Genomic DNA, 114,413 nt, shown 5'->3' on the forward strand with positions numbered 1-114,413 from the left:
TAGAGGCTTATGGCATTTCTAGGATATAAAATGTATATATATAAAAACAAGGTCACAGAGGCATGGCCAAAGCCTGGTTTTCTTCCCATCCTCCTGCACTGAAAGATTCTGTGGATGGTTAAACTTTGCAGTTTTACAAATATAGAACCGAAAGAAATTGAAAAGTGTCTTACTTTGGTTTAGAAGGGGTCCACAAAAGACAATAACATTATTGCTAAAACAAAATGAGCATTTATATACGTATAAATAAATGCAAAGTTCAGAGCATTGGACTAGGATCTGGAAGATCCCCACTCAGCCATGAACAACACTATTTTATTTATTTATTTATTACATTTATACCCTGCCTTTTTTTTTCATGAAACCCAAGGTGGCTTACATATGGTTCCCAGGCAGTCTCCCATCCAGGCACTGAACAGACCTGACCCTGTTCAGCAGGGAGCTGGCCTTATGTGCCTTCAGACCATAACCAGGGACCACTAGAAACTCCTTTAATAATTCTCTCACACACCACACCATGGCCACTCTTCTATTTCAAGCTACATCTGATTAGATGCAAAACATCAATCACCCCCCCTGAGTGATCCATTTGGATCCTGCTTTTCCCACCTTCTCCTCCCCCTCCCCCTCCAAGTCAGCAAAAGGCCCATCAGGACCAGGACCAAGGCCTCCCCGCCACTGCCATCCTAATCTCCCTCCCTCTCCATCAGTCAGCAAAAGGCCCATCATGCCCAAAGCATACTCCTGCACCACTCTGCAATTTTTTCCCCTTGCTCCAGCAACGTACCCCCTCACATTTACTCTGCACAATCAAACACTAAACTGAACTCACACAGAAAGTCTGCTGCTGCTTTCAAAGGCTGGCTGCAGAAAGAAGCACACTTCCTGCTACTTGAGCCTCCTGCTTGCAAAAGCAGGGGAATAGCAACGCAAAGAGGAGCCAGTGCAGATTGCAAATGTATGCATCTGATTGGCTCAGATTGACATGCTTTGGGGAGGCTCTTCAAAGTCCTGATCTAATGCTATGGGACTTCCAATGCATTTCTGAGGGACTCCTGATTGGTTAGAGTTTATTCTATAGGAAATAAAATAAAAATGGAAGTCCTGGAGGTACTGAGGAAACCCCTGCCCACCCTAAGCCACTCCTGCTAGAATTTTAGCCCTGGAGACAGGGGTGAGGCCATAGCAATGATTGTGATTAGCTATGCTATCCAGAGATGATTGGCCAGAACAGAAGATGGACAGAAACAAGCCCAGAGTGTCTCTAATTGTGAGGTACTACATTGAATATGAATGTAAAGAATAGAGAAAGGACTGGGCTATAGGTTTGGAGGTTTAGGTTGGGCAGTGCCCCTCCGTCCTTAATAAGGGGCCTCCACTGGTCAGGCCTCTGTTTCTTTCCATCTCAGTTTCCAGACTGCCTGCCTTTTTTGTTCTCTTTCACATGGAGACCTTGATGGCATCATTTCCAGCCAGAGGAGAAGGAGGAGAAGAAAGACAGGCCCCCTTCAGGTGACCTTCGGAAGTGCCCTCCGCTATTTAGCTTCTATGGCAACACTTTGCCCCAAGATTACATAATGAAGCACATATTTAAGAGAACTGGTGTGGCTGTATTAACAAAGAAACTGTTTTGACTATTTTTATTTTTATATTTTTTTTGCAATCCTCTTTTAAAATATCTTCTCTTATAATTATAAAACCAGAGCTTGGAAAAGTTACTTTTTTGAACTACAGCTCACATCAGCCTAATCCAGTGGCCATGTTGCCTAGGGGTGATGGGAGTTGTAGTTCAAAAAAGTAACTTTTCCAAGCTCTGTAAAAAACACAAGATGGGAAGGGACCCTAAGAGGATATCCAGCACAACTCCAATCCTAGAACAATACTTTAATTTCCCAAATCTTAAATAATCAAAGCAAAAATGTGTCAGTAATGACAAGAACCTAAGTACCATCTTCAGTGGCTGTATGTGTAGTTGAAGCCACATTTGCAGAACATTTATCTACTTTAATACATCCTCTATTCAGTAAAGCTTCCGAGGTGGTTAACCAAAACCAGATAAAATACCAAAAAAATACAATAAATTACAGCATATTAACACCTGATATTCCACCAAGTGTCTTCCCAGAAACAATAGCTTACTAGAGAGATGAGCATGTTTATACATAAAACTTTGACATGATTCATCAAAGGGCATAGAGTCTTTTAAAATCCTGATTACCAAATTAGGAAATTATCGGTACTTTTAAAATAATGTTGTCTTCAAAGGCCTTCTAAAGGTTATTTTAGAGTGTTTGGATAATATAAGACCTGTTTATTACAATGAGATGTGTGGTGTCCCAATAATATATCTTCGTAGGATGTATTCCAAGTTTCTAATGTTACAATCCCAAGATCTATGTATGAATGACAGTTAAACCTCTCTTTTTTTCAGGGTGATATCCAATGTTAGTCATACTCAGAGTAGACCCAATGAAATAAATAGATTTAAGTTATTTAACTATTAGTTTCAATGGGTTGAATCCAACAGAAATCATTGTGCTCCTGGAATGACTTCCTCTCATGAAACAGACCTTCCCTTCCTTCTCCTTTCCCTGCCCCCCAATTCATTCCAGAGGATTGGGGAAACCCCAGAGCAAATTTGGGAAAACTGTGGAGGATGCACAGAGGGAGGAGAGGTGTGACCAGAAGTCATTCCGCAAATGCAACAACATTGTTGGATTCAGGCCAGTGGGCAGAGCCGGATTAAACTGAGGAGGGCCCCTAGGCTGATTCTGAGCCGCCCGCCGTCCCATCCCATCCCCTCCGCTTCACCTACCTTTCCGCTTTTTTTGTGGCTGCACACACTGCGCACGCAGGTTTGCCATCAGTCAAGATGGTGGCCAAGGTTTCCCTAAGGGGCTGAAGCCTCTGCCACCATCTTGGTTGATGGCAGCAATGCGCACGTGTAGCACACATGCATTCCATCAACCAAGATGGCGGCAGAGGCTTCAGCCCTTTAGGGAAACCTTGGTCGCCATCTTGATTGATGGCAAACCGCAAAAAACAGCAGAGAAAACGGTAAGTGAAGCGGGGGGATGGTGGGCGGTTCAGAAGCTCTTGTCCCGCAACCCGCTGCTCCAGTCCTGCTTCCGCGGATCACAGGCCCCCAAGAGCTCCGGGCCCCTAGGCTTCAGCCTACTAAGCCTAATGGATAATCCAGCCCTGCTAGTGGGTCTAAATACGGCTAACCTGCTGGATATCATCCTCAAAATCATGTGGCTCCAGTGATTGCTTTTTAAGATCACTTCTGCATATGACACCCTCATTGGTAATGTTTTGTTCTGGTATTTTGTAATACTGTATTTGTGATGTTTTAAGATATGCTATAAAGTGAACCATGTAGACATTTGAAAAAACAACCATAAAGTGGCACTGAAATTATCTAATTAATTAAATAAATGAATATTAACACTTCCTATTTTGAGCCCTGGCATTTTAAAACAGGTTAGGAGGCTGCATCCTGGCTCACATTATTCCAAATATGAGGAGTTTGACACCCACCATCAGGCACTTACAATTAGGTAGATCTATGTTGGTAATGTGTCCCACTTTACAGAGGACAGTCCCCTATTTTGAAGGGCTGTCACAGGACAGCCTTCTCTTTGAACGGTCCCTCTATCTGAGGGCTAACCAGTCCAAGTTTGGCCAAAAGATAAGGGCCCATAAAAAGGGGGAGCAGGAGTCTTGACGTTGCCCATCAACAACTAGCAGGCCCTGCTCAGCAGACTGAGCAGGCAGGCACACAAGTCCCCTCGTAGCTTCCCTACTATGGTGAGATGCATTGTACTTGTATTTAAATTACAGTAATTATTTCTAAGTTTGCACCTGTACATATAAATTACCACCTGCAAATTGATTCCCTCTGTTTTGGTGATGGAAACCCTCTGTTTTTCTGGCCATGCATAACTGGCTACCCTATACAGATCTGCTAGACCCCCCTTCAGAGAAGTCCTCTTTTCAGGACTAATTACTCTACGCCCCTTCCAGTGTCTGTGGACTCAGATAGCTAGGATTGTTTAACAGTTTAAAGTTGGGAGTGGGGAGGAGGGGAGGAGACAGCTCTCCTCTTGCAATCTCTCATGACTCACAAATACATGAGCCAGTCTGAATTACTCTCGTTTTATCAATTCTGTCATGGCTGACAGACTAGGCTTCTACGCCACCTGCCTCATAAAATAATCCTTAGCGTGTGTCACTGTCATCATTTCATCTGGCAGAGGCATTTTACAGCAAAGTCTCCTATTGCGTTCCCCTCTGCTCGTCAACAGCAATCAGCAGTCACTGAAGCAGAAGGGTAGCATCTCTAGAAGCCAGACTCTGAGCTTCAGCAATAAAATGAGGCATGGATAGAAAAGCATTCATAGTTTGACGTACTTCTGGAGGCAGTAAGTTCTGGCTGGCTGCTGTTGGAAACAGACTACTGGCCTACGTGGATGGATAATGGGCGGACACAGCAAGACAATACTTCTCTTTGTCGATGGGGCTGGAGATCCACCAGGTTTGCCTCTCAGATGATATTCAAAAGATATTGGTTAAATGACAGCACAGTGAGGAAGTATAAAGCCAGTGAACACATGATTGGGGTTGGACCATAGCTCAGGGCTGGAGCATTTGTTTAGCATGAAGAAAGTCCCAGGCTCATTTCCCAATATTTCCAGACAGGGCTGGTAATATTCCCTGTCTGAAACTCTAGAGAGCTGCTGCCAGTCAGTGTAGACAATACTGAGCGAGATGGACTCAGAATAAGGCAGTAAACCAGCATAGACAGACACAGATTCCTACAGCAAGGCTTGATGTCCGCATTTTTTGTTCCTTTTTTTGTTTTGTCTCAATTTTTATTGTTTGGAAGCTATGTGCTTCCTTCCCTCTCCCACACACAGAAGTAAAATGTAGCCAGATTTTTTAAAGGAGCAAAAGTGGCCTTCCTTTTAATTCGAAGTATGGGGGTGGGGAGACAACTATAGCTGCTAGTGAGGTAAACTATTGCAAACTCTCAGAGATGCTCTCTTATTACTTGGCTTATTTCTGATTTAAATTTATCTATTAGAGATTCACTTATTGAACTTGGGCTAGCCAATTATTGTTGTGCCTCAGTCTCTCTCAATTTAAGATGGCCCCTAGATAGTATTGTTTGTGCTTCTAATTTGCTATGTGGTCTGTAACTTGCCATGCTACTTTTGCCATTTTGAGCCATTTGCTCGCATGCATGCTTGGCTTCCACTTTAAGTATTTGGCACATTTGAGTGTGTGGATTGTGATGGCTTCTCCATTTTTCACCAGACCATACTGTTGGCCTTCCATACACCACCCTAGCCCCCACTCCCTATCCATGAGCAGGAATCTCCTTATTTTCATCCAATAACTGTGGAGAGTATGTCACCCCTCCCTCTTTACTATGTGTATTCAGGGTTTAATATGACAAGTTATTTGATATATATTGTTGAGTTCATAGCTGAGATGAGATGGAAACAATGAGTTCCTGAGTCAGAAGTCAGACTCTTGGCCATGAACCATTCCAGCTTTTAACAGTGTGCTTTGGCATTAAAAGGGGATTGTAGGAGTATTACACAATAGCTATAATCCTATAAAGACATGGGGGCTACTTTGGTCAACTGCACAAAGTCCCAATTCTCTCTATATATATGTGTAGGGGTACTTCATCTAATTATATTCTGTATTTATTTTCAGAGCCTTAAAGGATTAGATCAGGATGTGGGATGAGTAACATCATCCCACTCTGCTCATGCTCCATTTCTAGTTGCAAGCTGAGCTATTTAAAAGTAAAAACTATTATTTTCTTCTTATACCAACACTTTACCTGTTTTGTATCACCAAAACAAAACAGGAAACACATAACCAAAAGAAAGGACAAAAAAAGGACACATATTTGCATAAAGGTGGTGGTGGTGGGATCCCCTTCGCTGAATGTCTTCAAGCAGAGGCTGGACATCTATCTGCGGGAGATGCTCTAGCTGTGGATTTCCTGCTGTGAGCAGGGGGTTGGACTCGATGGCCTACAAGGCCCTTTCCAACTCTATGATTCAATGATTCTATAAAATGTGCATGTGCAGAAATACCAATGCAATGCATTAAATTACTATATAAATACTATACTATATAAATTACTATAATTTAAATAGAAATACAGTACAGTGGCTTGTGAGCCAGCTCAGTCTGCTGTCCAGGTGCTTAACTGTTGATGGGAAACTGCAAGGCCCCTGCTCACTCTCCTTTCATAGGGTTCTTAAACTTAAAACCAGACCTCGAATGGGCAGAGGCTGCTTTCAAAGAGAGGACTGTTCTCTGTAAAGTAGGACACATGGCTACCCTAATGTTGTATGTAACTTGTAACTAATTATATGGCCCAACAGATCTATGATTCTGTAATATGTATTCTGCTTTATTGTTTTAAAATGAGTATGTGGAGAGTGAAAGCTGCTCTTTCTAAAGGGTGACAACTAATCTCTAGTCCTTGTTAGGCTGTCAGCTAAGCTATTTCTATGCTCTGACTCACAAAAGAGTAAAAGAAGCAGCGCTTTGCGAACAATCCCAACGCTGTAGGGGGGAAACATAACCAATCATATTCCCTGCACTTAAGGACAGTTCTTTGTCCGGAAATGTGGTAAATCGGGAACATTTGTCATTAGGGTCCCTTCCAGTCAATATGTTTATTGAGCATCATCCTAATTTGTTTGCAAACATTCGGGAGGATGTTAGAGTATGTTGGCTATGTATTGAGCATTCATTCTGATTTGTTTCCGGAGGGAGGGGATTATACAATATTGTATCAACAAGTATTATCCCACACTTTTCAGCATATCTTCCTGTCACTTTCCTTATTGCAAAAAGTCCAATTTTTTTGGGGGGGGGGATGGTTTGTTACACAAGACAGCCCAATAACATGTGAAGGATATTGTTCACACATATACATACCTGGATCTTTCTGATCTACCTTGAAATTGAGGAAATACTTTTGGACTCATACAGTTTGATTGCTGCTTGAAAATTAAATCATATGAGTGCTGCCCGGTATGGGAAGCTGTGCAGACAGGTAAAGAAATGAACTTTACATATGAAAATTGTGGTTTTTATTTATTTTTTTCATCTGAGAAGGATAGCAATAGCACACCGTCCCAATAGGAGAAGATATATAGCCTGTATTGGCTATATCTAATCTACCATAGCTTGTATAGATTTTTATCAGGTGAATTCAGGGTGAGGTTTCTGTCAGATGTTGGGTCACCTGATTCAGCTCATTTCATTTCTGAAAGGCATACAATGCTGATCCCATTTGTGCAAATGGCATGTGACTGAAGTGGCATAGCCAGCGTATATGGTATAGTCAATGCAGAGGAAAGTTGTGCAAACCCCCATTTAATACTGCACCTCTTTCTTTTCACAGATACTATTGCTTTCACAATTTATGTTTATATATGTCTGATATAACTGTAATTTATGCCCTGTTTCTTTTAATAAGAAAAACAGAAGTAGTTAACATCCAACATTTCATGCCAAGTCAATTGACTGTTTATGGTCACTACATAAAACCAAGGCAGAGGGACTATCTCCCCCCACTTCTGCCATCTGCTCTCTGTCCTTCCAAATGATTTACTATGTTTCAGGAGAACAGGTGAAATGTCAAGAGACTGGAGGTGGGAAATGTCATCCCTAACTTCAAATGGGGGGCAAAGAAAATCAAGTCAACTTACCCACTGGTCAGTTTGAAAACAATACTAGGAAAGATTCTGGATCATGTCATTCAACAGTCAGCCTGTGAGCATTTGGAAAAGAACATTTTGATTACAAGAAGCCAGCATGGCTTTCTCAGGAACAAGTCACACCAGACTAACTTTACCTCTCTTTTTTGACTGAGTTACTTTGTAGATCAGGAGAATTCTGCAAATATTATATATAGTATAGTATATCTCAGCAAGGCTTTTGAAAAGGTCCCTCGTGATATTTTTGTTGACAAGCTAATAAAATGTGGGGTAGATGATACTACTGCTTAGCGAAGAGCAAGTTTACCCTGTGGAGACATTCTAGAGCAGCCATTACAACAAAGATCCCCTTTGAATATATTACAGCCCTTCAGGCCTCCAACCCACACTCCCACTATGCCCCTAGTCCTGAGAAAACTACCCAGATTTCTCTTGCTCTCGTTTCCTGCATTGAACAGGGGGATGGACTCGATGGCCTTATAGCCCTTTCCAACTCTACTATTCTCTAATTCTGTTATTCTTCTTATTGCATTCCCTCTGTCCAAGCCTTTTCCTTCGCTGAGGGGAGAGGCTCAATACTGCTGCCAGCATCTGCTGCCACCCTCTCTTGCCCCCACCAGCTGTACCTCCTCAGAGGTTTAAAGGTCAGCATGAGGGTGTATACAAAGGGCTTTCAAATAACCCCACACTGATATTGATCCTCTGAAAACAGAGGTTCAAGAGCAGTGTGGGGCAGTTTGAAAGCCATTTCCAAGCAGCCCCATGCTGCTCCTTAAACTTCTGAAAATCAGAGGTTTAAAGAACAGCATGGGGCTGTTTGGAAAATGGCTTTCGAACAGACTCATGCTGCTCTTTGAACCCCTGGTTTTTGGAGGTTCAAAGAGCAGTGTGGGAGAGAATGGAAATGCCTTCCCCATCCTTTTGCACTGCGTGCTCCCACTACCCATCAGCTGACGGGAAGATGGGTGCATGCTTTGCTATAGCAAAGGGACAATTGGGAGCTCACTTTAAGCTCCTGATTGTTCCTTTGAAGCCCCACTCTTACCTGCCCCACACCTGAAGTTATGTTGAAGGCCAAATGGGCAGTTCTGGCGGGCCAATTTTCCACCCTCCATGCTATACCTATGTGGATATATATCTGCCATCGGAATGTAACGTTTCATGCAACTGATAAAGTGGACTGAAAACATGGCATAATACATTTGTCAGTCTTTGAGGTGTCACGTGAGTCTTTGTGATTTCCACAGACCTTTAGGCACAGTTAGCTATGCATCCGTTTGCAACCTACATTCACAGTGCAATACTATACATGTCTACTCAGAAGGAAGCCTCACTGAGTTCAATGGGGTTTATTCCAGGTAAGATTGGGACTGCACCCTCAGTTGATTTTTTATAGACTGGCAGTTGGATGATTTTCCTATGGTTTCCTATGATTTCCCTGGGTTCTCGCTCCTGAAAAATGAGGAATGCTTGCCCAAAGCTCTTTGAACAGCATGTCTATATTTTAAGAAACCACATCATCACACAGTGGCTGACGTGGGGAAGAGGTTTGTGCCTTAGGCAGTGTACTGGGTCAGACCATTGTTCCATCTGGTTATACTTACTGACAGCAGTTCTCCAGGGTTTCAGATGGGAGTCTTCCTCCCCAGCCCTAACAGATGAGATGCCAGAAATTGACCTTGGGACCTTCCGCATGCAAAAAATGTGCCCTGCCATTGAATTACAATTCTTGCCCTTGCATCGTTCTTCCAGAGTAGGCTCTATATCTCAGTGCTAGAACATATGCTTGTTGACCATTGAACTGTACTGTCACTGAGTTTATTTTTCCATCAAGTCTGCAAGTCTGGAAATCTGTAGCTAGAAGGAGTTATGTCTTTGCCCAGTCTGGGAACGGACAGCCAAGGCCGTTGCCATGGTAGCATCAAGATAGACTGGGAGAGTTCTAGCAGCTATCTGTGTTGAGCTGAGTCTTTTGTGTCATGTCTTTGAACTGAGAACTTCTCTCCTGGGGGGGAGGGAGCAACTCTACATGTAATCTTAAAGCCTTAAGCCATAATGTCTTGTAGTAAAGACTCTTAACCTGATCTAATGCCTCTGTGATGTTTCTTGCTCAACTTAACTCCAATGTAACGTATGCTGTTTCACGCAACAACGCACACACATCAACAGGGTTATGGGCCCAGATCCACAGCGCGTTACACAGGAGTAAATGGCTGGTCTGAACGGCAGACAGAGTTCCAGAGGGCAGCTTGATCGATTGTACCAGACAGAGGTGAGCAACATGGCTGTAAACCTGTCTGGGGAAGGCTTGCCAATGGAAAGATTGACGGAAAAGAATTATGCCAGCTGGAAGCCGAGGATGCGGGCTTTGCTGATAAAAGAGGATTTATGGGACATTATAGATGGACCCCCTCCGGCGGTACTGACCGTGGCCTGGATGCGTAGAGATCAGAAGGCGCAAGCTTTTATACTTCTGGCTCTATCAGACTCTCAACTGTTACACGTGAGAGATGTTACAAACGCCAAACAGATGTGGGACGTGTTTAGGGTTGCCAGGTTCTTGGCCTGAGACTGATCCTGTATCTTTAAGAGAAGAGAAAGTCAGCCAAGTGCAGGTGTTCTTGCAACCCTGTAATGAGAAAAACCACAAGGTGGAATTCTTTCTTCCCCCTACACAACTTTTAAAGATACAGAAGACCTCTTGGTTGTCTTGCCCAGCCTCCAAGAGGTCTTCTGTATCTTTACAAGTTGTGCAGGGGAAAGGGAGAATTGTGGTTTTTCTCATTACAGCGTTGCAAGAACACCTGCACTTGGCTGACTTTCTCTTCTCCTAAAGATACAGGATCAGTCTCAGGCCAAGAACCTGGCAACCCTAGACGTGTTGGAGGCCCTACATGTGTAACAGACTGCGGGATCTAAATTGTGTTTGGCAAGGAAGCTGTACCAGATGCGCTTCACGGGTGAGTGCGAAATGAGTGAGCATCTCACGGAATTCAGGCGCCTATTTGCTGAGTTGCAGGATCGAGGCATGGAACACTCTGACCTTCAGAAGACCTATCTGATCCTGGCTTCACTCGATGGGACTTGGAATAATATGGTCATGGCTTTCGAAGCCATGCCTGACGGAGGTCTGAACATTGCGTTTATTGAGGAAAAACTGTCCCAGGAATGGCAGCGGAGACAAGAGGCGAAAAGTGCTGAGGAAAAGCAAAGAGCCAAGCTGAAAGAAGAAAGCAGCTGCAGATAGGAAAACGAGTGGGAGCAGCAGCGGCTGAAATCTTGTTATGCCTGTGGGGCTCGTGGGCATCTTCAAAGAGACTGTGCAGTCAAGCGCAACTCCAGGGAAGGAGGCTTGAAGCAGGGAAGTGTGAACTTTGTTTGTAAACAGAAGCCACAAACTTTAGCACCTGTTGACTGGCTTCTTGACAGCGGTGCAAGCCATATATTAATTAAAGACAGGAGTTTGTTTTACACATCTACAGATGAGCAGGACTTTGTTTTACTTGCGGATGGATCGCAGAAGAACGTGGAAGCTCGAGGACTGGTGAGATTTGATAAACTTGGAATACTGTCAGATTGTTTATTTGTACCAGAATTGGCTCATAACATATTGTCAGTAAGAAAACTGGTGAATTCTGGGTATTGTGTGACGTTTGACAGAGGGAAATGTTTTGTGCAAAGAAGAGACAAAGTTGTCTGTCAGGGTTTCATGACACAAGGGCAGTTTAAAATGATCATGGGTGTGAAGTGTGCTGATGCCTTGAGTTTAATGGGGCGGAAAGAGAATGACGGTCAGAGCTGTAAAAAGACAGCTGTAAAAGGCACACAGTCAGTGTTTACTGCTCACATTAAATCTTCTTGTAATGCAGTCAGGCTGATGCCTGAAAGAATGCATCGCAGCCGAGTTTACAAGCCACAGGGTAAGAGACGTGGCAAACGTGCACCTAGAGCACAAGAGAATGCATATTTCAGAGTTTGGTGTCCAGAAACACAGCAATTAATCCTGAGCAGAAGCATTAAAGTTGCAGAAAAGCCTTGGGATCAAAGGTAAACAGTCATTCTTACAGGGTCAGATGACACACAAGCACAAACATTTAAGCCAAATCTAGACATAAAGGTGGAGGGCACACATATTCCACTCAGAGATGCGTTAAATGAGCTCATTTGTGGGAAACGAAGATCGAAGAAATGTAAGGCTGAGGAAATGGAGGATCCTGGGCAAGCTGTGCCAAGCACAAGCACAAATGGGGGGGGCAGAGAGAGCAGAAGCCCTAGTGCCTTTAAGACGTTCTACAAGATCAAACATAGGGAAACCGCCTGAAAGATTCACAGTGGGGGTGGTGACCAGTCCTGGAATGCACAAACAGGTTGAAATGGATCCTGAAACGTTATATCTGACTTGTGTTCAGCCAAAGTTTGATTGAATAAAGTGTTAGCTAAATGTACAGAGATGTTCTGAACTGTACTGAAATGTAAACTGTATTGCAAGATGTATTATAGAAATGTATTATTGTTATTGTTGTCATGAATTACAGACATGATGGGAAAAAGGGGAGATTGTTGACCATTGAACTGTACTGTCACTGAGTTTATTTTTCCATCAAGTCTGCAAGTCTGGAAATCTGTAGCTAGAAGGAGTTATGTCTTTGCCCAGTCTGGGAACGGACAGCCAAGGCCGTTGCCATGGTAGCATCAAGATAGACTGGGAGAGTTCTAGCAGCTATCTGTGTTGAGCTGAGTCTTCTGTGTCATGTCTTTGAACTGAGAACTTCTCTCCTGGGGGGGGAGCAACTCTACATGTAATCTTAAAGCCTTAAGCCATAATGTCTTGTAGTAAAGACTCTTAACCTGATCTAATGCCTCTGTGATGTTTCTTGCTCAACTTAACTCCAATGTAACGTATGCTGTTTCACGCAACAACGCACACACATCAACAATGCTTGGCAAATGTAAGGTCACAGGCTCCCTGAATGGTGGGAAAGACCTCTGTTTGAGGCGATGTTGAAGAGCTGCTGTCAGTCAAGTAAGAACATAAGAAGAATTCTGCTGGATCATGCCAGTGGCCCATCTAGTCCACCGTCCTGTTCTCACAGTGGGCAACCAGATGCCTCTGGGAACCTTCCCAAAGGAGGACTGAGTGCAACAGCATGCTCTCCACTGGTGATTTCAAGCAACAAGCAAGGGATGGGGGAGAAATTTGATTGAATTAGCATTTAAAGGTGAACTCACCTAATTTCTGAAATAACATGTGAACTGAAACATAGCCATCCTATGAAATTCTCACTTGACTGAATTTTGCAATGCAATTCTCCAGTCAAGTAATGTGTATAAAAATGAATACACTAGGTTCAAGTGTGCATAAAAATGAACATATTTGTGAAAATAACATGCAACACTACATTAAGATAGGGTAAACTGCTTTGCAAATATTTGTACATTAGGCAAAACTGCATACAAAAATGTGTACATTAGGAGATGTTTGAACTAAAATGCCAATGCATTTTCATGAGGACTTTTTACAAAATCACTAACTGATATGGAAATGTGGAGACCTGAAGATTGGAAAAATGTCAATTTTGGTTTCTCAGATTCACCCATGCCTACCACCAGCTGGTGTTCAGAGGCATAGCGCCTCTGAGAGTGGATGTAGAACACAATGTAAAACATTGTGGCTAGTAGCCATTGACAGCCTTATCCTCCATGAATTTGAATAATTCCCCTTTTAAAGCCATGCAAGCTGGTGGCCATCATGACATCTTCTGGAAGCAAATTCCAGAGTTTAACTATGTGCTGCGTGAAGCACTAATTTCTTTTGTCTGTCCTGAATGTTACAACATTACACTTTAATGGATGCCCCCAGTTCCTGAATGCAGCATGGCTGGTGCCTACTCGACTTGGCTGGTGGGGATGCTAAGAGGTCAGGGTGGGATGGACAGAGAGAGGTCACAGGGGTGTGGCCTAGTTCTGGTTTTCTCCCTATCCTCCCTTGCAAAGATACTGTAGACACTTCACCATTGCTGTTTTACATGCTTTAGTTCGAAAGGAGTCCCTGCTGAAACAGTTGTTTCTCTGCTGGCAGAAAAGTTGTGTGGCCTCCACCAATTTTGGTTCTCTCCCTGTCATCCTCCTCTGCAAAGAAACAGTGGATACTTAAAACATTGCAGTTTTATTAATATTTAGCATCTAAGTGTTGGTTCAGAAGGAGTCCCCGCTAGGTGAATTATGCCAGAATAACCGTACATTACTCAGGTTAGACCCTGCTGAATTTGATGGGGATTGTTCCCTGTTAAAGTACGTACGGGACTGCAGCCCAAATTGGCTAATTTTAAAGATGTCACACAGGACTGTTAACAAGGGACCCCCAGACATTTCCAGACCCATAGGGAAGTATTATTTCCCCCTCCCCCAACTTATTTATTTCCACGTCTTTTTTTCCAGAATTTATAATAAAATGCAGGGAAATTAAGTGGAGTAGGATCTTGGAGACTACAGTTAAAATCACCACTCAGCCACACAACTCACTGTGTGACCTTGAGCCAGGCATCGTCTCTCAGCTTAACCTACCTCACAGGGTTGTTGTGAAGATAACATGGAGAAAAGGAGACCCATGAATGCTATCTTGAGCTACTTTGAGGAAAGATGGAATGGATATAAACATGATACTGGTGAATAAGGAATGAACAAAATAAAAAGTTTCTCTGTAGCCTGTCTGCTCCCAATTTTGAATTGGAGGAGGGGATCCAGGTTTGGACTCATGAAAAAATCTTAACCTTTGATGTTTTAAAGTATTTTGTATGATGTGTAAATTAAAAGCTTGAAAATAAGGTTCTTAATTAGTGGATCCAATCAGGGTCCATGTGTAACATGCCAGGTTTGGCCTATGCATCAACCTCCATTAGCTACATCACCCTGGTTCTGTTTGCTCAGCAGCCACTTGGTGAAACAACGAGGAAAACGCAATCTATTACTGAAAACCATAAACTCCAAATTATAACTGAAACAAATACACCAGTTTATCAAAGGTGTGGAAGGTCATAAGAATTAGATTTTGTAATGAAAAACCATGCTACCATCATAAAAAAATGGGACAGAATAAAACAATAACTGAAAGTTACATTGGCAATGTTGCATAAAGTTAATGGTGTTACAGGATGACAGAAAACAAAACAAAGATAATACCTGGACATTACAGCAACTTAGAAAATAGCTTAAAATATCTTAAAGGGATGCTATGTTTTGCATAAGCTAATTAATTAAAACAATGAAAATATGAACGAATAGAATAAATCATATATTTTCCTCCCTCCAGCCGACTACTTGCATATTTTTATTCTAAGTTGCTAGAAGCTGCCATTGAGCTTAGTAAAAAAGGCCTTGATGTTAAAAGTGCATGTCAGCAATTTTTTTGAGATGGGATAACAATCGCTTTCAGGTGCGAGAAGAGAGACTTTCAAAGGGTGAAACTCAGGTGGAGCCGCTGCTTACACACAAAAACCTTCCCTACTTAAGCCAGTGTTTTCCAAGGCACAAGTGCTGAGTCAACTCTCCCCAAAAGCTGCAGAGACGGCTTAGTTAGGATAGTTAGGGAAAGCAGTGAGTCAGAGTAGACAGGTATATGAAACGCACCGCAGAGCTTGGAAAAGTTACTTTTTTGAACTGCAGCTCCTATCAGCCCCAGCCAGCATGGCCACTGGCTGGGGCTGATGGGAGTTGTAGTTCAAAAAAGTAACTTTTCCAAGCTCTGCGCTTTGGATGTAACCATAACTCTAATAAAAAGAGAAAAATACATCACCTCACCGCAGTCTGAATCCTTTGTCTCTGGGCAGAACTGTTAAACCACTCTGGGAAGTGGAGCTCTGAGGAGAATAGGAGTCTACTGACCACTCTCAGCATCCTTCACAAATGACACTTTCCAGGATTCTCTGGAGGAAGCCATGACTCTTTAAAGTGGAATAATAGTGGAATAAATATGTAGTGTGAATGTGGCCGCAAAAAGGCCCAAGTGTCATAACCCTTCCTCATAGAGGCTCCATCCCCTTGATCATTTTGGTTGCCCTTTTCTGAACCTTTTCTTATTCTACAATACCATTTTTGAACTGTGTCCACCAGAACTGTTCACAGTATGTGTACATTGCTTGTCTAAGTATATAATACAGGGCTAGATGACTCTGAATAAGGCAGGTTTATAATCCCAAAAGAAACAATAGGGTAAACACTTTAATCAGAGCAATTTAAACTTTTTGTGACTTCAGTTTACACCACTGGTTTTTCCCTATTGTTTTTCTAATAGATCAATATGGCTATCTGCTATTTTTGCCTGCAAAGAATAGCATATCTCTAAACAAAGTTATCAAGCAGCTAATCTGAGCTTTCTGTAATGTGGGGAAAAAGTAATTGCAGTATCCGAGTAGCTTTTTTAGATTAAATGGCTCTAGTGACACAGTAAAATACTGTTTCCATTAATTCTTTAATTTTAATGGTCTGCCCCATAAATATGATTTAGCCAATTGTCATTCCCCTTTGCAGTTCTTTCATTGTTGATTCTACAAAGTTAAGCTCCTGGATCGAAGAGGTTTTCACAGTAAAATTATTGTGAGAATACAAAAGAAGTACTAAATCATGGCTTCCTCAAGTGAGGGACTGGAGAAGAAAAATGGTGTAGGCTTGTTACAAAGGCAACTTGTCATGTCACATGCATATCTTGGCAATCAGCAATGATGGAAAATGAAATTTAGAGACAGCAGATAGGTGACCTTTTGAAGTATAACATTTATCACATCCAGATTATGTTGCTGGAAAGCAGACAGCTGTGCCTCTTCTTATGAGGAAGATGATGGGTTCATGCCCTCTTGACCTGTCTCTGTAGTCACTGCCTGTTGAAATGGGACAAAACAGGGAATTCTGACTAGAGCGCAGAAGAAGATGGTGAGCAGGGAAATGTGGAATGGGGGGTATTGATGGTTGGTTAAGGGCAGAGATTAATGAGCTGGAGGAGACAGTGTGGGATAAAAAAGGAGAATGTTTGGACTAATTTTGGTTTTCAAACTTGTAAAGGAAGAGCCAGTAGGGAGTAGTGGTTAGAGTGTCAGACTAGGACCTAGGAGACTTCAAATTCCAACTTGGCTGTGAATCTCACCGGATGACTTTGGGCCAGTCACAAACTCTCGGCCTAATCTACCTCACAGGTAGGGTTGTTGTGAGGTTAATGTGGAGGGAGGAGAGCTATGTACGCCACCTTGAACTTCTTGAGGAAAGGTGGGAGATAAGTGCAAACATGCACACACAAACACACAAAATTGGAACAAATGTATTCTTAAAAATTCAGAAGATGAATGGAAATTCAAATATACATTTTTAAAATGTGACTTTGTTCTTATGTAGTTCATTACCATTTCCCCAGCATCCTGTCTCAGACAGTGATCGGCACAGTTAGAATGATTTATTCCCTGTCAAACAATTGACCCAGGAGAAATGACCAGCATGGGCCACCCCTATCACTTTAGTTGATTTATTGTTTGAGGAATGGGCAAAGAAAGGAAGGGGTTAATGACTGGGAGTAGCCGCTAAGTGTTCATGGGCATAACATTGATCTCCTTCCTTCTTGAGGCCTGGCAAAAATGTTTGGTGAAAATATCACGTCTAGGAAAAATGGGGGTAGAACATTTAATAATACAATATACTTTCCCTTAAGATGAGCCTTCAAACAAGCCTGGCATTAATGTTTTTCTGTGAGTTACCTGTGGAGCAGGGGTCACCAGTCTGTTGCCAACAGGTGCCATGGCACCTGCAAAGGCTTTTAGTGGCACCTCAGGCGGCAGCCCAGAATTTTAGCTTTTATTTTTTTAAAAAGTAAGGCTGCAATCCAATACATGTCTACTCAGATGTAAGCTCCATTAGGTTCAAGGTCAGTGTTTATTGGATTGCAGTCTCAGTCCCTAGCCCTCCTAGAAAGAAAGTTATGGAGCAAAATGTGCAGGTACTCTTCTAAGCAATTTCTGTGAAATGATGCAGCCTGCCTGCTCCCGCCTATCAATGTTATTAGCTAATGAGTAAAGCTAGAGTTATGATTGATAAGTGAGTTGTTGGACACCAGACAATAGGAATCCCTGGGGTCCTAAAGAACTGCTGTTCCCCCCTCCCTTTTAGTGCACTTTTCTTTTTTCTATTCCTTGGAAATTCCATAGTTTGCCCTTCCTTTTACCCAAGCAACCAGGATGCTGGATTCACCTGAGATCAGGTAGTGCCTAGATACTATTTTCTGCAAATACTACTACTCAGTGTATGTAGGTGAAGAATCCCCTTCTCCCCAAAAGGCAAATGTGAAAAATTTGCAAAGAGGCTTAGGGATGCCTACTGCTTTGCAGGAGCTAAAGCCCAGGGACTCATTAAGAATTTACTGTATAGTTAACTTACAGCACAATGGTATACATTTCTACTCTGAAGTAAGTCTCCTTGTGTTTAATGGGGCTTACTTCCAGGTAAGTGGGTTCAGAATGGCATCCTAGACTTTGGTTTAGGGTTGGCATTGGGGAAAACCAGGGGTTTGTGCCTTTAACAACCATATGATATGGCAGGGAGAAATTCAATACTTCAGCCCAGGTCCACTGACAGACAGATAGAAAGGGTCAGTTTCTAGTGGGTCCAAAGTCGTCAGGGGGCTGAGACTCTTAGCTTTCATTAAAAAAAAGGCAGTTTGTACTTGGTCTCGAAAAAATATATAAACCAAACTGTGAGGCACCACATCCTTGCAATTTCTGATAAAGGAGTTGGCCTGCTGCTCCAACAACCAGCCTTTCCAGGTTTTTAGCTAATGCGTAAAGTCAGTCCAGACAGACAGAGCAGACTGGGCTGGATTTTTTGGGGGCGGGCATACTGCTAAATAACTGCTACCGCTGCTCCACTTGCTCATGAGTTGCAGGAGGCAAGCAAGCAAGCTGATCCAGCAGCAGTGCCAGGCATCTCATGCCTTGCGCTGTGAGGCCAAGCAAAGGAATGAGGAACCTGCTTTGCAGCTTTGTCTTCACTCTACTGCTCCTGGTGTTTGCCGGACCCTCCAAGGGATTCTGCTGCTGCTGCTGCTGCCGCCTACTAGATCAGCTTGCTTGTGTCGCACAGTTCTTCAGTCAGTGGGGCAACAGCAGCAGCAGGAATCTCTTGGGGCACCCATACCACCGGAGCAAGGTGCAAGGTAGGCCAGACACTTGCAGGAGGCACCCAGAAGGGCCCCTCTCACCCCAAGCCTGACCTTACTATCTCAGCTGCTAGCCCAACACTCCAGCGTGATAGTAAGTAGGTAAGTAAATCACTCTCAATTGTTTATGGCTTCTACCACCTCATGAAGAGTAATGCACTCCTGGTAAAAGGGGGAATCCTGGCAATTCCAGCACTTTGTTGTGTACTTAGCTGCCAGTTTGTTTCTTTAATGGTTGCATTTACCTGGCACGCCAAGGGATTCTTGCTGCTGCACTTACTCGAGAGTTCTGCAAGGCAAGCAAGTTGCAAGGCAGGTCAGTCATTTGAAGGAGGAGCTCAGAAGGGCCCCTCACACCCCAAGCCTGACCTTGCCATCTCAGCTGCTAGCCTAAGCCCTCTACTTCAGAGAGACTGAGAGTGGTTCTGGCAGAGTGGCTCACATATGGGCTGCTGCATGCAGGCAGCCCAGAAACTACATATTAGATAAAAGGGATGGGGTTCACTGCCTAGTTCTAATCCACCCCGATCCACCCTTTTTTTTGTTCCAGCTTGCTTTTGCACTTGCCAATTCGAACCACTGTTATTTTTGTTGGTGAAAAAAATGCGGAATTTTTTAAACATAAATGATTATGTAAATGATCACAGTGTTCCACTTGTTTTTTTCCTATTTACATATTAATGAGGCAGATAATGACAGATGCTCTTGGAGGTCACTGATTCATAGGGTCGCCATAAGTCGTAATTGACTTGAAGGCACATAACAACAACAACAACAACTTGCCTGGGGTTAATGGATGTTAATGGCGATTGTTATCACACCTACACAGCTGTTACAAATGCATCAACTTAGATAAAATACAATTACGAAGATAATTACGTAAAACCAGGGGGGGAATTGGGGGGAAATCCATGCCGATTGTAGCCATGGCCTGCCACAAGAAATCAGTGCTGGTCCAAAAAGGCAGTGGACTGTCAAGATTCAGTCAAAATCCTGTACTAAGTCTGATTTAGTGGATATTCTCCCCCATCTCCATTAGGTAATGGTGTGTGTGTGCACATCACATGGGTGAATGAGCTTATGACTTTCAGCATTATTGCAGCATGCCTGCCTAGCCTCCCTACCGTTCATTCTCTGTGCACTTACACCATGAGATCTAGAACAAGGGTTCCGAAATGGTGGTCATTGACCACCAGTGGTCTGCGAGCTTCATTCAAATGGTCCATTGTATGTTCATATTAAATATTCATATTGAGTTTTGAATGCATTTTTATTGCTTTTTTCTTAATTCTTATACTGTATTTTGTGTTTACAAAGTGAATTCTATGGAATACAAATTGTAATACTGTAAAATACAATATAAGAAATAAAAGAAGCAATAGAAATAAAATTAAAAACCATTCAGCACCTCACACAGCTCACTACAATTGCTACAACAGGCAGAAAAAACTGTTAAGTGGTCTGCCAGAACCGGCAGCAATTTTCAAGTGGTCCAGGGGGGGAAAGGTTTGAGAGCCCCCGACAGAGAAGATCAACGAAGCGCACACAGCACTGCTGCAGTAGGATCTTAGTAGGCATGCAGGCACATTAAACAGTTTCAGTGATGAGGATCTTTTATCCACCTTTTATCTCTGTAACAGCCCTGTGAGGTTAGGCTGAGAGTTGGTTCAGTCAAGCTGCACATACTTGGAGGGTTGCACATGCGCATGTACATGCATTAGGGTGTGTGTGTGTATTGCCATGTTTTTGTTCTGGTAATTTGCTACAAAATGTCAGTTCTGTGGAATGGTGCTGTAAAAGCAATTGGGAGGGGGTCTTTGTGCATGTTTCTTCCCCCTAACTGAGTTTCTGAATTTGTGAAATTGACATGATACAACTTGCTTCCTGGGTCTTCCTCCTTTTATCTTTGTAACAACCCTATGATGTAGGTTAGGCTGAGAACTGGTTGCACAATTTTTTTTAACTGCTCCTATCTTTTAAATGTTATTTTAATATTTAGATGTTATTACATAAGTATATAATTATGGTTTTTGAACTATTTATAATCACAAATGACTTGTGAGGGCAGGACCTCTGAAATGCAGGTTAAATTTTTTTAAACAAATACATCCTAAATCAAATTAAAGACTGTGGATTCAAAATAACTGTTCATATTGGTAATATATGTACACAAGCAGCAATCCTTGCATATACATTGCCAGGAGGTGAGAGATGGGTGGGAATGTAGGGGGCCTAGTTTACATACAGTGTACTGGGCCCAGGAAATCCTGTTGACACCTGTGGGCAAGCCTTTTTTTAGTATGGAAATACAATTATGGGAAAAGCTTCACCATGACCACTCCCTAATTTTGTGTTATGCCACACCGCCATCACAGCCATTTTGTGACTGGTGCTCCCAGCACCCTTTCAAAATTTGAAATATGCACTCTGGTCCAAAAAGGTTGGCGACCCCTGTTGTAGAATAACAGTTACACAATGCTGGTGTCACATAAACAAACTACAGTTTGCATTTAGTGGTGTCCTTTAAAAAGCTAAACCTATTGAAATGATGTCCATGTTCAGATGGGATGTTTGTAATTAAAGTTTCAGATTTCCAATTTGTCTCGAGCCACTCCTGATTATAAGAACCATGCATTCTCTACAAAATAATTGGCCATTGGAGCCTACCACTAATAAGAAGATGTCTCTTCACACAAATGCTATACAGTGGGGATTCAACGGAAAGTGGGAAGCATTAAAAGACCCTCAACATTTTGATCAGACCTACTTCTTTCCCACATGTGAAAACACTTTTGAAACATATGAACCTTGTATCTTTCAGATCTCCTACTCAAGTGTCAGGGAATTATATTCCTCCAGATATTGTTGAACTCCAACTTCCCCATGAGCTGCAGCCAGCATGGCCAATGGTCAGGGCTGATGGGAGGTGCAGCCCAACAACATCTGGAGGGACACAGGTTCCCCATTCCTGTCCTACCGCTTCTTAACTATCTTCTCCAAATGAAAGCAATAGTTTCATATTTATGTATGTCAACTTCTCTTTTTAAAAAAAGTAGTTTTCAGTAAATATGGGGAAAATAGAACAAAAACAAAGTTAAAAACAAGAAATCAGAACCAGCAATTAAAATGTTGTTTTTTTAACAACAATACCCCCCCCAACTCTAGTGGTTAGCTCTAACCATTTTTAAATGGCAGATCATACAGTAACAGCTGACTGGACCTCATGAGAAGCTGGTGGAAGCGGTGCTGGCAGAGGAGGAGCTGTCAGGAAGGTCCATGGCATCCAATTACCATTCGGAAGCCTCCAGGCCATCTGAATAGGAGTTGGATGTTGAGAAAGTCTCCCCTCTCAGTCCCTCCTCCAACATGCCTCCGAATGTCCCTTTTTTGGGCTTTCCGCCAGCTTCTGCCAGCACCCCTTCTGCTGACTTTGGCTCTATAGTTACTGCCTTGTCAATCACAACCCTGACTTCACTAATTGGCTACAAACCTGAAAGGGCGGAATTAGAGCAGGAAGCTATGAGTGAGTTAACTCAAGTTGCGGGGGGGGGGCTGACATTTTGGTGTATATCTTGGGAACCAGACCACCTAGGAACTTAATTCTTTTTAAAATGAAAGCTGAGAGTCTGGAGATCACCCAGAAAGGACCCCTGAAAGCTGGAAGTCTGGTGACCCTATTAAGGACCTAAATCACTTTAGTTCCTACACACATTATAACTGAGTAAAGGAACAATGGGGGGGGAGTGGTGCTTAACTCTTTCATATACAGCTATATTCTCTCTCCAAGCTGTTCTCCCCTGCCCAGTTTGTAAAGGTAAACATGCACCTGGAGTCCTTTGAGGTTAAAAACGCTCTCTGTGTGTGCATGTGTGTGTGTGTGCATGTTGGTGATTTGAAGTGAGAAAATGGCCAGCAGAGAAAAGGATTAAGCCCTCCTTCTCAAATTGCCCTTCTGGTCAGAATGACATTGTGCTTTGTTTTGCATGTAATGTTTGGTTAGCCCCTAATAAATGCAGAGCAGCAGAGCTAGTTTGGAAGTGCTATTACTGCTTACATTTACTTGCCAGAGTTTGCTTTGGTGGGGGGGGGGGAAGAGGAGGAAGCTTTTGTAGCAAAAGCCAGCTCTAGATGGTGTGGAGTGCCTGATGCCAGTGATATTACCAAGCCTCCTTCAATTCCTGGGGCAATTTTGTACTTTTGGGGGGAATTCCTCAGCATTTTAGTGTGAATTTCTCCTAATAAACACATTTTTGTATACAGTTTTGACTAATGTACAGTTTTGGAAGCAATTTCTTTCTTCTAATATAATTTATTTATTTATTTATTTCAGTTTTAAACCGCCCATAGCGAATAGCTCTCTGGGCGGTGTACAAAAGGATTAAAATACAAAATATCATAATAAAAACAGCCAAACAATAATAAACACAAACAAAAACCACAGAAATATAAAAGTAAACACATTAAAATGCCTGGGAGCATAGCCAGGTTTTAACCTGGCGCCGAAAAGATAGCAGCGTAGGCGCCAGGCGTATTTCTTCGGGGAGGCTATTCCATAATTCAGGGGCCACTACAGAAAAGGCCCTAGATCGTGTAACTGTCCTCCGGGCTTCCTGATGTGTTGGTACCCGGAAGAGGGCCTTAGCTGCTGAGCGAAGTGACCGGGTAGGTTCATAGTGGGAGAGGCGTTCCACAAGATATTGTGGTCCCACGCTGTGTAAGGCTTTATAGGTCATGACCAGCACCTTGATTCTGGCTCGGAAACAGATAGGTAGCCAGTGCAAATGGGCCAGAACAGGTGTTATATGTGCTGACCGGCTGGTCCTTGTCAGCAGTCTGGCTGCTGCATTTTGCACTAGCATTGTTGTGTGTTATATTTATCAATATATTCATTTTGATGCACATTTCCCACTAATGAAATGCATTTTTCTAAACATTGGTTGGAGACCTGCATCACAAAATTCAGATAAGGGCCAATTTTGAAGGATAGGTGTGTTTCAGTTCTTGGAATGTTTTGGAAAGTGCACATTTGATAGATTCAGGTTTAAATGCAAACTGAATCAAATTTCTCCCACATCCCTACTTATCACCCATTCCCCTAAGCCCGTTGCAAAAGAGGACATGGCTCCTGCTCCTTACGTAGCTGTGTAGAAGATGGAATTTCAGTAGGTGTATCTTGTCATCATCTCTTTGTTTTAAAGTGCAGGGTGTGAGAAGTAGAACTGTATTAAGGAGTTAAGTTTATTGATCCATCCTGGGTGGGTGTCCATCCCATCTTAAGGGATGCTGAATTGCTATAACGCATATCCACTGTGGCCTTGGCAATCAGTTTTGCTCGTTGGAGACTTATCTATGTTTGGAAGCCCTCTGCTGTGCAAGCAAAGCAGAGTGAGCCTGAAGGCATTTAAATAATTCTCAGCTGCGGAAGGTGATAAGGTAACTCAGCTTTGATATCCAATAGAACTGGCAGCAGTGCAAGGAGTGAATAAAAGGGAGGGCAGGTAGAGGCAAATGCTGTGTAATGGTCAGGCCATTTGGGCTTGTCACTTCCTTTTCCAAAATGAAAAAGAAAATGAACACTTCAGCATTGGGAAGCTCAGAATAAGACCCCATGAAAGGAATGAACTTTTCACAATGGAAGTGATCAAACATGAAAGATGAATTATTTCTCTCTGGCCACAGGCTGACAGCTGAGAGGTGGGGGGTATGGCACACTGCATGTGGAAGAGATCTGCGGTCAGACATATCCCTGTGTTTATCAAGAGAGGAGGCAGCACCAAAAATTATATTTATGTGCAAAACTGCCTCCCCTCCCCTCCTGAAGATATCTGATTCACTGGAAGTCAGACAGACTGTATACCTTCAGGGTTGTTTTGGATTACCAGAGATGAGATGCAGACAAGAGGTTTGCTTACAAAGAGTTAAAATTTATTGAGTAACTTACAGCATTCAGCCAAGTATTCCCAATAAAAGTGGATCAGTCCCATCGCTCTGCAGTAGCGGACGTCAGAGACTGAACACTCATGCTGGGCACAGATCATGCTTATATAGTATAAATCTTGGCACATATCATTGGCATACACATGGAGTTACATACATGATTAATGAGATTATACACTTTGAAGTAACATATGTTGCATATAATTGGCAGTTCTGACCTTTTCACAGAACACCTTCAAAGCAGACTAATTGCTAAAAAACTATAATATCTTTCTTGGAGCACCTTGACATCTTCTTTTGGCAAACTATATGGCTACCATCTTTATCTTCATCTTTACTAACAAGCAAAGTTCTCTTTGACCGTTACTTGACTCGTGTCATTGACCGTCCTTCGACCCATCCATTGAATCTATGCCTATCAGGACTCTCTGAAGTCTAACAAGGTGCTTTCCAACACCATACTAGGCAAGCCAACTATAAACTGCCTACTAATAAACATATACTTAAACATATGCCTAATTAAACTCCTTTGATATTTCTCTAACTAACAAGGTACATTCCCAGCATCATACTGGGCAAGCCATCATATCCTCATTAAAACACCTAGATTAGACTGCAGGTGGCTATGAGGTGATCTGACATACCCAAAGATGCTGGGGCCTGAAAGGGGAATACAAGCCTCCAGGCTTTGCTAACAAATACATGTTGAATATATATTGATTAACTTAAGGCTATAACAGCTTGCTTAAAATCATTAGCTGGCACAGGGTATACATTGACAAGCAAAAAAACCCCCACAAACCACTGGTATTTTATTTGCTGCACTGGGAAACTGGTTTTGTATAATAAGTTATATTCAAGTCAAAAGGCTGTTTTCCAGTTAACCCACATAGAGAAGGAGGCTGTTTTTAAATTATGTAAAGCTATTGAGGGATACTTGGCTTGTTCCAGACTCATTTAAAACTAGATTGGTACAAATGTTATGTGTGAAGGGTAAGGTGTACACACCAAACTGTACATTTAGTTCTCCAAACAGGCATGGGGAACCACCAGATGTTCTCGGACTCTAGTTCTCATCAGCCTCAGCCAGCACAGCATAGATTTAGGGTAATGGCAGGTATAGTCCAGCAACATCTGGAGGGCCACAAGTTTCCCATCCCTGCTTTGTTCAACAGACTAAAAATGAAAAAAATAATAATACCATGGCTCCATAAATTGTTATGTTGTTAAACTGGACGTCTTGCAAAGAAAAACAATGCTGTATTCTAGGTATTCCATTTTTGAGCACTCACAATTATCTATTTAATTGTAAGAATTTGAATTGTCGTTCATAGCTATTGTAAAGATAGCACTGAGGAGCAAGTCAGAATCAGAGGATGAACTGGGAGGCAGAACCAAAGAATAACGAAGAATACAAGAACACACTGAAGCTCAAGCAAGCCTCACTGAAACAGGTACCCTTTTATACTGCTGTCCAGGAAGATCCAATGGTCATTTTGAGTGGATGGGGTCAACACAGTAAAGAGGCACTGAGAAGGATGTTGCTTGCAGTTCAGTGATTCACCACAAGGGACAGCTGCATATTGTTGTTGTTGTTGTTGTTAATTAAATTTATACCCCGCCTTATGGTCAAAAGGCCCTCAAGGCAGCTTACAAAAACACGAATATAACAACACATCATAATACATCAATACAATAATGCAATTCTCAAAATTAAATAATAACATTATTAAAAGAAAAGAAAAAACATTTAAATGTGTCACGATAAGAGAACCGCATTCAGCCAGGTTTTTTATACTAGATATGCTCTGCTCCAGAGGTATGACAGTCTCAGTTTGAAAGGACACAAATTGGCTCTTCTTCAGCTTTTTCAAGACCTGATCTTCCTGACTCCCAGAAACACCGTCCTCCATGTTGTAAGTTAGATATGAGAGACCTTTCGTTTTCCTCTTCGTGCAGTATGAAGTACCTGCTTTGCCAGCCTTGGATGAGGTTGGTGTATTTGCGCAGAGAGCCCTTGAGCACCGTCTCCGTCTTCCTGCCTGCCGCCAGCCCCCCTCTAGTGCTGCCAGTGCTCCCTCCCGGACAGGCCGCGGCTGAACTGGGGCTGCTGCTGCTCCCGCCACCTCCATCAGGCCTCCCAGTTGGTGCAGCCGCCGCTCCTTGACGACCTGTGAGCCCCTGACTGGCGGAGGAGCAAGGAGAAGAGCCTGCCGAGGTGGGGTGGCTGCTACTCCAGCTGCTGCTGTTACTGCCGCCCCTGCTGTTTGCTAGAGCGGCTACGATGTCCGCACTGCTCTGCACTGTTGCCGTGGCTGCTACCTTCTCCATGGAGTTTGCAGGGAGAGTATGGATAACACAAAACTAAGGAAGGGCTGCAACACTCCAGAGGAGAATATAAAGACAGCTACACTACAGGCCAGAGGGTGGAAGGCTTTATAAAGTCTCTTTTTATACTTATGGTTCATTTCTCTGAGTGGTATCCAATGCACAAGCATTTATGCATGTGCAATGAAATGTCTCCTCTCTCCTCCCCCTGTGCACATCCTGCACCCTCCCCAAATCTGCTCCAGTCCTGCAGTTCCTGACAGCTACTATTTCTTTTGAACTGTCAAGACTTGTGCACTGAGTAAACATAAATTACTCTCTTCAGCAATTACCTAACAACTACTGGGGTGGTGAGGGTGATGTTTGACTTTTACTCTAGATATACGGTGCTACAGTGTTACAAACCATGCCTTGGGCTCTCCTAGCGTTGGCTATTAGTGTATAAATACTAATACTAACTAAAAACTGCAGAGCTAAAATTAATTTTCTTATTTTGAATTATCTGTTTTTTGGGTTTTTTTAAAGACAGGCCTTGAAGTTTAATCCATTCTGAGCAGAAAGCAATTACGGCTTTTGGGGAAATGAAGGTGCTTAATGGTGGTTACAAAGAGCAATCAAGCAACAGAGTGAGGAAATGCTTGGCTTGATTTAACATCCATGCTATAGTGTCCTGGAAAAGAAGTCAGGGACTGTACATTCCCCTGAGCCAGCAAGGTTGGAGCTGGGAAGAGAATTGTTGCTGTTGATTTGTCTGTATAGGTGGAATCTTCTCTGAGACTTCCAACTACAAGAGTCTATATGTGAAAATTAATTTTGGAGCTTATGAAGGAGCTGGCAGCTCCACTCCTTCCTGGTTCTTGGCCAGGTCCTGATCCAAGCAGATGCTTTGACATACTTTCTCCTCCTCTTGAGTACCCTCACACGCAGCTAGCTGGACACTTAGGCAGAAACTTCAGAGCTACTGCCAGATTTGCCATCTCCTCTGTTCCCATGGCATAGGGGAGAGGAGAGTGAGCAGCTTCACTTTTCCCTTAATTTCCCCAGTGCAATGAGCCAGGGACCTGTTTGATCTGAAACAAGAAACAAGTAAATATTAGAATCCTAGACCTGAGACCAGGTTTTTGTGCCCTGCTGAAAGCCTCCTCCTCCTCCTCCTCCTCCTCTTATAACTTTATCTCACATGGTAGCACAGAGATGACATGGCAGGATAAAGGTGACTATCAGATGCTTTCTTAACTCACCCATAAACAGGTCTTAAGGTCTGTGCATTATGGCAGGAACATAGGAATGGCTCACAACTTATGCTCTCCATGGGTGGTGTCCAGACATAATGTTCCCACATAAGATATAATGGGAAATATCCAACAGTGTCGGCCTCCTTGAGCAATGGACTTCCACTTGGAGGACTCTCTTGAGCAGATTTATGTGTGTTTGTCTGCAGGGGGGAAGAGAGGATGTGGAAGTCCCCATCACATCCGCTAGATGCGGTTGGACATTGTTCAGTGTCTGCACTGGGCTAGCCTTAATTAGTGCCAAGTAGGAAGGCACACCTTGAGTGAGTGGGCACTGCTAGAAATGCCCAGAGTGGTTTGTCAGTGCCTCTTCCCAGAGAACTCTAGGAATTGTAGCTCTGTGAGGGGAAGAGGGGTATTCTTACAAAAAAAATGCTGTATTCCAGGTGTATTTCCCAGGATTCTTTGGAAGAAAGTGGAATAATAGTGGAATAAATGTATGGTGTGAATGTGGCCCCTATCTCTAGACATATCCTTCCTTCCAAAGGGTACAGACCTTTGTGACAGACTTGCCATTCTGTCAAAGGGCAACCCAATTTCATAAGGCACTATTGGCCTCTATCAATTTACCAGGTCAGTGAGACCTATTTCTGTAGCTAGTGAGGTGAACATTTTTAGAAAGTGCATTATGTTGGGATAAGAAACTGCCTCTGTGGATCTTTAACTCATGAATGCATAAATTGAAGAAGGAATGTCTAGAGTCTCGGTGGTTTCTAGAGAAGTAAGAAGTGTGATACACAATTTAACAAAGCTTAAGCAAAAAAAAAAGGGGGGGGAGGTTGTTTTTGAAGTACCTTCATGAGCATTTACAAGGCTGACAACCAATATAGCGAGACTAGTGCTGCTGTCATAGAAAAAGTATGAAGTACAATATTCACAAACTTTATTCACAGACTTTTGTCCATGTGAAACCCCTGGATATCTCTTAACTTTTATATCTTCTACAATCCACAATTAATCTATATAAACTAGTATCAAATGTGTAGTATCAGATTCATGGCCATTATTACAATGCATGGAATGGACTTATGGTGGAGGTACCTGGCAGGTCAGTAATGTGGGGGCTGTACACCTGGTGGGATTCTTGTCAGTGTGGAGGCAACTTTTTCTGCCAACCCAAGTGTTATCTTAAGTGCACTGACTCTCTCTTTTTCCAATGGATTGAACGCTATTGGTCCAAGACATTTTGCTACCTGAAGTGGAGCTCAAATGCACCAGTATTTTAAGGGCAAACACCTTAAAAAGTCTTGCTGCACTATTCAGACACCAGCTCCTGCCTTCATCTACCCACTCATGCATCAGACACTGAAAGAAAAACTCAAATTCAGCCACATCCCCCAAAGTCTGGGGGAACAGAGGTGCCTTGTTGCCAAAATGTGTACAATGTAGGCACTAGGCACACTTCTAGAGGGAGTGAGTTCCAGAGCTTAGAGGCCACTACTGAAAAGCCCCTTCCACATGCCACCACCTCCCCAACCCCCAAGGGTGGTGGAATTGCTAACAAAGCCTTCCCAGCTGAACACAATTCTCAGTTTATCTGGAAAGAGTTGATTTTTCAAGTAGGTGGGACCCAAGTCACTAAGATTTTGTATGTCAGAGACAAGACCCTAAATTGAGTCCAGAAGCAACTATGCAATCAATGCAGTTCTCTCAGAAGCGATATTACAAGAGTCATCCCAGTCACCTGTAAGGGCTCTGGTAGCTGCTTTTTGCACCAGTTGCAACCTTCAAGGAAACCTCCCCACCCCCAGTGTATTGCAATAATCCAGACAAGAGGTTTTCCATGTGATTACTTCCAAACACAATAATAGGGCAGTTGTTACTGATTTGTTGTGCATGACTCATAAGTCTGTCCCTCAGGTAACACTTCTGATGTGTGTGTGTATGTGTATAATCATGCATTTTATTACTCAAACAGCAATATTTTGTCATTAGAAAGATACAATTCACACTATCCTCTCAATTAGTGAAATAAGTTTTATTAATTTATTGCAGTTCATCCCAGATGCACACATACTAGAACATGAAGTAATCTTCTCAGAATAGATCAAAATGATAGCATATTTAGCACACTAACTAAGCAGCCCAGTATAGTGCCATCTATGGGTTGGAGGTGCTACCTGCAGAGAAAAGTCGTAACCTTCGTTATTATGGACATACCTTGACATGACAGTGGGAGATCCATGGCTGAATCTTATGCAGTAAACACAAAAAATTGTATTGCAGATTTTGAAGTTGGCTTGGATTGGCACAAAAGCACTTGCAAAAGGCTTTTGTAACAGTTTCTCATGTGTTGTATTCCCAGTGAAAACCACTCCTGAAGTTTCTGTTTCTCTTGTGAGGGGAAGCTTTACAGGTAAAATTTCTTGTAACCACCTAGAAAGCCCTCCGACTGTGCACTGGATCTCAGCTGTGTCATTATTTTACATAGGTCCTTCATGTGTTCTGCAAATTGTCTGTATCTGTTTCACCGTTTTCCTCACATGAAAACCTTTTTATGACCTCACATAATTTTTCCATGCATGAAACATGATTATTCATAAGTGGCAAAAATGCAAAAGCAGAAGAGATATTCAGCATAGAGAAGAAACATTATGAAGCTGCCTCCTCATCTGAATGCATAAGGAGATTTGAACAATGCTTTACTTCCAGTACACTCCTATGCATATACACTCAGAAGGTCCACTGTGAGGCTTATTCCCAGGATTGCATCTCTAAGCAAATAATACTAGTTTATTGTGAAATATGTTCATGTCTGACTAGTGCTCACTATAATAATAATAATAAAATTTTATTTGTTAGTCGCCTATCTGTCCGAGCTAACGGACACTCTAGGCGACGTACAATAATACAAAATACAATATACAAATCAATATACAAACAACAAGCCACAATCATCAATTAATCTAAAACCATCCTTCAATAAAACTATAAAAATCATAAATAAAAATCATAAAACTAGTCCACCCAGAAATCCCATAGGCCTGCCTGAATAGCCAGGTCTTTAAGGCTCGGCGAAAACCCATCAGGGAGGAGGCATGTCGAAGGTCAAAAGGAAGCGAGTTCCGGAGGGTGGGGGCCACAATCGAAAATGCCCTCTCTCTGGTCCGCACCAGCCTAGCTGTTTTCACCGGTGGGACCGAGAGAAGGTCTTGTGACAGAGTATGCTAGGGAAAGAAATGTCAAGATAATAGCATGTTTTATTTTCAAATTTATGATATCATGGGTACGCAATGGGCAAGAAGCTATTGCTTCTACTTGATAAAATGGAAATGTTTATGATCCTCAAGATTATGAGGGAAGTCAGTGCAAGCATTTTTTAAAATGTTTTTCAAAAACATTTCCATGAGAGCCTTTGCTGTCTTAGGAAGATATGATTGTGACATTGCATCTCACATGCCTTTTTACTTGCAATTGCCCAAATTGTGCATCTATTTATAAAATATTTTAATTACACTTATATATCAAGGAATTAAATGTTTCATAATTATAAAGCCATGAGAGTGGCTGTATACTATAGCCAACATGGATTTTTCACATTCCACAATGTTAAATTGAAAATACCCCCATTTATTTATTTTATTTATTACATTTATATACCGCCCCATAGCTGAAGCTCTCCGCGCGGTTTACAGCAATTAAAAACAATAAAAACAAGTATACAAATTTTAAAACACAAAAACAATTTAAAAACACAATTTAAAAAATATTAAAAACCATGCCATTCTGCTGCTTCCCATAAGCTCATTTCAAAATAAAACCTTACAAAATGTATAGTCCTGAACTCAGAAATGCTTGCTTAACAACCTGTTAAGTTTTCATAGTGATACACAAAACAGTCTGAGGGAATCGAGAGTTTGAAGTGTAAAATGAGAAAAAAATCCAGACCCTTGCTGGATTTTTTTCTGTCAGTGGTCTCATAATTTGTTGAAATTAATTAAAATTCAGCCATGTTCACAGAGCTCTTACCCAGAACCTCCAGTAATCCTATTACTGACTTTGCCCCATACTCTGACCTTCATTTTCTGGAGTTTAAAAGTTAAAAAAAAGCCTAGCTGTTTTTTAATTAATTTAATAAATTTAAAATTAGAGTCAATGATAAGCATGCTCAGTAAGAACCAACTGTCAGTGTTCTAAAAACCAGATTCACAGCAATTTGGCTTGGCTAATCAGGGGGATACACCCACGCCAGACATTTATTTCATTTGAAACAGTCATGGCTTCCTTCAAAGAATCCTGGGAAGTGTAGTTTGTGAAGGGTGCTGAGAGTTGTTAGGGGACTCCTATTCCCTTGACAGAGCTCCAGTGGCCAGAGTGATTTAACAGTCAGCCCTTCTTCTAAGGATTGTAGCTCTGTGAGGAGAGCTTGGTGTCTCCTAGGAACTCTCAGCACCCTTCACAAACTACAATTCCCAGGGATTCTTTGGGAAGCCATGACTATCTAAAGTGAAATAAAGGTTTGTTGTGGATGTAGCCAGGTACAGCTTTGGTTTAAATTTGGATGGCAGACTACATGTGTCTGCTGTAGAATAAAAAGGTGTGGGAAATCCTGAAATACAATGATGCTGTTCACAATGTTTTCCTTTTGGAAAGGAAAGGGGCTTTCCCTCTGCCCAGTGCCCACCCACTCAATCTCCTTCCCTCCCCTGCCTTCTCCCTTCCATCCTCTTCCCTACCCTTCCTCCCCTTCTCTTCCCCTTCCCCCTCTTCCCTTCCCGTCTCCAAAGTCAGTTTCACCTAACCTAAGCATGATTGTGTAGGAGTAAATCCCATTGAACTCAATAAGCATGCAAATTATCAGACCTGTCTTTACCCTCCCTCCTCCCCCTCTCTCTTCTCTTTCTCCCTCTCTCCTTTCCCTCCCCTCCTCTTCTTCCTCCCCTCCCCTCTTCCTTCCTCCTCCTCCCCTGCCCATTCCAGCACTCACTCACTCACTCACTCTTCTCGTCCTCCCCCATGGTTAGTTTCACCTATCCTAAGCATGATTGCACAGGAGTAAATCCCATTGAACTCAGTAAGCATGCAAATGCTCAATCCATTCTTAACAAACATGCACAGGATCCTATTTCTTACCTCCCAGATTAAAAAGCAGAGAACTTCATTAATAGGCAAAAAAAAAAAACCCTTGCGATTTAGGACCGTACCTATAGCTAACAGATATTTCTATCAAACTTTTAAAAGCAGGGAAATTGGGTGGCTATAGTGAATGCACCAGGGGAACAGGAGACTGACCTCTCTGAGTTTTAGAGTGCTGTCCTTCACCCAAGTAATGTGTAGAAATATATTTGGGGTAAAGGGTCCATTAAAATAAAAAATAACACACAAAATGCATTTTGTTAGGAAAAATTGCTTTGCAAAATTGCATGTATGAGGAAAAATAGCATATAAATCTGTATATTAGGAGAAACTTCCACTTAAATGCTGATGAATTTTTCAAATGATGTGGAAATATGCAGCACTCCCCAGATGGTTTGATAAGGACTGTCTTGACACTAAGCGACATCTAAGGCAGATTTATCTCCAATATCGTCGACTTAATGCTAATACCCTTCCCTCTGAATACTTCATCATTAAAAAGAAATATAAGTCAAAGATAGCCACCAAAAAAAGGCAGATGCTGCACGAAGGCTGGAAAGCACTGATTCAAGCGTCTAGAACCAAAAATTTGAAATGTTTCTGGGAGCTTGTCTCCGGATCCATGAGACCATTAAACCTCGCCCCATGCCATATTCCCTCCCACACATGGGAAAAATTCTTTACTGATAACTATGAGACCACAAGCCTTAGCTTCCCTTCTCAAAACATAACAAATCTTCCTGATTGGCCACCAGTCACCCAAATTGAAATAATTGACCTGATTGATAGTCTGAAACCAGGCAAAGCTCCTGGTTTTGACTACATACCCCCTGAAATGCTGAAAGCTCACCAAGCTTGGTGGGCTCCCCTGCTGGCCAACCTTTTCACATTGATTAACAATTCTGGATGCATACCCGAGTCTTGGCGTGAAGCCATAGTCATCCCAATATTTAAGAAAGGGATCAGAGAGGATCCTGCGAATTATAGACCTATCAGCCTCCTCTCCATTATTGGCAAACTTTACGCTCGTTACTTGAAAGGGAGATTTTCCGCATGGCTAGAAGAGGAAAACATTATTGGGTGGGAGCAGGCAGCCTTTAGGAAAGGCAGGTCTGTGATTGACCAGTGTGTAATTCTAAATCACCTAGCCGAAAAATATAAGAACTGATGGGGAAACGGTCTATTTGTTGCCTTTGTCGACTTAAGATCTGCTTTCGACTCAATCCCTAGAGAGCTATTATGGGCAAAACTTATAAACACCACAATTGATAAGAGACTTCTCCACCTAATCATTCGACTGCACCAGCACACATCATTCCGTGTCAGATGCGGCCGTGAGGGGGGTCTCTCAAACCCTATTATTACAACAAAAGGAGTTAGACAAGGATGTATACTAGCTCCTCTTCTTTTTAACTTTTTCTTGAACGACCTGTCCTCTTCCTGCCATTCTCCAGATTTTCATCCTCCCAAACTAGCGAATCAGCGCTGTCCTCTGCTACTATATGCAGACGCCGCCGCTCTTTTATCCCTATCTAAAGTCGGTTTAAAACGTCTACTCTGAGCTTTTATGTGTTATTGCCACGAAAATCAATTGTCTATAAACTTTCCTAAAACCAAAATTTTAGTTTTTGCTAAGCATTCCTCTATTTCTGAATGGACAATTAACGGCCACAAAATTGCTCAGGTAACTCAATTTAAATATCTCGGCATATTATTTCATTCATCACTGTCCTGGATTCCCCATATCCGAGCTGCCATTTCAACCGCACGGAACTCCGCCAGGGGCATCCTCAGGTTTTTCCTTACAAAAGGAGGGCAATACATCCCGGCGGCTCTAAAAGTCTTTAGGTCCAAAATAATTTCCCAACTTCTATACGGAGCTCCGCTATGGATCGGTGCATATAACCCTTCCGTAGAGGCAGTACTTTCCATCTTCCTAAGACAAATCTATGGTGTCCCCAGGTACGTTCCATCGGTGGCCCTTAGATTAGAATCTGGCCTAGTCTCGCTCGAATCCCAAGCGTGGACCATAGCCTTAAACTACTGGCTTAAAGTGTCATATGATCATACCCCTGGATATCTCCCACTTCTGTGGGAAGATCCCTTCTCCTCGCTATGGGCCCAAACTTTTATTACTCATCTAGCGAGGATTGGCCTTTCACTTGAACACCTAGCATCCCAAGATCCTGATATTGCTAAACACTCTGTTAGGTCCCATCTCAGGGATATAGATTTCCAACGTGCAATCTCAGCAGCTACCTCAACATGCTCTCCAATCCACTTAGGCCTGACCTACGAGCCACTGATTTGCTCTACCTATTTGGCATTCCTCACAGTTCCCAAATATCGTCTAGCCTTTACTAAGGCTAGATTTAACTGTATAACCTCGGCATTACTAGAAGGGAGATTCCAGGGCATACCGTATGTAAACCGTTTATGCCCCTGTAAAGCTCGCGCCATCGAAACTCTCTCCCATGTTATGTTTGAGTGCTCACTATATGGTAACGAACGCTCTAAATTTATATCTCCCATTATAAATAAATTTCCACACAAGTGTCCTGATCGCTTACTTCTCTACCTATTGTCGGCTTCCAACAAAGATATTACCCTATCCGTGGCCAAATATATCTTTGCCACTCAATCAAGACGTGGGGAAATCCTCCCTCCAGATGGACCTGCTGTTTTATTGTAACATGTTTTATCATTTTATTGTTTTATTATGGAAAGCTGCTCTGCAACCATTCTGTGTTACAAACGCTTTCGCCCTTGCTTTGCTTTTATGAATGTACTGGTCTATGACTGCAACAATAAATTTGATTTGAATATGCAGCACTGAAATTAAGATTTAAAAAATGAGAAAATGAGAGAAACTGAAATTATTTTACTGCACCAGCGTTTTGGCCGATGGAGTTTGCAGAGGATCAGGACCTGGGGAAAGGGTCTGAACATGAGGAGGATCTCGTGTAAGTTCCCCTTACAGCTCCTCCCCCACCATGATCCCAGAGTGCCCATTTTCGGGCTTCTGCCGGCCATCCATCTGCTGAGCTGGCCATCCCTGGTGGATGCCCGGCAGCCCCTTGTTGCTCCTACTGGCCCTTTGGCTCAGCTGCCAAAGAGGCATGCTGCCTGTGGAGGCTGGCAGAGCCCGGTGTGGCTGGGAGCCTGCCAGTGCAGCCGAGGCTCCACGGCATCCAACTCACTGCAGCCTGGCAGAAAGCTGAGTTGGATGGCATCCTTAGTATGTGCATTAATTGCAATTAAAAGTACATGTACCTTTTTCCTACTGTGCAAATAGATGATGCTGGGTAAAAGGTTTTAAACCACCCTCTCTCCATCCTGAGCCAAATTTGGGTCCTAGTGACTTCTATTTGCTAAAATGGAAAAGGACAGGACATCTGAACTGCTAATGAATCTTCATAGTTTCATCAGCTTGACTGCGGCTAGAGACACACTTGCGTCTCCACCTCTCTTTTCTGAAAATGGGGGCACACAACACTAGCCAAACCCCTTTTTACTGTAAAACATGGTGGGATCAGTTTCAATGCATTTTTTAAAATTCAGCTTCAGGCCAATTTTGCACCTGTTTGTCTTCCAGGTGAGGTCAATGGAAATGCTTAGCTGTAGGCTCAGATACAGTGATTGGCTCAACTCTTTGCTATGGATGTAGCCAGCAGAGGTCAGAGTTGCTTCAAAATGCAGCCAAAACAACATTCTGGCTGCTTTTCAAGCAACTAGTGTGCCCACAGCCTATGTTACAGACTCCCAGTAACCTTACAACGGAAAGAGATTTGCATAGATTTCTGAGTCCACTAAGTAATAGCTTTGGCCATCTAAAGGGGGTCCCTTGTGAGATCATTACATCCAGGGTTTAAAATTGCCTAAATACGCCATTGTACATGGCATTGCAACAAATGGATTTACACAGTGATCTTAAGCTGACTTACATGGAAATAAGGTCATGGAAATTAATACGGTTTCTAAGTAAATGATTGGAATGTGACTATTTGAAGCTGGTCACAGGATATAACTGAATAAACGTTTTGATTAATACACATATAGTTGTAGGATTGGGGGGTTGGTCTGGATGATGTCTGTGAGTCTGCTTCCAGCGTGTGATTTTGAATCTGTAGAGATGTAGATTGTATTAGAGACTGGTCTGTACTGCTATTAACTGGTGAAACCAGTTTCTTTCATTAGTTAATAGTTCTAGCCAAGCCAGTTTTGATATTTGGTTGATGCATCTGATTTACATGTCTAAAGATTTGGTCCAGAGCAGCTCCTGTTGCTCTAGGAACTCTTGCAAGAGGGTAATCCCTGCCCTGCAAGGAGGTTGTTGTTGTATTGTTGGGTTTTAGGCTAATGGGGAGCTGGGAGCTAGAGAGAAACAGAGAGGCTTGATTGCTCTGTATGCTGAACCCCAATGCATAGCTTTGGGGAGTCCTCCAGAAACCTAATGGGAAAGCAAGATCTGTTGGGGTGTTAATACTGAGAACCCTTCCAACTTATGCTCAGGTTGTGCATATATGTAAGTAATACCATATATCCAAAAGACACCTCAGGCTCTGCTAACATTCATTTCATGGAAAGCATAAACTGGGTAAGTGCTGGAACCTCTGGAAGTCTCTCACCACGCAACAGTATAAATAACTACATGCAATTCTCATAATTTGACTGTCCATTTTGAATGAAAGAGACTTCTTAATCCTGCAGATGTAAGACTAAAAACATTTAGTTGTTTGATCCTTTGTTTAAAGGAAACGAGTCTGCTTCAGGAAAAACAATAAAAGTTATGTAACATGCTTTTCAATTAAATACTTTAAAATAAACAGGACTCTTCATACAAGATTTTATCTGACTGCTTTTTACTAAAATCTCTACTACAGTAACACAAATGTTTGTAGCTATTCTTCCTCCCCAAAATCTTATGATATATATTTAACTAAAATGTTAGCGTTCCTGAGGATTATGTTTGTCTTTGCTAATGCTTCCTAAACACAACAGAATTTGACAGATAAAAATAACTATCTCGTTTTTATCTATCAGGCCGATCTCGTTCAAGAAATAGCAAAACCTGTTATCAGTGCTATTTCATTTAGCAGATATTTCATAGAATCATAGAATATTTATAATCATACAATATTTATTTCCTGCATCATTTTCAGTGCAACTCCGATTACATTGATGAAGAAATTTTCACAGTGCTTCAAAGACAAGAGCAAAATAATCTCTGAAGACACTAGAAGAGGAAATTGCAAAACAGTATTCAAAGAAATTAGGACTTTGGAACTAATTATATTATTGCTCCCACAAGAGAAGCATAAGTCGTGATGGTCACTAGAGAGAGAGAGATGTCATTGAGCTTCATAATTCCTTGGATCAGAAGATGAACATTGGTGACCTGTAATGCTCACCTCATATTTAAGGTTGGACACTTGCAGGTGGGAAGGAAGACAAGATGAAGGGCCATAGCTCAGTGGTAGAGCATCTGCTTTACATACAGAAGGTCCAAGGTTCAGACTACTATATAAGTGAATTAGGCAACTGCCTAGGGGCCTCGGACTTCAAGGGGCCCCCTGCAAAAAAACAAAAATGTGGCTGTGGCAGGCTAGCATGTGGGCTGGCAAGCAAGGGGGGAGGGAGGCTTGATGGCAATGACAACGTTGTTTCGGCAGAGGTTAGGAGGAGGGAAGCAGAGGGACAGCAGGACAGTCGATGAGGAGCTGCCAAGGCCTGTCCTGACTGTTCCCCTGTGGCTCACTTTGGCCAGCCACCTCCTTCCTTTGCATCTGTCCCCCTTGCAAGAGAAGTTCTGAAGGGGGCGGAAAGGGGGTCGGTGGCAGGCAAGGCGAGGCAGGCCAGCAAATGGATGAGGAAGGTTGCCCAGCAGGCAGGCAAGCAAGTGGGCAAATGGAGGTTCTGGGGGAGAGCTGCTGTTGGGGAAAAAGGGGAAGGAGGATAGGTTGAAGAGTGTTGCTTTATGCAGCAGAGTTCATTGAAGATATAAAAGAATATGAAAGAGAGTCGTGTTTATCTTAAACTAAACTCATTTTATTAAGAAAGTACACGTGGATAGGAAAGCTCAGTCATCTACACTAGCTGAATTCAAAAGATAGGGAGAGAATGGTGAGAAGGAGGAGGAACTGAAAGTGATGATAGACCTGAGAATATTAGCTTAACTGATCAGAGGCATGCTTCAACTTGAGGAAAGTAACAAGGAGTGAATTCAAGAAGTGGTCCTTTCAACTGACTAACTATATCTATTGCTCCTAATGGTCAATAGATTCAGAGCACACAGCAAGACAATGCATTGTTTGAAGTGAAACTTCCAACACCCCTTCTCATTGTCTTGCACTCCAACTCACGACTCCCATCACTTCATGAAGTTCCTGAAAACGCTCTCTTGGTAACAACATCTGCCACCATTTCTTCTCTCTGACAGTACTTCAGCTCAGTGAGCCCTTTCTGTTGCGCATCTCTCACACAGTGGTACTTGGTATCAATGTGCTTTGTTTGCTGTGTCATCCTTTCTGACAAAATTCAGCTCTTGTTGTCTTTATGCATTCTAGTTGATTTGGTTCATTGATTGCAAAGTCTAAGAGTAGTCTGTGTAAACAGGTTGCTTTTTGACATGTTTGTGCTGCAGGTATGTATTCTGCTTCTGTTGAGGGCTATAACTGACTATTTCTTACTAGCAGGGCAGGCACTAAAGGGCGGCCAGGTCAGGCCCTGGCCGAGGCCCCCACAGCCCACAGGGGCCCCTGAAGGGCCCCTTGTTAGGGTGGGGAAGTAGCGTTTCCCTGCCGCAGATCTCAGGGAGGGAGTTCAGCTTTCCAGCCACCCACCTGTTTGCTTGCGCCACCTGCCTCTCTGTCTCCTGTCTTCTTAGGCTGTATGCGCTGCACGCGCAGTGTTACCATCAACCAAGATGGCAACAGAGGCTTTTTTAAGGGGCTAATGCTCCTACCACCATCTGGGTTGATGGCAGGAATGTGCGTGTGTGCATATTAACATATTTAACCAATTGACAGCTTTGGATGTAGTTAAAACTAATTTATAAATCCGATCTGGCAAGAACATAAAGGAAGACTTTTATGCATGTTTGCGCAGTAGCAAGCCCCACTAAAAAAGAAAAAGGGTTGATTTCTGAGCAAAAATGTGTAGAAAAAAATATCCCCATGTTAGGAAAGGCTCTTCTGGGAAAATAGTCCTGCCCAAGGATTAGTAGATGCCACATCCAAATCAATAGCCATTGCTCATTTGAATGTGTTACATTAAGGCAGCAATCATATGCCACACATACTAGAGAGGACATATTTTTTAAAGCTGTGGGACTTGCTACCATGTAATTGTACTATGAATTAAATAAATTGTTGTAATCCTACTGTTTTATTCTACTTTAAAAAATCTGCACTTTTCTCCTCATATCAAGGGGCCCCATGTATGTCTTTCACCTAGGGCCTCACTAATTCTAGAGCTGCCTCTGCCCAGGTTCAGTCCTCAGCGTCTTCAGGTAGAGCTGAGAGAGAGCCACTGCCAGTCAGTGTAGACAATACTGAGCTAGATGGACCAATGGTCTGACTCTGTATAAGGCCACTTCTTATGTTTTCTTTGACTTGGAATAGAATCCAAAGGGGAGGAGGGGAGGACACAGAAATGGGGAAGGAGTCTGAGCAAATGGGTGGGCTATGCCCCACTCAAAATTGGGGTGTGAAAAAGTCCAATTTCACTTTAAGTGGCTCAGAATGAGCCAAGTTATTTTTCAGTTTTGCTTATTCTGAACTTAATTGTTGACTTCTGAAATATTCCAGTCAATTGAATAAAGCACTGAATTGAAGACTAATGAACAATGCTGCATTCCCAATAGGGATCATAACTTCATTCGTGTTTCACTATATGCCTGTATGTATAAACTCCATGTGAGTGTGTATGGAAGAATGTGGGCAAGTATTTGTGCATGTTGTAATTATACCCATGCTCTCTCACTGAAAAGGAACAAAGTCTTATCGAGCTGTCCCTGGACTGCTCACTGCTTAGGGAAGTGAAGCATGTTTAGCAATATATTAATCTGCTATAACTATATTATTTCATCTCAAAAATTTCACATAGACAAGCCCAATGTACTGGTTCGCCATAATCCATTCCTTTGCATAGACTGTTATTAGTCCCGTAACAGTGAACGGAGATAGTGAGTGCTGACAAAGATTGAGCCAAAGTGTTGTCATTGAGAAATAAGGGAGAAATCAGCATGGTTGGGGAAACCTCAAGATTTGCACTAGGGATGAAAAAATCTGTCAATTTTGGTTGTCTCAGTTTCTCATTTTTCCAATCTTAAATTTAGTTCTCAACACTTCTGCAGCAATTTTTTTTTAATCCTCATGAAAATTCTCCAGCATCTTAGTGTGAATTTCAATCAATAAACACATTTTTGTAGGCGGGTTTGACTAATGTTAGTATTTTTGCATGTGATTTTCATTCATATATTCATTTCTATGCACACTTTCCCCTAATATATTTTGTTGTAGTTGTTATGTGCCTTCAAGCTGATTACAACTTATGGCGACCCTATGAATCAGCGACCTCCAATAGCATCTGTCATGAACCACCCTGTTCAGATCTTGTAAGTTCAGGTCTGTGGCTTCCTTGATGGAATCAATACATTTTTGTAAACATTGCTTTGTTGGCAAATTGCATTTCAAAATATGAATTAGGATGAATTTAGAAGGATGGCTGTGTTTCAGTTCGCATTGTTTCAGAAAGTGTGAATTTGACAGATTTGGCTTGAAATGTGAATTGAAATGTGAATTGAATTGGAATTCTTGGCCATCCTTTGTTTATACAAACACAATGATACCATTTTAAAAACCTCTAAGGCTCCCTCTTCTGCTATATCTCCCAGTGAGGACTGAGCATTTTCAGTAGTTACAGAATGTTAAGTATCAGTTAAAAAAGAGAAACAGAAAAGGGGGGGGAGGGCAATGAAATGGAGTATCATTGAGAAAGTTATGGCTGGCACCCTGAATTGAAGCACTTTTGTTAGAAGATGATACACTGCAACATTTTGTTGCAGGTCTCACTTGTTAGATTATTGCTGTGAAAAAGGTTATTACAAAATAAGTGAGGAATAATCTTTCTTGCTTTCTAGCACAACTTCTGGAGTTGTCACATTAATTCCAGAGATTAAGGGCCAATTCTATCGTAATAACAATTAGTAAACAAGTTGAAGTAAACTACAGTAGTGGGTGACCAGGAAAAGGGGGAGCACTATTGCTCTAGATCGAGAGATACCCCTTTCAGTGCTAGCTTAGAAATGAGATGGGCATGTGGAATTGCTTTTGGCTATGTTGTGGAATCAGGGGAACTCCATGGACAGAATTCAACAGCTGAATATATATCTGCAGGGAAATGATGGCATCATCATCAGCGTATCTAATTTGTTTCTCCAAAGTGGAAAGAAAATTATGACTAAACTGTTCCCAAGAGACAACACATCATGACCAGTTTACTTGCATGAGGCTGCATAATACTCAGCTTCAACCTTAAATGATGGTTTATAAAACATGTTCTTTCAAGAAAGGTTTGGCCATCTTTGCTCTTAGCTGCAGATAATGGGGATCTTTACATACTAGCATATCCCCCCCTTTGAAAAGCTGCCATTAGAGCAGAACAAAAATATATGTACTGCTGTGGCCATTGTTCCGCCATACTGTTGCATGCCTGTAGGAGATTCAAAAATGATACACAATTTAGCTGAAATGTACTGTATATCCAACTGACATTAACATTTGTTATTCTGGCTGTAAAGAGCAGGCAAGAGGGTTGCACTTTCAAGTAGATGATCAAAGTTAGTTTGATGAACTTGATGGTCACAGTTAGTTTGGTTTGTGAATCAAATTAATACAGTCTGCACCGGATCAGAAAAGAGAACTCCCCATTGGTAACGGCCAGAGCTTTGAAAAGTTACTTTTTTGAACTACAACTTCCATCAGCCCCAGCCAGCATAGCCACTGGATTGGGCTGATGGGAGTTGTAGTTCAAAAAAGTAACTTTTCCAAGCTCTGGTAACGGCATGGCTGAAAGGTGAACTGGATCATGCTTGACATAGAACCAATTACTGTACATACGGACCACTTGCTATGGGATTTTGGCAAACTAAATAACTGACTTCAGATTTAACATTGTCATTTAATTTCATATTATACCTCCTGTTGTTTAATACTGGCTGCTTTTATTCATAGTCTACTATTAGGGGAAATTATTTTTCCTGTTCCAGTTCTTGTAGATTTCAAAGACAAAATGAGACATGGGGTAGGGTGTTCAGATATTACAGTTACTATGTATAAAGGAATTAATGTGATAATTAAGCCAGAAGAAACATTGATACCAACTCCAAATAAAACTTCTGCAATCAATTGGGATTTGCCATGGATGTTGTTACACTAAGCAAAGGTGCGTGCATCACTTATGCAGGTATGGTTTCCTTTGGAAGGGTGCCATCGCAGGCTTATGGTATTTTGTAATATTTTAGTTTATTTACAAACATACAGGTTGAGCATAGGAAGAGACATAGCTTAAAATCCTGCATCAGCCTTCCAGAGAGAAGTATCCCCACAAAAGATACTGATTCACACATAATGCTATGTGGTTCTATGGCTTGGTTCATACATAATGCTAAACCATGGTTTATTGTTTTCTTAAACCATACCTTAGCAGTATGTGTAAACCCTTCTTAGTAGCTCTATATGGAAAGGTCAAAACTTTCCCTCACACTGCAGTAAAGTCTAGCAAATAATAATTCTGTTATAAATCCTCACTACTTCCTTCGTTTTCAAATGGATGTCCCTTCTGTACCTTCCTTTTCTAGAGACCATGTTGTAAATGTGTGATGTTAGAAGTTGTATTTATGCAGTTTGCTAGGGCAAATGTTATTAGAAAGGAAGTATGGAAAAGAGGAGAGGGTTGGTCATGGCCAGTGCTTTTCTTGTGATGATACTCACCGGTACAGGGTACTGTCACCTCTTTTTTTTTTTTTTGCTGCCCATGGCAGCCATTTTTCTACTGTCACCCACAGCACTTTTATCAAGATATGAGCACTGGCACATTATTATTATTATAATTATTATTTAAAAAAGCACTAGTCACAGCCAATCAGCATTTTGAGAACATAAGAATGTAAGAGCCCTGCTGGATTATAACGAAGGCCCAGTCCAGCATCCTATTCTCACAGTAGTCAAACAGATGCCTTTGGGAAGCCCTTAAGCAGGACATGAGCACAACAGGACTCTTCCCACTTCATCATAAATAAGTTTATTGTGCTAGCCAAAGGCCATGACACTCTTCCCACTTGTGATTTCCAGCAACGGGCATTCAGAGGCATACTTGAGGTTCTGAAATACCAGGATTCTGGTGGATTTAAAAAAAGAAAGATGTATGTACCCCAAAATTGATGCCCCTAAAGCAACCATCTAAACCAAGAATAGCCAATGTGATGGATTCCAGGTGTTGTTGCAGATGTTGTGTACTACAAATTCCATATTCCCCACTATTATTTATTTCTTACATTTATATGTCACCTTTCCTCTAAGGAGCTCAAGGTGGCATACATGGTTATCCCTCCCCATTTTATCCTCACAACCACCCTGTGAGGTAGGTTAGGCTGAGTGGGGATTCAAACTCTGGTCTCCTAGGTCATAGCCCTACACCTTAATTGTTACACCACTATTAACCATGTTAGCTGGAGGCTGATGGGGGTTGTACTACAAAAAATCTAGAGGGCACCACATTGGTTACTGCTGACCTAAACAGCAAATGGATTGATAATATTCGGGACAATATTCTGTACACACTTTTTCAGCAAGTGCAACAAGCAAGGAGTCCTGATTTTCCATAGGAGGTGGGCCATCACCGTGGGGATAGTTCCACCTATCGTGCGAAGGCAAGAATGTTTTTGAAGTCAAGACTAGGGACGTCATGACCCTCCCACTCTCCAGTTCATTCTTGCCTTCGTACGAACAAGATTGGAATTTCACGTAGCATTTAGCTAAGTCTATTTCTCTTTAAAACCTTTTTTCCGTTTTTTTGTGTCTAGCCTACTGAGGATCCCCTCAGAGACCGCGGCTGCGGCTCTCTTCCCCCTTTCCTCAGGGCTATTTAATTTCTTTTATTTCCTTGACTGGGGGCTCCCTCTGAGACCGCGGCTGCGGCTCTCTTTGTTTTGACAGTTTCAAGCCCCCTCCCCCCCCCGGCTCTGTCGTATCCGTAGCCAGGGGGCTCCCTCAGTGACCGCGGCTGCAGTTCTCTTTTTGATCGCTTTTGATCGCTTGTGAGGGAAGGGGAATCCCCCTCCCTCCCCCCCCTGATCGTTGCCGCGGCTGCGGCTGATCCGATCTCTTGATCGCTTGTGAGGGAAGGGGAATCCCCCCTCCCTCCCCCCCCTGATCGTTGCCGCGGCTGCGGCTGATCCGATCTCAGCGGGAGCTTGCAGCTGCGGCTCCCGCCGTTACTTCTTTACCGCAGATCGCCCTCGCTACGTGGCTTAAATCCCACTGCGAAGGGCTTTACAGACCGCGACTGCGGCTCTCTCTGCGGCGGCTGCCGTTTTTTCCTCTACCTGCTTCTTCCAGAGTTTTTCCAGAGCCGCTACTGCGGCTTTCGGCGAGTCCGTGCTGGGCAGCCCTTCCCCCAGTTCGCTTCCGACGGCCGCCATTGCTCCTTCTCCCTCAGCCCCCTTTTGATCGTTTTTTCCCGCCCGTTTTTCCGGGCGCCATTTTTTGAAATTCAAAATTCCCGCCTTTTTTGTTACCATTTATTAAGCATCGGATACCTCCCCTGCAGGCTATCTATCTGTATGTTTGTGTATATGTGCTGCTGACAAACTTACACAAGGCTGATTTACACACATTTTTACTGTGGCTGTAATCCTTGTGGCTGAATTATATTATCAAGGCTGGAGCTCCAATCCTAGTGGGCTGGATTGTATTATCAAGGCTGGAGCTTTAATCCTAGTGGCTGGATTACATTATCAAGGCTGGAGCTTTAATCCTAGTGGCTGGATTACATTATCAAGGCTGGAGCTTTAATATCAGTGGCTGACTTGTATTAAATCTGATTTATATTGTATATCCTGCCCCCTCTGGGGCCGTGAACAAGCCAAAAACACAGCCTACAGCACTAATCTGAGTGTGCCAACTCTAAAACAGCCTATATTATATTAACGTTGATACCTCAGTGCATTCTGCCCCCTCTGTGGCAGTGCATTTCGCCATCTGCCAGTGTATTCTACCCCCTCCGTGGTAGTACGCTGTGCCAGTTCGGGTCTTTACATCCTGCCCCCTCCGTGGCAGTGTACTGCACCCAGGTTTATATAAGATGGCAGAACAGCCAGGCATGTCACCATCAACACACATGGTGCCAGATCAGCCAGACATGCCACAATCAGCCAAGCCACAACATCCTAACACGTCTAAGACCAGACATGCCAAAGCACTGGCTAAGACAAAACATCTTTCCAGCCATAGTAAACCAAAGCGCCCTCGTTATGTCTCTGTGCCAACCAACGCCACAGCACAGACACACATAAGTGACATTTTCCATTCTCCTACTACTGCCTCTAACGAGGAAGAGTTTGTTGGCTTTCCCACTCACTGTTCGCCTAACGAACCTACCTCTGCTTTACCGCCTCAAACTTCTGTTCCATTAGTTCACCAGGCACATACATCTCCCACATCTGGTCTGCAGCTGTCTCCTGATTTCCTCTCCCAACTCCAAGCCATGCTGGCTTTTTTCACGTGAATGCAGTCACTACCACAAGCTCCTGCCATACCCCCACTCAACATGGACCAACGTGCGTTCCATGAAGCTCATCCTTCCTGTTCACCAGATCCCTTTGATGTAGCCAGAGGCAGATGTACGGATGAAGCCTCGTATGCGGAGGAGTCAACTTTCACTGACCATGTTGAAGGAGACGACTGGAGCGACTATTCAGATCATGAGGAGGATACTTCGTATCGCTTATTCGATACCTCAGATTATCAACCGCTAGCACGTAGGGTACTTCATACCCTTGGTCTCCAGACTGCGCCTTCAACTTCGTCCGCCCCAGCTATCAAAGGGGCCAAGGTCCTCAAATCCCCTGCACCTACTGAACACTACATCCCGGTGCCGGACCCAATTGCCAAATTAGCCTCCGAAGAATGGGCTCATCCACTCAAAGCCCGACGCTTCAAAAACCTGGCTGACAGATTGTACGCCCTAGCCCCAGACTTTGCCACCAAATTAGATGTCCCTGGCATAGATGAACCAATCGCTCGTCTCGTTTCAAGATCTCTTTTGCCCAGGGAAGGGGAATCCCACCTAAAAGATACTACTGAGCGACGAATAGACTTCGCCCTCTGCAAGAATCACGAGGCCACTGCCTTAGCCATGCGTGCCTCCGCTTCAGCCTCCATATTCTCCAGAGCCTCTATGATGTGGATGGATGACCTTCTAGAGGATGCTAATCCTGATCCTGTCGCCCTCAGAAGAGCACTATCGAAATTACGTAAGACAGCAGCTTTTGTGGCCGATGCCACTTTGGATGCCACTCAATTAGGGGCACGAGCCATGACGACTCAAATAGTCGCTCGTTGCACCCTCTGGCTTCGCCACTGGCAAGCTGATTCGGCGGCCAGACTGAACCTGTCCAAGGCTCCTTACTCCGGATCTCTACTCTTCGGCGAGGAAGCTCTAAAGGCAGTTCTGGTTGATGCAAAAGATGCCCAAAAACCGGTTCTGGCCACAGTCAAGAACATCGACCACAGGCCCTTCAGGCGATTTCCCTCCTTTCGTTCTAACCAGTCCTTTCGAGGAACGCGGCCAGGAGGACGAGGCCGCGACTTCAGACCCTATGACTCCAACGCATTCAGGGGCTCCTGGAACCGACGCCTCCAGGGCAGAGGTCAGTACCAAGGGCGCAGGGGCAACTCATCGTCCTCATATAGGGGAGGCCCTCGCCTACACAAGTAGTATTAACGCCCTTCCCATAGGTGGCAGATTACTTAATTTTGGAGATCGATGGCTGCGCCTTACTACGGTCTCCTGGATCAGGGACCTTTTCACTTACGGCTATACCATAGAGTTCTGGGCAACCCCATCAGACAGATTCCATCCGTCTCCTTGCCCAAGGGCACCAGCCAGGCACAACATCATGCAGACAGCTATACATCACCTCTTGGACATAGCGGCAATAGAGCCAGTTCCCACAACTGAGAGGTCAGAAGGGGTGTACTCCCTCCTATTTGCTGTGCCAAAACGAGATTTATCTTGGAGGGCGGTATTGGACCTCAAGTTTGTCAACCGTTTTGTAACATACCGCAGGTTCAAAATGGAATCTTTCCATTCCATTACCGAGAGTCTGCATGAAGGAGACTTCCTGGCTTCTATCGACCTTAAGGAAGCGTATCTCCATGTGCCCATTTGCATAGCCCACAGAAAGTTTCTTCGGTTTGCCTTTGGCCACCAACATTTTCAATATAGAGCGATGCCATTTGGCCTCTCCTCTGCTCCAAGAGTATTTACCAAGGTGCTACTCATCCTAGTGGCTTACCTTCGGACCCAAGGGGTTCATATCTACCCATATTTGGATGATCTGCTGATACGGTCCAAGTCTGAGGAGCTGGCTCATCATCATTTAATGATCACCCTCAATGTTTTGCAGACCTACGGCTGGCTTGTCAACTTCGACAAAAGCCATCTCCAACCAACCCAACGCCTACTACACCTTGGGGCAATGTTGGACACGCTGCAGGCAATGGTCTTCCTGGCTCCAGATCGCATCACTGCCATCAGAAGCATCGCAAGGTCCCTGATGCAACAAACATCCGCAGACGTCATGCTTCTCGCCAGAGCGCTCGGGATGTTTATCTCCACAATCCACATTGTGCCCTGGGTTCGAGCCCACACTCGGCCCCTTCAGTGGACTCTGTTGCCTTTTCAAAAAGACATTGCCAGCTCCAACCATCGCAAGTTCGTTTGAGCCCCGCTCTGCGCCTCTCCTTCCGCTGGTGGACCAAGGTTCAACATCTCTCCAAGGGCACGTCGTTCAGAGAACCCCGCAGAACCGTCGTGACCACAGACGCCAGCCTCACAGGTTGGGGAGCCCACTGCAACTCCCAGTATGTTCAGGGGGTTTGGCCCAACGCAGAGCAATCTCGAAGCATCAACTGGCTGGAACTAAAGGCTGTCCACTTGGCTCTATGTCATTTTCAGTCTCTGTTCCCTTTGCATCATGTGCTCATTCGAACAGACAACACGTGTGTAAAATCACATTTGAACAGACAGGGGGGCACCAGGTCTCGTCCTCTGCAGGACTTAGCCTCCCTAATCTTTGTCTGGGCAGAACAACATCTACAATCCCTGAAAGCAGAGCACCTCAGAGGGATTTTGAATGTGACAGCAGACTGGCTCAGCAGACAACAGGTCTTCCCGGGAGAATGGAAACTTCATCCAGCCATTTTCCATCGTCTCCAGTGTCGGTTCGGCGCCCTCTCAGTCGACCTGTTTGCTTCCAGTCACAATTGCCAGCTTCCAAGGTACTTTGCCCGATACCTGGACTCAACAGCAGAAGCAGTGGATGCTCTGACAACACCGTGGCCAGATGGTCTATTGTACGCCTTTCCTCCCATACCATTGTTAGCCAAAACCTTGAGGAAGGCGCGAACCGAAAGGGCACAGCTGGTTCTGATAGCACCATTTTGGCCACGCCGTCCGTGGTTCTCAGATCTTCTGGCAATGTCAATGATGGATCCTTGGACACTTCCAGTAACGCCAGACCTCTTATCCCAGGGTCCAGTACTGCACCAGGACCCTACTTGGCTCAATCTAACAGCGTGGCGTTTGAACGGAGACACTTGAGGTCAGCTGGACTGTCTGACGCTGTGATTGATATTATTTTGGCCTCGAGAAGACCATCTACCACTCGCATTTATCAACATACCTGGGTGGCTTTCTCCAAGTGGTGTCAGTCCCACCACCACGATCCATCCCAGGCCAATGTGCACCAGGTGCTCCAATTTCTCCATAGTGGCTTTATGATGGGACTTCGACCCAACACTCTACGTCGACATGCGTCTACTCTGTCATCCATTCTCTCAGTGTCCTCTCCTGGAGATCTTATCTCCTCACATCCGTTCATCAAACGTTTTTTGAGGGGAGTCGCCCTACGCTCTCCGGCTGTTGTCCATCGGTTCCCCTCATGGAGTTTGCCGAAAGTTCTGCAGGCTTTGCAACGCCCTCCGTTTGAACCCATCTGGACTGTGCCCCTACGTATACTGTCCTTCAAGGTCCTGTTTCTGATCGCAATCACATCTGCCAGACGCGTTTCGGAGTTGGGCGCATTGTCTTCTGCTAGACACCTCTGCGTCTTCCATAAGGACTCTGTTGTGCTGAAGACTGACCCTTCCTTTCGTCCCAAGGTCGATTCAGTTTTTCATTGCAACCAGGACATTGTTTTGCCTTCCTTTTGCCCGAATCCTACCCATCCTCTCGAGAAGGCTTGGCATTCGTTGGATGTCCGGAGGGCTCTCAAGACCTACCTGTCTAGGACCCAAGACATTCGACGAACGGAGTCTCTGTTTGTATCCTTTCATCCAAGGTCTATGGGGCATAAAGTATCCAATCCTACCTTATCCCGTTGGTTAAGGGCATGCATTACTTTAGCATATGAGTCCCTGAAGCTGTCAGTTCCAGCTAGTATAACGGCTCATTCTACCAGGTCAGCTGCCACCTCGGCTGCTTTTGCCACTAATGCTCCTGTTGCTGATATTTGTAGGGCTGCAGTCTGGTCTACCCCACACTCGTTCATAAGGCATTATAAAATTGATCGTTATGCCTCTGCTGATGCATCTTTTGGCAGACGAGTGTTGCAACAGGTTCTTAATGTGGATTAACATGTGGGTGGTCCCTCCCTATATGGGTTGCTTTGGTACATCCCACGGTGATGGCCCACCTCTTATGGAAAATGTACCATTGGTCTCACCTGAAAGGTGATTTTCATAGGAGGGGGCCATCACGACCCCCCCAGTTGGAGGATGACTAGACATTTTATCAATGGGTTACATGTTATTGTTACGCTATTATATTTAAATGTAAGAGTGAAGTCAAGACTTTTAGTTCTGTTATGTTATGTAGTTATGTTAGAGTCATGTTGTTATGCATGTGACTATTATGTTATTTTCCTGGCGGGCCTGTTGGCCTTGTTCTTGTATTTTTAGATATCTCTTTTTAGACTCGCTACGAATGAACTGGAGAGTGGGAGGGGCATGACGTCCCTAGTCTTGACTTCAAAAACATTCTTGCCTTCGCACGATAGGTGGAACTATCCCCACGGTGATGGCCCCCTCCTATGAAAATCACCTTTCAGGTGAGACCAATGGTACATTTTTTAAAAAAAAGACATGACAGCATGGTTTCTGTTTTATTTCTATGGGGAAGCCCTCCAAGCTTCTGATCAAATTTCAATCAGAAGCCTATTTTTTTCTGATAATGACATAAAAGTTGCCACATATAAGTAGAGATGGGCAAGAAATATGATTCAGTTCGCATTTCATGCTGACTATATCAAATGTGCACTTTCTGAAACAATACAAGAACTGAACGGTGTCCTTTGAAATTCACACTTATTTGAATTTTGCAATGAAGTTTACCAACCAATGTTTACAAAAATACATGTTAGCGGAAAGTGTGCATAAAAATGAATATATGAGTGAAAATAACATGCAAAAATGCATCATATGGTGAGAAAATGGTTGCAAAAATATGTACATTTAGTGAGAAATTCCTACAAAAATGTGGCTATTAGGAGAAATTTGCACTAAAATGCTGGAGAATTTGCATTATTTTTTAAAAAAACAACAAATTGCTGCAGAAATGTGGAGAACTGAATTTAAGGTTGGAAAAATGAGAAACAGAGTACTGAAACTGACATATAATAATAATAATAATAACAACAACAATAATAAAATTTTATTTCTGAGTCGCCTATCTGGCCAAAAAACGGCCACTCTAGGCGACGTACAATCCATTAATAGGGGCAATCCAACTCATATTTATGCTGGGCTGAGAGAAGTTGGATATAGCAGATCCCCGGCTGAGCTGGCAGGATCCTGGATACGCCGGCAGAGTTGGGACCCTGCCAGTCCAGCCGGGGGTCCACTGAGGAAGCCTAGCCCGACGGAAAGGGTGCTGGCGTAAGGGCAGAAAAAGGAGCAATCCAGGGCAATGTTGGAGGAGGGGCTGGGGGGGGGGCTTATGCAACATCTAACTCCTGTTTGAACTGCTCCAGCGGGTCCCAATCCGGGCCAAAATTATGCTGAGAAAAAGGCCGGTCTGAGAAAATAATTCTAATGCAAGTCAATGGGGAATGCTTACTTGATGGTAGGGGTATTTGTGAGTGCTGGCTTTTTCTTTCCGGTTCTGCTACCCCAGGAGCTCCTGAACGGGAAATGGATGCCCGCCGGCTCCTCCTCCACCAGCACCCCTTCTACTGGCTTCACGTGAGTTGAATTGCTCTGCCCATGAGCTTCTTATTTGGCTGTCTTCCTCTAGATGTGCCACAATCATAATACACTAAGGCTGCAATCTAATACATTTCTACTCAGAAGTATGCTCAATTGGGTATTGGATTGCAGCCTAAGAATTGTTAACATAAAGGTTCTTTATTCCTTTATTAGGAGTCTTGTTGCATTTTTGTGCGTTGTTGGTTCTCTTTTGTTCCCTGTATTTTTAAACTTTATTTCAAAATAAAATTCCACCAAATAAATTAATAAAGGCACACGTCCATTACCCCCCCCCACACACACACGGTCCCGCTCTGCCTAAACAGATACTTGGCTTTTTATCTGCTATCTTGAGGAAAAAATAGTTAATTGTCCCTTGCTAAAGTGGAGAGACGACTTAATTCGATGCTATTTTAATATCCTTCAAAAGTAACCCCCTTGATCTTCGGTACCATGCATCCCGCCGTCGAAGACGAACGTGCCTTCATTTGTACAAGATACCGGTTACTAGAACATCCACCTCCCTTCTACAAGCAACGCGATATGACTCTATAGTTTTCTCTCCCTTCCTAGATAAGTCTCCTGGTTCTACTTCCCAGTTATCTGAACTCTATGGTCTTAGCCTATGACTGTCATTCAGTATATCTCTCCGTATCCCACTTCGCCCAAAGGTTCGACGATCTGGTGACCTATGAACACAGGAAGAACTTGTCGAAGAACTTCCGGCACGGCACTCTGCATAAGCTACAGTCTGGATAGTCCTAGCAAGGCATAATTACTGAGACGTCCCGTGTTCTTAGTCTCTGTAGGTTCCTAGGAGGGTGTGAGCGGAGCGGCCTGGCCGTGCTCCTCGGTATGCGCGGGCGGCGGAGTTCTCTGTTGGGATACGACCCACTCGTCCCGCGCCTTCAAGTAAGTCTTGGCGCGCGCTGTCCATGGAAGCCCGTGCAGTGCAAGGCTTATCGGTCTTCTGCTTTCGCCTTTTCGTATTTTAATATAACAGCAGCACCGGCATAGGGGGCAGGGGCGGTGCCGCTGTGGAGGCTATTGGCAACAGCGCTAGGTGCCGACGCGAGGGTGTCAGGTGGGGAAGTGAGAAATGTCACTCACATACGGAACATAAAAGCCCTGCGGCGGCAGCCCAAATGTCTATCCAGCCCAGATACTTAGGAGAAGCCCAGAAGCAGGAGCTGAGCAAAATAGCGCTCTCCTGCTGGTTGCTTGCCAGCAGCTGGTGGTTAGTGATTTACTTCCTCTCATACTGGAAGTGTAGCCATTGATAGCCTTCTCATCCGTGAACTTGTCTAATCATCTTTTAAAGCCTTACCAGTTGGCGGCCTTTGCTACAACTTGTGGTAGTCAGTATCTTGTGTCCTCAAGTACTAGTTTTTATCTGGCCCTGTTTACATGGGGCCCTGGATCCACACTTTAAATGCTCCTTTTTGCAGCGGGATTGATTTCTGCCGACACTGGGGGGTGCTATTCTCCTCTTCTCTGCTCTTAGTTTAGTGTCATCCAGGCAAAAAAACCATTGCAGCATTGCAGGCTTCTCCCTCCACCCTCATTCCGTGGCTGCTTGGGTGTCCCACTTTGAAAAAACCAAGCAGCAAACAGCAAAAAAACCCAACTGCAAACACAAAGAGGGGGCCTTTAGCTGCACCCTTCCCTGCTGGTCACCTGGACATGCTTGGGGGACCCTCTGTGACTTTTGGGGGGTTGGGGTTTGCAGCCCCATGGAAGAACAAACATGCTGTTAGGGAAAAAGCTCATCAAGTAGAAAAAGGGGATTAAAAAAACCCAAATGCAAACAGAAAGAGGGGACCTTTAGCTGCACCCCTCCCTGCTGGTTGCCCAGGCATGCTTGGGGGTCCCCCTGTGACTTTTGGGGGGTTGGGGTTTGCAGCACCATGGAAGAAGAAACATGCTGTCAGGGAAAAAGCTCATCAAGTAGAAAAAGGGGATTAAAAAAACCCCAAATGCAAACAAAAAGAGGGGGCCTTTAGCTGCACCCCTCCCTGCTGGTCACTTGGTCACGCTTGGGGGACCCTCTGCGACTTATGAGGGGTTGGGGGTTTCCGTGCCATGGAAGGAGAAACATGCTGTCAGGGAAAAAGCTCATCAAGTAGAAAAAGGGGATAAAAAAAACCAACTGCAAACAAAAAGAGGGGGCCTTTAGCTGCACCCCTCCCTGCTGGTCACCTGGGCATGCTTGGGGCTCCCTCTGCGACTTATGGGGGTTTGCAGAGCCATGGAAGAAGAAACATGCTGTCAGGGAAAAAGCTCATAAAGTAGAAAAAGGGGATTAAAAAAACCCCAAACGCAAACAAAAAGGGGGCCTTTAGCTGCACCCTCCCTGCTGGTCACGCTTGGGGGACCCTCTGCGACTTATGGGGGGTTGGGGGTTTCAGCGCCATGGAAGAAGAAACATGCTGTCAGGGAAAAAGCTCATCAAGTAGAAAAAGGGGATTAAAAAAACCCCAAACGCAAACAAAAAGAGGGGGCCTTTAGCTGCACCCCTCCCTGCTGGTTGCCCGGGCATGCTTGGGGGACCCACTGTGACTTATGGGGGGTTGGGGGTTTCAGTGCCATGGAAGAAGAAACGTGGGGGTTGGGTAGGATGATTCCTGTGGGCCCCCTTTCCAACCTCTGATTTGGAGACTTGCACCTGGGGGCAAAGAAACTCTCTATGCTGGCCAGATGAATTTCTTTTGTTAACCAAATAGAGTGGCCAGGTAGTTAATGGGCCTATTTAGTTGCCCAGCAACTGGTGAAATGGGCCCAGAAGTTCCTTTTATTATTGAAACACTTAAGGAGAGCCTTCTCCCCCTTCCTGGTGGCTAGGAGAAGTTTGTTTGAGAGTGTGTCTAGAGAAAGGCTGGGGACAGGAGGCATGCAGAGAGACTGGCCCTCCGCACCATGGCTTTTTGGGTGCCGTGTGTAAATAAACCATATTTCATAAAGACACCGCAGTCTCCGCTAACTGTCTTCCGAAAGGAAACCAAACCCTGGATGAGCGCAGGGACCCTGGAAATCTCACGGCTCGGAGATTGGGGAGGAGCTGCCTGTGTTCCCCGCCCTGGACCCTGTTGAAAAGGTAAATGGACAAAATGATGCCCATTGGAGCCAAAATTTAGATCAGCACTTGCAAAGAAAAATGATCCTATCCCTTTATTAGCTCTTTGTACTGCCTTCCTCTGACTATAAGAGGCAGTCCTCCAAAGCATTTTTAACTGCACAAACATAATTTGATGGTATGTTATTGAATCCCACTTGAAAATTGCAACTGCAAGGAAGCACCCACAGTGTTGGCTTTTTTCTATCCAGGGTGATAGTGTTGGTGGGCATATACCCCTAGAATAGTGGACTTGGAAGTGGCCTATAAGACCATCAAAGTCAAACCCAAGGTGGTGGTGTTCATCTTTTTTCTCTAGGCTGCTTTATAGAGCTGCAGGCTCCATGGAGATTGCGTATCTATTTATGTGGAAGTGGAACTTGCCACCAATGCTTGTCATGGGCCCCCCTCAAACATCTACCCAAATAGTCATTGATGTCTCCATATATGGGGTTTGTGTGCATTGGATTTGTTTGTTGCCCCTCCGCCTAGAGTGGGACAACTTTATTGGCACTGTCACCAGTGACCATTTGCTTTCCCTCTGACACCACTCTGTTCCAGTGGGTCTTTCTATGAACGCTGTTACTGCGGAATATTGTCTGGTTTAATTTTGTCCTCCTGCCTCTCCATCCCCTTTCCTTTTGTACTGTATTTTCCAGACTGCAAGCTGGAGGGAAGGCATGTACTTATCACTGACATATGCAAGCTTGTCTGAGAAGGCCCCCCTTTTTTTGGCAGAAGATTAAAAAAGGAATCTGCATGGCCATTGACAGGAAGATGGCAAGACAGGTGCAGGCTCCTCCAGTGGCGTCACTAGGGTTGGTGTCACCCGGTAACTCATGGTGTCACCCCCCATGGACCTCCTCCCGTACCAGACCATACAGAATCCTTAGTAATGTTTTTGTACTAATGTTACTCGTAAATCGTAATTCCCGTATATCACTGAATGTAATGGCAATAGTAGTGACATAAACAATTAGCAAAATTAAAATTACACCTTTAAATTACAATATCATACACACAGCCTAAATGTATTTACATTATACAGCCACAAGAGGGGCTGTATACTGTAGTCAGTAGTGATTTTTCGCATTCTACCATGTTAAATGAAAATACCCCCCCCCCCCACACACACTCCTTTCTGGTGCTTTGTATAGTCCCAATTCAAAACAAAAACGTACAAGGCTTATGCTGTTGGATTCAGAATCGCTTGCTCTACAACTCTGGAAGTTTTCTTGGTGATACACAAACACCCCCCCCCCCCGGAGAATCCACAGGTTAAAATGAAAAACGGGAGGAAAAAAAACTAGAAGCCGTGTGGACTTTTTTTTCTTGAAATTGACATAATCTGTTGTCCTTGATTACAACTCAGAGATGACTCTAAGGTATCCCTAATCAATAGCCCGAGCTTGCCCCAAACACAGTACTTCATCTGTACTAGGTTTAAATTAAAAAATGGCATGGTTTATTTTTAATTAATTGATTAAAAATGCATTAGAGTGGATTATAACGTACTGCATGCGCAGAGCTTGGAAAAGTTACTTTTTTAAACTACAACTCCCATCAGCCCCAGCCAGCATGGCCACTGGAGTGGGCTGATGGGAGTTGTAGTCCAAAAAAGTAACTTTTCCAAGCTCTGTCATGCGCAGAAGAAAGACTTCTTTCGTTTCACTCCCCTTCCCCCTCCCCTTCCCCTTCCCCCTCCCCCTCCCCTTCCAGTTACTTGGAGGAAGCAGGGGAAGTCTGCTCCTGTGATTGGTGGGCAACAGACATGTGACTCACACTGGCCTTCTGCTGAGCTTGCTCTGTGTGAGGAAGCAAGAGAGAGAGAGAGAGAGAGGAAGTCTGCTCCTGTGATTGGTGGGCAACAGAGATGTGACTCACACTGGCCTTCTGCTGAGCTTGCTCTGTGTGAGGAAGAGAGAGAGAGAGAGAGAGAGAGAGAGAGAGAGAGAGAAAATGGCCAAAAATGGAGGGAGAAAGCAGCAGCAGATGGGAGGTGAGTGGGAAAGAGTTAAAAAGTGGAGGGGGGGGACTTTCTTTCTGTTCTTCTCCAGTCCTGTTTTAAAGCAATTAGGCAGGGCTTACTTAGGTATTACAGTTTTTTATTATGTAGGAAACTAATACTGATTTGTTTAAAATTAATACTGATTTTTTGCAATGACCAAGTGGTGTGACAATAAAGTATTATATGGGCTGTATGTATTTATACATCTGCAGTGTGTGTATGGAGTCTTTCCAACAACTCTGTGATTGGGTTGGTGATTGGAAACCAAGGCAACTCACAACAAGAAATAAATCCCTTTAAAATCCAATAACCATAAAGCAAGAATAAACAGTTGGAAAACAGCCTAAAGAGGCATGATTCTAAATTTTGGGTTGGGTGAATGAAGTTTATTTATTATTTGATTTATATCCTGCCCTTCCTCCCAGTAGGAGCCCAGGACGGGGAGAGTGTTCTTGCACTCGGGTCCTGCTTGCGGGCTTCCCCCAGGCACCTGGTTGGCCACTGTGAGAACAGGATGCTGGACTAGATGGGCCACTGGCCTGATCCAGCAGGCTCTTCTTATGTTCTTATGTTCTTAAAAGTACTATAAGCACTTTAAAACATCATAAGAAACAGACTTTAAAATCTATTAAAACATCTTTGAAAACATTTTTAAAAAGCTTTAAAAACATTTTTTTAAAACAACAACAATGCTTAAAACATATTAAAAAGCAATTCCAACACAGACTCAGACTGGGATAAGGTCTCAGCTTAAAAGGCTTGTTGAATTGAAAAAACAAGTTCCTTATCAATTGAGGCTGTAGTTCTCTGCACACTTCCCAGTTTAGTAAGCCCCATTGAATACATTGGGACTTGCTTCTGAGTAAACAAACATTGGATTGCACTATAAATATCTTTACAGATTGTGTAATTAATAAACATATTTGATAGTCATGTTTATATAAATATTTCTTCATACTGTGTCCCAATAAGTATTTGATTTCACACTATGGTTGTAGATGATTTTTTCTCTACATTTTAAGTGTGCCCTTCTTCCTTGGGGTGGTCATGGTACTCTGTTGTTTTCATCTTGAGGGGAGGATAGGCTGAGAGATGGTGAGTAGCACATGGTCACCCAGTATACTTTATAGCTCATTTCCATTTTGAAAAATTAATTAAAACGATTTACATGCAGACAAAGTTGATTAAGTAGATCAACACATTTAAAGCACATCCAACTCACATTTAAAGCCCATGACTTCGCCTAAAGAATCCTGAGAAGTGTAGTTTCCCCCTCACAGTTATAGTTCTCACCACCCTTAACAAATGAAAATTCCCATGATTCTGTGGTGGGATTCATGTGCTTCAAATGGGTGTTGAATGTGCTATAAATAAATGTTGTAGGTATGATGTGCATTCAAGAGTGAATTGCAAAGAAAATTTTTAAAAGATACTTTTTTAAACAGGGGGAGGGTTGTAGCTCATCGTTAGGGCATATGCTTTGCATACAAGGTCCAAAATTCAATTCCTGGAAAAGACTATTGCCTGGAATCCTGGAGAACCAATGCTAGTCCATGTCATGAGTACTGAGTTAGAAGGTACAAAGTGCCCTGAGTCAGTATAAGGCAGATTCCTTGGTTCCTAAAAGTGGGAAGAGACTCAAGGGCCACAGTGACTCCAACATTTATTGATGTATTTTTATTTACAACATTTATATACCACTTTAGTGTAAAAAATCTCAAAGGTGTTTACAGAAAGACTTAAAACAATAAAATTATTGGCAAAAGCGTTAAGGACAGATATTTTAAAAAGTTCAAAATAATAAAACCAACGAGTTAAAAACAGATTTAAAAACACAATAGCTTCTACATGCCTGGAGAGGCTTGCCTCAAGAAAACTGTTTTTAGCAGGTGCTGAAAAGAGGCGTCTGACTAATGTCAATAGGCAAGGAGTTCCAAAGCATAGGTGCTGCCACTTTACAGGACTGATTTCTTACAAGGGCAGAACAAGTACTATGTGGAACCCATAACATGGAAAGCACATCTTGAACTTGGCCTTGTAGCAAATCAGCAACCAATGCTGATTTCAGAGCAGAGGTGTAATGTGCTGATAGGATCTCACTCATGTCAACAATCGTGCTGCAGCATTCTGCGTTAACTGAAGTCCCCAGGTCAGGTTGTGCTGCATGGGGATTTCTGTGACCTTGGCTGACTGGCTGCTAGGATTTTTTTAGTTTTGGTTTTTGGTTAGGAATCCTGACTGGTTGTGGGATGCGGAGTTTTCTGCCTTATTCATAGGAATCTTTTTTGTTGGTATGGTATTGCATTTAGGAAAGTGTTACTGGCTTTTGTGTTGTTGTTTTTTCTGTTTGCATTTCACTTATCTTTAACCTCACTCTGTTACAGCCATAGAAGCAACAGCAGTGGTTCCATGTGCTCAGAACAACCCCCTTAAACCCACTGGTGATGCACCTTGTTGGTTGCATGACAGTTTGCCCAATAGTGGTAAAAGAGAATTCATATATTTGGAAGTGTGGCTGCAACTGTTGTTCCCAAGCTGCTGCTTATGAAAGTAGACCAAACCATGTGTGTTTTCTCTCTGTCCATTATTGCTTACTGGAACTGCGTTGGCTGTCAAAGTGAGTTTATAGCAGTCCACAAGGTAGACAGAAAGGGTAGAGAATCTTCTTACTCTTACTCATTTCTCAGACCTCTTTCTGAAGGGTCAAATCTGTTAAGAATTTTGGAGCAGCCATGTTAAAAGATGCGGGCAGGGCACTGCAGGCAGGGGGTTGCCAACCCTGTTTAGATATGGATGTCTTTGCAGAGGATCCCTAGTCAAGGTTTACCAACATCACAATCCATACTATATCTACTCAGAAGTAAGTCTTGTTGAGTTCTGTGGTGCTTAGTCCATTAGTAAGTGTGTTTAGAATTGCTGCCTTTGGGGACATCCATCTTTACTCCTGAGTGTTCCCATCTAACATCTCCACAACACTAGGCTCCTTTCTTCCTACAATGGCCTTCTGGTGACTGGCCTGGGGGCACTTAAACCCTTCTTGCTGAAAGCAAATGGGCTAGATTGAATGTTCCCTACCCGGGCTTCATATTTTAGCTAAGATTTCTATCTTAATTTTCAATCAGAAAAATGTTTTTTTTTCATTGTATGCTCTACACAACTGTGATTGATCTTAATGTGTCATGCTTAATGGCAGCACTAGGGCCCATCCCTGTGACATCACTCAGGCGCACCCCCTGACATCACTCAGGAGTACCTCCTCTGGCCCACCCCTGAATTTTCAGGGTTTGGGATGCTTCTGACCTGGCAACCCTAATTCCTGCCTTCCATTGTTCTTAGCCAATGAGAGACACCACAGTTGTCCTGGAAAAATGAAGAATTTTAGTCTGCTTGCCTGCTGCATCTGCAGAATCTAGCAGGTTAGAAAACTGCACATGCCCACTTGATCAACACATGCAGCTGCTCCACCCCTTACCCGTACATTTTCTGGGTGCGTCAGCAAGGAGAAGCAGCTTTCATCTCAGTTGCCTGTTTCTCAGGATATGTGTCTTAAGTGGTGAATGCAATGGGAGGGTCTGCCTGTCATCATGGAGGATGGAATAAAAGGGTTCGATTCCACTAAACACTCCCTCCCGTGAACAGATACAAGATGTAAAAGCAAACCTCTCTGTAGAAAAGGCAGTGATACTAGCATTTGCATTTTTCAGCTCTGTACCCACCTTGTTAAATGGTGCTTACTCCTAAGTAAAGTTGCATTGGAATGCAGCCTCACTCACCTTGTTGCGTGACAGAGCCTCTGTTCAGCAATTCAGAAAAGGCTAAAAAGTATTTTTTGATACATACCCTTCTTCAAAATGACTGGCAGGCATCTCTCCACCAAAGATCACCCTACTTCCATCTCCCCAGGGATGGATGTGTGTGTGTGTGTGCACGTATACCTACACGCATGTGTATATATATACATACACACAGAGGCGCTCCCTCTCTCTATGCATATATTCAATGCAGTGGGGGGTGTAACCCCCCCTTAAGGAATGGAACAGCTACCCTGTCTAATGCTACCACAGCTTGCCAGGTCTCTAGAATTCACTGCATTTTTATTTTCTTTTTAAAAAAAGGTGCCATCACCCAGGTCTCCATCATGTTCTAGCCTTTATCATAGAAGGCTCCATTTCCCCTCTCTCTGATCAGATATGTGAGAATCGGTGTACTAAAGACACTTCTTACATGCTCAGACATGCTCCCTTTAGATAAGATGAGTGACAGAGCTGATAATATTGAAATCTTGATTTCTATCTGCGTTAAAAGTTGTATGATTTTTATAGTGCTGCATTGACTTGTTTTATGTTTGTTATGTTCTTATTGTTTTTACATTGTTTGTAAGCTGCCCTGAACTCCGTTTTTAACAGTGGAAAGGCAGGATATAAATCCTCTTAATAAATAAATATTCCATAATAGGCATTTAAGGTTGAAAATGAAGGATTTTTTTAAATCTTCAAATCCTCCCCCAGTTTTTGGTGGTAATTGCTAGGCACAAAACAAAACTGGACAATGCAACTTTTAATATGATTAATTTGCCTAATCAGGACATTATTTGCATACTATGCAAATTATGCAACTAATTTATAATTTGCATAATATGCAAATCAGCCTGCCTGGATTTGTGGAATTGGAATAAGCAGCCCTACATGTGACTCCCACTGGCCTTCTGGTCAGTGTTGCTCTTCCCCCGTGCTCTGTGTAAGGAAGCACGAGGGAGGAAATGGACAGCCAGTTAGGAGAGAGAGAAAGAGAAAAATGGATGGTGGAGGGAGAAAGGCACAGGGCAAGGATGATGGAGAAGGCAGCAGCAGAATGGAGGTGAGTGACGGTGATGTGTGTGTGTGTTCCCACCCCCGCTGTCTCCCGCAGCCTGCTGTTTCCACTGGCTCAATCGCCCGGCCATCCCCTATCCTTAAATGGGTTTATAAATGACAAAAGCTCAAATACTTTTTGTTCGCAGTGTGCGTGGCTGTTTGACCTGTGCTCATAACATTGTTGTAGTTATTTTGAGATTGTATGAGACTCTTTGTTTGTAACACTTTAATCCTGAATTTAGTTTTTGGATCTTAAAACTCACTCATACACTCACACACACACACACACACACACACCCCATTAGTATATGCATAGTGGAGCAGTGGGGAGGGGTGGATATAGTGCTGGAGAATGCATAGGTTGGGTTAGGTTTTATTATTGTTGAGATTTTTAATGTTTTAATGTATTCGTATGTTTTTATTTTGTACATCGCCCAGAGTGGCTGGACTGACAGCCAGATGGGCGACTAATAAATTTAATAAATAAATAAATAAATAGGTTACAGCAGCCATGTTACAGCAACCCTGCAAAGTAGCCTAGTATGGCTGTACAGATATTGGGGGGGAGCTGAGAGGGAGTTGTGTATGACAACCCTGAAGTGTAGTCCAGTGTTGTTCAGTCTCTTGGTTTTGGTCTTGTGTTTTTTCTTTTTTGAAAAGAACTTTTAAATTGACTGTAGCAGCACATTTATTTCTTTAATTTATTAAATTTATATCCCACCATTCCTCCTAGAAGGAGCCCAGGGCGGCAATGGGTGGAGGGATCATTGCTTTCCCACTCATGGGAGAAAAGTTGAGGCTTCTTGTGTTTGGGTTGATGCTGGTGGTATAAATCCTTAAATGGGTTTATAAATGACAAACGCTCAAATGCTTTTTGTTTGAAGTGTGTGTGGCTGTTTGACCTGTGCTCATAACATTGCTGTAGTTATTTTGAGATTTGATGCGACTCTTTGTTTTCAGCACTTTAATCTTGAATTTAGTTCTTGGTTGTTTAATCTTAAATCTCTTTCACTCACTCACTATCTGAAATTAGTCCTGTGTTGAAGCCCCCATCTGAAATTAGTGCTGTGTTGGCCGCTGTGTTGACCACTACTTTCCACTTTTGTGAAAGCCTTTGCTGTATAGGGAAGAGGCATTTTCCTTTTCATCTTTTGCAGAGAACAGAAGGTCTTCATCAAACATTTGCAGGGGCATCAAACATTTGCAGTTAGTGTAATACCATATTACACTAATGAGGTGGCCAAGTGGTTTTTCTGTTTGTGACCAGTAGTGCAGTAGCAAATTAAAAAGTGCAGGGTCTCTTCATGATAGTCACAGCCATGCCCCTCCTTCTTTTTTTGCTGCTGCGTTGAGAATAAGATCCTTTTTAATGCCTTCTCCTATAACAATAGACGTCCCTAGCTCAGTATTGACTGATAAGATTTCAGATAAGGATCTCTCCCAGCCCTAATTGGAGATGCTGGGTATTGAATGTGGGGACTTTTGCATGCAAAGCATGTTCTCTGCCACTAAGCCAAGACCCTCTTGTAAAAGTAAAAGCATTCTTGATGGTAATATAACATCACTGCTGAACTATTTCTGTTACTGCTGGTGCTAATTTGCACAGGATCCCACCTCCTGGATTAAAAGCAGGGAAATTCACTAATAGGCAAAAAACCTTGCGGTTTAAGAATGTACCTATAGCCCACACCTATTTCTATCAAACTTTAAAAAGCAGGGAAATTGGACAGCTATTTTATTTATTTTATTTTATTTATTTATTTCATTTTTAAACCGCCCATAGCGAGTGGCTCTCTGGGCGGTGTACAAAAGATTAAAATACAGAATATAACAATAAAATCAACCTACCAACAGTAAACATAAACAGCAAACAAAAAAGATTTAAAATTATAACATTAAACGCTTAAAATGCCTGGGAGCATAGCCAGGTCTTAACCTGGTGCCGAAAAGATAGAAGCGTCGGCGCCAGGCGTACTTCTTCGGGGAGGCTGTTCCACAGTTCGGGGGCCACTACAGAAAAGGCCCTAGATCGAGTAACTGTCCTCCGGGCTTCCTGATGGGTTGGTACCTGGAGGAGGGCCTTAGATGCTGAGCGAAGTGACCGGGTCGGTTCATAGCGGGAGAGGCGTTCCACAAGATACTGCGGTCCCATGCCATGTAAGGCTTTATAGGTCAAAACCAGCACCTTGAATCTGGCTCGGAAACAAATGGGTAGCCAGTGCAAACGGGCCAGAACAGGTGTTATATGCGCTGACCGGCTGGTCCTCGTCAGCAGTCTGGCTGCTGCATTTTGCACTAGCTGAAGCTTCCGAACTGTCTTCAGGGGCAGCCCTATGTAGAGCGCATTACAGTAATCCAACCTAGAAGTTACCAGAGCATGAACAACTGAGGCGAGGTCATCCCTGTCCAGATAGGGGCGTAGCTGGGCTACCAACCGAAGGTGGTAGAATGCATTCCTTGCCACTGAGGCCACTTGCGCCTCAAGAGACAAGGAAGGATCGAAAAGAACTCCAAGACTACGAACCTGTTCCTTCAAGGGGAGTGTAACCCCATCTAAAACAGGGTAAACATCCACCATCTGGGCAGGGAAGGCATTCACCAAGTGTCTCAGTCTTGTCTGGATTGAGTCTCAGTTTATTAGCTCTCATCCAGTCCATTATCGCGGTCAGGCAGTGATTCAGCACATCCACAGACTCACCTGTAGAAGATGAAAAGGAGAAACAGAGCTGCGTGTCATCTGTGTACTGGTGGCAACGCACTCCAAAACTCCTGATGACGGCACCCAGAGGCTGCATGTAGATGTTAAAAAGCATGGGGGACAAAACCGACCCCTGAGGGACTCCACAATGGAGAGTCCAAGGTGTCGAGCAATGTTCCCCAAGTACTACCTTCTGGCGACGATCCGCCAAGTAGGAGCGGAACCACTGCCAGGCAGTGCCTCCAATTCCCAACTCCGTGAGTCTTCCCAGAAGGATACCATGGTCAATGGTATCAAACGCCGCTGAGAGATCAAGGAGAATCAACAGAGTCACACTCCCTCTGTCCCTCTCCTGACAGAGGTCATCATACAGGGCGACCAAGGCTGTTTCAGTGCCAAAACCAGGCCTAAAACTGGATTGAAACGGATCCAGATAATCGGTCTCATCCAAGAGCACCTGGAGTTGACCGGTGACCACCCGCTCCAGAACCTTGCCCAAAAAGGGGACATTCGCCACCGGTCTATAATTGTTCAAGTTATCTGGGTCTAAGGAAGGTTTCTTTAAAAGAGGTCTCACTACTGCCTCCTTGAGACTACTAGGGACTACTCCCTCACTCAAGGAGGCATTTATCACTTCCTTGGCCCAGCCGGTGGTACCAACTTCTCCATCCTATGGAGCTTTGGAGGGCCCCGCGCTTGGCGATATAGAGAAGCTGGGCTGCGGTGGGGTTTTTCCTCTATCTTCATAATTTTGATGTAGTTCTTAAATGTTTTTACTTCGAATTCTATTGTTTTCTTACTGAATTTTCACTTTAATCACATGAAACTATGTATAAATTCACTAATAGGCAAAAAATCTTGCGGTTTAATAATGTACCTATAGCCCACAGATATTTCTATCAAACTTTAAAAAGCAGGGAAATTGGGCAGCTATAGTGAATGCACCAGGGGAGCAGGAGACCTGACCTCCTCTCTGAGATATTGTACTGCCCTACAAATTGGTCAAAATGCAAACACCATTTGGGTTGGTCTTTCACAGTCCAATCCACTTGCTGTGTAGCTTGGAAGAATTTGGTAACATGTGCCTCTGAACATATGGTGAGTGGTAGCAACACCTGCCATCTCCAAAGATGGAGAATTATATTTTTGTATGTTTGCTGGTGTTCTTACTTTGCTTCTTTTCTGTGTTACTACTGTTTGTACAGAGAATCTAAACTAGAACATTTTATTTTCCTCATTATTCATCCCAGAAATCTGTGTCAAATTTATTTTTATTAATTTCAAAGCCTTTTTAGTGGTCAGTGTCATATGATGGTGAAGACAGCCTTTTGTGTTTCAAATTGGAGGTTATGTTCTATTTCTATTTTGGGTGCTTTAACAGCTGAATCTGAAACTGTAGTTTGATATAAAATCAGACTGATTCCAATATGTTGCTACTTCAGCAGTGACTCTAGCTGTTGGGAAAAAGAGGATGCATGTTTTCAGCCTGCTATGTTTAAACCACTTCATTTAAGGCAAGGTAGGCACGGTCAATTAAAAACATAGAGCACACCTAGCATTTTGTTAGAATATATTTCACCTCCCACTGTTTTATCTTGTGCAAATTGAGACACTCCTGAGGTCCACTGCAGAGTATTCTGCAGAAGTCAGTGCCATTATTATGTTTGGAGTTTTTTTAGTGTAAATTTTGCAAAGTGTTGCTGTACTTCACATATTCGCAGAAATAGAAACAAAAGAAAAAGATTTCCTATAGGAAACTTCACTAAAATTGCAAAGGAAATCAGACATATTCAAAGTGACCATCTGAACTGTATCAACTGTCTGAATAATGTTGCTTCCTCCCGGCTAAAACAAGATCAGCACAGCACATGTCTTGTTTCTGTTATTTGGGCTGATTGCAGATGTTGCCACCACTCACCATATACTCAGAGGCACATGTTACCAAATTCTTCCAAGCTACGCAGCAAGTGGATTGGACTGTGAAAGACCAACCCAAATGGTGTTTGCATTTTGACCAATTTGTAGGGCAGTACAATATCTCAGAGAGGAGGTCAGGTCTCCTGCTCCCCTGGTGCATTCACTATAGCTGCCCAATTTCCCTGCTTTTTAAAGTTTGATAGAAATATCTGTGGGCTATAGGTACATTATTAAACCGCAAGATTTTTTGCCTATTAGTGAATTTATACATAGTTTCATGTGGTTAAAGTGAAAATTCAGTAAGAAAACAATAGAATTCGAAGTAAAAACATTTAAGAACTACATCAAAATTATGAAGATAGAGGAAAAACCCCACCGCAGCCCAGCTTCTCTATATCGCCAAGCGCGGGGCCCTCCAAAGCTCCATAGGATGGAGAAGTTGGTAGAAATCTATTAAGCATAGCCAGGAGAGAGAACTGAAGGAGGAAGTTTCCTACTTCCTCTCTTACCTTGATGTCCTTTTCAAGGCTCAGGTTGATTATTTGACCCTTGGAAAAGCGACGCATGAGTGTTTGTGTGCATGCACTTTTTCTCTTTCTGTCACTTGTGTGTGTGTGTGTGTGTCAATCGGGAGGGGGAGAGAAGAGATGAGAGGGGAGGCAAGGAAAGAATGCCCACGGCACTTGCTCAAACATCCAAATGTGCCCACTGGTATAAAAAACTTGTTGACCCCTGCATTGGAATAAAGTTAGAGAAATGTCATCTTTGAAAGAGTGTCTTGGTGACGACAAAGTATGCTAACAGTCAACTATTGTCTGCCTCTTGCCTACAGAGCACCTGCCCCATTGGTTGAGCAGTTGTGACATCATGGAATGTTCTCAAAGGATTCTAAATGGTCAGGGAAAAGGAGTCAGCAACAGAATCTTGACAATCCAGGGACCCATTGCATGGTCTGGGAGAACCTGTTACTGCAACATAACGGACAGAGCGGGAAAGATGGGTGAGAGGTATCAAGTGGTGAGATGGTATGTGGGAATTCCCTCTAACGGAAATGAGAATACAAAACCCCTGATAGCTATAGATTGTTTTATGCCAGGGTGGCTAAGCTGTGGTTCTCTAGATGTGGATGGACTCCAAATCCCATCAGCCCCAGCTTGCATGGCTAGGTATGATGGTAGCTGTAATCAGACAGCCACCCCTATGTGCAGGGTTGTAGTCGTCCAGGGTCCTGGTGGGTCTTAGACCCCTTACTGAGCAGGGTCCCAGAAGGGTCTCTTTGTTTCCAGGATCCTGTGAAGCAATCTGCATAAAAGGGGAGTGTGTTAGCCATTGAGAAGAGGCTTCTGACATGCTTCCTTGTCCTTTCCTGCAGATTGGAGCCAATCAAGAGTGAAGGAAGGTGAGTCAGCCACTGAGAAGACTCTTCTCAATATCTAACACACTCCTCTTTCATGCAGATTGGCCCGTAGGGATGTCTGTTGTTGTGGGAGAAGGCATTAACAAGGATCTCATTCTGAACTCAGCAGTGAAAAGCAGGGGAGGTGAGTGGCTGTGACTATCATGAAAGGACCCTACACTTCTGAATTTGCCACTACGCTATAGCCATAGACAGAATGGAGCCACTCTGCCCATCTGTTCCCTGACCTCAACTAAACCGCAGTTTCCAACCCATTGATGTAATAAACCTTAAACAAAACTATGCAGGTAAGAAGCCAGCAGGGGTGTGGGGGCTTTCCAGTGTTTTGCACCGCCTGCAGCATGTACGACTATCTGCCTGTTGGACAGAAATTGTGGGTGTGCTCTCAGTGCAATATGCTCCTGGCTCTCTGGGAACGACTTGAGGCCAAGGTGGCTGACCTGGAAAAGCTGAGAGAGGCAGAGAGGTGTGTGGAGGAGGCCTTCAGGGACGTTATAGCAGTGTCCCATTCCAAGGATGATAGCTCTCCTGCTATCGTGGAGAATGATGGTCTCAGGGAAGGAGAGCATCCAGCTGAGGAAGAGGGAAACGATCCCTTAGAAGGGACCCATTCCTTGGGGGATGAGCAGCTATCCTCTCGTGCAGAGGATATATCTCCAGGGGGTGGAGGGATCCTTGTAGTGGGTGATTCGATCATTAGGAACATAGACAGTGGGGTGTGTGATGGGTGGTGCAGACCGCAAGGTGTTTTGCTTACCTGGTGCAAAGGTTGTGGATATTGCCCGTCGTTTAGATAGTTTGGTAGACAGTGCTTGGGAGGAGTCAGTGGTCGTGGTGCACGTTGGCACCAACGACATGGGGAAATGCAGCCGTGAGGTCCTGGAAGCAAAATTTAGGTTGCTAAGTAGGATGCTGAAAGCCAGGACCTCCAAGGTGGCTTTCTCTGAAATGCTACCGGTTCCATGCGCAGGACCAGCCAGACAGGCCCAGCTTTGCAGTCTCAATGCGTGGATGAGACGATGGTGTCGGGTGGAAGGGTTTGGATTTGTTAGACACTGGGGAACATTTTGGGACAAGCCGGGCCTGTACAAAAGGGACGGGCTGCACTTGAACCAGAATGGAACCAAACTGCTGGCACTTAAAATTAAAAAGGTGTCAGAGCAGCTTTTAAACTGACTGAGGGGGGAAACCCGACAGGAGCTGAGGAAGGTCCAGTTCGGAATAAACCTCCCCCCTGGGATAAAAACCAAAGAAATGATGAAATTTTAAAAGGGGTAGGCCTAGACGTAGGCATTGTGAGAGCAGGGGCACAGGATATCAATTCAGAAGGGCAAAATTACCACAGGCCAAACCACAAGTGCCAAAGACACTTGAAGAGAGAGACTGCTTACAAGTGTCTGTACGCTAATGCTAGGAGCCTGCAAACCAAGATGGGAGAACTGGAGTGCTTGGTCTTAGAGAAGAGCATTGATATAGTGAGCATAACGGAGACCTGGTGGAATGGAGAAAACCAGTGGGATACGGTTATCCCTGGATATAAACTATATTGGAAGGACAGGGAAGGATGTATTGGTGGCAGAGTCGCTCTATACGTGAAAGAAGGCATTGAATCCAGCAAGCTTGAAACCCCAAAAGAGGTGGACTCCTCCACAGAATTGTTGTGGGTGGTGATACCATGCCCCAGGAGGGATTTAATACTGGGAACAATCTATCGTCCCCCTGATCAAAATGCTCAGGGAGACCTTGAGATGAGATATGAAATTGAGGAAGCATCCAAACTAGGAAATGTGGTAGTAATGGGCGACTTCAACTACCCAGACATAGACTGGCTGCATATGTGTTCCAGTCATGACAAAGAAGCAAAGTTTCTAGATATTCTAAATGACTATGCCCTAGACCGGTTGGTCATGGAACCGACCAGAGGGACGGCAACCCTGGACTTAATCCTCAGTGGGGACCGGGACCTGGTGCGAGATGTAAGTGTTGTTGAACCGATCGGGAGCAGTGACCATAGTGCTATTAAATTAAACATACATGTAAATGGCCAATTGCCAAGAAAATTCAACACGGTCACATTTGACTTCAAAAGAGGAAACTTCACAAAAATGAGGGGATTGGTAAAAAGAAAGCTGAAAAACAAAGTCCAGAGGGTCACATCACTCAAAAATGCTTGGAAGTTGTTTAAAAACACTATATTAGAAGCTCAACTGGAGTGCATACCGCAGATCAGAAAAGGTACCGCCAGGGCCAAGAAGATGCCAGCATGGTTAACGAGCAAAGTCAAGGAAGCTCCTAGAGGCAAAAAGTCTTCCTTCAGAAAATGGAAGTCTTGTCCAAATGAAGAAAATAAAAAAGAACACAAACTCTGGCAAAAGAAATGCAAGAAGACAATAAGGGATGCTAAAAAAGAATTTGAGGAGTACATTGCTAAGAACATAAAAACCAACAACAAAAAATTCTATAAATACATTCAAAGCAGGAGACCATCTAGGGAGGTGATTGGACCCTTGGATGATAAGGGAGTCAAAGGTGTATTAAAGAACGATAAGGAGATTGCAGAGAAGCTAAATGAATTCTTTGCATCTGTCTTCACAGTGGAAGATATAGGGCAGATTCCTGAACCTGAACTAACATTTGCAGGAAGGGATTCTGAGGAACTGAGACAAATAGTGGTAACGAGAGAGGAAGTTCTAAGCTTAATGGACAATATAAAAACTGACAAATCACCAGGCCTGGATGGCATCCACCCGAGAGTTCTCAAAGAACTCAAAGGTGAAATTGCTGATCTGCTAACTAAGATATGTAACTTGTCCCTTGGGTCCTCCTCCGTGCCTGAGGACTGGAAAGTGGCAAATGTAACGCCAATCTTCAAAAAGGGATCCAGAGGGGATCCCGGAAATTACAGGCCAGTTAGCTTAACTTCTGTCCCTGGAAAACTGGTAGAAAGTATTATTAAAGCTAGATTAACTAAGCACATAGAAGAACAAGCCTTGCTGAAGCAGAGCCAGCATGGCTTCTGCAAGGGAAAGTCCTGTCTCAGTAACCTATTAGAATTCTTTGAGAGTGTCAACAAGCATATAGATAGAGGTGATCCAGTGGACATAGTGTACTTAGACTTTCAAAAAGCGTTTGACAAGGTACCTCACCAAAGGCTTCTGAGGAAGCTTAGCAGTCATGGAATAAGAGGAGAGGTCCTCTTGTGGATAAGGAATTGGTTAAGAAGCAGAAAGCAGAGAGTAGGAATAAACGGACAGTTCTCCCAATGGAGGGCTGTAGAAAGTGGAGTCCCTCAAGGATCGGTATTGGGACCTGTACTTTTCAACTTGTTCATTAATGACCTAGAATTAGGAGTGAGCAGTGAAGTGGCCAAGTTTGCTGACGACACTAAATTGTTCAGGGTTGTTAAAACAAAAAGGGATTGCAAAGAGCTCCAAAAAGATCTCTCCAAACTGAGTGAATGGGTGGGAAAATGGCAAATGCAATTCAGTATAAGCAAGTGTAAAATTATGCATATTGGAGCAAAAAAATCTGAATTTCACATATACACTCATGGGGTCTGAACTGGCGGTGACCGACCAGGAGAGAGACCTCAGGGTTGTAGTGGACAGCACGATGAAAATGTCGACCCAGTGTGCGGCAGCTGTGAAAAAGGCAAATTCCATGCTAGCGATAATTAGGAAAGGTATTGAAAATAAAACAGCCGATATCATAATGCCATTGTATAAATCTATGGTGCGGCCGCATTTGGAATACTGTGTACAGTTCTGGTCGCCTCATCTCAAAAAGGATATTATAGAGTTGGAAAAGGTTCAGAAGAGGGCAACCAGAATGATCAAGGGGATGGAGCGACTTCCTTACGAGGAAAGGTTGCAGCATTTGGGGCTTTTTAGTTTAGAGAAAAGGCAGGTCAGAGGAGACATGATAGAAGTGTATAAAATTATGCATGGCATTGAGAAAGTAGATAGAGAAAAGTTCTCCCTCTCTCATAATACTAGAACTCGTGGACATTCAAAGAAGCTGAATGTTGGAAGATTCAGGACAGACAAAAGGAAGTACTTCTTTACTCAGCGCATAGTTAAACTATGGAATTTGCTCCCACAAGATGCAGTAATGGCCACCAGCTTGGACGGCTTTAAAAGAAGATTAGACAAATTCATGGAGGACAGGGCTATCAATGGCTACTAGCCATGATGTCTGTGCTCTGCCACCCTAGTCAGAGGCAGCATGCTTCTGAAAACCAGTTGCCGGAAGCCTCAGGAGGGGAGAGTGTTCTTGCACTCGGGTCCTGCTTGCGGGCTTCCCCCAGGCACCTGGTTGGCCACTGTGAGAACAGGATGCTGGACTAGATGGGCCACTGGCCTGATCCAGCAGGCTCTTCTTATGTTCTTAGGATCTCCCACACCCATTCACCAGCTTAATGGGCAATGCAGAGGCCCATTAACTCACAGGCCACTCTATTAGATTAACAAAAGGAGGGATAATGTCAACATCATAGTGGGTTTCTTTCTCACACTTGCAGGAATCAAAATCAGAGGCGGGGTGACTACCCCTACAACCTTTTTTTTCTTTTTTGTCACTGTGTATCCAGAGATTGTGATGAGAAAAAACAGAATTTTCTCTTCGCTGTGCAGCTCTTACCTTCTGTGTCCATTGTCATGCATCCAAGTTAGACCCAACGCATGTTCAAAATTAGACCCAACGCATGCAAATGGCTCCCTTCATTATAAACAGCTGTCTGAAGGAGCTGCATGACATGGTTTTATGGTACCACAAGGCTCCCTTGTAGGACTGTAATAAGTTATTTATGTATTTATTATTTGAGTTATATCCTGTCCTTCCTCCCAGCAGGAGCACAGGGTGCCAAATAATCTAGATCAGGTTGGCTGGACTTCCTGTTTAGACTACAACAGCATCTAATACTGTATATCAGGATGGTTAGACTTCAGGTTTTTGGTATTTAATTTTATTTCTATTATTACTAACAATACCCAAGATCCGACAACCAGAGCCAGCCACCAAAAATATGCACTTACAGTTAAAAAATTCTAGGCAAGGAATATTTTTATGAGTGCCGAAATTCAACTTTTTTATACTGAGCTACACACATTTCCATTGAACAACCAAAAAAACTACAGACAAGAGCTTTCCTGTTTCCCAAACAACAGGAAAGGTTTTCTGGGGGACAGAGTATGTTACGGTGGGAGCATCATCCTGGAAGGCCCAATCGACACATAATTTCCCCCACATTTATATTTTGAGTGTGGTTCTGTGTACTGAAACACATGATGTTCCCGAGAAAGAATCAGGTCTACCATGTGGGTAGAATTGTTTCATTTCTTACTCTTCTATGCACCTTGTTTTTGATGCAGCCCACTCCTCCTAGAAATATTTTCATATATAAACATTTGATATATTTAGGTCTGCACTTTCGCAGATTTAACGATGAATACATCCTATTGATCTCTGTAGGAATGTATTTGATTGTTCAATGTAAGCCTACATCAAAAAGCATACATACTGTAATTACAGGCAATGATAAATGAAAAATGTTAATAACTCCAATTATGATAATTACAGGTTGGTATTTTCCTTTCACAATTGGTGTTTGGATTATATAAACTTAAGAATAAGGAAAAATGAAAAGAGTAAAACCACATTCCAAATTCTGCACAAACTCTTTCTAATGTACCCATTGACAGGAAACAGTTTCAGGAAGTATAACAGACCCAGCATGCCTTGCCTTGTTTCCAGTGAAAGGGAATTGCTGATATGGCACATTTCATAAGTTTCATTGAAGCCATTTTCTTTTTCTGGCAGCAAATGTGTATATCACAGAGAATGTACACTCGTGCGATGTTGCATGTGAATAACTGTACAAGTGAACAGCCAAACTACTTCTGTACCCACTTACACAGAATACAGTTGTTGACTGTAACATGTGAAGAGGGCCAGTATGTTTGCCGGATCTAATTGTGATCTTATGTGAGCTTTCCATTTTTTGGGGGGGAGGGGAAGGAGATGATAACTTCATGGTCGTTGCTTCCCTAACAATGACCTTCATTGTTTAAGAACACTAGAAATATTGAGTATCCATGGTTGACTCCGGCGAAGGATGGTTCATCGTTCTCCAAAATGGATGTTTTGGTGTCCATGTCATTTCCTGCTGCAACAGACAGGCTTTGTTGGTCTGCATGTTAAATTTACAAAGATAAGAACTGTTGACCCCATGGACACAGAATTGCACCTTGCAGCACTGACTGGTTTGGTGCTTTGTGTTTTAATCCTGACAATGGCTGTTTTGTTGTGCTTCAAATTCACCATGTTGTGTTTGGCACCTGGTAAGTTTCCCCCCATTCACATTTGGACTGTTGTGCGGTCAGTCGGTCACCTAGAAGACTCTTCTCAGTGGCAAACACACTCCCCTTTCATGGGGGGTGTCTCCCAGGGATCGCAGCTGTTGCACTAGCCGTGCCACCCAATCCAGTCCAGTCCAGTGCCAGAATTGGATCAGTTCAGTGAACTAATTCTACCCCAACACCAGCTAAATCATTTGTATGGGCACCGGCCCGCCTTGCAGGGTTGTTGTTCCATGGTTCCAATTTTTGGATACCGAGCCACACACATTCTAAGCGAAGATCCATACATAGTACAGACAATAGCTTTCCTGTTTCAAAACCACCGGGAAAGGTTTTTTGGGCGACAGAGTATGTTACAGTGGGAGCCCCATCCTCAGAAGTACAATCGATAGGTAAGTTTCCCCCCATTCACATTTGGACTGTTGTGAGGTCAGTCAGTCACTGAGAAGACTGTTCTCAGTGGCAAACACACTCCCCTTTCATTGGGGGGTGTCTCCCAGGAATCGCAGCTGTCGCGCTAGCCATGCCACCCTATCCATTCCAGTCCAATGCCAGAATTGGATCAGTTCAGTGAACTAATTCCACCCCAACACCAGCTAAATCATTTGTATGGGCACCAGCCCGCCTTGCAGGGTTGTTGTTCCATGGTTCCAATTTTTGGATACCGAGCCACACACATTTTAAGTGAACATCCATACAAAGTACAGAGAAGAGCTTTCCTGTTTCACAAACACCAGGAAAGTGTGAGAAGGTCAAAATAAAGGCACCAACTCACATTTGTTCAGTCAAAGCTCTACATTTATTAGAGAAATGTTAGATCACATTCTCTTGTGAAAGCCTCAGTTCTTTCCAGCCCCATATCTTTTAACAGAGGTTTCCTTCTCAGAAAGATGCTTCCATCTTTCGGGGCTTGTGGATGAGTGAATTCCCTCTGTGAGTGTATTCTCCTGCATGGCTGCAATCCTATCCACATTTACTTTGAAGTCCATTGGATTGGTCTGCACAGCACACTGATCAGTGTGGGACCGGCTTCCAAGTAAACGTGCATGGATCATGATCTCTGCCTGCAGTCCCTGGAAATCTTACTTTTCAGTAAGCAGACGGGTGGGTTTTGCGAGCATGAAGAGAGATGCTGTAATAGGCGCTAAGGGGGTTAATGAAGAGTTTCACGAGGCATAAGCAGCCAGCCGCTTCAAAATGAAACACACGACTGATCAGATTGAAGTATTTGCAGTCTCGCTGGTGCCCCTTTTCTTCAAGCACCCCTCTGCCTGCTCCATACCAACACAAGCATCATTATCCAAATCAGCCTCCCTGGGGTCTACAGTTCCACCCACCACCCCCGCCTTTCCCGGGAAAAAGTGGATTGAGGTTGCCCCCAGGTGTTCTGAGATGGAATATATTGTGCAGGAAGCAGCAAGAGCGGTTGAGGAAGTTTTCTATTAAGCAGCCGGAAACGAACTGACGAAGAGGACAGAGCAAGGGGGCAGCGTCGGGGAGGATCCAGAAAAGAAGAGGAAGAGAAACGTTTACACGCACAGAAGTGGATGCGGTTTTTCAAGTAAATCCTGTTTTTAACCGCATTGATTAAACCTGGTGTTAAAAGCAAAAGCAGCACAATCCACGCACTTTTGTTAAAACGTTGAGTAAACGATCAAAATTTAAAGGATCTCCATTTTGGACCAGATGCAGATTTTCTTGCCGTGTAAACAAGCTGTCTGTTCTGAATCTCCCACCATTCAACTTCATTGGATGACTCTGGGTTCTAATATTATGGGAAAGGTTCTGGTACCTGTTTGTATAGGAGGGTGAAGACTAAGGGTGAAGACTAAAACTTGCCCAAGTAAACAAGAGTTTTTAAGCACTTTCTTTTGCTTCTTGACTTAAGTGTAAATATCATTTATCTTTAACTCCAATTCATGTCTTGAAACTAACATTTTTATTTATATCTTTAGTGTGCCAGCACCTACCCTGTGGAATTCCCTCCCTTTGAATATTAGGCAGGCGCCATCTCTGCTATCTTTTCGGCGCCTTTTGAAGACTTTCCTCTTTCAACAAGCCTTTTAAGTTGAGACCTATCCCAGTCTGCGTCTTTGTTAGAATTGCTTAATATGTTTTTTAATAATGTTTTTAACCCTTTTTAAAGTTGTTTCTTAAAAAGTTTTTAACGCTGTTTTGTTTTAATGTATTTTAAGATCTGTTTTTATGATGTTTTAAAGTGTTTTTAGCGCTTTGTTTGCCGCCCTGGGCTCCTGCTGGGAGGAAGGGCGGGATACAAATTAACTAATCATCATCATCATCATCATCATCATCATCATCATCATCATCATCTAGCTGCAGCTAGTGCAAAATGTGGCAATGAGACTGCTTACTGGGGCAGGGTATTGCCAACATGTCACCCCACTGCTGGAAGAATTGCACTGGCTGCCCATTTGCTACCGGGCCAAGTTCAAGGTTCTAGTTTTGGTGTACAAAGCCCTATACAGCTTGGGACTAGGATACCTGAAAGACTGTCTTATCCCTTATATACCCAGTGGATCACTGCACTCTGTAGGTGAGGGCCTCCTGCAGATACCATCTTATCAGGAGGTCCATTCTGCACAACATAGGAAATGGACCTTTAATGTGGTGGCACCTACCCTTTGGAATTCCCTCTCCTTAAATATTAGACAGGTACCATCTGTTATCTTTTCGGCGCCTATTGAAGACCTTCCTCTTTCAACAACATTCAGGACAGACAAAAGGAAGTACTTCTTTACTCAGCGCATAGTTAAACTATGGAATTTGCTCCCACAAGATGCAGTAATGGCCACCAGCTTGGACGGCTTTAAAAGAAGATTAGACAAATTCATGGAGGACAGGGCTATCAATGGCTACTAGCCATGATGGCTGTGCTCTGCCACCCTAGTCAGAGGCAGCATGCTTCTGAAAACCAGTTGCCGGAAGCCTCAGGAGGGGAGAGTGTTCTTGCACTCGGGTCCTGCTTGCGGGCTTCCCCCAGGCACCTGGTTGGCCACTGTGAGAACAGGATGCTGGACTAGATGGGCCACTGGCCTGATCCAGCAGGCTCTTCTTATGTTCTTATGTTCTTAACAAGCCTTGTAAGTTGAGACCTTATCCTGGTCTGCGTCTGTGTTGGAATTGCTTTTTAATATGTTTTAAAACCTTTTTTAATGTTTTAAATCTTGTTTTGAAAGCTTTTTTTAAAAAAATGTTTTTAAAGATGTTTTGTTTTAATTTATTTAAAAGTCTGTTTTTATGATGTTTTAAAGGGGTTTTAGTGCTTTTCTTTTCTCCCTGGGCTCCTGCTGGGAGGAAGGGCAGGATATAAATCAAATAATAAATAAATAAATATCAGTGTGCTTTGGTTTCATATTAAATATCTTGTTTTGCTGTTGTATTCATGAATGAACAGCTGTGTATTCTTTAATAGAACATTTCACCAGGGCAAACCAGAGCACGTCCTAAGGGCTAGTTCAGATACAGCAATTTTATTTTCTTCATTTCTGTATAGTAAAATTACATGTATGCCCATATAATGATTGCAAGTGTGTATATGTTGCAAATCTGCTGTTTCGTGTACCTTCCCAGCATGTGCATGCAACAAAATTATGTTTGTCATACGTACAATATATAAGCCTATGTATGTGACTTATGGTAACAAGCAATATGCATATAGGAAATAATCATATGTGAAATAGCTTTAGGCTTGTTTTACAAATGCACTTAAACCACTGAGCTGCAGTTGCTGATGGCTGAATTTGAATTACCCAGTTTCAAGAGACATTTAGATCTCATAGTGTCTGGAGGCTGTCAGAAGTACACTCGATTTCTGTACTAACCTTTGAAATCAATTGCTGAAGCTCTATATTCTGTTGAGTTACACTGGATCTGGATCTTTAAGCTAAGAATATCATTGTTAAGGGTTTTATGACCTGTCATGATCTGGGGAGCATATAACTTACTAGGATTTCTCTCTAGCAATGGAAGCTACATATGATGGCAGTGAAGTAACTGTAGTAATGGAGGAAATAGAAAGCACATACACTTATGCATCTCCAGTGCCATCTAAAAAGAAGAAGAAATATAGAGGTCCTGGAGATCAAGGGGAAAAAACGAAAAAGCCCAGGTGGGTAATATCTCCCTTCTTATTTGGTGTATATCATATGAGGAACTTTCAGGATTACTGTTCTTTAGCACGCTTTCTTTTCCCTAAAAGAAGTCGGCCTTGTAAACAACTTCACTGAAGTAACTAGTCTGCAAATATACAAACAAATTGCTAGCCTGCTGGCAAGTGGCAAAAACACAGAGAGCTCTATTCCTCCTGTAGCAGCTTTCTGCATTTTTGTTCTGGATGTAGAAGAGGGAGATAGATTGCCTTCTCTTGCAGCCACTTGGTTTCTTTGGTGGGCATAGAGAAAGGATGGAGCACTCCGTCTGTCTTCTGCTAGCCTGCTTGAATTCTATGCACTTGCCCGCATGCAATTCCTTGTTTCCTTTGGCTGCTGTTTAACTACAACCCTGATTTGAGAAATGTAGGCCTTGTTCATGAAGACCAAAGAAAATTGCCAAAACCGTAGTGTTGAGAATAGAAACCAGCCTGTCATGGATCTTAATTTTAAAAGTTTAACACTGTCATCAGGGATAAGATAGTGTAGATGCATCTGATATTCTGAATATCTTTTGCTACAAACTCAATTGGAAAGGTTAAAATGTTGAACTCCGTTTCCATAACTTAAGGTGACATTCAGTGATATCCACTTGCTTGTGCATTGGAAATCTGCTGGCACAATGGGACTTCTGCTTCCCCCCCCCCCCCAGCTCCTTGCCCATACCTCATATCGGCTCTAGAGGGTCCCTCAATCCATTCTAGCAGCTCTTGAGGGTGGGTGGGCTTGCGAGACTACAGGGGAGAGAAAAGAGAGTTCTTATCACATAAAGAGATACCCACTTGCAGTACACTGGATCTTACCTTGAGTGCACAAGTACAACTGCCAAGCAGTAAGTTTGTGGTGGGAAAATTAAGTTTGTTTCAGATATAATCCGAGTGTTTGGGTGCTTGAGAGAACATTTGAAGAATACTTTTTTTATCTTGTTTACAATAAAATAGTGTTTTACAACATGGCAGAAGGTGTATTGACTGGTCCATGGAGAAGTATTTATTTGCCCCTTACACATGCATTATGCATGAAAAGAAAAGTGAGTGAGTTCAGGGCAGGCAGTCCCTTGCCAATGCTTGTTTTGTCCCTCTCTAAGACACTTCCTCTGTTTTTCTCAGGTTTATATGCCGCAGTATTCGTGTAAGTGCCAGAACAGATAATCTTGTACACAGAGAGCCTTTGGGACTGAAAGAGTAGGGTGAATGGGACTGGATGGGACAATTAAGGCATCAAGATACATGTAATAAGCCTTTCCCTCTGATTGGGTCCAGGGCAACTCTAGCTCTGAGGATCCTGACAGGAATGAAAGAGAAACTTGCTATAAAGAAGCTTCTTGCTGTCTTGCTTTGCTAATCCTGGATTTGGGAAATGATAAGGATTAGATAAGAGAGCATTCACCAGTGCTGTAAATATGCAGGTACACAGCAGGAAGAAAGTGCTAAGAAGAGCCCTATGATCAGACAAACCCTCTGATCCAGCATCCTGTGACCCACAATGTCTAGCTAGATGCACCTTGGAAGCCCACCACCAGGGCATGAGGCAGTAGTTCTTCCCCACTGTTATGCCCCAGCAGTTGACATTCTGAGCTTATTGCTTCTGAACGTGGAGATTCCATTTCGCTATCAAGGCTAATAGCCTGTGATTGAGCTGTTCTTCATGACTGATTCATCATCCTTTAAAGCCATCTTGGTGGCCATCCCCACATCCTATAGCAGTTAATTCCATCAATTATAATCTGTTGTGTGGCGAAGTACTTTGTTTATGCCCTGAACCTACTGCCAGTCAGTCTGATCAAGTGACCAAAAGTATTCTTTGAGAGACCAGCTTCATAACCCGTGGCTTGTTTTAAACAAACCATGGCTAACATTAAATTCAGTTTGTTGGTCCAGATGACACAATAAGGTATGGTTAAGCAAAAACAGGCGTGAAAGCTTGTGAGTGCCTTGCAGTTGCAAAACTCACTATGCCTCATTCTTTGTCATGCTAAACTATGGTTTAGTGTGACATCCATATTGTTCCACTGACCTTGCTTCCAAGTGATCATGAACAGGATTACACTATTGTTTACTGAATAAAGCTTCCAGTCTTTATACAATTTTGTTAAAACACTTTTTCCATTTTCTTTGTATTGAAAACCAAATCTGTAAATGCTGGCCTGGGTTAAGTGGATTTTTTTGCTTCCCGTGTGATTTGCGAGTAGATTGCAAAAAGTCTGGTATTTGCTTGCTTTTCAGATCTGCATACCTTCTATATTATTATGACATATACCTGAAAGTTCAACAGGAGCTCCCGCATCTTCCCCAGTCTGAAATTAACAAGAAGATCAGTGAGAGCTGGAAGCTGCTTAGTGTGGCTGAGAAGAGTTATTATCTGGAGAAGGCCAAGTTAGAAAAAGAAGGTCTAGACCCGGTAATTCACCCTAGCTAAGTAGTTTATTTTCATGGTGCTTGCTGGTGTGAAAATCCTGATAGAATGTTTTGCTATAAATAAAATACTTAAAATATCATGGACTTTTACTTGTTTCTAAACTCTGCTACTTACTCAGTATTGTTTTTAGCCAGGAATAACTGTTTTTTTAGAGTGGAGGAGTATTTAGGTGTCCTTGAATTTCTGCTGGTGGTGTCTGGTCATATCCTGGCTCTGGATGGAAAACTCCCAGTTGCCTGATAGTCTGTGCAAGAACCTAAGAACCTAAATATTTTGTCAGCCCCAGCACAGCAGTGTCGGGAGCTTTATTAGTAACAAAGAATGGTTAAAAGGGCCACTAGCTAGATGATTGTTTAACTCTGCACTTTACCATCTGTGACATTTATAGATCATGTAGGTTTTGTTGAATATAAATGGCTGCTTCTATATAGAAAGCATGCATAACCAAGTACAAAAATACACTGCTGAAAAATATATTTGCATGAAATAACTGCACACTAATGTGTGTGAGGCATGTGTGTTTTAGAAGGGATACAGTGGTGGACTTTATTGAAAAGCTCCCTCAAGCTTTAGAAAGAGCAAAAAGAATTAAAAGTGAGGACAGGTATGAACACTTTAGTAAGAATAAGGAGGTCTTGGTAGCATTTTGCTGTTAAAAGTTATTTGATATGCTAACAATGTATCAAACAGCAGCCAAACTGATGTCCTTGTGCCCCTTGTTTGCCCTTTTCCATAGAACTCGAAGTTGTCTTCCCTGACTGCTGTAGTTCCAGACATTCCAGGTTTCCGTAAAATCCTCCCTCGTTCAGATTATATAATTATTCCCAAAGGCACTCTCCAGGAGGAGAGAAGCAAGCAACACTTGGAACTCTGTGTGACCCAGGGCCAAACAGCAACAGAAGGACTAACAGCCTGTACTAATGTCACAAATGTTTCCCACAGTACCGTGCAGAACATCCTTTCTGTAGATTCCAGCCACATTGGCATTTCTGAGCAGTGCATTGCCATTGAAGGGGTTTCAGAAGACCATGCCTCATTTGTTCAGTCAGATACTATAGAAGAAGTTGTTGCATCGGAGATCTTGTCTCATTATGTGAGACCTGCTGCACATAAAGTGGCTGGAGATGTCCTCTTGGATGAAGCCTCTTTGGAAGTAAGCGATGGCTATCCCTATCAAGCAGCCAGTGTGGTTATTGAGGAGACTCTGGTAAACAGCTTGGATGCCTCCAGTGGGGGCATTACTGTGGCACAACCACAGGCTTCCAAGGGCCTCTCTGTTGTAACAGTGGTGACTAGACGAGTAAGTAAAGCTTTTGATAGCTTTTTCTCTTGAGTTTCCTTGCTGCCTGATCTGGTGTATGTTACTGGTAAATAAATGCCGCTGGTGTCAGTGGGACTTTTGTCAAATGTAATCTGCATAGGACTGCAGCTTTATTTCTGTTGCTGATCGCTGTATTAGATACCCATGAAACAAAATCTCTCCTGGTCTATAGGTAGCTTGACAGATCAAGATGGCTGCATCTGTAGGCCTTAACTACCGCTGCTCTTTTGTCTTTGCAGAGAAGGTGTGATAAATGACTAGAACATAGAAAACACAAGCAACCTTATTCTCTCTTTGTTTATAGGATCCAGAAGAAAGTAATTCTTCAACACCTACTGCTCAGTTCATTATGCTACCTCTGCCTGCCCATTCTGTTTTGGAAAATCCTACATCAATCAAACTGGTCAGTAAAAGAAATGCTGATGCTGTCTCTCTTACAGTGTTTATATATCATTCACTTTTCATGCATTTATATTAGTTATGTCTAGGATACGCTAAGGAACTCCCTCATTCTAAATCAGACTGTTGGTCAATCAGAATTATTGCTGTCTCTCCTGACTTGCAGCAGTTCAAGCAATTTTTCCAGTAATTTTCCAACCCTGTTGGAAGCCTTTGAATATATGCAAAGTATGTGCTCCAATGCTAGCTTTGTCTGATACCGTCAGGCAAGAGGTGGGGAACCTTCAGCCTTTGTGCTAGATGCTGCCTCCTCATCCACCCTTCAGTATTCTCTCCTTGCCCCATCATCCCTCACTACAATCAGGACTATATTGGAGAAAACAGAAGGTCTTTTTCAAGACTAGTTGTGTGTGTGTGGAGGGGGAGCATTTTCAGGGCAGTCACAGCTGAGAAGCGAAGGATTAACCCTTCCCATCGCATGTACTGTGAATTTCTATGATGCACTTTGGATTGAAAAAAAATTCTATTGGCTCAAATAAAAGATTTTTTTCCCCACGTCTAATTGAGGGTGGCTGGGAACATGCTGGGAAGAGAATGTCCATGAAGATCCTATTCCCTCCAGCACTTAGACTTGAAAAAGTCTAAAACTCTTTTTTTTAAATCTTAATTGTTAGTGGGATGAGAAGAATTGTGGGTGTATGTGTGCCTGTGTGTGTACTGTTTGTGTGTGTGGCCAAACTCAATTTTCATTAGGCCATGCATATCACTGGCATGAAGTCTACAAAGAGTTGGCCAAGAAAGAATACACAGCCTAACAAAAATAATTTTTTTTTTAGTTGCCAAGGATGTTTTAATGACTTTAGGGTATTTTGGGGATGCTAAATCCAAAAATGACATTAGTTTTGCCGAATTGGCTCTAGTTTTTGAGATAATGGATACCCCTCAAATGACAATTGTACCCCAATACGACCTGTAGCTGCTGACATGCAGCAGGGTTTGGTCTGTCTTTTTACTCTTGAACATTGTTTTGCAAGTTTATCCATTGCATATAATATCATATTGATACTTTTTTTTTTTTGAAGAGGAATATGAGTTCGTCACGAAGAGGCTGCTTAAACAATCCTAATGCATTCTGCTACATTTGTGGCGAACAGGGCCGGTTCCAAAGGGCGGCCAGGTTGGGCACTGGCCCGAGGGCCCCGCAGCTCTAGGAGCCCCTGGGGGGCCCTCCGCTCCCCTTCCGCGATCCCACGGATCGCAAGACGAGCTTCCGAACCGCCTGCCATCCCTCACGCTTCACCTACCTTTCTCTGCTGTTCACGCAGGGTTGCCATCAATAAAGATGGTGGCCGAGGTTTCCGTAAGGGACTGAAGCCTCTGCCGCCATCTTGGTTGATGGCAGCAATGCGCGCGCTGCATGCCATCAACCAAGATGGTGGCAAAGGCTTTAGTCCCTTACGGAAACCTTGGCCGCCATCTTTATTGATGGCAACCCTGCGCGAACAGCAGAGAAAGGTAGGTGAAGCTCTGGGGATGGCGGGGGATGGCTGGCGGTTCGGAAGCTCGTCTTGCGATCCACGGGATCACGGAAGGGAAGCAGATGGGCCCGGGGCAGGCTAATGCCCAAGGGCCCCCGCATTCCTGGAGCTGGCCCTGGTGGCGAATACACTCTGCAAAAACAAAGAAAAAGCATCACTGACTTCGTAAAACAAGCATATCTTGCTTATTTTGGAGTGAAGCTTGGAGATCAAGATAAGTCTTGGGCTCCCGATAAGGTTTGCAAAACCTGTGTAGAGTGCCTACGACAGTGGAAAAATGGAGACAGGAAACGTTTAAACTTTGGTGTGCCTATGGTGTGGAGAGAGCCGCAAAACATCACGATGATTGTTATTTTTGTGTTGTGAATGTGAAAGGCTTCAATCGCTACAAGAAACATAAGTGGGAGTATCCTGATTTGGACTCAGCAAGGCGACCTGTGCCACACAGCAAAGACGTTCCCATACCAGTGTTTACCTCACTGCCTGACCTTCCATTGTCAGATGTTGAAGAAATGCTGGAAGTGGAGTGAAGCACAGGTGGTAGCCCTGGAAGTGGATATGAAGAAAGCTTTTCAACACCTGAGCAGTTCTCCCGAAAAGAACTCAATGATCTGATACAAGACCTCAGTCTGTCAAAGCAAGCATCTGAACTTTTAGCATCCAGGCTAATGGAAAAGAACTGTCTACAGCCAGAAGCTAACATAACAGCTTATCGGACAAGAGAGGAGGGACTTCTTCCATACTTCAGCCAAGATGAAGAACTTGTATACTGCAATAACATTCCTGGACGTCTTCTCCAAATGGGACTACCGGAATATCGACCAGAAGATTGGCGGCTTTTTATAGACAGCTCCACCAGAAGCTTGAAATGTGTTTTATTGCACAATGGTAACCGCTATGCATGTCTTCCAATTGCTCACTCAACAAAACTTAAAGAAGAATATGAAAATACCAAAATGGTCTTGCAGAAGCTCTGCTATCATGAGCACTGGTGGTCTATTTGTGTTGATCTAAAGATGGTGAACTTCTTGCTTGGGCAGCAAAGCGGATACACGAAGTATCCTTGTTTCATCTGTTTGTGGGATAGTAGGGCAAAGCAAGATCATTGGAAAAAAGTGACATGGCCTTCAAGGGAACACATGACTAGGTGCAGCGAACATCATTAACAAGCCATTGGTTGACAGAGAAAAAATCATTCTCCCACCACTCTATATTAAGCTTGGACTGATGAAGCAATTTGTTAAGGCCTTGAACAAAGATGGTGATTGCTTCAAATACATTTGTAGATCGTTCCTTGGACTGACTATGGAAAAACTAAAAGCAGGAATCTTTGATGGTCCTAAAATTTGTAAACTCATCAATGATTTGAATTTCACTAAATTTATGAATGATGTTGAAGCTTCTGCCTGGTGCAGTTATGTCTCAGTTGTCAAGAACTTCTTGGGTAACCACAAAGCAGACAATTATGAAGAATTGGTGCAAAACATGCTCGCTAACTTTAAACATTTGGGTACTAATATGAGCATAAATGTACACTATCTCCATAGCCACTTAGACAGATTTCCGGATAATCTTGGTGATTTTGGTGAGGAACAAGGGGAGAGGTTCCATCAGGATATAAAGGTGATGGAGGAAAGGTATCAAGGCAGATGGGACAGACACATGATGGCAGACTACTGCTGGAGCCTCCAATGTGATTGTCCTGATGCCCCACATAAAAGAAAATCGTACACATAGCGTTTTTCTATGCATTAATTGTGATTATCTGAATCAGCTTATTTTGTTTTAATGTTATTGTACTGAATACAACGCCATTAGGTATTTCATGTGTTTTCTTTTGTATGATTTGAGACAGTTTCCATGTCATTTGTGGGTAGGCTATGCCTGACCATTAAATGTTTTGATGTTTTTCAATGGGGGCATCCATTATCTCAAAAATTAGAGCCAATCTAGCAAAACCGATGCCATATTCGGAATCAGCAACACAAAGTTACCCTAAAACATCAAACATCATTGGCAATAAGATTAGTGTTGACCAGTGATATCCTTCTTAAATATAAGTTCCTGAATAGACATGTAAGATTAGAAATGTAAAACAAGGGTGATACGGGAGAGAGAAACAAATGTAGGTCTTTTTAAAAAAAATGAAAAATCCAAATGCACATCTCTTGGCTGGTGGTCTGCCCACATGGCATTCAGGGGACTATGCATTCACCTTTACATCTTAGTGTGTGTCCCATGAAAGCAGATCATGCCTAGATAAAACTGCCACCTGGCATACATTTTGCTTGCCGCCTTGAGTTCCAGTTTGGAAAAAGGGCGGGGTATAAATAATAATAATAATAAATTTGATTTTTCAACCGCCTATCTGTCCGGGTTAGGGACACTCTAGGCGACAAACAACAAGAATAAAAACAATACATATAGATCAACATAATCAAATTTTAAGCTAAAAAACCATTCATTAATTCAATTGTAACATAAGTTAATCTGTCCCAATCTTGTAGGCCTGCCTGAACAGCCAGGTCTTCAAGGCTCGGCGATAGCTGGACAGAGAATGCCCTCTCTCTGGTCCGTACCAGCCTAGCTGTTCTCACTGGTGGGACCGAGAGAAGGTCTTGCGAGGCTGATCTCATCAGGCGGCACAATCGGTGATTCTGGAGGCGTTCCTTCAGATATACTGGGCCGAAACTGTATAGGGTTCTAAAGGTCAACACCAACACCTTGAATTGGGCCCGGTAGACAACTAGTAGCCAGTGAAGATCTAATAACATTGGGGTGATATGATCCCAGTGACGGCTATGCGTAATCAAGCGTGCCGCCGCGTTCTGTACCAGCTGTAATTTCCGGACCGTTTTCAAGGGTAACCCCACGTAGAGCGCATTGCAGTAGTCTAAGCGAGAGGAGACCAGGGCATGTATCACCTGAGGGAGCAGGTGAACAGGAAGATAGGGACGCAGTCTTCGTATCAGATGTAATTGATACCAAGCTGCCCGGCTCACTGCTGTAATCTGAGCCTCCATGGACAGCTGGGAGTCAAGTATGACCCCAAGACTGCGGACCTGGTCCTTCAGGGGTAAACTTACCCCATCAAGCATCAGGTCAGTAATTCCTAACTTCCTTTTATCTCCCACAAGTAATACCTCAGTCTTGTCGGGGTTCAGCTTCAGCCTATTCTCTCCCATCCATCCACTTATGGATTCTAGGCACTTGGACATGGTATTTACAGCCAACTCCGGTGAGGATTTAAAGGAGAGATAGAGCTGAGTGTCATCTGCGTACTGATGGCACTGCAACCCAAAACTCCTGATGATTGCTCCCAGCGGTTTCACATAGATGTTGAATAGCATGGGAGAGAGGATAGAACCCTGTGGCACTCCACAATGAAGAGGCCAAGGGTCTGAAACCTCATCTCCCAATGCCACCCGTTGCTGCCTATCCGAGAGATAGGAACGGAGCCACTGCAAGACAGTGCCTCCTATTCCTAATCCCTCTAGGCGGTTTAAAAGGATACCGTGGTCAACAGTATCGAAAGCCGCTGAGAGGTCCAGGAGGACAAGGAAGGTGTAAATAAAGACAATAATAATAATAAGGTCCTGGGGATCTGGTGAGCCAGAGGGTCCAGTGGATTGTTTTGGCAGATATTAAGTATGTGCATCCAACACAATGCCCCCTCTTTAAACTGTCTGGAAATGTAAAAGTGAGTCTGCCTCGCAGTTTAGAGGTGGAGATTGTGATGAGAGGAGGCACCAAAGGATGTGTGTCCCAGTGGTCATTTTTTCCCCCTTGTGTCCTGAAAGCAAGCATTAATGAATAAACCAGAATAATGCTGTTTTTCATGAAACAGACAATCCTACTTTATGAAATATGCAAATACTCTGCCTCATTTATGAAGTAATTAATGCCTTCGTTTAATACATTAAATGGTCAGTGTTTGTAAATGGGTGACACTAGTGCCTAATTCATGAAATTATCAAAGCTTTTGCCCAACTCAGTGAAGAAGGCAAACTAATTGCATAAGAAAATTAACATACTTCTTAGGTGCTTCTTAGATTAAAAAACAAATAGTAATTTGATTCTATTATGTTGCATAATTCATTAAAAAAACCTAGTGCTTTCTTCATGAAATAAGCAAATGTATTCATTTGTGAAATAAATATGTTGTATAATAAACAGTTTCTGAGTGCTTTGTCTATTGTTCTTGGCTGTCTGCATTCTAGTTTCTGCTGGCTTTCTAGTAGATGCTGGCTCTTTTTTTGCCTATGATTTCTAGTTGTACAGCAAGTCCAAAACAAAGTTATACTTCCTATTCTCGAATTCTATTGCAGTAGAAGGTGTGATTCATGTTTGCGTCTTTAAGTTGTAAATCAGTGGTGGAGAACCTTTGCTTTTGTCATTCCTGGATTACAACTCCCATCATCCTTAACCATGCCCATTCTGACTGAGGTTGATGGGAGTTGGAGTCCAATAACATCTGGAGGACTAGAGGTTTCTCACCACTTTCGTAAAGCAATCCCAGTGTGGCTGGCTAATACGAGTTTTGTATGAATTTGATGTGAGCTTCTTTTTATTATTTAATAATTGTTACTCTTCTCAGCATTTTAGTATGACCAAAAGTGACAACAGCAAGGTTGACTGCTCTTCACTAATACAACCTGGTAACTCTGGGTAAAATAAGTTGCAGTTGTGGTCATGCAGAGCAGTGAAGTAATGTTTCCATGCTCCTGAAGTGGCGCAGTCCTTTTGTTGTTGTTTCTGTGGCAGCACAGATACAACCTCTTCGCATACCTGCCTAACTGGCTGTTCCATGTACTGAGCAAGCATATTCCCTATTTTTGTTTTGCTTTTTCCTTTTATTAATAAACCAGTTTTTGATTGATATAATGTATCAGACCTAACAGCCTAGATGATCTTATGGGACTAGGTATCTTGCTTTCTGACACTTCCCCATTCCCTCCTCTCAGATCTCTATTAAAATACATATTCTCACTGTTTCTGTGGACAGGCAAACCACTTAGATTTACAGGAAATTTATCAACCATATAGCATGTAATGAATTGTTTGGGACTATTATTCTGAAGGCTTATAAAGATGGTTGAATATACTTAATGACAGGAAGGAAACTTCCTCCAATTGTGATGTAGTTCTGTTAATGTAATCCGTACCCTCTCACTTCAGACAACTACCTACACTCGCAGAGGGCATGGGAATTGTACCAACCCAGGCTGTTCCTTCACTTATGTGACCAGACACAAGCCACCCAAATGCCCAATGTGTGGGAACTTTCTGGGAGGGAAATGGATCCCAAAGGTATGTTTTCAGATTATAGAAAATGTGCCGCTGCGTGTAGCTTTTTTGGTGGTGTTTCTTGGGTTTTGATCTACAAAGTGTGTGTAGGCTACGGAATGATTTCTTTGTAGACTCCATACTTTCAGAAATACTTGAATCAATTGCCAAAAAATACCTTTTATTTATTTATTATCTTGAAGTGGAAAAATGCTTTGGAATGTCCTTTTTCTTTTTCAGGCTGAGTTGGGTCTAGTCAGTTGAAATCAGTCGTTTTCTGAAACTCTAGCTCCCTTTAAAAAAATACTGTTATTTTCTGACACACTGTGATAAAAGGTGGACCCCCCCACACACACTGATATGTTTGATAGTTATATGATGAATGATAATTGATTAGCCATTATTATTAATTTACTTTAGTCATTCAAAGATCTTATATCCCTTCTTTTGAACTATTAAGTGCTCATAAAAACACTTAAGACCCATAATACAAATTAAAGCCAAGGCTCCTGTGGTCCCATTGTTTTTTAAATAAGCCCATTTAAAAACAAGATGAATTTGTGCAAAAGAAAGAGAGAAAAAGAGAGATCCTAAAACTTTACAAGGTTTCAAATTTATTTATTTATTTTGATGACTTGATTTTTAGCTCATATCTTCTTCCCTGGAAAGGCTATAGGAGTGGCTACTAAAACATAGACCAGATCTAACTATAGTTTATTTCTCTGCTTCTGGACTGTGGTGTGCAGATGGATTATATAGTCTATAGTATATTTTAAGGTGATTCATGATGTTTTGGAAAAAATAGTAAGGGAAGATGTTGAAGGGTCAGAGGTTTGATATTTCAATTGTACCATTGTCATGGCAATCACATGGATCAGCTGAACAACGTTTTCCTGAGGCAGCTTTAATATAAGAATTGGATCTGAATAGTGTTGCCTTAACTGACAAATGTTTAGGTGACATAGGCTTTGCCAGGACTGCAAATGGTGCATCTGCCATCTAACAATGTTACTCATTTTCCTTTACCTCAGGCATTCATTCTTCAGAATGGAGCATAAAAGAAGTGGGGTTTTCTAATTCAAATGCTTTTCAAGTGATTTTTCATATGGCCATAAGATAAGAAACCGTTGTCAGCAAAGAGCAGGCAAATAAAAATAAAATTTTATATTAGAATCTTAGAATTGCTGTCCTTGATAATGTGAAGGCATTGTCTTTGATATGTTTGTAGCTATACGCTAGTAACAGCTGGAGAAAGCTAGAAACAGAAGAACTTGGCTTACAACATGGTAATGAAAGCCAGAATTCTTGATTGTGCTTAGATTTTATTTGGTGAATGCTCTTTCTAGTTTTCGTAGTCTTCTACAGTGTAGAAAAACCCATTTGACTTCTTCCGTGAGGGTGACTTCCTGTCTTTTTCCTGCTCGTTTTCTTTTAACATGCCTTTTATGATAGGGCAGCTTTTGGGAAGATTTGCTATATGTGTGTTTCAGATTCATATGTAACAATTCACAAATCAGAGAGAGAGATGTGATCATCTGGCTGCTTTTCTATATGTTTTCAGAGAAAAAGAAATAGGGGAAATTGTGCTAGGCGTAGATAGTAGGGAGAAGTATGTTTCCTTTGTAATGTTAGTTTCTGCACCACAATTGTTAATCATTCATTTATTTCATTTCTCATGTCTGTTAGCAAAACTCAATTATTATTTATTTAATGGATTGTAGCACAATATGAAGTACTAAATGTGTTTTGCATTTCAGGAGAAACAGCCCAGAGGCAAATCTGAGCCAACTTCCAGTATGCCTATAAAAACCTTGGGCCCCAAAAGAAGTCAGCATCCGTTAGCCTTGGGACAGGCAGTGGTTAATGACAGTGCCTCTAAATCTGTACTGGAAAGCTCTGAAGCTGTTACCCAACTTCTAAACGCAGCCCCTTGTGGGGAGCAGGTGCAGGAAACTGAATGGGAAGAAGTGATAATCTCGGAGGCTCACATCATTGCAAATAACATGCAGCCGGAGGAGCAAGGAAATGCCACTGCAGTTATTCAACTTCAAGAGGCCATTGTACAGGCAGAGCCTTCATTAGGACATAAGGAGAGGGAGAATGAGGGCCTGGAGACCCAGCCATCCGCTGAGATAGTTACCACTGCCAGCTCCATTTCAAATCCAACTTCTGCCGTGAAACATTCAGCAGGGTAAGTCGATGTGTGAAAGGTTGATGTCATATAGGATTGCATGTGTCTTTCACCTCTAATTATAATTTGGATCCAAATGATTTTCTCAGTATGCACCAAGAACCTTTTCCCCTCCCAACCTCTTCAGAATAGAACTTTTACCAGCTTTGTATTGATGCCTTTGAATCAGTGCTATCTGTTTTTCAGTATCTCATTTTGATTGACGGGCAATTAAGATAAATTTCAAAGCAGCAGCCTTGCCTCTCAAGCAGGTTGTGACTGTTGCTAGCATAGCTGTACTGTGGAATTCTCAACTGCATCTCTTCTTTTTTCAGAGGTGATGCTGTTTGCATTGTACCCAAAGGGCAGGAGCAGAAGAGCAAAGCAAAACCCAAGCCTTCCTTGCTGGCTGCTGCAAGACCCATGAGGGCAATTTTGCCAGCCCCTGTCAGTGTGGCAAGAGAAACCAATACAGAGCAGCCTTCTTGCAGGCAGTCATTTACAAACAATGGTAAAATGAGGATTCCAGTTTGTGCACAGTGGGGGAAACTCTTTTCTGAATGGCAGGTTATGTCTTGAATTATGCTAGCTGTGTGTGACTGTGAGTGCCATTTAATTAAGAATAATTAAGGGAAGGCTTAGAGCATGACTTCCCATCAAAACCAGCTTTATGTTTCCAGGATTATCAGTTTCACAAACCTTTGTACAATAAGACAGTCGGCAAATAATAGGCTCCTACTGGGAGAGTGGGCTCCTGCTGGGAGACAGAATGGGATATAAATCTAATAAATAAATAAATATGTGCTTGGTCTCTTTAGGATTCAGTGGTGATTTGCTTCACTACATCCCTGGGCTCCTGCTGGGAGGAAGGGCGAGATATAAATCAAATAATAAATAAATAAATAGTGCATTTGCTAGACCAGCCAGTGTAAAACTCAATGTACTAATATGTGTTGTTCACATATGTTAAACATTCCATGCGTCTTTTTGTTTGTTTGTTTGTTTAAGAAAAAAATTCCCCTGTGAGAATCTCAGGACTGAAACCTAGTACTCTGAAGCAGCTAGGTCAGTCTCCCCTGCAAACACCTAGTGTTGAAGAGCACAAGGTAATTGTGGATTTTGCCTAAATGCTTGTTCTTCTATTGTCTTGGAATATAATTGTGAACATGTTATGGAATTCAGTTTTCTAATGGAAAGTGTGCGTGTGTACTTTAATGTGGTTTACTCTGCAAACACCAGGCTCTGGCCTACAGATGTCAGTTCTTTAGAATTCCTGAAAGGTCATGACCATGATTGTAAGGAACTTGGAAATGCATCTTGCATTCTGTTTGTAAATAGAATATTCAAGGGAATGTATGATAATGTCGTATGTTTAACTGCTTTGTTTATTGTATTTATTATGACTTTTTATCCCACCCTTCCTCCAAGAATCTCATACCATTACTGGTTCCCACCTCTTCATTTTATCCTTGCAATAACCCTGTGAGGCTGAGAGAATGTGTCTGGCCCAAAGTCATCCAGTGAGCTGATGACTGGTTTTCCCAGTGAAAATGACTTTGAAACTCTACACTATACTGACTATAGTGGTCTCTAGGGGAAATTTCAGCATATGTTCTGAGTATTCAGGCATGTACTATGACGAGTGAATTCCTTTCTGGGTAGATTCACACTGGGAGCACGTCTAAGATTTCTCACTATGAAACCACCTCACCATACACATGCATGGGGTGAATGGAGAGATGCATGTGCAGATTTCATGATTGCATAGACTCTGCTCAGATAATCTGTCTACCCCAGTTATGTGAGTAGTCCCTGTGCTTGTAGGGTTTGGTTCATAGTTTGTGCAGTTGAGAATTTTAGACTTAATTTTGGGAAGGGGCTAATGTGGCCTTCTATTTGCAAGTTTTAGGCTTGCTCCTGTGCACTTCCATGTGTTGAATTTACAGGCTGATAGCCAGTATGAACTTCCCTTTAGACAGCAACATGCTATTTCATATATATTATGTAAGAGTGCTAATGAATAGTAAAATGTCGTAATGGTTTAGCTTTACTGAAATGAGATATATTATATTTTATTTAGGTATTTAAGCTGCCAGGAGCATTTTGCTGTAAAGTTGAGAATGGAGAAATGGTGATGTGTGCAGGGAAAGGATCAAATGTCTTTCAGGGACAGATAGTAGAATTTCTAACTGTGCTCTGACTGACTGTTGTTTCTCTCTTGCCTCCTTGGTCTCCATCAAAAGCTCCATGGCAGCGCCAACAGCTCAGCATCTCAGGTCAAAGTGGTGGAGGTCAAACCAGATGTATTCCCTTCCTATAAGTACAGCTGCACTGTAACCTTGGTGAGAATCTTTGTCACTAGAACATCTGATGAGAATGCAGTATTGGTGTTGCCTTTGTTTTCTGTGACTTCGGTGCAAAGGAGAACAGACATGAGTTTTTCATGTTTCTGGCAGATAGGAACCGCCTGTCATTTTAACAAATAGGCCTCAATCCAGCTGTGCTTATAGGCTTGAATGTTGTCCAAGCCCTTCACGGACACTTTGAAGATTTGAAGGCTCCTTATTTTAGGAAGTGGCCAAGAAATGAGTCTGGTTCAATTTGTATAAACTGTTTAACCGGTACTGACCATAACTGACTTTTATAAAAAGCATAAGGTGGTGTCGCCCATGCTTTGAATCTCACAGCCCCATATGAACTGGTTTCTAGGTCAGCTTCTACCAGCCTCTCCTCCTGAACTGTGTCTTGGAGTGGTTTCTGTCCATAAGCATTTGCAATTTGATTTGCCCTGAAACATCACAGCTTCTAGTCACAGAGTATGTGTGGTTTTCATTTCTCACCTGCTGGTGGTTCGTAGTAATGCAGTGAAATAGAAAATCACACAGGTTATCTTTGGTTGTTATGTGCCTTCAAGTCGATTACGACTTATGGTGACCCTGTGAATCAGTGACCTCCAATAGCATCTGTCATGAACCACCCTGTTCAGATCTTCCAGGTTATCTTACTTGACATTAATCTTTGAATGTGGCTTTCCTTGGAATCCTAATGGAATTCTGGCTCTGTTTCCCCCTTCATTAATACCAGCACCCAGTACTCCTATTGGAGTATTGGATCTTCTAGTTAAGTGCTTGTGATATTTAGTGTTAATACTGAAGCAAACCATTTTCAGTGCTTTGTCAGCATGGTGACCAATGCCATGATTTTATCTTGCTGATTTTTTACATGTCCTAGGAGAATAGGTTGGTGGAGTAGTCTTTGTAGCTCTATAAATATACAAAGCAGAGTGGATAAACATTTGGTCTGTCTGTCTTTGTAGGACTTGGGATTGGCAACATCACGTGGTAGAGGGAAATGTAAGAATCCTTCTTGCAGTTATGTATACACTAATCGGCATAAACCAAGGATCTGTCCCAGCTGTGGCTACAACCTTACCAAAGACAGAGCTGAGAAAACAGCAAAATCCCTAGTGAGTTATGGCTCTTTTTATACTCCTTGGAATTGAGCTTAGTATGCTAGAAATCTCTTTCCTATTGGCCTCTGGTTTTGAGCTCAGTGGGACTTGCTTCTGAGTAAAATATGTATAGGGTTTGATTGTAAGATCTATGTGTGTGTGTGTAAGCTACATTTTATAGCTATTGGTTCAGTGCGCTCTCTCTCTCTGTGTGTGTGTGTGTGTGTATGTATATATATACACATACACAGAGAGAGAGAGAACTACAGGCTTAATTTTGGGAAGACAAATTCCTAGGATGTTGGCAGGGGGACTGCTGTATAAAAAGTAAGACTGCGCCGTTTGTCTTCTATTAAAGGGTGTGCAGTGGGGGAGCCTTTTATGGAGAGTGTCAGGGGTTGGGAAAAATCTAAAAAAAATCCAGCATAGTAGATATGAAGTAGGAGAGAGTTGTGCCATGTTTTTTCTTTTTCTTTCAATTGTTACAAGCGTCGCTGCTGCTTCAAGTGTTGGTGGAACTGTAATAAAGAGTAGGATTCCAGCAGTTTTCCTTTACTGAGAGTGGGAGTGGTAATGTGTGATGATGTAGTGTCATTCCTAGAGGCATTCTTCATTAAAAGAAAAGATGGTGGACTCCACTGTCCACTTGAAGCAGCAGTAACGCTTTAAACAGTTTTTTTAAAAAAAGTTTAGCATAACCCATTGCTGCCTTGTATCTATTATGGTAAACACTCCATCCTGACCCCTGAAGATCACAAAAAATCTTTAGGGTTCATTTTTGTCTAGCCCTTCTCCCCTCCTCCAAACACTGAATGAAGCTGGGCTAAATATGGCAAAAAGTGCCATTTTTGCCATTGGTACAAGCAGCTGGGTATATGGTGACTGCATTCTGGTATATGAAGTTACTCAAGTGCAGTCATTTTAACTGTGCAATAACAATCCTTTAATGTGAAGTTGGGCATAGTGCAGTGTTCTCCATTGCTGCTTTGGGCTACCGGAACTGTAACGTTGATTAAGGGCTTGTGGGAGCTGGGATCATATGCTCCATCCCCAGCTCCTCCTCTCTAACATGTGAATTCTCCATAGCCTTCTCTGCTGGACTTAATCATGGCTAAGAGTTACATTGCCACCATTAGCCATGATTAGCAAATTGCTTTGAGGGTTTGCTCCTTATTGGGGTTTGAAGTTACTTACAAATCTTGGTTAGAAGACAACTCTGGTCGACGCTAACCATGATGGAAATGTAACCCTTAACCATGGATTAAATTAGATGGGGCAATTTGCATGCAAGAGCAGAGGGGCTGGGGAAAGGACTGCCTGACCTTGTGGTACATTCCTAATCCTGTAACCATGGTTAAGGGCTGGGCAGTGTTACATCTGTGATTCTACACTGGTCTTTTAAGGAAAAACTCTTAACTGGTTCCCATCTAATTAAGTTTTCCTTGTAGCTATCTCTTGGCCTCTTCCCTCTCTCCTTCCCCACCTCACTTCAACTTTAATATTGTAACTTCTTTGTCCAATACATCTCTAAACTAAGACAGAAGGGCAGATTGATGCACTATTGGGGTGGCTTGTTTTGCTGTAGTGAATTCACATATTTTGTTTCACTGTCCTGAAGAGCCCCCTAGTGTTCAGTTTTCCACTTCCCTGATGCTTATGGTTACATATGTTGACAGATATACTGAATTTTGAGCTTCACTTCTCAAGACCTTCTGCAGATAACAGGCAGCAGGTGAATAATTGAAGAGTATTTATAATTTGGGTAATTAAATTATGGTGACACTGGTCTGAGTGTATGAACAGATGCACAAAACAATGCCCCCTACCCAAGACGCTTGAACTTGGGTAGAGGCATGTGGGTGCATGGTCTGCAGGGAGATTCTAACTGAGTTTAGCTGAATATAGTTAGAATCTTCCCTGCCATTAGGAACCCTATGCAGTCAGACTTCTGTATGAACTGGGGCTCTCTGTGTCCTTGAGTATATTACCTAATCACTGTTTTGATCTAGTCATCAATAAAATGGCAGAAAGGCTACCTCCAAATAACAAGATCATTGTGATACTTTCAATATGAATCCACAAATATCTTGAAAGATAATCAAAATGAAACTTTCTTTGTAGGAAGTCACCGCTAGTCCAGCTGATGTGTTAAACACCAATGAACCTCTAATTCAATCCCAAAAGGAGATTCAGCGTCAGTCCACTTTGCAGCTTCTGCGCAAAGTAATACAGATACCAGAGAATGAATCGGAGCTGGCTGATGTTTTTGCACTCATTCATGAACTAAATAGTTCACGGCTCATCCTGTCCAACATGAACGAGGAGACAGTCACCATTGAGCAGACCTCTTGGTCAAACTATTATGAATTTCCATCATCCCAGTGCCTTCTCTGTAGCAGCCCTTTATTCAAAGGAGAACCAAAGTAAGCTAAGAATTATATTGATTACCATGCTCCTAAAGCCAGGTGGAGGGAACCTTTGGCTCTCCAGTTGTTACTGTACTCCAACTTCCATCAGTCCCAGCCAGCATGGTCAGGGTCGTGGGAGTTGTATCCCAGCAACATCTGGAGGGCCACAGGTTTCCTACCCCTATTCTAAAGGCATTTTAGAAAATTCTCATGCTTTTAAAATCTTAAGAAGAGTGCATTTTGGTAATTTCTGCCTCATTGATGGTAAATGAAAGTGACAAATCAAATTGCTTGTACAAGCTAGTCTTCCAGGAACTGATGTGGACTGCTATGTCTGTGTGCTACTTTCTCCTGCACATACCACACATATATTTCCCCCTTTCTATATGTTGAAAAAATGAAATATGATTTGGACATCCTGACTCCCTGCTTTTTACAGACTAAGCTCCGGAAGGATTCAAGGTCCGTTTACTCATAGCCGGAAGGATGCAATCTAAATTGGCATTACATCTGTGGATTCTAACTCATTTGTTCTCTTTCTGGAAGATGTATTAACAGGGATGTGAAGGAAGCAGACAGATCTGATTGCATTTTGTCTGTGTGTTTTATCTGTGACATGCAGTTGTGTTTGGTTTTCATCTGTTTTTTAAAATTTTTTTATTGTACTTTATAGGTTTCTATATAAACCTACTTAGAGATTTTACTATATTAAGCAGTATATATAAGTTATTTAAAAACAAACAAATATTTAGATGTATATCCCTTCCTTCAAATACATTATAGTGTGGCTTTTTTTAGCCCAGATGGAGGTGATCTGTGTTGTAGTCTATTCTTGGATTTCTAGTAAAGGTTAAGGTAGCTACTTTTAAAGAAGCCTTTTGATCCTAGTTCTACCTGATTAATCATTTAGAATCTCAGGGTGGTTGTTTTTTTAAAAAAAACATTCTTCCTTGCATTTCTTAAACAGTAACCAATTTCCTTTCCCTCCTGTGTTGTAGTTCTCTTGCAGGTCCTCAAGAGTGCTGGTTGTTGACAGCTACTCAGCTGCAGGTGGTCACTGCTCAACTCAAGGTCTGTGTGAATGTGCAGTGCTTGGCCCTCCACAGCTTCAATGATATCTACACTGGTAAGAAAATGCATTAATAAACTAGTCTATAAGAGCCTTAAGCTTCAGAGGGAGAAGTATAGCACTGTGATGAGCGCATTAAGTTCTTTCACTATGGCTTTCATTTATATCTCCTTCATGAGGCTGTGCTGTGCGTTTGTATGTGAACAAAGTCTCTGAACTTGGGATTTGAGCTCAGCTTCTGTATGTCTCATTCCATAATAGGAGCTGTTTTGTTTGTATTTCTAAATCCATAGTAAAATCTGTTTTTTGTTTGTTTTGTTTCAACTGTAGGATTGTTTAATGTGGGTAACAAGCTTTTAGTGAGCCTGGACCTTCTGTTCACAATCAGAAATCACATTAAACTTGGAGAAGATCCTAAAGTGGCAGTCAGCAGCATCTTGGAATCGGTCCAAGAGCAGACCGGTACTGGTATTCAACTTATTTCTCTTTCATCTTCCTTTCTAATTGGTTCGCACACTTGATGAGGCTTTCCTTAGAGATAGGATGCTTTTGCTGTGAGTGGGATTTAAATAAATTGGCTTTTCCAACTAGCTCTGTTCAAATAATAACTTCCCTATATTTATGAAACTTTATTTGATCGGTTTGTGAAGAAACTTTTTCTCGCTTAATTCAGAAAACTACCTAGTCGCAAACAGATTTCAGCCACCAATTAACATTTTCTTCTTGAAACAACAGTGGCAGATCAAGGAGAACAGGATTATTTAGTAATTGACCTGGATATTTAATTGAATCAGGTGACTAATGTGGAATGGAGACCTTTGCAAGAGAAGTTAATATTGTAGTTTTAAGCAAGATTGTAGGCAGGAGGGCCTATTGATATGATGTTGGCTGAAAGATTAGGACTGAATGTCTTTTCTGTATGGCTGTTGGGCATACAGTGCTGTAGACAGGTGTGCGTGTCCAGGAGAGCCCCAAGTTATGCAGGAGAATAGACTTCACAGAACCTGTCCAATAGGATTGACATCGTTGGATAGGGATTTGCTGACAGTGTAAAGTTGCCTTCACTTGATAGTGAGTCCTGTTTCTTCTGCTGTGCCCAGAGTAGAATCTGAGAGTTACTGAATTCTCCTGACTTACCTTTGGCTCAGCCATGGCTTCCCAGCCTTTGTGACTAGAACACTTGAAGTTGGCAGCTTCTGCATCTAGGTTAGGGTCTCTGTAGGTGTAGCCTACAACTGGAATGCAGGTACCTGTTTCTCAACATAACTTTGCGGTGTGTGTGGTAAGCCAGTCACACAGAGTATATGGCCTGTTGTGTTCCTGTTGTCTCAGGGGACCAAGGCAGACTTAAATATCCCAGTGTACCTTGATTACAGAGAACAGCACTGCTCAAATAAAATGTCTGGGCAAGCTATAATTCAGGTAGTACTTCTGTGACTCTCTCTGCTGAAGTCTGGAGAGTCTTTCCAGAGCTGGAGAAAGCACAGAAGTGTGTTCTTTCAAACCATATCTAGCCAGTATCTTACAAGGATTGAGTTGTCCTTCCCAGAGAATCCATTCTTAGAGATGAGTGTTGCATGAGGCTTTTTAACTGGTTAAATGGTTCTCTTTTTATCCATAGAGAGAAACCTGAACACTGAGGAGCTAACTCAGCTTGAGGAACTGCTGTGTAATGGCTACTGGGCCTTTGAGTGCCTCACTGTCCGAGACTACAATGATATGATCTGTGGAGTCTGTGGCATCGCACCCAAAGTTGAAATAGCCCAGAGGAATGTGGAAAATGTTTTGTTGCTGAAAAATATTGAGGTAGATTATCTTAGGCACACATCGTACTCTCCAGCTACACCTTGAATTCTGCTCCTCATAATGTATGTTTGTAGTGCTAATATGTACAGAGTTATTTTATATCTTTGTTAGTTCCGAAGTAGGAGAGAAAAACTCTTTCCAAAAAAATACAATTTCACAGGGCAATCTTTTGAGTGACCACCATCTGAACAGACAGGTTTAATGTCTGTTAAGCATCTTTTTCTTACATGATAAGTGATTTGGGAGATCTGGGACAGCACAGAGCTAATGATCCTGTGAACTTCAAAACAGAAAGAGGAACCACTTTCTATGCATAGCTGAATAGAACACACAACTGTTAAAAAAATTAAGCTATTGTTTGATGCTTTTCTTCCCCTTTTCTTCCAATGCTAGTTTACCTGGCCAGAATTCTTGGCATCTAGTGAGGTAAATGTGGAAGATTTCTGGTCCACCATGGAGACAGAAGTGATAGAACAGGTGGCATTCCCCTCCAGCATCCCTATCACAAAGTTTGATGCCTCTATCATAGCTCCCTTCTTCCCACCACTGATGAGGGGCACTGTGGTTGTCAACACAGAGAGAGAGAAGAACCTTGAAGCACATATAATGCCAGGTAACTCGTTCCTGTGGAAATGCTGGTGCTGTTCATCCAGTTGAATGGTAACTTATATGTAGTCACCAGGCAGACACTAAGAACTAAGAAGGCAGCAAGTTTTGCCTTGAAAATGTGTTTTTGTTGGCCGATAGAATCTGTAGGGGCTGATTTAAATGGGCCATCTCTGTGAGCACTGCTGATCCCCCCCCTCCCTGCGCTGAGTTGCCATGTGGAAGCAATACTATTTTTATGCACCTTATCCCATTTGTTGCCTAATTGCATAGAGCCTAAGCACATCAGCCCAAACTCTGCCACGGAAAACTTGAGGCAGGCATGCATGCATAAGTGCCACATTGGCCAAGTTAAGGAATAAGGAGCATTGTAAAGGTCGTCATCACCACCACCACAGGGAAGATCTTTTAGGCAATGTTCTTACGCCTTCAATTTCATAATGCCAGCTTCTGGTGCTTAGCTTAAATGCTTGGTGTTTGTTTCACTATGAATTCAGAATTGGTAAAGTGGCTTAACTTACAACATTCTGGTGCAAGACAAGGACCTTTTTGTTACTTGCGGAATTAATTCAAACATTCTGTTCACTAGCTGCACTTAGAAAATTATATTTTGCTCTTTAGGTAATGCAAGCATTCTAGTGAGGCTGATTCAGGATGAAACCTGTAAAATGGAGCAGATTGGCTCATACAGTGAGGAAGAACTACAGAATTTCTTGACACAGTGCAGCATTTCCTGGGAGGCAGGGGAGTCAAAGGTAATGGAGGTTTACTGTAAGCACATAGCAAACCCTGCCTTCTAAAGCATGCACTGCTTCCTTACGCTTTTAGTATTCAGTAGCAGAGCAAAATGGAAGTATGTACTGTCAGTTCAGGATGTTTGGAAAAGTAAATGGCTTGGCGATAGGAATGTGCATTTCATCTTGAAGTTTCACGGTATCATGTTATCAAGTAAAGCCACTTTCTTTTTCCATATAGACCTGGTGCCCTCCAGATGTTTTGGACACTTCCTGGGTGGAACTTGGTGAAAATCTATTTAAGAAAATGTCATTCAGAAATATGACAGGGGAAAATATGGGATTTAATGAAAAAATAAAATCTGAGGGTTTGGGGTTTTTAACTCTTGCAGCTTGTACATTATGTCACATTTTGCCTTATTATCTTGCCTCTCATGCTGGCTTTTCTCCATGGTGTATTTCCTAGGAGCAGCTCTGTCTTTCTCTTCTGGCTTTATATGATTTTGTTCAGAATGGGACACAGATCAGTCAGCCCCCAGCACACTTTACCGGAGGGAAAATCTGCAAAGTGTGTCCACACCAGGTGAGATGGATTAAAAATTACACTAGAGTATCAATCCAGTATTCTTGGTAGGTTTTCTGTCCTATGGTAGAAAATGATGTCAAGGGGAGCATATAAAAAACAGTCATTCAGTTTAATTTATTTATAGGTAAGAATGCAATCCCTGCTAACCTTTATAGGCCAGTGTCCTTTTTCCACTGTGACCAATCAAATGTCTTTGGGAAACTCACAAGCAGGAAGTGAGGGTGACAGTCGTCCCCTACTGTTATTTCCCAGTCGGCATGCTGGCTCTGATCCTGGAGGTAGTGTATAGCCATCGTGCTAGTAGCCATTGATAGCCTTATCCTCCATGAATTTGTCTAGTTCCCATTTAAAGCTGTAGCTAATTTCATAGTTAAACTATGCACTGCATGAAGAAGTGCTTCCTTTTATCTGTCGTGAATCTCCCACCATTCGGCTTCATTGGATGATCCCACATACTGGTATTATGAAAGAGAGGTCTCTTCATCCACTTTCTCCACATTATGCATACTTTTTATAAGTCTCTTTATCATACTCTCCCTTACTCTCTTTAGCCCCTTAAAATAAATGGCAACCTTTTTTCATATGGAGTTTTTCTAGCCCCTTGACCACTTTCATTGCCATTTTCTAGACTTTTCCTAGCTGTACAGATGCAGCAACCAAAACTGTATTCCAAGTATGGTGGCAGCAAAAATAAAGGCCTTGTGATTTTAAATTTTGATCCCTTTCCCAATGATTCTTAGCATGGAATTCCCCTTTTCACAGCTGATGTACATTGCATCATCATTTTCATTGAGCTCGTCTCCCATGACCCCAAGGTCCTTTTCCTGGTCAGTGACTGCCAACTCAGATATTCACCCAGTTTGGAGATCCCTTTTTGTGAATACTTTTTGTTTCACCACCCTAAATAATTTGGTATCGCCAGCAAACTTGGTTGCCTCACTGCTTACCCTAACTCTTGGTAATTAATGAACAAATTAAAAATACTAATACAGATCCTAATACCTTATATTGTAATACAGATCCTTGGGGTGACCCCACTTCATCACTCTGTTGTGAGAAATAATCATTTGTTCCTACTCTCTGCGTTCTTTTTAATCAGTTATAAGCCATAAAAGGATGTGTCCTGTTATTCCATGACTATTAAGCTTATTCAGGAGCCTTTGATGAGGGACTTTGTTAAAAGCTTTTTGAAAGTCACCAGATCGCCCTTATCTGCATGCTTATTAACAGTCTCTAAAAGGCTAGTGAGAAAGGCTTTGTAGAAGCCATAATTTATTAAAGTTTATCACTGACAAAACATGTTCTTCTGTATGCTTGATAATTTTATCTTTACTAATTCTTTCCAATTTACCCAGAACAAATGTTAAACTGTAACTTCCTGTCAGTAATTGCTTGGATCACCCCACCCTGGATCTCATTTTTAAAAATTGTTCTGTATTGGCTGCCTTCCTGTCCCCTGGTACAAAGACCAATCTTAGGTACAAGTTATACTGTCCTCAGCATTTTTGTTAGAAGATCAGCAATTTGAGTTTTAGGAACACAAGTGAGTATTGTCAGACCTGGTGATTAATTTTATTTTGAGTTTTTTAAAGTATCAGAGCAATTTAAATTGTGGATAATAAAGTAAAATGTAACAAACATTAAATAACGCACAATATAAATCAATAACAATTATAAAAACACACCTTGGCCTCTAGCAACCACGAAGGATCCAGGACTACGGATCTGTTTTTTCAGAGGGAGTACGACCCCTTCCAAAACAGGCAACTGCCCAATTATCTGAATTTGGGAACCACTCACCCACAGCGTCACTGTCTTGCTTAGGATTCAGACTCAGTTTATTGGCCCTCATCCAGCCCACCACTGAGTCTAGGCAGCGGTCCAGGGCTTGCACTGCCTCTCCCAGTTCAGATGTTACAGAGAAATAGAGCTAGGTATCGTCAGCGTACTGCTGACACATTGCCCCAAATCTCCTGATGACCACTCCCAAGGGCTTCATATAGATGTTAAACAGCATGGGGGACAAGATGGTACTCTGTGGCACCCCAGAGCACAACTGCCAGGGGGCCGAAAGACAATCATCCAATGCTATTCTCTGAAAATGACCTTGGAAATAGGATTGGAACCATCTCACCAAATCGGCCCAGAAAGATACCATGGTCAGTGATATCAAAAGCCGCTGAGAGATCAAGTAAGAGTAACAGTGTCACATTCCCCCTGTCCTTCACAAAACACAATGGCGGTACACAAAACACTCAGAGAATCAAGAGTTCAAAGTGTAAAACAAGAGGGGAAAAAATCCAGAACCCTGTTGGGCTTTTTTCTGTCAGTGGTCTCATAATTTCTTATTGAAATTAATTAAAAATCAGCCATGTTCACAGAATACCTGTAATCCTATTACTGACCTTGCCCCATACTCTAACCTTCATCTTTTGTGGGGTAAAAGTTAAAAAAAATGCATGGTTCATTTTTAATTAATTTAAGAAATTTAACATTGAAGTCTAGTACAGTGTCAGGCATGCTCAGTATGAACCATCAGTGTTCTAAAAGCCAGACTCACAGCTGTTTGGCTTGGCTAATCATGTGGCCACATCCATGCCAGACATTTATTTTACTTGACACAGTTATGACTTCCCCCAAAGAATCCTGGGAAATGTAGTTTGCGAAGGGTGCTGAAAGTTGTTAGAAGACCCCCTGACAGAGCTCTAGTGGCCAGAGTAGTTTAACAATCAGCACCTTTTCTCGGGATTGTAGTTCTGTAAGGGGAATAGGGCCTCTCCTAGGAACTCTCAGCACCCTTCACAAACTACAGTTCCCAGGATTCTTTGGGGGAAGCCATGACTATCTAAAGTGAAATAAAGGTCTGGTGTTGATGTGGCCAGGGACAACTTTATTTTAAATTCGGGTGGGAGACTACATGTGCCTGCTATAGAATAAAAAGGTGGGGGAAACCGTGAAAAACAGTGATACTTTACACAATATTTTCATTTTGGAAAGGGGCTTTCCCTCTACCCAGTGCCCAACCATCCAGTCTCCTTCCTTTCCCTCCACCTTCCTCCCTACTCCTGCCCCTCCCCTGTCCGTTTCACCTATCGTAAGCTTGATTGTACAGGAGTAAATCCCACTGAACTCAAAAAGCTTTCAAATGATCAAATCTGCCCTCCCCTCCCCTCTTCCTTCATCCTTCCCCTTCAATCCCCTCCATTCCTCCTTCCCTCTCCTATCCCCTCGCCCTCTTCCTCCATGGTCAGTTTTACCTATTCTAAGCATGATTTAAGGGGAGTAAATCCCATCAAACTCAATAAGCATGCAAATGATCAGACCTGCCTTTCCCATCCTTCCCCCCTTCCCCTCTCTTCTCCCTTCCTCCTCCCTTCTTCCTCCCCTCCCCTCTTCCTCCTTCCTCCTTCCTTCCCTCCCGCCTTCCCGACATCTTCTCCTCCCCTCCGTCTTCTCCTCCCCCCATGGTCAGTTTCACCTATCCTAACCATGATTGCAGGGAATAAATCCCATTGAACTCAGTAAGTATGCAAATGATCAATCCATTATCAGCAAACTTGCACACGATCCCATTTCTTACTTCCTGTATTAAAAAGCAGATAAATTCACTAATAGGCAAACAACCCTTGCAATTTGAGAACATACTTGTAGCCAACAGATATTTCTATCAAATTTTAAAAAGCAGGGAAATTGGGCAGCTATAGTGAATGCACCAGGGGAATAAGAAATCTGACCTCTCTGAGATATTGTACTGCCCTACAAATCTGTCAAAATGCAAACACAATTTGGGTTGGTCTTCCATAGTCCAATCCACTTCCTGTGTAGCTTGGAAGAATTTGGTAACATATGCCTCTGAGCACATGGTGAGTGGTGGCAAGACCTGCAATCAGCCCAAATAACAGAAACAAGACATGTGCTGTGTTGATCTTGTTTTAGCAGGGAGGAAGCAACAGTATTGTCAGTTAATATAGTTCAGATAGTCACTTTAAATATGTTTGATTTGATTTGATTTGCAATTTTAGTGAAGTTTCCTATAGTAAATCATTTTCTTTTGCTTCTGTTTCTGTGAATAAGTACAGCAACATTTTGCGAAATTTACACTAAAAATACTCCAAAACCAATTGTGGAATAATGGCACTGACTTCTGCAGAATAGTCTCCAATGGACGTGAGGTTTGCACAAGATCAAAAAGTGGGACGTGAAATATATTCTAGCAAATTTCTAGGTGTGCTCTATGTTTTTAATTGACCGTGCCCACCTTTCCTTAAGTGGAGTGGTTTAAGCATAGCGGGCTAAAAACATACATCTTGAACAGGCCAAGTTTGTTTTTTCCCAATAGCTAAATTAATTGCTTAAGTAGTAACATATTGTAATCAGTCTGATTTTAGATCAAACTGCAGTAGCAGATTCAACAGATTCAAAACAGAAATAGAACATAACCTGCATTGTGAAACTCAAAAGGCTGTCTTCACCATCGTATAACACTGACCAATAAAAAGGCTTTTAGGGATGACCCATTTTGAACTGGATGCCTCTTCTCCCAGGGGTTAGCTTAATATATGCTCTGCAGTCTTTTTGATAGCGCCAGCAGTCTGGTTCCATTTCAGTTCAACTGAGCCATCCTCTTTGTATAGACCTGGCTTGCCCCAAAATGTTTCCCAGTGTCAAACACAGCCAGGAGTTGTTCTGAAGCTTCTGCTTATGGTTTCTAAGGTTTTCTGCATAGAGAACTGTGGTCAGTGCTGACTTTGGTTAGTTTGAACAAGGCTGCTTCCTAACATATGGTTTGGAGTTGGTTTGTTTTCATTAAAAGCCAGAAGTAAAGCATTTCAAACTCCTCCTCCCTGGCTGCATAGGGAAAAGGAGGAGCATGCAAGCCCCAAGCTCACTGCAGCTGCTTCCCTGCATGGGGACCCATAGCTTATTCCGATGTCTGAATATGGCCTATTTGTGGAGAATGATGCATTGGAATTGTACTGAGTGGCTCAGGGGTTTGCTTGATCATGGAGTTAGGACAGTCCGTGTTCTTTCCTTCACCTCCACTGTAGAGGGAAACTGCAAATGAATCTTCCTCTATAGAATTCTGGTTGTTTATTTGAAGAGAAGCTGAAGTTATCAGGATGGTATTTGAGAAGATTAGGATGGAAATTTAGAGGTGGGTTTGCCCTTAATCCCTTTAATCCTTTTCTTCCAGTGTATTGTACCAAGCCTGTTACACCTTTTATCTCCCCAGGTCATATGTGGCTCGAAGTACATTGTGAGGGGGGAAAGCCCCCGGGACCATGTGGACCTCCTAGCCTCCTCACGCCACTGGCCACCAGTCTATGTGGTAGACTTGGCCACTTCTGTGGCATTGTGTGCCGATATCTGCTATCCTGACTTGACTGCTCAGATGTGGGGGAGAAACCAGGGTTGCTTCTCTAACCCCATGGAACCTTTAAGGGTTAGTTGTCTTGTCCTGCTGCACTGTTTTCCAAGCCAGTGAGATCATCGGTGATAAGGTTATCTTCTCATAAGAGAAGGTAGTAAGGGAGTGGGGAGGAAGCTCTTGATTGTCATGGGTTGTTTTTCTGATAATATGAGCTACAACTTTATTTTCTAGAACAGTCCTACCTTTCAAATATTTGTTTTGCGCACTGTAACTTTGTTAACTTCTAATTATAAGCAATTTAATTATTCTGATCAGACAATATGTGTGCAATCTTGTTCTGCCTTCCTTCTTTTTAGGACCTACTCTCATTTGCAGCAGTGATTGGCAGGGCGGTATTTCTCACCTGCCTTCTGACCATGGAGCGTTGCTGCCAGTTCCTGAGAGGGAGGAGTTAAGGGGCAGGAAGCTCAGTGCAGTATGAGCATGGCCCGGCAGCATCAGAATAACTTTGCACTGCACTGAGCTCCCTATATCTTACACACACACACACACACCAGTCCCTCTCAGGAACCAGCAGTGATGCTCTGTGTTCAGAAGGCAGGTGAGCAATGCCACCCTGCCTGCATCACGCTGCTAATCACTGCTGCTCACCTGTCCAGCCCATAATGTTGGATTAAGCAACACATTTCAGTGGGAGATGGTGCCCCATGTTGTGTTTTTTATAATGTACTGTTTTTCCTTTGGCAAGGAATAGATAGCCAAATGGATGGGTCCTCGGAATTGGGTATATTCATAAGAATGGAAAAGGCAGTCCAATAAATGTTAAACTGATTTTAATATGTATTTTAAATTACTGTAATGTGCCCTGGGGCCTTGTGGCAAAAGGTGGGTAAGAAATACAATAATAAAAATTATTAAAAAATTATTATTTTATTATTAACATGTTTACCATAGGGAAATAGTCCCCAAACTGGTATCATTTTTCCAAGCCATAATTTGAGGTTCTCTCTTCCTCCCCATCCCCTTTGATGGGGTTATGTAAAACTTAAATTTTTATGTGGCATAGTGGATAAGAGTGTTGGACTAGGACCTGGGAGACAAGGGTTCGAATCCCCACACGGCCATGAAGCTCACTGGGTGACCTTGGGCCAGTCACTGCCTCTCAGCCTCAGAGGAAGGCAATGGTAAACTCCCTCTGAACACCACTTACCATGAAAACCCTATTCATAGGGTCGCCATAAGTCAGAATCGACTTGAAGGCAAACCATTTCCATTTTCAATGTACGTAAATATTAATACAAATAAAATATATGTCAAATTCCAAATGCTCAGGATGGATATTCATTTAAATCTTTAACCTATCATATCTTAAGTATACTGAATGTATTCCATAATAGTCTTCCTTTACAGATGATCAGCTATGATTCCCACTTTACAGTTACAGAACTGACCATGAGAAAGTGTATGATTTACCCAAAGAATCTTTGATTAAGTAGAATTTTGAACCCAGGTTCAAATCCTAGTGCACTTTACATCATACCCATGCTGACTCTTATTATGAGCTTTTTCTCATTGCTTAGTTCTGGAGGAAGATAGTAGAAAGAATATTCTAATACATGAGAGTCACTTTCTCTTTTTCTTTCATCAGTATGTGTCCTGCCCAGAACTTCTCGACAGACACTACAATGTGGATATGACCACTGCGGAGCATTCCGTTCAGCATCCAGTCACCAAATCAGCATCTCGCCGAATAGTTCACACTGGGACAGAGCAGAGCACTCAGGGGGACCCAACAGCTCGGTACCGTTCTCTCTCCCTTTGCCGGGAACTAGAACCCTATGGTGCTATTATTACAGCCATCAGTGACAGCAAAACCAATAATGTCCGTCAGAAACCTATAACCTTTGACAACGCCACCCATTATTATCTCTACAATCGCCTGATGGATTTCTTCTCCAGCCGCGAGACTGTGAACAGGCAGATTCATGAGATTGTGCAGAGCTGCCAGCCAGGTGAAGTGGTGATCCGGGATACTCTGTACCGTCTGGGTGTGGCCCAGATCAAGACAGAAATGGATGAAGATGAAGAGATCCAAGGGGAAGATGGTGTTGAATAACCTGATCTGATGTGGTCATCTTAGCTATAGAGATGAGAGCTAGGCTGCAGATACTCCAGGCAGCTTATTACTCACACACGCCCTAGTCCTGAGCACCTTGGATGCTCGTACTGACCAAAGAGTCATGTGCTTCCAATAAAATCCATATTGGATTTTTGATCGGCAGAGCAGCTTGCTGTAAAAGGGCAGGTTTCTCTCCCCGGGGGCTACTTTGATCCCTATGCCAGCTGGGATTGTGTGCTGCAAGGGGAGGATAGAGTCCAGTGGCCTGAAACTTGTTGAAATGGATTTGCCGAAGATCATCTGACCAGGTTTTTGAAGTGTGTACATTGCTGGGTGTTGGGATTGTAAGAAGGAATAAAAGACTCTCCCAATATTATATCCTGAAGGGGGTGACCATAATAGACCAATGAGCATTTGGAGCCCCAGCTGCTACTAAGTTCTGACTTGAACTTTCAGACTGACCTTCAGGCCCCATCAGTGTTTGAAGAGGTGAGAGCATATGTGTTCTTATAACTCATTCTGGCTCTACCTGAGGAGCATCTACATTTATTTAGTGGCTGAAATCCAGAGGGAGCTGAATTTTCATGGCTGTGTGCATTAAGGTAAGGATTGGTCTGTAGTAGGTTATAATTACCCTGGCTAGCATAGTTATTACAAAGTTTCTTCAGGGATTTCTGTGTTTTGGATGAAGCATCTGGACAGTTGATCAGGAGAGGATTTTCAGGCACTTTACAGCCCATCCATGGACTTAATAGAAGGTTGTCTATTCCTATATCTAGGGACATTATAAAGAGTACTTGTGAATCAGTAGCTGGATTCAGTGGACATAGTCCAACAAGAGATGCTTTTATGATTATTTCCCGAGCTGATACCTGTTAGGGAAGGTACGTAACACTTGCCTGTTTTGGCTGTTTGCAAACCACTACATACTCCCCATTTCCAACTTTTACAAAACTGACTTTGTCCTTGGGAGACCAGCATTGTTCTTCCTGTGTAAAATGTTGAACCATGGCGTGTAAACTCCTTGCGTTATATCCACTGATTCCCGTTTACTCTTGCCCATCTGGAAAGTGAAAATGGATTTCTGCTACAGCTGGACTTAGGGAAGGGTTTCCACTGCGTTTTATTCAGATTTATGGTGTGGTTTTAAAAACTCCCTTCTATGAAGGATTATAGTGTGACTGCTATTTAAAAAAAAACCCAACCACCATATTGAATTTTTGAGCAAAGGTTATGATTTGCTGTTAAGAATGCTAATTTATGAATAATACTTTTTCAGTCATTGATAAACTTTAATAAATTATCTCTTCCAGTGTTGGAGGGTGAAACTATTTGATCTAGTGTGAATTCTTTTTTGGCACCCTAAGGATTTTTAAAGCCACTGGAATAATCATTACTTTAAATTAAAGAGCATGGTTACCAAGACATGTGGAAGGGAACAAGGCTTTCTGTGGTGCTCCCATATCATGTTGAGATTAATCTGAAACAAAGTGTAAGAATGCGTGAAACATCCTATACATTCTATTGCTGCTATATCTACATACTTATGCTATAACAACTTGGTGTTGCTGGAGAACAAAAGCCGACATGAGGGATGTGTATAAGCAGTACTTCCTTTCCTTAACTTTGTAACCGGAGTTTGTTCAGGTGTTAGAAAGAATTAGGAGATGTACTACTACTACTACTACTACTACTACATTTATACCCCATCTTTCCTCCGAGGAGCTCAAGGTGGTACCCCCATCTTATTTTCACAGCAATCTTCTGAGGTAGGCTAGGATGAGAGAGTGGCTGGTCCAAGATCACTTAGTGAACTTCATGGCTGAGATGAGGATTTGAAACCAGGACTCCCCAATCCTAATCTGATACTAACCTTGGGGTCCAACATGCTGCCTGTGGACACAAGTGTACCCAAATAAACATATCAGGGCATCCACCAAGCTCTTTAATTGCCTCCAGGCCAGCTCATAAATCACAATTGTGTCATCGTTTTGAGTTTCTTTTCACATTCCCTCATGTTGTCTGCTTAGGCCCTCCTACCATGTTGACTGCTGAAAGACTTGGGAAATGGAGAGAGAGTATTCCTCTTTGCTTGTGGCATCCATTATACGTAGAGAAGAGAGAGAACACTTCTAGCATCCAGTTAGATTATTTGAAGAGAGAACAATTTTAATTGGACACCATCACCAGAGAGAAGAGGGAACAGTTCTAACGGGATGCTACTAGCAAGAGGACATTTGACTCCAAGGAGCTTAGAAAGCAAGAAGCAGGTGGGCCTGTGCCTCTGTGCAAAAAAGCAACGTAGGTAATTATGGAAGAAAGAAAAAGCATCCAAGGCCTGGGAATTGGGGAAGGGAGGAAAAAACCCAGCATATATGTGGGGGCTGATCAAAAAGAGAATCAATGGACAGTGAGTTGGCTGGCAGAGAGAAAAACTGTCTTCTGAGATGTGTCTGTTTGCCCAGCAGAGAGGGAATATTCCTTCAGTGAACTGGGTGTTGGAGCAGAAAAAATGGAGGTTCAAAGGATTATCCATGGCCACCACAGCAGCCATTTTGTAAATGGGCATGCCCACCATGCCAGCTATTCTGTGATGACACCCACTACACTCTCTCAATATTCTGAATGGGTCCAAAATGTTAGGGGGTCTGTGCTCTAAAACAAACTGATGAATAAACGGCTCACATTTTTACTTGTTTTTGCTAAACAATCTGTAAAGTGGGATTTGTAGATCTCACTGAGAAATCCAGAAGCTCAAGACATCATTTGCAAATACAATTTCAAAAGTGAAGTGTTTCTGCATTCCCTGCCCCTTTGTTAACATATAAATTTGCTCGAGTTTGGATCATGATCCTCATGATCACACAGTTTGTCTAATTAAAAGGCATTTTAACTTAAAATTATAGTGAGCCTGACAAAGGAAGCTACCTTATACAGAGTCTGACCATTGATTCATCTAGCTCAGTATTTACATTGGCTGGCAGCAGCTCTCTAGAGTTCAGGCAGGGGACATTGCCAGCCCTACCTAGAGATAGTAGGGATTAAACCTGGGACCTTCTTTATGCCAAGCAGATGCTCAGCCACTGAGCTATGCCCCTTCCCCAAAAGATATTTTGAGCATCCAGAGGGCCAGTAAATAAATGAAATTGGCATGTGCTGTAGTGCTTTACTGCCTTGCTCAAGCGGATTATCAAAAAACCAAGTGCAAGGCTATTCGATTCTGATCTCTGGAAAACACAGCAGAGCAAGTTATGTTTTATCCTAGCACAGCTATTGATCTTATCCATTCAGTGCTTAGAAGTTGCTGTCATCACAACTGGAGAAGGGCCGTAGCTCAGTGGTAGAGCATCTGCTTTGCATGCAGAAGGTCCCTGGCTCAATCTCCAGCATCTCTAGGTAGGGCAGAGAAAGATTCCCTGTCTGAAGCCGTGGAGAGTTGCTGCCAGTCAGTATAGACAATACTGAACTAGATGGACCAATGGTCTGACTCG

The 114,413-nt window shown here is 42.8% G+C and overlaps 1 protein-coding gene across 8 annotated transcripts; it reads left to right on the top strand.

Moving 5' to 3' along the window:
- Window positions 1-53,772: 53,772 nt before the first annotated feature.
- On the top strand, window positions 53,773-112,230 carry HMGXB3 (HMG-box containing 3). 8 transcript variants are annotated; one of them, XM_061617350.1, is made up of 22 exons: window positions 53,773-54,022; window positions 56,105-56,204; window positions 68,531-68,723; window positions 79,453-79,600; window positions 81,866-82,040; window positions 82,795-83,358; window positions 83,684-83,782; window positions 90,495-90,626; window positions 92,360-92,793; window positions 93,108-93,283; window positions 93,781-93,878; window positions 95,016-95,114; window positions 96,089-96,238; window positions 98,345-98,646; window positions 99,630-99,757; window positions 100,031-100,162; window positions 101,322-101,506; window positions 101,900-102,119; window positions 102,734-102,867; window positions 103,313-103,429; window positions 108,666-108,875; window positions 110,452-112,230. In XM_061617350.1, exons 4-22 carry the CDS (start codon window positions 79,455-79,457, stop codon window positions 110,917-110,919), a joined length of 3,969 nt encoding a protein of 1,322 aa, XP_061473334.1. In that variant the 5' UTR covers window positions 53,773-54,022; window positions 56,105-56,204; window positions 68,531-68,723; window positions 79,453-79,454; the 3' UTR covers window positions 110,920-112,230. The 8 variants fall into 8 exon arrangements, with proteins under 8 accessions (XP_061473334.1, XP_061473337.1, XP_061473332.1 ...); XM_061617353.1 differs by lacking the exon at window positions 68,531-68,723; XM_061617348.1 differs by lacking the exon at window positions 56,105-56,204.
- Window positions 112,231-114,413: the final 2,183 nt, after the last annotated feature.

The sequence above is a fragment of the Rhineura floridana genome, chromosome 3 (genome assembly GCF_030035675.1).
Source record: "Rhineura floridana isolate rRhiFlo1 chromosome 3, rRhiFlo1.hap2, whole genome shotgun sequence".
NCBI classification, from domain to species: Eukaryota; Metazoa; Chordata; class Lepidosauria; order Squamata; family Rhineuridae; genus Rhineura; species Rhineura floridana.

What these genes read in the sequence shown, in the direction of transcription:
- HMGXB3 (XM_061617350.1), top strand. Translation starts at nt 79,455, where the DNA reads ATGGAAGCTACATATGATGGCAGTGAAGTAACTGTAGTAATGGAGGAA. An exon ending in GAAAAAACGAAAAAGCCCAG is followed by an intron (nt 79,601 to 81,865) that starts GTGGGTAATATC and finishes CTTGCTTTTCAG; the next exon opens with ATCTGCATACCTTCTATATT. An exon ending in ACAGCTGCACTGTAACCTTG is followed by an intron (nt 95,115 to 96,088) that starts GTGAGAATCTTT and finishes CTGTCTTTGTAG; the next exon opens with GACTTGGGATTGGCAACATC.